Source organism: Melopsittacus undulatus, chromosome 2 (genome assembly GCF_012275295.1).
Source record: "Melopsittacus undulatus isolate bMelUnd1 chromosome 2, bMelUnd1.mat.Z, whole genome shotgun sequence".
Lineage (NCBI taxonomy): Eukaryota > Metazoa > Chordata > Aves > Psittaciformes > Psittaculidae > Melopsittacus > Melopsittacus undulatus.
In genome coordinates, this window is record NC_047528.1 from 24,595,838 (window position 1) to 24,740,016 (window position 144,179).

General features: G+C 38.7%; 1 protein-coding gene across 3 annotated transcripts; it reads right to left on the reverse strand.

Moving 5' to 3' along the window:
• Window positions 1-20,233: 20,233 nt before the first annotated feature.
• Window positions 20,234-109,665, reverse strand: TRPC4 (transient receptor potential cation channel subfamily C member 4). 3 transcript variants are annotated; one of them, XM_031047712.2, is made up of 10 exons: window positions 109,258-109,665; window positions 86,827-87,345; window positions 58,728-59,064; window positions 45,054-45,193; window positions 39,971-40,284; window positions 37,504-37,699; window positions 35,657-35,851; window positions 27,141-27,182; window positions 24,599-24,656; window positions 20,234-20,966 (listed from the first exon to the last, which is right to left on the reverse strand). In XM_031047712.2, the coding sequence occupies exons 1-10, from the start codon at window positions 109,633-109,635 to the stop codon at window positions 20,641-20,643; spliced, it is 2,505 nt and encodes an 834-aa protein (XP_030903572.1). In that variant the 5' UTR covers window positions 109,636-109,665; the 3' UTR covers window positions 20,234-20,640. The 3 variants fall into 3 exon arrangements, with proteins under 3 accessions (XP_030903572.1, XP_005147689.1, XP_030903573.1); XM_005147632.4 differs by having other exon boundaries at window positions 20,234-21,357; window positions 24,567-24,656; XM_031047713.2 differs by lacking the exon at window positions 86,827-87,345 and having other exon boundaries at window positions 20,234-21,357; window positions 24,567-24,656; window positions 109,258-109,635.
• Window positions 109,666-144,179: the final 34,514 nt, after the last annotated feature.

A 144,179-nucleotide genomic window follows, 5' to 3' on the forward strand; every position in this document is an offset into this window, starting at 1 on the left:
ACAGCCTGGGAAAAAAGGTGGAGTTGGAAGACTACTCAGTCCTTAAGTACCTGTTTTAACAAGGTGAAGGGTGGGATGTATTGCACATCCTTATGTCTTCCTGACTATTCATGGTGAACTGTTCAGTTCCCATCCCCAGGATCCATATAGTACTACCTGTCCCAGGAATTGATGTTTTACACCATAAGGAAGGTCTGATTCTCCCGATCTGAAAAGTATTTCTTTTTAATTATTTGTATTTCAAGACAAGAGTGAATATGTTTGGATTTAAATCACAAGATACTGGGATGTTTTTTCTTCTCCATAATGCTGATTAATTTGACTTTCTCAGTTACAGAGGTTCTCACTAGGTGTGTTTTCAGCAGCTACCCTGGAGCTCTATGGCTTATGAAATGAAAAATTAAACATATACCTCTATTTTTGCAAATAAATCAATCAACTTATGGACCATATTTGTTCCCAAACATTGCTTTAAATGTTTTCCTTTTCAGTTGAGGGCTAACATTTGCTAATCTTTATAGGGTAGCCAACTGTATCCTGGGCTGCATCAAAAGGAGTGCGACCAGCAGGTCGAAGGAGATGATCCTGCCCCTCTACTCTGCTCTCTTGAGACCTCACTTGGAGTATTGTGTGCAGTTCTGGTGTTCTAAACATAAAAAGGACATGGAACTGTTGGAACAAGTCCAGAGGAGGGCCACGAGGATGGTCAGGGGACTGGAGCACCTCCTGTATGAAGACAGTTGGGGCTGTTCAGCCTGGAGATAACAAGGATGCATGGAGACCTCCTAGCAGCCTTCCAGTATCTGAAGGGGGGCTATAAGGGTGCAAGGGAGGGACTATTCATTAGGAACTTTAGTGATAGGACAAGGAGTAACATATTCAAACATAAACAGGGGAAGTTTAGATTGGATATAAGGAAGAAATTCTTTACTGTAAGGGTGGTGAGGTACTGGAATGGGTTGCCCAGGGAAGTTGTGAATGCTCCATCCCTGGTGGCGCTCAATGCCAGGTTGGACAAAGCCTTGGGTGACATGGTTTAGTGGGTGGTGTTCCTGCCCATGGCAGAGGGTTGAAACTAGATGAACTTAAGGTCCTTTCCAATCCTAGCTGTTCTATGATTCTATGTTTTTGCAGCCACATCAGTAGTTTTTATTGGATGGAAGAACATATTAGGTTCTTGTCCTATAACTACAGTCCCTAATGAATAGTCCATCTTCAGCGTTCCTATAGCCCCCTTCAGATACACGTTCACCTCCTTGTATGACTTCAGCATTTATCTTGCACTAGACATAGAATGAAGCTCACTGTCTGAGCTTAATGTCAGTTCTTCCAGGGAAAAAAAAAATCTGTTCTGGGAAGCATCAAGGGACTGCAAAGAACAGCAACCAGATAGATCTGCTGCATTACTCTTGCTGCCCCCAGACTAAATGTTGTGGCTGAGAACCTATGTCTGTGGAAGGCTGCATTCAGATTATGTTGCTTAACCCTTTGGGACTACTGAGAACTGATAAAGCTGCCCTTCCTTGAGTCTGGGCCAATGCTATGGCCTGGGATCAGAAAACTATAAAAACAAGCTGAATGTAACAGCTCAATCTGATGTCTTGCATTTACCCTTTATCTAACTGCTGCACTTTATAAATGCACTTTATAATTGGAAAGGAAGATATAAATCTGAAGATGAACCTAATACACAAACCAAACAGAAGTAACAGAAGTTACTTTTATCATCACGAAAAATTTAAGTCTACTGTCAGTTTTATATGAACTGAATGGGGGAAAAAAAGGAAGCCTCATGGTTAAATATTTTATACTTGAGTATTTAAAATTTATTTTCAGATAAACACCCCTAAATTTAGCAAGAAGTTTTTTAAAAAAAATAAACTAACTTATTTCGCTCTTCAGCTTTATAGCTGAATCATAGTTGGGTCAGATTAAAAATAAGTGACCACACATAAACATCAAAAACAAATTTCAAAGGCACATGCTCTACTAAAGAAGGTTATGTTCCAGAACAGAGAGTTTTCCTTCATTTGTTTTATATATTATAGTCTTATGAAGCTACTGATTGGTGAATTAAACATTTCTCTGAAGACTGCAGATGCTGGAATGAGAGTAATGACTCAAAGAAAACCTATGATTAACTGTGGTAAGGGTCCTCTCCAAAGTGATTAAGCATCCTCTGACATAATTAATAGCAAGAGTTTTAAATGAGTCATTGTAGTTTATAAAAAATAATAGTTACTTTGACAAGCATGTTACTATATAACTGTCCATGTCAATGATTACAGACTATCTGGAAAATATAGTCTGCTGTGATAGAAATACTCAGAGTTTAAAACCTTAGTATGCATCTTAACCTCCTCAGATGCACAAAATTCTTTCTATGACTACTGCCCGTATCAGAGAAAGCGTAAATTAATTGAAAACAAGATCCCACAGGAATCAGGTGCTTTGCTACCACCCCTCCTATCTCCTGTATTGAGGACTTGTTCTCAGGGCCTGACAGTTGATTATATTGGACACAGACTTCTCAAGGACACAGTGTGTGGAGAAACTTACTACTGGTCATACGGCTTTCCTGACCTCAGAGGTAAATTCTGTGTATTTTTTCAGTGGTACATTGGAGACTTTATCCCCTTCTGTAATTTACCACAAAGCAGCCTCCATCACCAGGCTCTGTACAGTTTTCTCAGGTGTACAAATGAGATGAGAACTTAATTCCTGGACTTACTACAAGCAAACTTCAATTTTTCAAGCTTTCCTTCTTGGAGGCTTCTAAAAACTCACTGCATTGCAAATTTAAAAAATAAGTGATGGAATTATCAGTGGAGAGGATATGGTCATATGGCAGAGTTCTTCCAGCTGCACTGTTTTCATTTCAAGCTTTGCAGATTTAAAAAAAAATAGAGCTAGAACAAAATGAGGCAGGAAGACATCTCTGGAGATTGCTTCACCCAATCCTCTGCTCAGAACAAAGTCAGTCAGAGAAGGTTGCTCAGGGCTGTGTCAAGATTTTGAATCTCTCCAGGGATGGGCACTCCCCAGCCTCTCTAGGGAGCCTGTTCATAACCCTCACAGTCAAACATTTTTTCTTATCTTTAAATGGAACTTCCTGTATATCAGGATTTGCTCACTGCCTCTTGCCTATTCTCTAGATACCACTGGGTATATGCTCTCTTTACATCGTCCCTTTAGATATATGGCTTGTTAAAATACAGTTATCTAAGTTCTTTCAAAAATATCTGTACTCAGCTGACTTTTGCGTAGAGCAGAATGTGATTTTTCTTGTTTTTGTGAACTGATGAAGCAGAGATGTTCAGCAATCATTTTATTATTAAACAAATGGCAACAGAAACAAGGAGATTTAAGCATGAAATGTCATCTGCATGAGAGCATTTTTCAACTATTATTCTTGGTGCTTGGCAGCTTTAAGGCCAATGCCATGTTGCCATAAGACTTTAATGGAGCTTTTATTCCCCCACAGAGATGTAGCAAAGGCTGTTTCACATTATACACCTTTTCAAGTCTGGATATAAAACATAAAACTTTTGCTAGGAAAATTGCTCCTACAAGGTTATGAGTTAAAATTGCATGGTAAATTAATATGCCCACATTAAAAAGCTGGTAAACACTCAATTCAAAATCCACGTTATGTATAAAACAAAATAATCCTATGAAGTCATCTGTCTTCCTTCTCAACTAAGTAGTTTTAAACAGTATAAATTTAAACTAGGGTCTCACCTTTCTAGGGCTTTCTAGGGCATAGATGCCTCAGAAACTTGTAATAGTTCAGACAATGCCTTATGAACAGAGAATAGCTTTTTAACTCTATCACTCAGAAACACTACAGACTTTTTTTTTTTTTGCTTACCACTGTCATACATGCAGATGTGGAGATTTGCCCCTAAAGACCATAGAAAGCAGAAGAACCAGCCAATAGTTCAGAAATCAGAAAATTTTATTTTAGGTCAATTTCACACAGAAAGGGCAGGTAGTGCAGAGCTCCCCTTGCCCATGGCTGTGGGGAGCCTCCAGTTGCCTGTGGGAACACGGCGTGATGCAGGCTGGTGAGGGCTGTGCTTCCTTGTCTTTAGATCAATGGTTTTGTTGAAAGCTACAGAAATCTCTGGCTGAGAGGCTGGGGAGAGAAGGAAGTGAGCATGCCATGATCTTGTCCTCTCCTTGTTGGGGTCTGCATAGGTCAAGTAGTTAAATTTTCAAAGCTTAATATCACTGTGAATCACAGAATCCCAAGGGTTGGAAGGGATCTCAAAAGATCATCTAGTCCAACCCCCCTACAAGAGCAGGGTAACCTAGAGTACATCACACAGGAACTACCCTCATTCTTCCCAACAGCATGAAAATAAGCCAATTATTCAGTCCCTCCATCTGTGTGTTTGATGACAGGAGTGCCCCATGGTCTGGTACATTACTGTCAAGGCTGGCGACTGCAATAGAAAGGATAAAAGGCAAAGGCAGCAGCCACCCTCATTCACATGGGCAATCCACGTCCAGGGCTCTGCTAGACACAGTGACTTAAATTTGTATCTGTGACATTAGAAAAGGTAGTGAATTTCTCTGCCTGAGTGGCTGAGGACCAGAGTTTGCTGTGGTCTGATTCTGTCCTGTTCTGTGTCTGTGCCTGCAAAAGGCAAGGTAACTGCAGAGAAGCCACCCTTTTCTCCATGGGTAAACTCTTCAATGTGCTCTGTGTCCTGGGTTCAGCTGTAGCAGTCATTTTTCTCCTTAGTACTTGGCAAGCTTAAGCCATGACACTGCCAGACCCCATGACTTAATTGTATGTCAAAGTCCTTTGTAGAAGGAAGCCAGACTCTGGCTGGGGGGCTGAGGACAGAAGTGTACCATGGTCAGGTTGGATCCTTCTCTGGGACAGCGACTCCAAAAGGCAGGAGAACAAATTACACAACAGACACGCTTACTATGAGCTGCACCTTTGCATTCTCCCTGCCAGACACTGACTTAATTTTATGTCAGTATCCTTATAGAAAGAAGAGAAACTCTGTCTGAGTGGCTGAGGACCATAAAGCGCCATTGTCTGATCTTTCCCATTCTGTGCCTGTGCCTGCAATAGGAAAGATAACTCCAGACTAGCCACACTTGTTCACAACATGCAACCACTGCCCAGGGCTCTGACAGACTCCATGGCTTAACTTTGTGTCAGCATTCTTTGTCGAATAAAGCCAATCTCTTGCTGTGTGGGCTGAGGACAGGAGTGTACCATAGTCTGGTCCTTTTGCTTGTCTGAGCCTGCATCTGCAAAAGGGAGAAGAACAAACTACACAGCAACCACCCTTGTTCATCATGCACAACCACTGCCCAGGGCTCTGCCAGATGCAGTGACTTAACTTTGTGTCTGTGTCTTTATAGGAGGTAAAGAAACTCCCTGAGTGGCTGAGGACTGGAGCATGCCATGGTCTGATCTCTCTCCCAGTCCATGCCTGTGCATGCAACAGGGAAAGATAACTCCAGACTAGCCACACTTGGGCACAACTTGCAAACCTTGCCCAGAGCTCTGCCAGCGTCTGTGACTTAACTTTGTGTCAGGGTTCTTTGCAGAAGGAAGCCAATCTCTGGCTGGATTGCCTGAGGAGAGGAGTGCACTGTGGTCAGGTCTTTTCCCTTGTCTATACCCAAAGAGGTATTCCATACCAGAGCACATCATGTCCAAAATATAAACTCAGGGGAGTTAACTGAAAGGCCCAAATCGCTGCTCAGGTCAGGCTGGGTATCAGTCAGCAGGTGGTGAGCAATTGTAATCTCTCTCCTTGTTATTGGTGGTAGCACTAGTGGTTTGTGTTATACCTTAGTTAATGGACTGTTCTTATCTCAATCCATGGGGCCTGCATTCTTTCTATTCTCCACCCCATCCCTACAGGAGCTGGGTGAGGAAAAAGGGGCATCATGAGCTAGTGGCTGAGTGGTTCTAAGTTACTGGCTGGGCTTAAACTGCGACACCATGAGATACCTTTGTGTCTTTATCCTTGTAGGAGGTAGTCAAGCTCTCTTCCTGAGTGGCTGAGGATTGGAGCTTGCAATGGTTTGATCTCTTTTGCAACCCATGCCTGTGCCTGCAACAGGAAAGAGAACTCCCGACTAGCCACACTTGTCCATAATTTGCAACTCCTGCCCAGGGCTCTGCCAATGTCTGTGACTTAACTTTGTGTCTTTGTTCTTATTGAAGGTAGTAAATCTCTCTGCCTGCGTGAATGAGGAGTGCACTGTGATCTGATCCTGTCCCGTTCCATGCCTGTGGCTGCTAAAGGTAAGATAACTGCAGACTAGCCACCCTTTTTCACCATGCTCAACCACTGCCCAGGGCTCTGCCAGGCCTTGTGACTTAATTTTGTATGTCTGTGTTGAAGGCAGGGAATCTTTCAACCTGAGTGGCTGATGACTGGAGCTCGCCCTCGTCCCATCCTGTTCCATTCCATGTCTGTGACTGTAAAAGTCAAGATAACTGCAGAGAAGCCACCCTTGTTCACCATGCGCAATCCCCTTAGGCTTCTTCCAGACTCCCTGACTTAACTTTGTGTCCTTGCAGCAGGTGGCGAATGTGTTTGTGGCTCAGGTCAGGAATGTCCCAAATTCTGATCTTTTCCTTGAGTGATCTTCTGGTTCTGGAAGTCAAAGTAGGACTAGCCACCGTGTGCCATGCCTCACTCACCTGCTGCCTTCCTGCAGGGATCCCGCAGCCCAGCCCTTCTTTTCCTGACCTTCTCCTGCCCTCCCGACTCAGCCCTGGCTCACCTGCCTTCTCGCCCTCAGGCTGGTCTAGCCCTTGTCACCGCACAGCTGTTATATATTCATCCTGGTGTCTGGGCTGCCAACTGTCTGGCAACTACCAACTGCTGGGACATAGTGACCAACATTCTGTCTGCTGCGACATGGCTACCACCAACATCCTACCTGCTGCCACATCACTGGGGAGATCCAGTGCCAGTAGAAGTCTCACCCCTCAGCTCCTGGGGAAAAAGAGCTGTTGCTTTTCAGCCTTGTTAAATGCAGTGGGGTAGATAAACCCCACAACTCAGGCCCATGAGGAAAACAGCCAACACAGCCACTCCTGTCTGTTCTGGGACATAGCCTGGGACTGTGGTTACCTCAAAGATCCTCACTGTCCTGTTCCAGCCCAGTTCGTCTGGGCCTCCTCACTGTCAGGCCCAGAGCAGAGCAGGATGGAGCTCAGCATGAGGGTGCAGACAAATAAATATGATGTCTAAACACCAGGGAGCAATTCAGGTGTTTGACATACTGACATAGTGCTACCTGGGCTGTCTTACATCCCAATATCCTATGAATATATATGAAACTGGAAGATAAGACACGGGACCTGGGAAAAATGCATGTCTCTTTAGGTCAGGCAGGAGCAATGCACAAGGGCATTTCTCATTGCACTGAATGCTTAGTTTAATTCCAGTTTTAACACAGAGAATTCCACTGTCTCTTTGAGTTGCTCAAGGTAAATCTCCATCATTTTTGTGGTTTCAGGTGTATAGCCTTGACTGAAAGTCAACAGAAAGTAGTCTTCTGTGACCCAGAAGTATTTAGAACAACAGGACACAGAACTGATGTTTTCTCAAAACATCTTGGTATCTAAGTCCTTACACCCTTAAAAATCTGTCCCTAACACAGAAAAAAACAAAATCTGAAAATAAGATTTAGAGTGGAAGTCAATGTCTATTTTTACCTATAACTTAATGCTGACCATGTAAGAAAGAATACAAGTTATACTCTGTGATCTGGAGACAAAGAGAAGGATCTTGTCCCATGGAACTGTGATTTGCTTGATGCCACTATCTGGAAATGCTGAGAATGAAAATAGATACATTAATAATTATAAAAAAATTGTACTCTTTCACATTTTTTTTTCATTTTATGAGGCTTTTATAACATTTTTTTAAATAACTTTTTTTAATAACAATTTTCTTTCATGTGTAGGAAGCTTTTACAACTAGTTAGCTTCCATACTCAGTAATCTTAAATACGTGATATTAAGGACCAGTAAGTCTTGTGGAACTCTACCACAGCTGCTAAATAAAATAATAATTTAAAACACTGGGAATTTGGACAGTTTACTTACTGCATACTTACTGCTAACTGTACCACCGAACTACAGGTGCAGATATAAACCATAAAGCCAGTTTAACAGGCCAGTTGAACCACTCTTCTCTTCCTGTCCATATAGCCAGATTTTCCATTGACTTTCCTCCCACCTTTCTGAATGTGGCATGATTGTTGCAAGGATACAGGCAGATTTTGTTTTACCTACCTAAAAGTAGGCCCTGAAGAAGGAGCAGAATTCTGTGCAATACAACACAAACAAAAAAGAGCCCCAACCAACCACCATTCTAGACTTCCGTATATCCCTGGAGATGTAAGACCTAATACACTGAGATGAATTCCATTATAAAGGTAGAATTAAGTCCTTTTAGTCAGAAGGGACAAATAGTACAGTTTTCAGAAATTTCTGGAGCCTTTTTCTGAAAGATTAATTATATTTGATGTTCTTGGCTTTTCTCAGAGGCTTGGGGAGCAATCTGTGCTAAAGATAAAAACCCAGAAATGTCACCATGAACTTACGTAGCACAAATCCATGACAGCCTCTGAGTGTTAGAGCTAAAGCCTACATCTTTCTATCAAAACTCAGGGCAACTTTTGAGGGAAAATATTCCCTTTAAGTTTTATAAAGCAAAGTATTTTTGAGATTTAAGTGTTCTGTGTTTGGTTACAGAAGGCTAAACTTTGTTTTTCTTTTGACATGAGAAAATAATAATAATGGACTTCCCTATTCTTGAAGATCTCAGTATTTTTTGAGCCTATCATCAGCTGAAAAGTTGACAGAACCCTGCAGCACAGAGACTTCTGTTGCTTCACTGACCAATTAGTATCAATACAGCCATATAAAAACGAAAGAAGGTCAGTTGTTTTTACAAGGGGAAGCTGCATTTGTATATCATAGAATCACAGAATCATAGTATCACAGAATCATAGAATCAACTAGATTGGAAAAGACCTTTAAGATCATCAAGTCCAACTGTTCCCCCAGGACTGCCAAGATGACCACTAAATCATATCACTGATGGCCTCATCTATACATTTTTGAACACTTCACAGATGGTGATTCCACCACTTCCCTGGGCAACCTGCTCCAAAGTTTGATCACCCTTTTGGTGAAGAAACATTCTATTCATAGTTCAATCCAAGTTTTATTCCAGTGGGAATGCTTGGATGTGAAAGTAAGCACAGTGGTGTTTGTAGAGTAAGGATTGTTTACTTTTGGTAAGAGTAAGCTCATTTCAAGAGCTGTTTATCTTTTAATAAAGGGAAGTCATGTTTTGCAGTTTAAGTTATTCCAAGTATGGAAAGTCAAACTGCTTTTTCTCTTTGTGTCATAAGACTGCTTTGGAAACAGTTCTTAGTTTTCAAAGTATGTTAGTGTCAGACCTATAAAGCTACTCCAATGTTTCAGGTTTTGGTTTTGTTTGTCTGTTTGTTTGTTTGTTTTTCCATGGATCTGACATTTGAAGTATGTGTAAAACATTTATTTGCATTTTCTATCTTTTTTATCCTACCTATTTTTAAAAATTGACTGCATTATTAAGATATTTGAGAGTGTCAGATGTTCTGAATTTTTCCTCTATTTACTGTAATGTTACCTGGAATCTGTACATTCTCGACAAAGGTCTAAAAATTCAATTTGAGGTTTTACAACACTGAAATAATAAAAACATGTAAGAAGTACTTCCTTATAAGCATCAAGACTGTGCATCGAAAGCTAACGGACAATTAAAAACAGAATGAAGCAACAACTTGTCACCAAAATCTCTTCCCAGATTTGGTTTTTTATCAAAGGCAAGGTCAAACCAATAATATAATGCTGCAAACAGTAGTTCCTTCTATCTCACAGAATATTAAACACCAATCCCCTTAATTTGTTCAAGGCAGAAACAAGGATGAGGGAGAAATTATTTTAAGCCATGTGTTAGATTTTTTGCTATGGGATTCAAATGAATGCTCAGCATCTGATATATTTGTGTTCCCAGAGATCTAGCAGGTGGAGCTGGGACAATTCCAGAAATAATTGTGGGCTCAAGTTCATGGAGGAGATGCTGCTGATGAAGTCATAGCAGCTGCTTGGTGGCTGCCTTTATTTAGAAACTAAGGACCCTTTGCAGCCTGGGCTAAGGTGCTGCTTCAAGTCCATCACAACAGAGGGAGACGAGTTCTTAGCAAGCCAAGCATTTTCCCAGCTAGGTCTGGGTTATGCTTAGCCTTTCATACCAGAATAAATTAATGCTGAAAAAAATCCAGTAGTGTGTGGGGAGACCTAGCTAGTTGCTGCTGCTGCTACCATGATAAAGTCCCATAAGAGACAGCGTGTTGTAGCCAGGATGAATGCCAAATCTACCAGACTTTTTACTCTACTAAGCGCCTTTCTTAGGTTCTTGTATTAGACTTGTTAGACTTTACATTTTTTTTTATTTTGTTTTTTTTTTTAAGAAGAAGAAATGGAGAAATTATTCACGGTGCTTAGCTGGGATTTGGACATCTAGGCTTCTTTTATAGTATATATTTCACCTAAGAGTGGGAAGCTTCCTCCAGGTCACCTAAGACCCTTGAGATACGGGCAATCTTTTTGCAGCTGTGCACCTCAGAAAGAATCTGTTCTCAGCTGAGTGTCCTTTAAAATAGGTCTAACAATATTTTGGAATGAGAACCAGTCCTCTTCTCACCTAGAAGTCCAAGACAGGGAAAAACCTCCTTCCTCTTTGACTCTTCAGTTTTCCCCACTAGCTGAAATGATTTGATGCTCAGAGATTTTCTTTCTAATCCTCAAAAATTGTAAGGATGTTAAACAGACAACAAAGTGTCTACCTGCATAGTGCATAGTCAGTGCAATAAAGCAAATGTCAGCTTCTGTTCTGTTGTGATCATTTCAAGAACCTCTGTGAAAAGAGATGGTCTAGGCATTAGGAGCATGACTGGATATTAAAAATACATGCTCGTGCATTGCACTGATGCCAAATCAAAAGTACGTCCTATATATGTCCAAGTCATTTACTGGAAAAATAGAAAGATCACAAGGTCACAATTAGCAAAAAAAAACGTGATTAAGAGCAGCGAATACACTGGAAAAATATGAGATATTTTCAGTGAGTGGAAGAATAGAACATTTCTAAGTATAGGTTGTTTCGGTTATTTCTTAAAAATTCATGTGTATTTAAAAAGCTTAAAAAAAATGAAGATCATTCAGGGAGGAACCTCAGACAGGAAGGTGTAAAACAGAACATGAGTCCCAAGCTGGAAATTAGAATGATGAAATACAATCCTAAAACTTATTGTTTATCATCTTTAAAAAATTGATGTTCCTATTATGTGAGTAGGTGTGTTAGGCTGAATATCTTAACCAAACTGTATTGGAGGTAAATTCCAACTACAGTTTCAGCTGGATATGGTTTTCTTCACTTTCAGCTTAAACTTTTAGAGTACTCTTCAATATTTCTAGTGTTTGTTTAATGTATTATGATCTAAAGTCAGCTAAAAAAGGTCATATAGTGTGACAAACCCCTGACACAAAAAAGTGGGTTTTGGTGTTATGCCTCATGCTTAATGCTAAAAATGATTAAAAAAAAGTTGGGTCATACAACATGTGCAATGAAGAATTAAGTTGAAAGACTGCATTTTTTGTCATTTATAAGGGGTGAATATACTAGTTTAGAGATCGTGTGTGATTGAATGACTTGACTGAGTGAACAGTGAGAACACAGGAAGGGAAGGAAGTATACAAAAAGACTAGGAGATGTGAAAACAAAGAAAAGAATAGAGGTATTGAAGGACTGAATTTAGAAGGATGGAGAGTCACTGGTAAATACAGACAGAAACAGAAGGAAAGAGAATTTGGAATACCAGAGAAAAGCATGGAAAACAAAGAACCAAAGTGAACACAGAGGTATGTGTTATTGTTCATATGTGTCAGCTACTGATTGAATTGATTTCAAAGAACCACTGACTGAATGGTTTTGTGTTACTCCTGAAGCAGGTCCTGAAGACATGAATTAGCCTGCTGTGTTGTCCTCATAAATTCTGTTCACTAGGGTTATTCCCACACAGATTTCATGGGAACTGAGGTGTAGCCCTCCTATTCATACCATGCAGCTCAGCTTTGCATCAAACTACAGCAGCTGCAGGTATAAATATTTCCAGTAGGCAAGAGTCTTGGCCTGTCGATGCAGAAATAATACATAATAACACTGTTGTAATTTACTTTGCAAGTTTTCAGCAGATCTATTGTCTTTAAAATAATGTAGTTATTCCGTCTTGCTCTGCAATGTATCTCTGGGACAAATCATGATTGCTCTTTAATGGGATAGTTACTCTTGTGTAAAGTATAAGGATGTAAGCTAAATAAAGTTTTTCTTCAAATTTTATTCTTTCTCTGTTTTTCAAACAGAGAAAGAAAAAGGCTAGAGAGGAAAGTAAGCCAAAATAAAGCCTGAAATGTTGCTCCTAATTTGAAGGAAGAATCACTTTGACAGTCAGGTGATAACATAAGTCAATGTTATTATGATTTCTTTGACACTAATAACTGTTCCAGAAGATCATAAGCAAATCCCAGGTGACATTTCAGAAGCTGACTAATGCAAATACTTCAGATGAGATTTTAATGCTGTCTTGATATGGAAAACTGATCTTCCATGAAAATTGCATTTTTCCTAGTTTCTTATAAAAACATTTTTATTTTTCTTTACTAATGGCTAGTATCAAGTTTACATTTGCTCTCACTTAGTCTTTCATCACTTACTTGTCTTGACCATGCTGGATAAATCTTGGCTCAGTATCATACATCTGGTTCTCTCTTCATCAGATCTAGGGTGTGAGTGTGTGGGAATATTTCAGGTTTCAGATGTTATTCATGTTCAGCAGAAATAGAAAACAAACAAACAAACAAAGAAGTAGCTCCCAAAATGAGTTGCTCTCTCCCCACCATACATGGTCCTCAATGAATAAACTTTTTCAGTATTTATTTCTCTGGGGAAATTTGGGGCAGATGTGGGGTTGAGTGCAACTTTCCATAAGCCTGAATGTTTGGACTGATGTTTTGCCTTGGCCTGTTTTAGACAGAAGTCTGTTCCTTAAATACTGAAACATGCATTATTCTCTCTGTAATTCCAATATACATTGTGCATTTTTATTTTTTGTATTATTGCTACTTTTCTTTAGATGTGGCTGTTAATAAATCATACCCAGTGGGCCTCTGTCCTGAAAGCAATCATTATTGTAGACTTGAAATCAGTGGAGCACATTAATCTGAGGCTGAAATACTGTCGATTTTTCCATGTGACTCTGATTTCAGTTCAGAAATGCATAGTTCAAGGATTGTAAATATATTTGGGAAAAGATCAGTGTGTTTTGTATCTTGGGAAGTTACACTCCTGTAAAAATATAAACAGTAGAGCCAACCTGCAGATAAAGTCTCCCTTAATGATTTCCTGATTTACAATCTTTCATTTAATAAAATTCTTTTTAATTATTAAATACAAAGACTGTGTGTCTTGCAAAACAAATTAAGGACAAAAATGTAACGTTTTAAAAACTGATGCTAAAAAAAACCCCAAACCTTTAATTTTTATTTTAATAAAAATGAAGGGAACTGAGGATACTAATAAAAATTACACCAAATCTAATTTAGTTTAAAAAAATATCTCTTTCAATTTTCTTCTTTTCTGCTTACTTCTTTTTCTTGGTTTAGAACTGGATTCAGTTAATTAGTCACAGAGAAAGATTATTTCCATTTTTTGGTATCTGGATATTGGTATTCATGTTTGTGATATCTCTCAATGGTATCTCTCAGTACAAGATGTATTTCATCAAAACAGAAGAATTTCTAGTATTTGCTAGTAAACTGTCCTGTAATCCTATGGACACAAGGTCTCAGGTTATACTCAAGATGATACAGCGTAAAATACTACATTAATGGGTCTTACTGTCTACTTATAGAAACATGTCGTGGTAAAGTATGAGACTTTGATCTTTATTGGGGAAGTGTAAAAAACATCATCAGGTGAGGAAGATAAGAAGTAGAAAATGGAAGAAAACTGAAGAAAAAAGCATTTGTGTAGGACTTCATGAGTTTCTCTGAATGTGTATGAATACTTACTGTCTTTATTTTAAGAAATAGTTGACACTCCTAGAAAATTGTGATATACATTCTCCCATCTTGTAAATTGCATTTTGTATACTAAAAACATTAGTCATTAACCAGAATGAGTTATTACGCAGTTACTAGTCTCACTTAACCACATTTAAGGAGCAGTCTATGCTGTCCATTAAATTTATGAAACATTAGTTCAATGCTTTCAGATGTTCTTAGGGTATTAATTATAGTAAGAAACCCCATGGATATCTAAAGTCTGACAAATCTGTGCATTTTTGTTTGGGGTTTGTTTGCTTGTGGTTTTGTTGTGGGTTTTTTTTTTTTCCTGGTGTTTTTTCTTTGGTTGGTTTGGTTGGTTTGGGTTTTTTTTGTGGTTTATTTTATTCTGTTTTGTTTTTTTTCTTAATTGGGACTGCAGGTTTGGGATACAGTATTTCTATCTATACTACAGGGGTAAAAAAGTCTTCACTAACCTGCTAAATTAAAACACATGGGTTGTGGTCTTTTATTGCCTGTTTAAATGTTTATGGGATAACTTTGTTGTGGATGCCTTGATTTTTAAAAAAAGTTGAGCGTATGAAACAAATATAGAAGGGGTTACTCTTGCTTCTTCAATTCCACTGGATAAAAAGTATGTGAGCTTGTATGAATTAACTCTTGATTCCATGCAGTGGAAGTTTCTCATGAGTTAGGTATGTCTGAGCTTCTATTGCTAACTTCCAGACTAGAAAGCATTATTAATGTTAATAAGAAATCGGAAAGCATTAGTGTCTTAGTGTCTTTAAGAAGTTCAGTATTCAGAAGCTCCTATTTTCACCTTGAATACTTCTTCTATCTCTACAGCAAGCCGACTGATACTCTTAAAATACAAAAGTATGTTGCCTTAAAAAGACTGCATTATCAACAAGGTCATAATCAATTGCATTGTCAAAGAAGAGAGAAGAGAGAAAAGATACTGAAGAAACACAATGTGGAACTGGTATTAATTTTATCTATCAGCTGTTGGAAAGCTTGATTGGTAGTCATAGATAGCTATCTAATCTCCCTTTAAAATATACAAAAAGGCAAGGATCGCTGTCAAAGACAATGAATCTGATGCTAAGGACAGTGTTTGAAATGGAAACATGCATTGGTCTCTGAATGTACCAATCTAGTTCTACAGTAGGAGGGAATTAGATTACAAAGAACTAAAGGCCAGGCTGTAAAGACAGCAGTACTGAACAGTGCAACATTTAATACTGCAAAGCAATTGACTGTAACTATGACAGTCAACTAAAAAGAGCAGAAAGTTTTAGATAAAATGAAAATAGCATAATTGATTTAGACTACACCCAAAGAAGCCCCTGAAGGGGGAAGAGTACAGTGAAAACCTATAAGATAGTGAATGCCCAAAGGGTATGGATATAAATGGTTGAAAATATTCATGTGTATATATATATTTCATAACTATAATTAAGAACAGCAGAGGATTTGATTTATTTAAGAGGAGAATTATGATGGAGGGACCGATGATAAAATCAAAGTATGCTGTATGACAGTTATCTTATAGTCCTGTATTCATGAAGATTGAAGGCTCCAAATTATTTTTGGTTGAGTGTTAACAAGGAGATATCTCTGTGTCCATTCCTTTACATGTATGCAAATAACACAACTTTTAAAGTACTATATCAGTGGTTAATTAACTTGATTTGATGTAGTTCAATGGATACGGTTCTTTTTCATGTTTGGAGGGTTCAAATTCATCCATAGCCACAGCAAGTGATTTTGTAGTATGACCAAAACCATAAACTGTTTATGTAACCATAAACTGTCTCAAAGGATCTCTCTGATCCTTCTGCAGTGAATGTAGGGTCCATAACTAAAGCTTCGGCTAGGCAAATTGTTGAAACACAGAAAAGTAAGGGTTTTTGTCTAGAGATTTGAGCACTTATGTTGAAGGACAGCTGTCCCCAAAAACTCCTTGCTGGTGTTATTGAATAGTTGCTCGACATGGGAAATGGGCAAATTTTAGAACAGGGATTAAAACTGAAGAATTTCACATCACAGGATAAATGCATAGAGCTGCTGTGTTTACACTTATATTTACTACTACCATTATTGCTGCTACTACTACTACTGCAATCACGACCATTGCCATTACAAGTACTATTGTTTTTATGAGGTTGCTCTACTCACTGAAGCTGTTGGCATCTCTTAAAAGACTTTAAAGTGAATATGGACTATGTTGTTGTCCAACTTGAACTTTTATATTCTCAGAAGAAAACTTTCAAACTTTTTGAATTGTATTAAAAGCTTATTGCCTCATAAAAATCTTTAAGCATGATCTTTTCTCTTTCATGCTACTTCCCAGAATCTGATTAAATATCCATCTGAAGTTTAGAGAGGGAATGGGATGTTATAGCCTGCAATACATATATAGTGGGATTTGAGATGGACATATAATCCATTCTTTGACTTTTTTTTGTCTGTGCTTTACTCCTGAGGAATTTAGGCAACAATTCTCCTCCAGAAGATCAGTCTAAGAATGCCATTATGGAAGACATTCTTGTTTCAAATATTCTGTTGAAGAACTTTTGGGTGCCCAAGTACCAGAAATATCCTCACCTCTTACACGTTTCAACAGTTATAGATATGATAAAAATATACATTCTTCTGGAACTAGACATTACTCATTCACAGAAAAATCCAGATAAGGAAAATCATAGGATTTTTCATTAAATCCTCACTTATCAAAAAAGAAATAAAATAGCATTGCAAAGTGCCTCATACAAAGAGTGTATGTGAGATGTTTGGCCCACACCAGCCAAAATGCAATGGTCTCAATCTGCAGACCAAGAAAACAAGATCAAAACCAGCTGCAAAGCCATGGTTCCCCCTTAGAGGCATCTACCTGGCTTGCTCTCTGGTCATACTGTACCACATGTAGATAGTGCAGTGGCCCACACCTTACAGGCTTACAGGGCCCAGCAATCTGAACTGTCTGATGCATGGCTCTCACCTCTGCAGTGCCCTTGAAAGCAGAGTCAGAAGCAGCTGCTGAAATCTTTTTTTGAAGGTATAGCATGCAGTCCTTGCATCACTGACTTGCATCACTGACCTCTGACTGAATGTGTGTGTAGCCTGGAGAGAGTGGAAGTCAAACCAGCCTTGAATCAAGATACTCACTACCCAGCCTGTTTTGGTTCAGACCTGCTGTGCATGGGAGGACTGGGTTGAAAGAATTCATACTTTCTCCTGCCCATCAGCTCCAGGAGCTGATGAAACTGCAAAGAGCAGTGAGGATTTGTCCTTACAAAAAAAAAAAAGTGCAAGTTATAAATTTAAAAAATGTTTTCTAAACATTCTGAACAACAGAGTATCGGGATTAAACACCTTTATATTTAGAAAAATGTTTTTATTTAGACAATTTTCTATCTCCTTGCAACATTTAATGATTTTAAGTTCTGCTTCAAAAGACTTTTTATAGAAGTTTATATCCTTGGGGCTTTTTTGTGTTCCTCCTGTATTGATGCTAATGGAGGCTGCAGGCAGGGATGAGTAGGTTTGAACATTTTATTTCTCTTGAGGAGAAAGCATGCTCACCTTTGCAGAGCTTAATAATGCCTCTGCTGTGGCATTTCAAACCTTGTGCATTGCTAAATCTTTCTTGGTACAGATATTCTCTTGGAGGCATACAGTGAGAAGGGATTTTTTTTTTTAGTGTCTGCAAAGCAATAAAAGCCCACCACCATTTTAAATTTGGACATATTTTGAGCTCTTATCTGTTTTCATAAAATGAGGTGTTTATTTGCCATTAAACTTATATGGAATGGGATCAGGTCCCTTTTGGTGTCAGGCTTTGATGCCTAAAAATCACATTAAATTGGTCAAATGTTGAAGCGTGCTTTATTTAATAAATCTTTACTTCAACATTCAGTTGTAAAGAAAGAAAAAAGAAAGCAAAATTGCATAGCAATACAATGTCATGGCCTTATGCCTAAGCACCTTGCCCACCTGCACTGTCTTTGTTGTTGCTTTGTATCTACTCCAAGACATAGACCGACTCCCAGCACAGTGAGGTCATGATGTGATGGCACAGCTGATGTTTTGGCTAAATTGTACCGGGTTTTCGCTCTGTTGGGAACTTCATGCACAGGACAAATAGGCTTCTGTGATGGCAGAATAATATGCTGATCTCTTAGGCCTGTGGTAGTTAACCCGTTCTGATAATGGCACTTATAAATGGCATTATAAATACCCCTTTCAGGAACATTTTTTCTGTAATGAAAACACATGGCTGAAAAGCATTGAAAGTTCTTTAGAGCAAGGACTGTTTGTTTTGAATTTTGCTAATAAAAGGGTACTAAGCTTAGAACTCTGAGGCATTACAAACCATGATGAAGAATGAGAAAGCGAAATCAGTGTTGGAGAAGGACTGTATATAAATATATAGGTTATATATATATAAGATATAAAGAACTTTATGACAACATGTGACACATTTGCTTTATGCTATTCCTAACACAAATTTTACAGTAGAAAAGAGAACTCTCTAAAAGAGTTGATCTAGTAAAAATGATATGAAGTTTTTCCACCATTATTATCATTATTTATTTCTTTTTATGCTTGTGATAATTCAGGTGCTTTCCAAACAGAAAAGCTACAGGCCCTGCCCCGTGGAGCTCACAATCTAAAGATGGACAAGGAGAGAGACATGAAGAAGGGTGAGGGGGGATCACAGAGAAGTCAAGAGGCCAAGATGGAAATCAACCATATCTTAGTAATCAAATGTGGTTTGAATGTATTGTTGCAAAGCTATACAAACTGTTTTCCAATTATTGCTCATATTTTCCATTTTGGTTCAAATAAGTCACTCCTAGGTGCCATGGCACAGATAGATGTACAGGAAGGGAGGTTTCAATATGTGAGTTCAGAATAGCACACGTATAGAGCTAGAGAACTCACCTAAAAGTATAGAGATGATAGGGATTTATCTGGAATTTCAGAACTCAGTTCAGTACCATGACCATTTAGATCCACAATGGCATGGCTTTCTGTCAGATCCTACAGATGGGAGTTACTTGTGATGGATTTCATCTGCAGTGTAAGTGTAGTCTATGCATCTGGAGGTTCCTTAATATGAACTAATATGAACTGCAAAATCCATCATGGCAGGGCTAGGCAAGTTAAGAATGAAATGACCACACCAATATGGTATATTCTCTTGTTTCCAAGAGAGAAGAAGGATGGTGCTGATAGTTCAAGGGTGGTTATTTTTAGGTCAGTTGTAAAACTATGTTTTTAATAATGCAGAACACCAGTCACTTGTTAAAAAGAAACAGACTGTTTAATTTTAAAAATACTTGCTTTGACTAAGACAATAAGTCACTCATCAGTTATGAAAAATACTATTAGGTTTTCCTTATACATTTAAATGTCTAAGTATTTTTTATCAAAACCTCCAATCAGGTTCCCCCAAAATTCTGAAGTTGTCAAAGAAGCTCTCTTAAGGTTTGCCTTTAAAAACTTCTCAAAAAATTGCTGCATTTTTCCAAGTACTCAGGGGACAATTGTATGTTTATTTATTCCTGAAATATCTTGCTCTTAGCAAATACGAGTGTATTGTGAAGACAAAAGCATCAGCTGAAGGCAAAGTGCATAGGTTGTCCATGTTTGGAAAAATAAATGGTTGAAGAAGCAGTAGCTGTTGTGATTACGGATTTCCAGGGAGTAATCCATCATCAGTTTTGAGCAAGCCACTGTTATTTCTTTTTACTATAAGAAACACTTTTTTTTACAGTCTTCAAATCCTGCAAATGCTTCTAACAATGGTAACAGGATGGTGATAATCCTCTTGCTGGGGGGGGGGGAAGCTGTAATTAAATAATCAAATAGACTGAACTTTCATAATTTACAGGTATTCATATTCCTTCAATAAATAAAAGAATATACTTTATCTTTTGATTCTGTATAGCTTTTGAAACAAATTAAGTTTATAGAAATTTAAATAAATGATTCTAATAGCTTGACATGAATTATGCTGACAGAAGCAGCTTATGATTATTATGGTGCCCGGAATCTTTTAAGAACTTACTAAGTTAAATAAAGGCTTACAAGTCTCTTAAGCTACTTTTTATTTGCATAGAAAAATATTTATCATAGGAGTCAACTATCATATGAGAGAAATTGCATTTGTTGTAATTGAAAAAGATAGCTAAAAAATTTCTGTGGGTTATTGCAACAGTACAAGAATACAAGATGCTTCCATTTATTAAAAAATGTAAAACAAATTGTGAAAGCTAAAGCAGGCTACAAAACAGAAGGCTCCCGTATTATCTTTCTCTTGACTACTATGTTACAAGATCATGTGCCACAGTTGAGTACTACAAAGTGTAATTCTTCATTTGCTAATATAACTCTTAAAACATCCCCCCCCAAGCACTATGCAAAATATATATATTTGTAAATGCTTCCTCCTGTAAGCATCACAACCTTGTTATCACATAATCACCCTGATCAATTGTTTCCTGTTTCTCATCACAGTCAATGCTAATCTCCAATTCCTTGTCCAGCTGATCCTGCGTTGTGGCTGGTTCTGAGTTCTGTATCTCCATTTTCTCTGTTTCTGAAGCACAAATACTTCCCTCTTCCTGTGAATCCAAAGAGTCACCATTATTCTGTGAGTCACCTAACATGCATTTTTTGTCAGGACTTTGGATATTTATTTCACAGTTCATGGTCAGTTCTCCCTCTTCCAGTTCATCAGTTTTCTCACTTTGTTCTTCTGCCTGTTGACGGGAAACTTCTTCAGAAACGGTGTATATTTTGTTTGCACTCTGCTCCAAAGAGTTTTGTTTTGATCGTCTGTGAAATAACCCAAAATTTTTTATATCTGTTACAAAATTCACACGCTTTTGTTTCTCCTTAGTGGACTCTGACACCATCATCGCTGAACCATTGCTTACATTATGTGCTTCAGAGGCAATAGTGGCTGATCTTGGGTGAATCATAGTTGTTATGTCAAAAAGGCTGAAGTTCTTTTTCTTTCCTTTCTTGTTTTCTTCACTCTCACTATTTTCTTCGTTTTCTGACAGAGAGGAAGTGTCTTTGTTCATTTTTGCAGTCTGCAAATTAGACAGCTTGCTTCCTTTTAACAAACCCAGAACTTCAAAACGAAAGCTGGAAATATCTTGTTTTAACTCCTACAATTTAGGAAGAAAGATGAAACATCAGAGCACAAAAGCTAATTTGACTTTTCCTCTTGTAATTAAAAAGAGGGAAAAAATTGGCTTATGCTAGGGATCAGTAACAAACTTCACCATATGGATAATACCTGGAATTTCAAGGTGATTTGCAGACTGTCTAATGGATCTTCCAGGTGATTCAGAAAAGCAATCAGCAATTCTATCAGAAGAAACTTCAGAGGAAATGTGCCTTAGCCTAGACTACTCATAGAAATCACTGTCAGTGGTGGAGGAAGAAGCACAGAGAGCTTGAAGACCTGCACTCAATCTGCTAGACAGTATAATTCCATCATGACAACACCATTTTGTTCAGCTCTTAACACCATCCCTTACACACACATAGGGATACATGCATGCCTAGGCACACGTGTGCACACACTTCCCTGTGAGTAGCAGCGCAGCTAGGGCTTTGTGTATTTCCACTAAATGTTTGGCAGCTAGCAGATAAGTCAGAACTAATTATTGCAGGCTGATTTCAGCCAGTGCAACATCTGTCAAACTGCTTTCTCAGCAGAAGGCACCCTGCTTTCAGGAGGTCTCTATTTCTCTTTCTCTAAAGGGATAGATCATAGAATCAGAGATCATTTGGGTTGGAAAAGACCTTTAAGATCATTGAGTCCAACTGTAAACCAAACACTGCCAAGTCCACCACTAAACAATGTCCCTAAGCACCAAATCTACGTATTTTTTAAATACCTTCAGGGATAGTGACTCAACCACATTCCTGGGCAGCCTCTTCCAATGATAGACACCCCTTTCAAGGAAGAATTTTTTCCAAATATCTAATATAAACCTCCCCTGGCACAACCTGAGGCTGTTTCTTCTTATCACTTGTTGGAAGAAGTTATTGACCCCCACCTCACTACAACTTCTTTTCAGGTAGTTGGTTTAGAAAACAATAAGCCCCTCCCTGAGCCTCCTTTTCTCCAGGCTAAACAAACACAGTTCCCTCACAGGAGAAAAGAATACACCTGTTCAAGCCATGAACACCCAGTTTCTCCAGGATAATGTTGTGGGAAATAGTGTCAAAGGCTTTACTAAAGTCTAGACAACATCCACAGCCTGTCCCTCATCCATTAAGTGGTCACCTTGTAATAGAACATTAGTCATAGAATCGTAGAATCATAGAATAGTTAGGGTTGGAAATGACCTTAAGATCATCTAGTTACAACCCCCCTGCCATGGGCAGGGACACCTCACACTAAACCGTGTCACCCATGGCTCTGTCCAACACAGCCAGGGATTAAGCATTCACAACCTCCCTGGGCAACCCATTAAAGTGCCTCACCATCATTACAGTAAAGAATTTCTTCCTTATATCAAATATAAACGCCCCTGTTTAAGTTTGAACCCATTACCCCTTGTCCTGTCACTATAGCCCCTAATGAAGAGTCCCTCTCCAGCATCCTTACAGGCCCCCTTCTGATACTGGAAGGCTGCTATGAGGTCTCCACTCAGCCTTCTCTTCTCCAGGCTGAACAGCCCCAACTTTCTCAGCCTGTCTTCATACAGGAGGTGCTCCAGTCCCCTGATCATCCTCGTGGCCCTCCTCTGGACTTGTTCCAACAGTTCCATGTCCTTTTTATGTTGAGGACACCAGAACTGCACACGAGAGCAGAGTAGAGGGGCAGGATCACCTCCTTTGATCTGCTTGCTGGTCACATTCCTTTTGATGCAGCCCAGAATACGGTTGGCTTTCTGGGCTGTGAGCGCACAGTGAAGCTTGCTCATGTTAATTTTCTCACCAACCAACACCTCCAAGTCCTTCTCCACAGGGTTGCTCTGAATCTCTTCTCTGCCCAACCTGTAGCTGTGCCTGCGATTGCTCTCACCCAGGTGTAGGACCTTGCACTTGGCATGGTTAAACTTCATGAGGTTGGCATTAGCCCACCTCACAAGCATGTCAAGGTCCCTCTGGATGGCATTCCTTCCCTCCAGTGTATCAACCAAACCACACAGCAGGAACCAAGCAGGACCTTCGTTTCATAAGTCTATGCTGACTGGGCCTGATAGCCTGTATGTGCCGTGTGATGGCACTCAAGGTGATCTGAATGAAGCAATAATGAAGCAATTAGATCAGGCTCTGGCTATATCTTCTGCATGCATAAACACAGCCAGATGAATATGATTTTGAATATTTGAAGTTTGAAGTGTGAATAAGAGCAAGATGCTATAAATAAACAGTAATGGATGTAAGCATTGTGATATATACTAAATATGAAATATATTTGACTACTTACTTAAATTTTCTGTTTTTTAAGTAATAAAAATGGTGTTCTGTATACAAATAAATAGTAGAATCATAGAATCAACTAGATTGGAAAAGATGTTTAAGATCACCAAGCATTACCCCAGGGCTGCCAAGTTCACCACGAAGGGTGGTGACCCACTGAGGGCCTCATCTTCACGTTTTTCAAACACTCCCAGGGATGGTGATTCCACCACTTCCCTGGGCAGTCTGTTCCAATGAAGTGAAGAAATTTTTCCTAATATCCAATCTAAACCTCCTCTGGTGCAGCTTGAGGCTGTTGACTCTTGTCCTATTGTTTGTTACTTGGGAGAAGAGACTGACCCCCCCCCCCCCACTACAACCTCTTTTCAGGTAGTTGTAGAGAGCAATAAGGTCCTCCTTGAGCTTTCTCTAATGCAGACTAAACTCCTCCAGTTCTTCCAGCTGTTCCTCTTAAGACTTATTCTCCAGACCCTTCATCAGCTTCATTGCCCTTCTCTGGACCTGCTCAATATCTCTCTTGTAGTGAGAGGCCTAGAACTGAACACAGGAATCAAAGTGCAGTCTCACCACTAGCTGCATGATAGCAGACTTTAGCAGAAAAAAATCTATTTGCTAATGTGCTGAAACTGTTTGCATCTTGCTTTACCATATATTATATGTCGTTACACCCACTTAGTCCTCCTTTGTTGTCCCTTTACACCACTTGGCACAATTCAAATCAGCTGATAAAATTGATTATTGCTCCAGAGAAAGAAAGACGGAGACTTGCTGGTGTTGATGTACAATACTATCTCTGTGTGGTCCATCATGACACAGACACTGCTCTAGGAAGCGAGTTATACACTACCTAAACAAATGAGAAATGTGAGAAATATGCTTCACAGTCTTACAATATCTTACTAGAACACCTGCAAACATATAAAAAAAAACATACCTTAAAATTTTCTTCTGTCAGTCCTTCCTCAGTTTTGGCATCTCTTATCATTGCTGCAACATATCTTTTCACCAAATTTCTCATAACTTCCTAAAAACATAAAATATCACGTTAGCTTTCTTGGGATTAGTTACTAAACCTACACTCACCAGGCATGCTTGGGCTTCTTTGTGCTTTAGGAGCATGGCAAAAAATGTACAAACCTTATATCTGGTTGGAAATTTGTTCTGCTTTTCAGTGGAAAGTGAAACAAGGGGAACACAAAATCACAAAATGGAATTTATAAATCTTTAGAATTAGTTTTAAGCAATGTTAAGTTCAATGGCTTTGTAACAGTAGCAGTGAAAAATTACTGAGGTGCATAATACATAGAAAAAAATAGAGTACAGATAGAGAACATACTGGCACAAGATAAATCGTTATAGTTGATGTGGTCTTAAGAAAAACAGTCTAGAAAAACAGGATGCAGGGATAAGGAGTATCTGGGAATAGCAGGTGTCCAGGATAGGCTATGGGTAAACTCACTGATAAGTAGGAGGATAGGAGGATTATTATGTCTCTGGTGCTAACGAACCAATTAAACTGGTATAAGCATCTATTGCACGTGCTTCAAAGGCTGCCAGAAGTGATGAAGATTGTTGGAAGAAGTAAACAAACCTCAGAGACCACCACCACAATTCTGTATGCATGCGGGGAGCTTTCTGGAAAATGATGTAATCCATACGTAGCCTCATGAATATGTATGTATGCCCAGGGACTATATGAGGATGGCTTGTGTAGCAATAGGGAGACACACGTTAGGAGGAGTTATCCCCCGTGTCTCCTGGCGCCGCAATAAAGAATACCTGCTTGTCAGCTTGAAAACTTTGTTGGCAAGTTTGGTCCTGGAGTTTTCTCTGAGTCAAAAGTGATGATTTTAATTGCCCTGAAAAGAGCTGTATTGCATTTCACTGAAGGCATGTCTCATGCCAGTAGCAGGCAATCTGACAGTGAGCAGTTGCTGATGCCTCATGAGGGACTGTAAGTATATTGTGGTTGTATAATGTTATTTCCAGCTATACTTTCCCAAACCTCCTGTGATGTGAGATTCAAAGACTTTCTGAATCAGCAACAGCAGCTCTAGGTTTAATGGCCTGTGACAGGTTTTCCTATGTGTTTTGAACTCATGTAAATTCTCAACATCCACAAATCGCCACCAATAAATTCCTCAGCATAGCTGGAATAAGATTCTGTGTAGGGGGTTGTTCATTTCTAACCTGCTCTGTGATAGTTTCCACTGTTGCCTTCTACTTCTAAATATCGTAGATTTATTTAGATTGGAAGAGATGCCTGGAGGGTGTCTGGTCCCACTCATGGCTGTAACCAGTCAAGTGCTGAATATCTCTAAGGGTGAAGATGCTGCAGCCTCCATGAGCAACTTTTCCCAGTTCTTTACTACCACCACCGTGTTGATGATTTCCCTTACAGAATTTCCCTTCTTGCAGTTTGTGTCCATTGTCTCCTTTTCCAAGAAAACTCTGGCTGCCTTTCTCTCTAACCACCCACTGTGCTCTTGAAGACAGCAGCAATTAGATCCCCCTTAACCTACCCCAGGCTGAAATGCGGGTTTCTTCTTTTACGTCAGCCTTCTATCCATCTTGGTGGCCGTTTGCTGGATTCCTTCATGTTTGTTAACATCTCTCTTGCAGTGGGGGGCCCAAAACAGGACACACTGCTCCAGTCTAACAAGTGTGGGCTGGAGAAGAATAATCACTTCTCTCAAAGTGCTGCCTACAGCCTTACTAACGCAGTGCAGTATGTGTCTAGTATTCAGTTTGCAGATAGGTGGTAAACAGCTTCTCTGTGTTCACCTTCCCCCTGATTTTATAGATCTCTGTTGTACGTCTCACAGCTGTGTCATTTTCAGGTTGGAAAAGTCCTACTTTACCTAGTCATTTCTCATATGGAATCCATTAATTACCAAACCTACAAGTATACAGTCCACAACTTGTTTAACTTGCAACAAAAATTGAAAATGAATCTGATAATTATTCCTTGTGCAATAATCTCAAAAAATCAGAGGCTGAAGCAGGAAGAATGGAGTAGAAGAACAGTTTACAGGGTACCTAGGCAGTAGGATTATTAAGGGACAGGAAGTTTGTGACAGGAAGTCTGCGGGGAAACAGGTGGAGAGATGGAGAGCAGGTTCTCATGAAACATGTCAGTGAGCTACACATATAATCCTGATGAATCCCAGCAGGGAGGTGGGACTATGTGGGATGTTTTTTTTAAAGTCAATCCATGTTACAGTGGGCAAAATATTACTTAGTATATTATTGCTCTATAAAATACCCTTTTGCACCCCAAAAGTAGACAACCCTACTTCTCAGATGCTGGGTTTTTTTTGAACACCAAAAATACTATGCTTGTTTGCTGAGGATGAAATAAGTATTCATTTTGTGAATTATTCCTCTCTTTTTTTTTCTCTTCCTTCTTTCTCATGAAATTCTCCTTTTTTTTTTTTTTTTTTTTTTTTTTTTTTTACCTCATGAACTTTCTGGAAGCACAGAAAAAAAAATAAACATGGGACTGTACCTGGTACTGATGATGTCTTCTCAGATTGTCAGCTGCACGCCTCTAGAAAAGAACAAAAAACCATAAATACTTGCCTGGTAGTAAAATACTTACTGCATAACAAGACAGCAAGCCTTTGCAGTATCTGGTATGTACTAAGCTGAGGGGTCGGTCAAAGTCTGCTGAAGATAGTGGTGCTGGAGCAAAGACTGAAGTGTATTTTACTGAATTGAGAATAGCTTGACATAAGCATGATATTAGCAAGATACGTGCTATATCTCCTAATGTTTCATTTAAGATAGACCTAACCAATACCTGCACAATAAAACTATACTGAAGGGAAGAATTCCTGCTTAGTTCCCTATTTAAAACACTTGATCATAGAGAGGGGATGGAAGAAAAAAACTTAGCCTGCAATGCAGTTTGGTGTTGATAGGGAAGGAGGGTAAGAAGGTTAATAACTCTGAATAGGAACAGCAAAAAGAAGTGTGGTAGGATGAAAGCATGGTTCAAGATTTAAGCAAGTGTTGCATTAGTTTATACTACAACATCTAAGGGCTATCCAGAAGATGGGTTGAAAAAAACCAAGCATCTTGAATTACTTAGTCCTTGAATTATTGTCCTCAACAGCATAGTGGGTCACATCTCCCTGTTCTATACCTTAATTATCTCTGACTCCAGAAAGAAAGACAATTTTAACTTGGGTTCTTGTATCTGCTGCTGGTGAGAAAAAATGGTGTCTAACTACTGACTGCATTTGCACAAAACAGAATACTTACAGCATCTTAAAACAGGGTGAAAGGACATTCAAGGGGCTTGTTAAAATTTACCTCAGTTACATAATAAGGCAGTCCACCATAAGGTATTTGTCATCTTCTTGTACTTGAAACTGATTGGCAATTTATAATTAACACTTTCCCTGTACTCCGAATCAGTTTAGTCTTCAGAGCTGCCTTCTTGTTTGTAATTAATTTGAGGGACGCATTAGCTGTGTGGTTGGGCTTCACACAAAAATAACAGAAAGGGGAAGATCATGATTTCCCAATCAGTCTGAACAGCCGCTGTGGGCTTTACATAAGCATCTTGCCTTCAGTATTTTTACAGATGGTGTTTCTGTATCTATGACTTAACCGAAGAGAAGACAGAAATTTCTTATGTTTAGGAGTGGAGGGACAGGCGAGCATCCCCACCGCTGGGACGGGAGAGGCAAGGCAGGCGTAGGGAGGGTGATACCTTCCCACCACCCGCCTTCAGCCGGTTTTCAGAAAAAAAAATCTGATTTTTCGCAGTTGACCACACGATGGAGATATTTCATTCCTGCTGACAGGGCACTGAAGGGGTCCGTTGCTAAGAGAGCTTATCAACAGATCTGACTTAAGTCAAAGGGAAAAAACACTTTAAGGTGTAATTGAAATGCACTTCAGGTAAAGCTAATAACTCATGCAAACAAAACAAATTATTACTTTCATCTTGCAGAATACTTTCTGGAGCTGCTGTCTGCTCTGCTCTAATTCACAGTGAAATGTGAAATAAATGCATAGGTTTCATTCTGCACCTGTAACAAGAAATGGCTAAATCTTGTTTATTCTTTTAGTCCAGGAGATTCTGAAATTCCCAGAAACAGAGGCTGTGGATTTTAAAACAAATTCATACATGTAGTAACTTGTCCAGAACAGTTTTACTGCACTTAACAACTGTTTTCAATCCATAACACTGAGAAGGTGAAAAAGAATGCATTTAATGGTGAGTTTTGAAACACAGACACATAAGTACTGTACACGGGATTATGCATACAAATAACCTCTAAAAGTTACTACACCCATCACTTCTCTATCTCCTGTTTAAATGTTCAGATTCAGTCTCCAGTTCATAATGGCCTTTTGATTCCTTCTGAAAGCGGAATGAGTCTTTGCTTAAACACATCTGAAAATCAAACTATTCACTATAAATAAATAAAATTGCATTAATACTAATACTGTACTTGTTTAGTTTTCAGACAGCCTGTTTTTCTTTATGTGGTCATAGTCTAATTTGTGGTTCAAAAGCTCTTCCAAGTAACCACTGTGCTATGTGCTTCTTCAAGTGTTGAAAACTACGGCTGACAAAGTTAAATCTAACTAAAAATAACAACATTCTTCTGATTATAATGTTTTATTAGGTCATGAAACTGAATGGGATGATAAAACACTTTCCAAAGGGCACTAATATAATTTACTAAGCTTGAATAGAAGATCTCCTAGTACTGATACTAATTTTGGTCTTTTTGCTTATGCCATTCCTAGTAATTTGCATTTTTTGGAAGAAAAATCTCTTTAGCAGTGAAAAAATTGATAATCTCAAATTACTTCTTTCAAAGTGTTTTATCAAAATTGTATATTTCATAAGTAGGAATTCAAACACAATATCTGCATTTGACCTCAAACTGCTTAGTGATAGAAGTCCAAAAAATGTAAAAATTGCTTGAAGTCATGGGATATATTCCTTATCTTGAATAGAAGCATCCCATATGAAGAATAAGAACTTAATCTGTGTTGACAAAGAGGTTTTCCCATGAGAAGGTCCCTGGCTACACAGCAAACACTCCAGATTACTGATTTCCATTCCAGGTGGAAGGAATTTCAATTTTCAATAATACATGTTACGGGGAAAATACAAAATACTTGACTTAGGAGTTGCATCATTTTCCACTTGGAGAGCAAAGAATAGGAGAAGGGGAAAGGATATTTTCTCTGACAAATGATAATAATTACCATATAGGTTGCTTGGAAAAATAGCAAAAAAAAAAAAAAGCTAGAAAAGAGGTAACTTTTTATCTATACATCAGATGTACACACACACATAAAAATATCACCAAAGATATTCCTAATGATCCTTTCCATTTTCTCCTCTGAAATACTTCAAATTATACGTAAAAAACTTTCTGGCAACTGATCAGATATAGAATGGAATGTAACTTGAGTAAAACAGTACAATTTATTCCAGTGGGATTGGGGTTACTTTTCTTACATCTCTTTCTTGAAATAGCAATGGATTTCAGATGGCCAACTGCAGTAGCCTTGAGACACCCAAAAGCCTTGAGCAGTTAGAAAATCTTCAGCCCAATCAATACAATGACATTAATAATCTGGCTTTAGCAGAGGTGAGTGACAAAGTTAACAGAACTGCTATATATATGTAAAGAGCAGCACACACTGTTATTTCAGACGTTTGAGTGCAGGAGATCTTTGTGGTAATAGCTAAAGAGAATGCTGTACACCTGGGATATGTCAAAATGTCAGAAAATAAAGATGTGCTGCAATCTGAAAGGCAGAAGAGCTCTGATTAACAGCAGAGCTGAAGTACTAGGAAGCAACACGTAACCATCCTGTCCTTTCTTCAAGCTGTAGCTGTGCTGGAGAAGCTGCCATCAGTGTGGTTGGACAGTGTGTTGCTTTGGAGAAAAAAACTGTCCCTTGAAAAAGCTCCTGTTGACTCTCCCACCCACTGCTTCAGCTGTCTCAGTACAAAGGCTGGCAGAACCACAGAGCTGACATTCAAGGAGAAGCAAATTAATCAGCTTTGTTCAGAGGCACCTCACTTGCCTGAAGACTCTGTTCTTTCCCATGATAATTTTGCTACAAGCAACACTGTAAATGGTCCCCACAAGCAACCGTGTCATACTTATTTCTACTGACATTTTTCTTCTTCATCCAAGTCAGTTAAATCCTTTCACTGGCATGTCTACTGTAAACTATTCTGAATCTGAACTCTTTCTTTACGAGTTCTGCCGGCATATAATGAACTTGCAAGTGTACACATATATATATTTTTATAGTGGATTGTTGGTGACACTTTTAATGCATCCTTGACTCATTCCTAGCTCATAATTCCTGTCTTTTTGGTACTAAAGTTTTTTATGCAGACATCATGCCTGATCCTCCATTCTGTCTATCATCTGTTTTGTATCCTCTAGCCCTGACTCAGATTTTGCATGCGCGCTATTGCTTTTTCTGCTGGAAAACGCCATAGTACTTCACCACTGATTAAAGCTTCCTAATAGGAAAGTTAGTATTTAAAGATTTCAAAATAAAATGTTTTGAAATCTAGGTTCTGCCTTACAAACAACATGACATCCATACATCCATATAGCAAATATAAGAAAATTAGCCCAAAACTGAGCCTAGTGTTTGGGTTTTTGTTTTTTTTTTTTTTTGTTTTGTTTTGTTTCCCCCAGGAAAGGAATCAGAGTACATAATGTGAAGTTGAATAATAAGAAATAGGTCCCAACAAAGCTTATCTTGTAGCTGTGAGGTCAGTATTATTACAGGGATTATTACAGTGACCTGGAGTCAGAGAGCTGTCAACTGAGATTTGTGAACAAAAGGCAAAGAAACTCTTAATTTCCCTTTGGTTCATAGGGCATAGAGATTCTAAATTTAATTTGTAATGCAGTTTTTTGGGACAATTGAAAAAGCTCTGGGAAACCAACACTTAGCTGTGGGTGAATACGTTTTTCAAAACCAGGAAAGAACACATTCCCCCAGGATAAGCTGAGATCACCATTCGTTCTCCAACTACTTAACCTCTTGGGGAAAATCCAGTGAGCAGCATCTGGTTTACATCTACTCAGACTGTGTGTAGACCTGACTGCTGGAGTAAATAATAGCTCTCACACTTTGATGGGTATGAAAAGATTTTCATGGAAATCAAGAGTGAATATTGCATACCCACATCTTATTTCATTTTGGAGCTTGGGTGCATAACTGTGCCTAGAAATCACAGTGTTCCAAATTCAGATAGCCCTAATGGGCCTTGTGTTATACCTGAGGAGCTAGCTGAAGTTTTATGAGTTGCACAGATGTATGGGCTGAATCTGCCTGGTCAGCCACAGTTACTCACTTTCTCTGGGCACCTGGGAGTCTTGTTGCTATGATGGCTCTTCTGGTGAGCCCTCTGCTTCACAGGGGTTTCAGCTATTCTTTCAGCTAAGTGCCTATTCTGTAAGAAACTAGCTATGAATATAGTCCTATTGGCTCAGATACTTTAGGATTTCCATTTTCTTCCATCAACATTTTTATTTTAAAATTTACTCCACAGAAATAAAGCAAAAATGTCACACATCTCTTCCTTGCCTATGTCCTCCACCCCCAAACAGTTCAGTAATTAGGGCTTCACATCACATAAGGAGTTTCAGCTGTTTTATTTCTGTTCTTCCAAGAGAGTACCTTTCCCCTTCAGGATCTTAATGATTTTGAGATGGAAATCTCTCCTATCAGAACTGCTCTGCTTGGGGTAAATAATTAAATATCCACTGGGTATTAACCTGCTTCTCTCTTAACCCAAGCCATTTGCTTTACTGAGCACCTGCTCCTTCTCTCTCCATACAGAAATACCATCCTGAAGCTGAAAAGCCCTTCCCAACAAATGCTTCTTCAAAACTGGTATATATTAATGAAAAAGTTTGGTTAGGAATTTAGTGGGGTTCTTTTTCCAACAAAAAAAAAAAAAAGAAAATTACATTTGGAAAAAATCCCAACCAGCTCTGTATATAGAGTCCCTGCCCTTTGACCTGTTGCTGCACCAGTTTTCCAAAATCCAAGCTGCTAATTTCTAGAAGGTGTTCTTTATGTACCCCTGCAGGAGGCAGTCACAGGAAATCTGAGGATGATCTTTCCTAATTCCTTTCCTCACCATGCTATTCAGCATGTTTCTGAGGGCACCTTGTCTTTTTATTATTTCATAGAGCCAGAAATTATTTAACTTCCAAAGCTGCAGTTTGAGAAGGGAAAAAAAAATGGAAAAAAAAATCCCTTTTCCTGGATAGAAAGTCTGACAGAAAATACTGTATTGAAGGATTTTTTTTTTTAATGTATAAGGGTATTCGGGATCTGTCTCAGACAAACATGGATATTGTATTAACCAACCCTAGATCCTCAGCTACAATGCACTGGCATTGCTCCATTAATTTTAATATCACTCCATCAGTTTATACTAGCTAATCATCCTCACCAAATGTTAAACAAAAACCTAGAAGCATTGCTCACTATCACCCTCACACAAGTACATTACTCTCTTGATTTTCTCTTTCTAATAAAATATTAGTTATTTCCTCCTGTTGGTCTCTGCATTTACTTCTTTCCCTTCCTAGATTACACAGTGATGTTTTATTTTCAGAATTCTTCACCATTCATGTTAGTTAATGTCTTTTAAGAAAAAATAAAATTCTATTCAAATCACTGTTTTTCTTTCTTCACTCCTTTTCTTATATTAATTTCAGTGGGTTATTTTTTCACTGTTTCTTTCTTGTAGTCTAGTACTGCTTTGTTTCAATGTCATCCTCACATTCGTAAGCTTCCTTTTCTGGCTGTTTCTTTCCTATCTACAAGTATGAGAGATAAGTGAACTTGTTTCTCTAAGTATATCTGGCAATTAAACTGAATGACAGAATGTGACTGGAGAATATGTAGGAAAAGCCTATCCCTATTAATCAACTTACCAAGAAACTGGAAAGAAATATAAATAAAAAGTCAATAGAGGAATGGTCCAGCAAAGAACAGTATTGTATCCCCTGGCTTCTTTGAAATGAATGGAAGTTTTGTTACCATGGTCAACAGCATGAACATTATAACCCTTTCTTCTTTCCCTTACCTACACATGAAATTCTTATACCCTCACATAATGCTTTGCTATCTGAGTTCTTAACAGACTTGAAAATATTTTTATTCACCAAATCCCTATAGTATAGGGAAAGCACCATTGTCCACATTTTACCACATAGAAAAATATGTGGTAAATATGGCCACATAGTTTTTTTTTATGTTGGAGCTGGCTGAAAGCAGTTCAGTGACTGAGGTACTGACTGGCACACCATGGGAAATGAAGAAAACATAACTAGAGAAATTTAGTTCTTAGTGGGTTAGGTTGTTGCCTGAGAAAAAACTCTGCTGCTGACTGAGGTATCTCATCTGGATAAAGCTAGGAAGGTCAAATTTAAGTCTGCTTTATCCACTGCAGCTACAAGAAAAAGTCTGTAGCTAAGATATTGCACAGTCATCTGCTGAATACAGGTGCAAGACTATTCTTGCTCCCCTTGTGTGTCTTTTTCCCTCTTTTGTTCTAAAAATTTCACTAACAATCAACATTATTACAATAGGGTACCAATGTGATTCTGAAATAACTCTAGCTTTAAATTCAAGTAAGCAATTCCAAGTAAATGCTATTACCTTTCAAAATGTGTTCTTTAATGGGAACAGCATTTTGTGAGAATGCGCTTAGGGTAAACCCATTTCATTACATGATGAGAAAGAGAGACAGACAATATAAAGTTCCTGTGTGATGTACTCTAGGTTACTCTGCTTTTGCAGGGGGGTTGGACTAGATGATTTTTTGAGGTCTCTTCCAACCCTTGGGATTCTGTGATTCCATGAAAAATACATTATACACAAATCTGTGGTTCATGATGTGTCAATGATACTTGAACTGTGACACTTGAGCTAGAGATCATCAACCACACTTGTGGGATTGGTAGACACATATAGATATTTGATCTCTTGTATTTTTATTGCTTTTAGTCATTCTTCATTATCTATAGATGAGGCACTCTCATGTCCCAGGCACAGCTACAGGTTGGGCAAAGAAGAGATTCAGAACAGGCCTGTGGAGAACGACTTGGGGGTGTTGGTCAATGAGAAAATGAACATAAGCCAGCAGTGTGTGCTCACAGCCCAGAAAGCCAGCTGTATGCTCAGCTGCATCAAGAGGAGTGTGACCAGCAGGTCAAAGGAGGTGATCCTGCCACTTTACTCTGCTTTCGTGAGACTTCACCTGGAGCATTGTGTGCAGTTCTGGTGTCTTCAACATAAAAAGGACATGGAACTGTTGGAACAAGTCCAGAGGAGGGCCACAAGGATGGCCAGGGAATTGGAGCACCTCCCGTATGAAGACGAGCTGAGAAAGTTGGGGCTATTCAGCCTGGAGAAGAGAAGGCTGCATGGAGACCTCATAGCAGCCTTCCAGTATCTGAAGGGGGCCTACAGGGATGCTGGGGAGGGACTATTCATTAGGGACTGTAGTGACAGGACAAGGGGTAGCGGATTCAAACTTAAACAGCAGAGGTTTAGATTGGATATAAGGAAGAAATTCTTTACTGTTAGGGTGGTGAGGCATTGGAATGGGTTGCCCAGGGAAGTTCTGAATGCTCCATCCCTGGCAGTGTTCAAGGCCAGGTTGGATGAAGCCTTGGGTAGTCATGGTTTAGTGTGAGGTGTCCTTGCCCGTGGCGGGGAGGTTGTAACTAGGTGATCTTAAGGTCCTTTCCAACCCTAGCTATTCTATGATTCTATGATTCTATGGTTCATATTGTCACTGTACAGAAATATGATGATGTGTTTTTCCGTCTAATACATTGACATGAATGCAAAAAATAAACATTCTCTGCTAGAAATATTCTCTAACTCATATGTGTGTTACTTGACAGTTTGGATGGTCTATAAAGCTGAGAAAGACTCACCTATATAGTGAAGAGGAGTACTGTAGGCCAAGTAAAACATAGGACTTACCCCTATTGTTCCAAAACTTTCAGGTTTTTTTCTAATTTTTTTCTTACAAAGGTGTCTCCATAACCATTTGATCAGATACCACAGAGACTTTGGGCTTGGTATGACATTAAAAGGAGTGGGCAGAGTTCCTCCTTCTTCGAAGTAACTCATCCAGAGTTTTGTTCGAGCAAACTTCCACTCAATGTCTGCATGATCCTGCACACAGGAAACACAACACCAGCACAGATGTTGCTTTAATTAGGGAGGTGAAACAAACACCAATAAAAATCTGAAAACTTAAAATTAGAACAACTTTGAACTATGAAATACCTTTTTTTTGTTAAAATTGAATTAATTTTCTTGTTAAAATAGTGGAATCATCTTTTGACAGGTCTTTAACACAAAGCAAAGCTACGCTACTTTACCTCAGTATACATACAATATATATCCACTTTTAACTTTTCTTTCATTGCTACAGGCTTTTAAATAAACAAAAGATAATTATAAGCAGAAAAATGCTACATTTCTGAAAGAGGTATTCTTTTTTATAATAGCAGCTTATCATTATTCCACACAGATCACTCTAATTACTCTGCCGAGTCGCAGCTTCAACAAATGTGTAGTTTCACAAGCTCCATTAGCAACTGACAGCCCCAGAAATTCTCAAATAGCTGATCCAACAAATCATGAGGCTACTTAAAACTGTTGAACTGAATATCTCCTTTTCCTTCTACTTCAGGTCTATATATTCAGATCCTGTTTAGGTTGTGGGGGTGTTATATATATATACATATGTTTTAATTTTATTTCTTTTGGATTCTCTATAATATTGTATAATTTTGAAAAGTTTGAAAAAAACAAAAACTAAAGTTCATGTAAAGACTGCTAAATGTAGCAGCAGAGCAAGGAGTTTAAATTTACAATATTGTGTTTGGATGACAACCATAGTAGCCAAGAACTTAAACTACAGGCCTAGTCCTAGCCTTTAATCTTTAATTAATCAAAACAAAAAAATTAGAAGTTGTAGTGGGAAAACCATTCTAATTGCAGTCTTAGTTTTGATGACCTAGTATGTTGAGATATTGTGTACCAGACTTTGCCAATCAGCACTATATAAACACATGTAGTCACTATTTCTTTTGTGGAAAAACTTGTAATTTCCTGATTAGAAAAAAAAATGGGGCATTTTAAAAATCTAAGACTATGAAGCTTTCTTTCATTTGTTTTCTTTCTGCATGATCATATTAGAATTACCAGATGATGAATCAGTGTTTATTTTCATTAGCCTTCTTAATAGACAGCTGAGAAATAAAAATAGCACAGTAGCTTTGGTAAGGATGAAGACAGGTTTTGTTGAAGGAGAAAAATAGAATGACTGCAAAAGGGAAGTCATGATCTTTTGTTTTAATTGCTAATGCACCCAGAATTGTCCAAGAAACTGTTATCTGTATATTCATGCTGTAGGAATATAAAAAAAAAAAAAATCAGGCTTTTAAAGGTTAATAAATATAATACATTAAAAATAAAGCAGAGACAGAACAATCTTTGGCAGGGTCTCTTTCTCAGTACAGCTTGGGCAGGGCAGCAGCTCCTGTCACTTGCCAGCAGCTTTAGGTCAACCTTAACCCATAAGGTGGCTTCTGCAGCAGGGCCACCTCTTCCTCATTCAGAGTTGTGGGGAAATTCCCCTCTGCCCAATCTAACAGGGGTCTGGTTTCTGGGTCCTTCCAGGACAGTGCAAAAGAATTAGAATGAATCAGATAATTTGTCCCAATACCCTGTCTGTAAAAAAGGTTTATTGCCAGAAAAATAGGATGTAGGAACAGAGAGAAGGTATGTATTATAAATTATCTAAGGATACAACTTACAGCAATTAGTTGGTAAGAATTATTCATCATGGCTATTAGCATGTTGAGTAGAACAACCAGGGAGATTACATTATAGGTACCAAACATGGTGGCCCCAACAAATTCAGTAAATTCATGCCTTGCTTTCACATTGGTCACATAGAGATTGATGAGTCCAAATATAGACCAGAATAATGACTGCAGTGTTTCAAATAATCTGAAAAACAAAACCCAAAAAGACTAGTTGTATAATAACAATACGTGTACTTTTCAGATTGTTCAGGTTTTCCCCAAACATACAAAAGTCTGTGACTTGCTTGAAATAAATGATACTTATCACAACATTCACAGAATATCTTTCTAGGGAAATGATGGCTTGATGTTTCAAAACTGAACTTCTAGATACACAATACTGAATCTATAAATAAGCCTGCGAGTAAAAGGCTGATCTTGTACAAACTTCTGAAGGATAACATAGTTTTAAAAATCTTATTTTAGACACCTGCCTTTGAAAGCATTTTGACCCTTTGCCTCAACTGTATAGGGTAGAATAAAGATCCAAAAGTAACTCAATGGTTGTGTTTAAATCAAGATGTTAAAACAATTACAGTATTCTCATACATACTTGGTGTTGTCAGTTTATGCAATTTCTGGTTTGTGTTGAGAGCCACTGAGATAAAAGGAGTTGTATAATTAGAACAACATTATTATCATTAGCATATGTTTTGTTTTTCCAGGAATGGAGGCATTAAAAAGACAAACATGCTGCTCAAATGAAACTTGTGCTTTTATAAATAAAGTATACAATACTCCCTTAGAGAAGCTCGGAACAAGAGCTATGAAGCCAAATTAACAACAGCCAACTTCAAAAAGATTCCTCTGCAACTAGACAGTTTGACATAATTTTACTTTTATACAATGTTCAGCTACACTATAGTGTCATAAGGATGGGTTCTGGTTAGACCCTTTACTCATGAAAAGTTTGGAGCAAGATTTTCTTCTTGCCTGATCCCATATGCTGGTATTAATTGGAGTGAGTTTTCCCCACGGCCTCTCTCCTGCTCCTTCACCCTGACACCAGGAGCAGGTTACTTGGACAGGATGTGTGGGCCACCAGTGCTGTCCCCACTGCACCTGGAAAAGGGAGGCTGCTGAACTGTGGGGACTTGTAGCACCCTGGGCAGTCCTGCATGCAGGGACCTGCTGTCCCAAAACATAACCCTTCAAGTCCTTTTCCCACCAAGCGCTATCATCTGTGAAACAGAACTTTATCATGCAACCCAGTACAGTGCTGTTCCACAGAAAAATCTGAAAGCGCAGTATGATTTTACTTATAGTAACTCCAGGTCCTGAATCTCTGTGCCTGTAGTACAGTGTACATGAGTGACAAAGTACTGCTCTGGAGTCTCTGGTATGGTTTGCACTTGCCTGACCATGAACTGAACAACCACTATTCTTCCCTGCTCAGCTGCAGAAAAGACTCTGCAGAAAGATTCAGGATGGTTTGCTTAACATCATCTTCTGTCACTACTGACAGTAAGTCCCCACTATTTCCCAAATATTGTTTCCATAAATATGGAGCTCTAAAAAATTTCCTTATGCCTTTCTGTTTAGATCACACAAAGTTTAGAACTGCATAAGATGTTATTAATATGCAAAATAAATACATATGCCCGAGCAAAGTGACTTGATTAAGATGATGTAAAAGGTGCTATTTTTATAAAGTTATTTACTTTGAGAATGAAGCCATTGGTAATAAACATATTATAAAAACAGCCTAGATATGATTCATAGGAGGTAATAAGGAACAAGTATTTATATTAGGATTTTGATTCAAATTGAAAGTTGAAAGATGAGATAGAGTATTAGTATTCATTTGGTAGGGTTTTGGAAGTATAGATAAACTACAGAAGAGAGTGAAGTAAAATTGTTTGTCAAGTGAAAACAAAAACTAAAAAAAAAAATAGAGTTTTAACCAGAAATTACAATACAGTATTTGATTGTGTGGAGTAGACTCAGTTTCAGTAGAAGACTGGACGGAATGTTTTTTCATGCCTCAGCTTATCACATTTACAAAGAATCTTCATGCTTTAGACAACCAGACTTATTTAATGCCCACAAGTAGACATCACAGAAATGCAGTGCGACAGCTGCCTGGATAAGCAAGCTCTGATCTAGTGACCTTTTTCTCTTAATTCTAAACATGTACTTCCTAATATCATATTATCTCCCACTTGTCTTTATTTTATCTTGTTATGTTTTGAGATATCATGATTTTTACAGACTTCACCGTAGTATGGGATGAACATCATTACAGATTGATTTAATGCTAATATTTATTTTTTTGTCTTAGGGTAACTTTAGATGTGTCTGTCAGGACACCACTGTAATACCAATAGAAACAGACAGCCTCTTTCCCGTAAACAACATCTAAGTGATTAAAATACTAAGGACAGACAGGGAGGATAGAAATGGATCAGCCACTTACGTTGAAAATGCATTATTCTGCTTTTCACATCGTATTCCTTTGCAGTTGCCAGGTTCATTTGTCTCGTAGTAGAAGTAAAGCTGGTTCAATCCATTTGCAAAAGCTAGCAGCACAAGGCAGTATATGAAGAGAAACTTCAAAATGTCCAGCAACATTCTTCCCAAAGATATCTGCAGAGGTCCCAGGTGAGAATTTGCAGTGAATAATGAGATCAAGCGTAGGGAGCTAAAGATGTTTGCAATTGCAAACAGGGCCTCGGCCACCAAGGTTGGATGCCACATGTCCCAGCTCTCCCGTGGAACTAACCCACTATACTGAAAACAAGAAGAAGGAAAGAAATTACTCATCTATTTTTATGCATAAACAAATATGTCAGTTTCTTTATAAATTCTTCAATTAATTTGCAGATAGCACAATAAAACTCAATGTCTTTTGGAAAGCAACATGCCTTCAGGACAGGTTTTTATTTTAGCAAAACAAAAAAATGTGCAGTACTCATGTACTTGTCTTTCATTTTACCTGCAGGATGGTCTACAGTTTCTAGTTCTATGCAAGTCTAATAATTCTCTCCCAAAGCAAAAGGAACAGTTTTTGAACACCTGGGGTTTTATAATTATAGAAACTTTCAGCTATAGAATCGACAAATTATTTCTTTGGGGAACAGTCCAGATATGACAAAGGTGGATAGAAACACCCACAACCTCGGCAAGATGGAAGAAAACATTTAATCAAGGAATAAGTATATCACTTAATCACTAACACTGGACCAATGATGAAAAAGCTATTTATTAATGAACCATGGCAAACTGCTTGTGTGTCTCATTTATTGAAGAGTCTGATCCCTGGAATTGTGACTCTTTACTGTTCCAGCTTTACAAAAAAATTCTTGAAGATGTTAGATGTTACTTTGACCTGAGGCTTAACTCCTGTGGAAGACTTATTATTTATTTAGTCCCATTAATCTGTTTTACAGAACATATCAGAATAAAGAATCTATGCTACGAAGTCCTCTGAAATGATGGGATGCTATAATATGAAGCAGATTTTAAAGAGGAATCATACTGCAGTCTGTATTTACCTGTTGCAGACCACCCAGATGCATCCATAGTATGTCCTCAGTAGTAAGGAAAAGCACTCATCTGTGTCACTAGGGCCAGATGAAACAACATAATCTCTGCTTCACTCACCTTCCAAAGAAGGTGACAGCTCAAGTGATTTGAGACCAGCTGAGGAACCTGGACATACATAAGTTTATGGGACCTGACAAGATCCATCCTAGAGTCCTGATTTAGTCGGCAGGTCACTCCCCATGTTACCTGAAAAGTCAGTCAGGTAAAGGCCCTGGTGACAGGAAGAAAGGGACTCTGGGAGCTGCTGACCTATCAGCCCTACCTCTGTGCCTCAGAAGATCATTGAACAGATCCTCCTAGAAACTAGGCTAGGGCACATGTAGAACAGAGAGATGTTTCAAGACAGTCATCAAGGTTTTACCAAGGGCAAGGCCTGCCTGACCAACCTAGTGGCCTTGTATGGTGGAGTGATTACATCAGTGGGCACGGCTACTTGTCCACTACTATATCAGCTACTGATGTAATCTATCTGGAATTTGGTAAGGGCTTTGATGCATCCCCCACAACATCCTTCTCTCTAAACTGGAGAGATGGATTTGATGAGTAGATTGTTCAGTTGATGAGGAATTAGTTGGATGGTCACATATATAGCTCAATGTCCATATGGAGATCAGTGGCAAGTGGTAGTCTGCCCTGGCACCAGTACTGTTTAATATCTTCATCAAGAACACAGACAGTGGGACTGAGTGCACCCTGAGCAAGTTTGCAGATGACACCAAGCTACATAGTATGGTTGACACACTCAAGGAACAAGTTGGCATCCAGAGGGACCTGGCAAAGCTCAAGAAGTGGGCCCATTTGAACATCATGAGGTTCAATGGCAAGTGCAGGGTTCTGCACCTTGGTCAGGGCAACCCCTGGTATGGACACAGGCTGGGTGATGATGAAAGGATTGAGAACAGCCCTAAGGAGAAGGACTTTTGAGGTACAGGATAAAAAAACTGGACACGAGCTGGCAATGTGTGCTTGCAGCCCAGAAAGTCAATGACATCCTGGGCTGCATTAAAAGTGTGACCTGCAGTTTGAGGGAGGTGGTTCTGCCTCTCTGCTCTGGTAAGATGCCACCTGGAGTACTGCACCCAGCTCTGGAGTCCTCAATACAGAAAAGACACAGACCTGTTGGAGTGGGTCCAGAGGAAGGCCACAAAAATAATCTGATGGATGGAACATCTCTCCTAAGAGGAAACACTATGAGAATTTGAGTTGTTGAGCCTGGAGAAAAAACAACCCCAAGGAGACCTCATAGCAGCCATTCAATGCTCAAAGGAGGCTTATAGGAAAGATGAGTGCAGACTTTATAGCAGGGCCTGTTACGACAGGATGAGAAATAATGGTTTTGAACTAGAAGAGGATAGATTCAGACTAGATATAAGAAAGATTTTTATTTTTTTTCTTATGAGGGTGCTGAAACACTGGAACAGGCTGTCCAGAAAAGATGCCCATCCCTGGCAGTGTTCAAGGTCAGGTTGGACAGGGCTTTGTGCAATCTCATGGAAGATATCCCTGTCAGTGGCAGAGGAGTTGGAATGAGATGATTTTTAAGGTCCCTTCCAACCTAGCCCATTCCATGATTCTATGAAAAATATGAGATGTACTTATTTTATCTGAATACTGGCAATGAAACATATGACTTTCAAGTTGTATTAGCAGTTCTCTCATCCTGGAATGATATTCTTACACAATTCTGTCATCTGCTGTAAATAATATACATCTGCTTAACTACTATGTCAGTCAGAAAGCTTTGAATGGGCAATAAATATTACATTTTCCTCTGGGAACATTTATCACACAGGACAGGAGTATAAGGGGATTCTCATAATTTTACACAAGAGAGATAGTTAAAATATTTTCTTAGGTGCCTTGAGCTAACTTATAGAAGACAGAATCTATTCAAGCACTAGGCTTATATACTGGGTTTAATAAACACAGAAAAGCTTTATTTTAGAAAAACCTATCTTGCAAAGTTTAGGAAGTTAATATAAAAAAATTAAATCAAAATGTACTGGTTACATTTGGCACCCTCTCAATCTCATCTGGCGTAGAGGTGGAAAACTCTTGCATGTATTTGAAGGAAATGTGGCTGGGTATTAAATTAAGCTTGTATTATTCTGTTCATTACAGCATCATGTGTTTCAACTGACTACCACAACTGAAGCTCTTTTAAGAAACAAAAAAGTATTTGGGTGCAACGTTGCATATGCAGTAAAAAAATAATAGCTGCAGAACCAAAGTGCTTTATGTATTCATTATGATTGGAGTGCAGGCACTAAGTTAGAGTGTAATGGATGCACATTATCCCAGATACTGTCACCTTGGAATTTGATTACCTTAAGCAGAAGCTGTCTGGAAGATGAAACGATATCTTCTAATTAATATTATTCTAAAGTGAATAACTGTCCATCTCCAATGATTTGGAAACATGCATTTTCAATGAGCTACTTGCTTTGTTACATGGGACAGAGAAATTATTATTTTCCAGTTACTTTATGATAAAACATCCTTGTGTGTAAAAAGGCACTTCATCAGCTTTAAGTCACAGCTCTCCTCACACTTTTAGGCACCTCACACTTTCAGACACCTCACTCTTTCAGACAACGGCTCCAAATTTCATTGAGTGAGAAGACTCCAAAAGGTTTGCAGCTAGAGAGCCATCACACCAAAACTTTTGTCACAGGAGGAGAATGGTGTGTCAACAGATCACAGGCCTTTGCTCATCCTGCCCCTGATCGATTGACATGTGGAAGCTTGTAAATACACAAGATAATATAAATCAGAGGTTCCTCTTCTCCTCTATACTTATGGCAGGGCTGCAGGAGGAACAGCTGCTGTTTGAGTAGAAGGAGCTCTAACAAGCTACTTGACAGCTGTCTCCTATTCCTAGCTAAAAGGATCTTGGCAGAGGAGAGAGTCTCTGTCCATGCATACAGAGTAGCTGGTAGTAGGGAACTTGAAACACCTGAAATATAATGCTGACCACAGTGGCCAGTAAAAATGGGCTTGTTTTCTTTACTTGAATGTGACAAGAGCTCCATGACAGATGGCAAGAAATGCTTTCATTTCCTTTCAGATATGGCTTCCTTGCAATTTAGACCATTTTTGATTAAAATATTTTATTTTATGAGGAATTTCTATCATGATATGGATTCATGTTGAATACATACAAAATGCAACATACAATCATACCATCATAGAATAGCTAAGGTTGGAAAGGACCTTAAAATCATCTAGTTCAAAACCCCTGCCATGAGCAGGGACACCACACAGTAAACCATGTCACCCGAGACTCCCTTCAACCTGACCTTGAACACTGCCAGGGATGGAGCATTTATCATGTTCCGTGGCTTTGGAAAGGAAGGCTATTTTGCTGTAGTATAAGTCAAACAGTGGGAATATAAAACTATTAACAAAAAGTCCATGAAAAGGATGGAAAAATAAACATATCGAGCCTTAAGTGACCATTTTATCCCATTCAGCTTTACTTTTTCAAGTTGCATATATCATGAATTTTCAAAACAAAGTTAAAATCCTGCTCTTCACCTTTTTTTCTTTTTTCTTTTTTTCTTTTTTTTTTCACCTAATTTTGAATAAATACTTTTCTTGTAGCCCTGTCTGGAAGTTCTACATGATATATAAAATTCTGTTAGGTGCAATAATTTCTTATTGAAAACCAGGCAAAAACTAACACAGAACATATTTTTGTGCAAACATTATTAAATATTACCAGTGATTATCCTTTTCCAAGAAAATTACAGTATGTCTGCTCAGGATCAAACAACAAAAGATTGCCTCATCCAAGAATAAGGAAGTATAAATCACAATGTTTTCTTTGCTCTTATCCTAGTCTAGCTTCTTATCACTTCAAAGTCTGAGAACATTGAAATACAGAAGAAAGTTTGAAGAAGCCTAATTTCATTTATCTTAAATATTTTGCCAATTTTTAAAAAATACTTTACCTTTGAAAATGCAACAATTTTCAAGGAGATTGTTGCTAAGTACAAGGAGTTCATTACAAAATCCATAAGGTTCCACCAATCATGAATGTAGTCCTGTAGTCCACCATCCCACATCTGTTTAATTTCACCCCAAATAAAACCTGTAAATAGAACATAATTAATTAAGCATGAATATTTAATAAAAAAGGCTGTGACTATTCTAGACACTTATTTCACGATGGATTGATTCTTCTTACACTAATTATAAAGGGAAGTTGGATAAGTGCTCTAAATTACACATCCAGTAAGATGAAATTTTATCTTCCCATCAATTTTTCCAGAATTAATTTGTCAGCCAAAATAATAATAATAAAAAAAAATCATCTGCTTATACAAGGGCGATTTCTTTGGCTTTCGTCAATCTTTGCCCCATTACACTTATCTTAATAAGTAAAAAAATGGTCTTAAAACCAGACAACTTTGTCCTTGATTATCTGCTGCCATATATCATTAACTAGAGAGTTTATGACTTCAGGAGTCAATCCTGCACACTATTTCAGTTAGAACATACACAGTAAGTAAGAGAATTTCTATTGTTATTGCCAATGGTGAAGTCTCCCCTTTGCATAGGAAAGAGTAGTTTCTTCAGTGGAATATATATTTTTTTCTTGATTCCTTCCTTTGGGATATGAAGGAATGTGTGCAGAGCATGCATTGTGATGGACACAAAGTGATACAGAAATATTAAATCCCAATGGGAAATTTTGCAAGTTGTCTGACATGAACTTGGTATAAAAGTTCTAGAAATAACTGTGCAGAGATTCTCTAATGCTATAAACATTAAAGTATCTCTGAAGAAGTTATGTCACATTATTGTATAACATAGTACACTAAACCAATATGGAACATTCAAATGCATACTTTATATTATTATCTACAGAGCTCTTTTGATAAAAATACTAATAGAACTTTCAATTTTTCACAGTCCATTATTTTCTTAAAGGAATTTCTTACTTTTGTCCTCATTAAAGGAACAAAATTCACCACAAAAGGGAGCAATCTCTCAGATATAGATGTTGAGACCAGTTAATTCAACAAGGCTTTTCTCCACCCACTTATCGCATGTTCATTTAGAAAATATTGAAAAAAAATTGTAGAGGAGACTGTATATAGAGTCCTGCATCACTCTAAGGTTCAAGGCCTAATTTCACCTTGAACCTTATACATGTTATCTCAATGGTCTTTTAGATGACTGCATGGAAAACTTATGCCTTCTCTCAAACATGATACCTAACAAGTGATTTCTGGTCTATTTTTGTTGTGCCAGGTAGTTTATTGAGTTATTTGGAAGATAGGAAGGGGATAGATGGGAGGAGTACAATTTCATTTTGCAACATTTTGGCTTGAGCCTTTCTGTCTCCTGATTGCTTTCAAAAGGAAAGGTTCCATTTCTCACTACTTTCTCCCCTCAAACCTCAGCACACATTCCCATCTAGTTTCTGTCATGATCAATAACCACAAGCCTCAAGAGTCCAGCAACATTTATTTTCATAGAGTTAATTTGCAGCCATGCCACCACCACTATTTCAGCATTCTGCAGAGCTGGGGGAAGACATTCTAAGAAAGAACCAGGCTGATTACAACTCTATCTTTAGGTTATCTGATAAAACCAATATACAAAATATAGCACTGTTAAAAAGGCAACATTTCTTTTCAAGCTACAATCAATTGTGATGAGTCACCGTGAGAAAACAGTTGAACATTACTACATGGCAAGGACCAATATCCACAATCTCTACTGTTGCTATTAACTGCCCAAGTGCCATCACAAAGTGAATATACCTTCACAGGGCTACCAGCAGACTCCTAACTGCCAGCCTGTTTCAGCTTGTTAAATGGCTTAACCACTTACTCTTCAAAGAGTTGGTTACTCCCAACACACAGTATGAACATGATGACAGCAGGGAAGGTTGCCCCTTTCCTTCACAGTTCCCTCAAGCCTTCAACATCCAGTACATATACTTGCAAATACTGCTGCTTGTTCTTCCACTAATTTTTAGAAATAACATGTTAAGCATCATCAGGTCATCAAAGCAGATGTTTTGTGGGCTGCAATGTACCACTCATATTTCAGACACTGCTCTAAATCATGCTTGTTCCACCTGCAGAATGTCAAATAAAAACCAGCATTGTGCCACAGGAGCCTGAAGAGCCTGAGGAGACCTGGCTCCAGGTTCAGAGGAGACCAACTCTCTGTAAGATGGATATGGCCCTTAAGCCTCTGTGTTAGAGAACAGTTCCTTGTTCTTTTTTATTTTATAATACAGATGTAGTGCCAGGATCTTGACACTGGGAAGACTGCTATGGCACAGAAAGCAGACAGTTGCATTGATAGAACTCCAAATAAAAAGGTTCTATAGAAATAAATACACACATTCATAGAATTAAATAAACTCTTTTGTAATTCATCACAATTAAGCATTTCCTTTGAAACATGATTTAAAAACAGAGCAGAAATAGCTTGGGATGATTAATAACATGAATACTTAAGTGGGAGGCTGTAGGTTCATTAAAGTCTTCTGCCAAGACGTTCCATGATTCACAGCCAGCCAAAGAGCTGACACAACTGCAACAGGGCTGTTCCCCGCAATAATGTTGCTCAGCATTAAATGCTTTGATAGCACTGCCTAAAATACAATAGAATTATGTACAGATTGAAAAAGAAATGCTGACTAATGCTTCTGCATTTCGTCTGTTTTTGTCTGTAAGTGAAAAGACAGGCTGTTTTTCCAAGCACTTCCTGGGCTTCAGAAAATGAAATGTAATTGTAAAGTTGATGTTAACAGAGAAATACTGACCTACTACAGAACGGTGGAAGTGAGTATATGGCTATTGTAAATTTGATCATTTTGAGTTAGAAAGAGAACTAATCCAAACTACCAGCAACACTGAAGTCATGTGGTAGCCGAAAGTTCTGAGTATACTTTGATATTGGAATACAAGTGGTTCTAATTTTTTTTCCTTTGTTCAGGACATCTTAGATGCTCATCTTGATGCAGGGCTTGTTCCTTTCAAGCAAATCTTTCGAGGTCCCTTCCAACCCTTGGGATTCTGGGATTCTGTGAAATGATAATGGAAAACTGGAAATCCTACATTTTGTTGGCTGCAATGGACATGTGATAGTTTAGTCTTGTTTTTGCCAGGTAAAGCATCTAAATGCAAACTCCAAACTCAAACAGTTACAGAGATCTTACAGGACTGGAGAACTGGAACCTAGGTGGACTGATGGGTGCTACGTTTGTGTCAGACACACGGTCCATGTACGCACAGTAGAGCTTCCCAAACATGCCTTATTTAAGGCAAAACTTTGAAGGTACCAAGTTCTAAGGCTTGATATTGCCAAAATTCAGAACTTCAGGGCAATCTCACCCTGAGATGATGAGCACCAAGGTCAGTTCTTGCAGGTACCAGTTCTCTATGCGGAGGTATCCTGAGAGGTTCTCAACTGGAGCAATGAATGCTGGAAGAACTGGGATTTCTTGAGTTCTGTAAATCCTCCCAAGTGTGCCTGAATGATTATCCTAGAAAAGTGTACTCTGAAATCTTGGACCCTTTCAGCTTTGCTGAAGACTTCTCTAAGGCCTGGTGAGCTTACATGATAGAGCTACTCTGAGCAACAAACCTCAGGGATTCCCAGTTGTGCTGTTTAAGATTAATTTATGGTCACATAGACAGAGATCTTGAAATCTTGTTTTAGATCATAATAACATCTTTTTGCAAGCAGGTAGAGTCAGGTGGGTGGAAAGTCAGTCATCAACATCCAGAGATGAAGGCAGCATTGACTATGTGACGTTGCACACCTCCCTTTTCTATTTAGAAGACTTATGGATAGCTGGACACAACCTGACTTTATTATCTAAGGAGTCTTTTGGACAATTATAAAATATGACCTGACATGATGGAAGAGGAGAAGACATGAAGGGACCTGTCTAGTAGGTGCATTGTTACAGGTAGGAAAGAAATCTAGATTCCAGGCATTGCCTGCTTATTAATGTGCAAAAGCAGCGATACTATCACATGGTGACAGAGCTCATGTCAGAGCTACATGCCCAGCAGCAAGAAAAAAGACTTCTCAAGAAAACAGAGGGAATATCACCAGCCTGCACACAGGTGTCAGGGAAAAACTGCTAAAAGGAACCAGCTAAATACAAGGGGTAGATCTAAAAGCAAGAGCCTTTAAGCAATCAGGCTGGGAATAAGTTCATTGCCCAAAGATCCAGATTTCCTGGGAGAAAACAAGCATCTCCAAGGCAATACTCCTGTCACCTGCAGATGGGTCATTCTTCACATGAATTCTTCTGACTGAAAAGCAAGCCATGGAGGATGAGGTTAAATTAAACAAGATATCTAACTTCCAGATGCCTGTATTTAACTGAGTTAAATCCATTCAGAGCAGATTTCATTGTTTTAGCTGGATCATCTTTGCAATATTCTGGTTGTCTTTTTGCTCTGTGTCCTTCCTATCTCTTCATACCAGATAGATTTCACACCTGTCTCTTATACCCTTACCTATCCATTCCCCATCACCCTGCTGTTATCATTTATTGCCACTTAAAATGAAATCATCAACCTTATGCACCTCTTCCGTCTCATTAATCAAGGACTTATACTGAAAAGTTGAAGGTAAGGCTTTCAAGCATCTGTTGCATTGTTTATAACTAGATAATGGAGCAGTAAAAGAGAAGCAACAGCATGGGCATAAGATGATAAAAACAAATTTCATTAAGCACCCCGTGGTTTTAATGGAATTAAATAGATATAAATTGAGGGCAGGAAGCCCACAGACCACATAAAACCCTGGGAATTACAGGAAAGGTTTCATATAGCACTATGAAGTATTATACATGCAAGCTGATCAATGCAAACATTTGACTGAAGTCCAGTTTGCCTGATGCAAGAAAGGAACTAAAAGAGTTCAGATAAAGTTGGATAAAAAATTGGAATCTCTGTGCTAAGTATATATTCTTTTTTTTTGCAGTAAACATTTCTGAATATTGATGAAAAAGGTTCTTTCTTTTAAAATAAACCCTACATACTGTAAAAACAAATTCTGCCTAAGCCAACAAAATGGATACAAATTGAAATACTTCTTACTGAAAAAAAAAACTGCTGAAATAAAATACAAATTTTCTTAGAAAAGATACCATCTTTCATTAAAATCACACATAGCACTTTAAAAAAATCTTTAAGAATTGAGTGTTGGATATCACATACAACATATTATTAAGGAGTAGATTTTTGTTTAGGTAGAAACATCAATATATATACACTGGTAAGATCAGCTTTTATTTTATACACTTATGTATAGACTTAGATTTTGAAGTTGTATTTCCAGCCTTGAAATCTCTGGATATTAGATACAGAAATGCCTTTTAAAACATGTGGACCTGCTTTTCTGTTCATAAAGTAAGAGTCTGTTGGCAAACCTTGCAACTTTGAGCAGAACAGCAGCTCTATACTCTTACAAATGTTCTCTGTCCCTTTGGATAAGACTCTGGGTTAGACACAGTATCTTTTTGTGCAGACTGGCAGGTAACTTTCAGATGGTAAAAATTTTACATCTATCCTGATTGTTCCATTATCAATTCACAGTTACCTAGACCTATAATTTTACTTCTAAAGAACTCATCTCTCATTCCCACACAAAAGAAACAAACAAAATCAAATAACTGCCCTATAAAATCCATTAAAATGTTCTAAGAGAAAAAGTCTTAGTTTCATCTTATCTAAATTCCTATCTCGCACTGAATCTTGAGTAAGTACAAAAATAATTTTCCAGCAGCTGTGGAAATTCACAAAAATGTTATACCATCTCCACAACACTGCCTTTTGTTATTTATAATTATGGTTAAATCTCACTGTAAATAATAACATCAAGATTGTCAAAGAAAAATATGAAAGGCAGTATTTTGTACTATATTTATATTTAAAAGGATTTGTGGACCCCTAGCTAATTTTGGCCTTACCTTTCCCACAAAAGGTTGGTTGCTCTGTGTTATTTTTGTCCCTTACCAAGAAGTGATGGGAAGCAAGAGGTTCCTCAGGATCAATGTCTGCATGCCAAGTTCAACAACAATCTTTTAATATGTTTCTTAGAGAACATATTTTCACTGGACTATGAAAACAGTTAACTGATAAACTCAGCTTTGCGCTACTACGTGATCTACAGATTTTTCCAGATAGAGATAAGTTGCTAATGATCTAGAGCTCTCTGAAACAGGAAAGTCGTTCCAGGGAATTCAGTGATCATTGATAAGACTTGAAATATTTCTTCTGTTTTACACCTGGACTGATGAACTGAACTCTGCTGAATGTAGAGGAATCCTGGAATAATTAATCTACTCCCAATATCCAGGGCACATTTTGTTAACAAAACACAGCTATTTCAAAGGAACATGAATGAAATCAAACACACACCTTCTGCTTTCTCTTGGGTACAGGGAAGTGGCTGTATGGGAGGGGAACAACTGTGCACAGTGTCCGGATCTTGTGTCAGGTGAGGCAAAGAGTTGGTAATGAGATAACCAGAGGAGCCATTTATGTCCCAGCTGTCTTCCCAGAATAGTTATACTTAAGCAAGCCAAGTCTTGCAATTGCTGATTTAAATTATCTGTGCACACAACTCAACATTGAGAATACTAGGCATCTAACCTCAATTCACTCTTTATCTTCAGTTTCTTAACTGTACAATTTAACTTAATTCCTTCCCCCACAGAAGCAGTGAAGATGAGTTTAGTAATACCTCTGGAGCGCAGTGAAAAGGTAATAAAGAACACAAGTCTTACAGAGCATCTGAGCATGTTGGATGAACTATACTCTATCAGAGCTGGGAGTGCTCAGTGCTAATTGTGTACCAGCAGTGAACATCTTGTGTTCAAGGAAAAGTATAATTTCTAAGAAACATTGATCAGCTGCAAATGAAACTGGTCTAAGCCTGGCATTGTGAATTATGGTATTATATATGTATATTTCATCCACTATAGAAGGGAAGGTGGAAATGGTTTGGACAATCAGTACTGAACAGACCCTCAAATATTTATAGATTAGTGTCATCACCTAGTCCAATAGCACTGATTTGTTCAGTTGCTTAAGTATTTATGCTGTAAGGCATCCATGTAAGTGGGATAGCTGATCCCTAAACCCAGTACCTTTGGAAGAGAGAGTACCCAGTATTTTCAGACAGCACACCTTCTTCCATAACTTTACTTGAACAGCAAAAGTCTGACTTTCAGAGTACTACTATATATGCCAAAAGCAAATATATGCAATTAGTACTTATTTTTTTAAGCAGTCATTTGAATTTCCATTGCAAGATGTTCTGAAATGCAAATGAATTGTAGTTCATTATTACAGTGGAAGACTAAAGGAGATTTAACCTTCTACATATATCTTAACGTTATTGGCCTTTTTTCTTCTCCATTTTTTTTTCCTTTTTAAAACAGGGTTTTGGCAAGGAATAGGAATATAAACCAAGAAAAATTTTTCAGTGTCCTGGAACGTGTACAAAAAAAACCCAACAATTGTAACCCTGGATTAACTGTTATGTTCAATTGAGTTGAGTTCAATTGGCTAGTGGGGGTAATAAAAATCAAATTAATCAAAGATGCTTATCAAATCCATTTCAGGTTAATGTACCTATGCCTTCCACAAGTGGACTGTAGATGGCGATGGTTTAGTTGACACAATCTAGAAAAACATGAAAGATAGTTTATTTTTTTTTTAATGCTTAAATAATAGTATCCAGCACCATTTCAAATGCCCTTCATACCCAAGATGGCCACTCCATGCATTGACAAAAAATGGTACAGGCTTCCTGTAGAGCATTTTTCATAGGTATAACCTCTCTGTGAGTATATCAGTCATCAAAAATGGGACCAGATATCTCTTTGTAGGTACCTGAGTTGCTTTCTTCATGTTTACTTTGATTTAATCTCCTAATTCATAACAATCAAACTACCTAAATGCCTGAGTCTGGAGTACAGGGATATGGACAGGTACCTAAATATGGAGACAGAATACAGAAATTCTGCACATTCTTGCTTTTGAACACTACTCTACGGTAACATTGTAGACAGAAATTTAGCCAGACAAAAGCATTGATCAATCCTTTCAGGTACTTTTGCATAGCATTCTAGAAATCTTTTTAAAGAAAACATCCTTGTTTACTGCTTATAAAGCTCTACTAAGCTCAATAGGTTTACATGAGGAATAAAGCATCCATGGCATAACTGAAATTATTTGTGGAATGTATTTATCAAAATTCATTTAATAAAAGAAGTAGTTTCTTGCTTTTGTAAAAATATTGTGGAAAGGGTAAGGAGCAAGGCTTATATCCTAAATATTACCATAGACAGCCTTAATTTACAAAGCAATATGTATCACATATGTACAGTACTGCAAACTAATATTCATTAAAGTGTTCTATGTCCAACCAGCTGCATGTTCTTTATATTTGCAGCCATTACTATATTCTGTGTTCCTAGAATAACATAATTAAGATATTTTTTATCAGGTAGTAAATAGTAAGAAGCACAGTTTTTAAGCATGCACAAGGCTAAGATGCACAAGAGGATACAAGACCTGCAGTCAGAATAAATGAATGTATAGCTTGCCTATGAAACACAGAAAGACCTTTATAGCACTGCTCAAAAGCTCTGAGTCCTGCACAGACCAGCTTGTCATTTTATGTGTAGCTCTAGGCAAGGCCAGGAGTGGATATTTAGGGATGCAGGAAACTTCTCCTCCCCTTCTCTCCTATTAACAGGCACATCAGGATTTCAACATCTCATTACTGAGGCTCTAAACTTCATATCTGGAAGGCCAGCTCCATTAAAGGGTTTAGACATGGAAATATTCTGTTATTCAATGTCTAAATTAAGTGCATAGTACTGAAAGTAAAATTCACCATGCATAAGATCTAAATTCCCCATAAATTGCATTTGATGATCACTTTGAGTTTCAACTGCCTAGCTGAGGTCCACAACCAATGAATACTGAGTGTTAAGACAGCCTGTACAAGAGGAACAGAAGGAACTGGAAAAAGAAATGAGTATCAAACAGTGTGTCTCAGCAGCACTTAGAAGCCTGTCTCAGGGCTTCAGTTAGATGTCTACATGAGACTGTGTTTCAGCATTCAAAACACCTTCTTTTCTTGAAACGCCTAAACTACATCACCCAAGAGTAGTGTAAATGTTTTGCACTGAAGCTTTATGGCTAAAATTCTTGCACAGGGAACAGGAAGCCTGTCTTTTTGCAGCCTGAGGGAAGACTGAACCTCTATGTCAGGAGAGTACTAGGGCAGGAATAACTGTGTGGATGAAATATTTACCACTCCTGCTAAAAATGGGAGAAAGAAAAACTAAAAATAAGACAAAAAAAGACCCAAAACAACAAAATAAACCAACAACAGGTGTCTTTAGCCTCCTTACTAAAGGCCCCTACTAGAAAGCAAAGGCATCAGAGCTGGGCTTTGCACACCCATTGCAAAGCCTAGCTCTGGTTTCCTTTTTATATGATTGTAGCATTAAATTTGAAATATTTGAATGCTAGAGAAGCAAGCACAGTGGGACTCAACTGAAAACAGGGAAAAGGAAAGGAAGGGAAGGGAAGGGAAGGGAGGGGAAAAAAATCTAATGGGGGTTATTACTGCTCTCATGCATTAATGAAATTGCTTCTTATAAATAATTGCAGCCAGACTTATCTGAGAAGTGTACATTGAAAGGACAAGAGGTAATGGTTGCATGTTTTGGCATGCAATATTGCAACTACTACCAGGCAAAAAGTTTACCAGTCACTAGACAGAGGCACAGGTTGCTGAGAGAGGCAGTGGAATATCTACCCTAGAGAAATTCAAGATTTGACTAGACAAGAACCTGAGCAATCTGATCTATCTTTGCAGTTAGCCTGCATTGAGCAATAGTTTGGATTAAATGACCTTGATTGGTCATTATTTGCATTATCCTCTTTCTGACTGAAGCTCTGTTACAGCTTTGTCTGGGATTATTTTCCTCTTCTACACTTTGTCACTACTGGTTATGTACTGTTTCATCTTGCTGGCTGTATTATCCTTTACATCTGCTCTCTGGAACATGTCAATTTATACTAACTGTTTAATTTTAAATACAACACTTTCTTGACCAAATTTAGAAGATGATGTGCAGTTTACTGGCCACCTCTATGATTACTTCATCTGGAGTGTCTTTCTATGCCATATGTTTGGATGTACATTGTGCTAAGTACTGACAAGACTGCACACTACCATACATCCCACCAGCAGTTTGCTGACCACAAATGTCTGCAGTTTGCATAGCTCCCAAACATCCACATTCTCTATAGATTCACGTACTCCAACATCATAAACCACTCTGACAGAAAGGATGTGGAATGCATTGTTAAATGTCCAGTAAGGCTGTATTCCTGCTCCAGGCAGTATTCTGAACTACATAATTACAATGAACATTTAAAGATTCCCTTAAAAGAGCAAAAAACTCATCAAAACAAAATTGACTTTACAAAAATGTTCTTTTTGCTGCAACTACCCCAAAACAACAGGGTTGGCAGGGAGCTTTTTAACCACAGCTACTAAGCACTAGGTTTGTCTGGTTGTTGGCTTTGTCCTCTAAAATTTTGTAGCATTCCTTGCTGAACCAAATGCCCACTGTGAGGACATTTAGCATGGTCACTGACAGGTTTGAAGCTAGGGATTAGGACAGAAAAACCAGTATGACAATGCTGTAGGGATCATTATGATCTCTAGATGAGCTGCACTCAAAGCACAGAGAGGGTGGAGCTGAATCTTATTTGATTTCCCCTGTGCATCACTGTTATCATGCTCAGAGGCCACTTAGACACTGGATGGGGAATTAGGTGATGGAAAATATTGCTCTTCCTGACTATTTTTTCTTTTTCCCCACAAGATGGGGTTCTTGTTTTTTCTGTCTGGTTTTCAGTGGTGATGGATTCTCCAACATAGGTCCATGTTTCTGCAGTGTGAAGCATCTGGCAAGCTAGGGAAATCTGAATCAACAGCTAATAAGAACAAAAACATAATTCTTACCAGCAGTAACTTGTTTCTTATTTGTTTAAGTGCAAGGACAGTAGATTCTGACTCTTCTGAGAGACTTTTTCACAACTGCTTTTTAATTCTGTAACATCTGCCTTCTTATACTGACTTATTGTTCCACAGGTAATCGCCACATACTGTAACACAACCTGTGTAATCAGGTAATCATGTAACAGACAAAACTAATGCAAAAGGTTCCTTAGGAAATTTTTTAAATGTAGAGTTGATAGTCTCCATGGAAATGTGGCCCAATACAGGTTTTTCCTCTGAGCTTCCTACTCTAGTGACACGTTTAATATGTGCTAATCATGCACTTTCAGCCTTCTATTACACAGTAGTAGGCAAATGCTAATTACTGTTTGATCGTTGGAGAGTTTAGGTTGTTATGGACAATCTTACAATTTCTCTAAGTTCTAAGAAATATACTTAGGGCGAAATTCATGTCGACAAGAAGCTTGGAAAGTAGAGTTCCTCTTCCTCTCTCCATTTTAAGAGAGGTAGCTATTAAAATGCAAACTACATGCAGAGCTATTTGAATTAAAAGAAAAAGAAACAAAGAATTCTATTGTTAAAATATTAATGATTTTGACATGCTGCAGCCACTCCATGATACCTTTTGCCTCGAAAAAAGAGTTTCCTTGGTCATGTTTCCAATTTCAGAGAAAAACTGTAACCCTAGAGCCATATTATTTTTTTCTCAGATATCAGCAATTTTCATCTATATCCAGAAGACTCGAATATATATCTATGTACCTCAGATTTAGGCTCCCTTGTGTAATTCAAGAGTGATACTTTTACTCTTTTTAAGTATACTGCATAACTGTACAGTTTGAAGAGATGAGATCATAGACTAAATTGTGGACTGGAAAATAACCTTAGCTTATTGATAAGGACTTAATAAAACTGTCTAGTTTGTTAAAAGGTTACTAGACCTCAGTTTGTATGCATTTGAATATGAAAATAGCAAATAGGAGATTTTGGCCAATATTCATTAATTCAAAAAAACCTTCAATGATGGGGGCAATTTAGGAACCTAGTGAATCGCCTGAGATAATGGTGGATTAATCTGTTGCTTTATTATTTGGATGAGCTAAGGCACTGCAGTGACCAGGGTCTGAAAGCTTAACCCAGAAAATGTGAAATTGGAACCACTAACCAGGAACCATTAGAGAGCAGTGTATAAAATACACTGAATACACTGGTTTAGATGCAAGAGATTTTGGAAGGCAAGTTTCTCTGAACATTACAGTTTAGATTAAGCACAAGCTATTTTACCACATGGTATCTGACTATTGATCTTTATTCATGGTCATATTTGTTTATGCAAGTAGTTCCCTTGATTTGAACTGTACTACTTGCAGAGGAAGGACTTATTCAGCACAGGCAGTACTGGTATAATCTGGCTATATGAGTCTATATTGCAAATATCAATGCTGCTTTTAGAAATGATAGTCATCTTGATAGTCATAATTCTCAGGGTTAATGGCTTCTTCAAACAAGTGCTTTGGGATACTAACTTTCTTAAACCCTTTCTTAAGTAAACAACAGTGCAGAGGTTGAGGGCAATGGGGGTTCTTCCTCTTCCCATAGCATATTTTCTGGAGAGGAGTTAATCACCAAAATTTTACAACTGGCTGTAGCTGAAACTAGCCCTTGCCCTTCTCAAATTGTGCCTTTCCTCTGGGCTCTAATTTCTTTCTTTAAAAATACAGGTTAACAATAAAACCCACTATGGCATGTCAAGGTCTATGTGCCAAATATGTTCTTATTATCCTTCAGCTTCTGGATACTGTGAAAGCTGAATAGATACTGACACCTGCTATTTTGGAAGGCTGGGCAGAAAGGCTCCTAACATCTCCTCTGGGAATGGGACAGCACAGAAAAGCCCCCTGCTCCTCCTCAGCATTGTAGTATTGATTTCTAAGTAAGTAATGTTATCACGCTAATGATTTTTATATTGGTTTCTTATTTCCTGACTGTACAAAACTGGGAAAATTTACTGGAGGGATTTAATTTTTAGTATTTAAATGTGAATCTCACCCGCTGAAGTTAGTCTGACTTGTCTGCAGGAAATGTCATTCCAAGCAGCCTGCAAGACTAATTAATTCCTTTGCAATATTACTACATATTGGCTTTTAAAATGTTAGTAGCAATATTTACCCAGAGAAGAACAACACACCTCACAGTAAAGGCTGGTAGTAAGGACTGTTTATGCTGTGTCAAAAAATAGACACTTAGAATAATCAGAAAAATTTCTGGCCTAGAGAAAATAGATATCAAAAAGAATATAAATATGTAAGTTTCAGGGCACTGCTTAATCACAGGAAGGAACTCCCAGTATCTTTTATTTTCCCTCACTGTAATATATCAGGTGGTGACACTGGATTATTGAAGTCTTCCCAAGTTGTCTACTACTTTTGCTAGGTATTGGAGGAGACGGACAATTTGCCTGTTTTGGTAGGTCAATAATTCATGACAGAATTCTCTACTGTGTCTTCCTGCCTCAGGAATACTTGGCAATACGACAGGGGTCAAAACACTTTTTACTGTATTTTCTTTAGTAATACATTTACCCAGGACCCACGGTAATATCATCCACTCGACGATGGTTGGTGGCGGTCCTTGCATGCTCAGGTCTGACCTGTCAATGTGCTGAGAGGCAAGCAACAGCAGGAACAGAAAAGTCAAGTAGGATGCAGTATGGCAGATAAATTTGATAAATGGCTTTCTGATGAACAGCCCTAATGGGCTTTTGGGAGCTATCAGGTAGCACACAGAGAAGACTGGGAAAAGGAGACCGATCACAACACATGTCAACATCTTCACAGCCCAGTGTCGCCTCCTCCATCCAGGGAACTCATCATACCAGCGGGATGCAAGCAGCTGCTGGCAGTTGGGCTGAGCAACAAACTACAAAGAAAAGAAGAAAGGAGAAAGGTCAGTTCTTTCTAACCTCTGTAAAGTTATTTCCATGCTATGTATCTTACAATAAACAACTTCTGGATAGAGATAAAAAAAAGTAAACACCGTCAGTGCAAGCCCATTCATACTGATAATACCAATAAGATATGGCTGGGTCAACCTGCCCTTCTTTCTATTTAAAATGTATAGTGCAAAGCCACCAAAACTCACTTTTCACAATAAAGATTGACTTCCCTGTCAGTTCAGTTCAAAAAGCCAACTGACTGTAAAACACATGCACCTCAAAAGCTGATTTCAAACTGAAAAACATGGTAAATATTTAATATATGTCAGATAGCTTTTCAAAGAAGCTTTAAGTATATTCCAGGGGGTTATGTCATAGTTTTATTTTATCACTAGTTCTTATTTTATCCAGTGCTTTATTTTATAAAGGGCCATACAGTAGCAGCATGCTAGACTTATAGAATAATAGAATTATAGAACAGGTAGTATGGAAAAGACCTTAAGATCATCGAGTTCCAACCCCCCTGCCATGGGCAATGACACCTCACACTACACCATATCACCCAAGGCTTCCTCCTGAACACTGCCAGGGATGGAGCATTCACAACCTCCCTGGGCAACCCATTCCAGTACCTCACCACCCTTACAGTAAAGAATTACTTCCCTATATCCAATCTAAACCTCTGCTGTTTAAGTTTTAACCCATTACCCCTTGTCCTATCACTACTGTCCCTAATGAAGAGTCCCTCTCTAGCATCCTTGTAGGCCCCCTTCAGATACTGGAAGGCTGCTATGAGGTCTCCACACAGCCTTCTATTCTCCAGGCTGAACAGCCCCAACTTTCTCAGCCTGTCTTCACAATGGAGGTGCTCCAGTCACCTGATCATTCTCGTCGCCCTCCTCTGGACTTGTTCCAACAGTTCCACGTCCTTTTTATGTTGAGGACACCAGAACTGCACACAATACTCCAAGTGGGGTCTCATGAGAGCAGAGTAGTGGGGCAGGATCACCTCCTTTGACCTGCTGGTCACACTCCTTTTGATGCAGCCCAGGATACAGTTGGCTTTCTGGGCTGCAAATGCACTCTACCAGCTCATGTTAAGTTGACGTAACTTGACATAAGAGATACAGAATAGAAGCAATATATGCATCAAAGAGAACCAGAATAGTTGCATTTTGCTAAAGAGGATTTTTCTTATGTTACTGTTGTGGGTTGACCTTAGCTAGATGCCAGGTACCATCAAAGCCATTCTGTCACTTTTCTCATCAGTTACACAGGGAAGAGAAAATATAACAAAAGTCTTATGGGTCAAAATAAGCACAGGAGAGATCACTCAGCAGTTACCATCACTGGTAAAATAGACTTGACTTGCAAAAATTAATTTAATTTATTGCCAATCAAATCTGAGTAGCATAATGAGAAACAAACCCAAATCTTGAAACAATTTCCCCTCACCACCCTTCTTCTTGGGTTCAACTTCACTTTTCTCTACCACTTTCCCACCTCCAGTGGGAATGGGGGTTATGGTCAGTTCATCACACATCTCTGCTGCTCCTTCCTCCTTGTCAGGGTCCGACTGGTGCCGGACCCTGTTTCAGTTTGTGATCCAAAGAGTGAAATTAAGATGCAAATGAGGTCAAGTACCATAATTGATTAGTTGGTTCATTACAAAAAGACAATTATCATAATAAAAAGGTAAATTATTGTAATAAAGGGGATAGTGATAGGACAGATTGGAAAAAAGGTAGAAAATGAAGCAAGGATTCAGGGTGCAGAGAGAGAGAGAGATAGTCACCACTGTGGATCCATCACTGTCCTGGGGATCTACTGTCATCATCATTGGTGGTGGGAGTCCTTCAGGGTTTGTAGTTGATATCAGAGCAGAGTGCCCCCAAAGAGTGCACTGGAGGTGGCTGTCCTCGTGGATGCATCCTTCTGGTGTCCCCTTGAAGGTACCCCATGGAATGTGTCTCATGGAATTGCCCTCATGGCAATATCTCATGGAGGGTGTCCTTCAAGATCTGCAGTAGTCATCTTTGGAGAGTGTCATCATGGAGGTGTCCTTTTGGAGTTATCCTCATGGCAATGGCTCCCTGGCAATGTGCCCTGGTGGACCAGTTTCCCTGGTCTTGCAGCCAGCTCTTCAACTGCAGGTGTATGCACACACAGAGGTGTCTGCAGCAATTCTTGGGATAATGGGCAGGAATTCCTCACACCAATCTTTCAGGCAATGGAACAAAGAGTCTTAGCTCTTTCCCATTCATCCCTCAGGCAATGGATGGTGGAGTCCCAATTCAACTCCTCACTCCCTTCTTTCAGGCAAGGGATGGAAGAGTCTTAACTCCTCCCACTCATCTCTGAGACAATGGTCTGTGAAGTTCCATTTCAATTTCTCATACCAATCCTTGAGGCAGTGGATGGAAAAGTCTTATCTCAGCCTCTCATACCAACCTTTGAGACAATAGACAGTGGAGTCTGATTTCAGATCAGTCTCCCTGGCTCCTCAGGGGAGGACTCCTCACACTTTCCCCCTACTCCAGCATGGTGTCCTTTCCACAGCAGACATTCCTCCAGGAACTTCTCCAACATGAGTCCTTCCCATGGGCTGCAGTTCTTAATGAGCTGCTCCATCATAGGCCCCTTCCATGGGTGCAGCCATAGAATCATAGGATCATAGAACAGTTAGGGTTGGTTTTCATGTGCCTTAGCATACTTTCCACAAGAAACTGCTCCAAGATTTTCCTATGCAGAGAAGTGAGGCTGTCCTTCAGGCACAGACTGCTCCAGTGTGTGTCCCTTCCATAGGTGCAGTCCTTCAGGTACGGACTGCTCCAGCATTGGTCTCCTGTGGGGTCACAGCTCCTGCCAGTAAAATCTGCTCCAGTGTGGGCTCCTCTCTCCACAGTGCCACAGGTACTGCCAGGAGCCTGCTCCAGCACAGGCTTCCTATGGGGTCATAGCCTCCTTCAGGCATGCCCCTGCTCCAGTATGGGTTTCCTATGGGGTCACAACCTCCTTCAGGCATCCCCCTAATCCAGTATTGCATCCTCCCTGGGCTGCAGGTGGGTATCTGCTCCACCATGGATCTCCATGAGCTCCAGGTGCAGAGTCTGCCTCACCATGTCTGGACCATGGCTGCAGGGGAATCTCTCCTCCAGCACCTGGAGCACCTGCTCTCCTGCTTCTTCATTGGCCTTGGGGTCTTCAGAGCTTTTGCTCTCATAATTCTTACTTCTCACTCCTCTCTCCTGCTGCAATTGCTCTTGCGTATTTTTCCCCTCTTCTTAAATATGTTATCCTAGAAGTGCTGCTACTGGCACTGATGGGCTTGGCCATGGCCAACAATTGGTCCATTTACAGCAAGTAATTTCAGATTTGAATTCTAATTAAATGCACCTAGTTTAGATTTTTATATTGTTTTGATAATACTTATAAACACAAGAGCCAAGTCCTCGTGGGTAATAATAGGTGACTTTTAAAACAGTTTCTGAAAACACTGGGATTACTACTGGTAGAAAAAGCTATTTAGTTTGGAACAAATTGAAAGATTCTACGTATGTCTGGATCTTGTCAGAAGTCTTAACCTGAGCCAAATTCAAACGCGGTGTATATTAATGAAACATCAGTGCTCTTAGCAGAGACATATTCACTTATCAGAAACTAGCACTGAGGCTGCATCAGACTGTTGAGAAAGACAAGAAAATTTACTCATAGTGTAAGCATCTTGAAAATAGTCTAAAAGAATAGTAATAGTGTTCTTTTCTATCAGTAAAAACGCATTTTTGTTTTCTTCAAGATATAAGTGTTTGGAATATTTCAGTATACAATTAAAGCAGATGTTTTCAAAGTTATGTTTTTGCCTACTTTTTAAGAGGGATCTCCCTAAAAAAAAATTCACCTCAATTTTCTTTGATAGATACAGATTAGTGCTTTGCTTAACTAGGGAAAACATACGACTCGTGGACTAATTCCTGAGTAAAATATTCCTTCCTTTTTTTTTTTCCTCGAGTGTGCCCAGTAGCTGTTTCCCCTTCTTCATATCTTCTTATTACATATCCTCTCACCTAGAAGTAATCAGTTCCTAAGCAAAACCAGAAATATTCTGTGACATTAATTTGCCAGTTCTGCATTGCCTATGCCAAAATATTTTCACTCTAGTATATTTTTTCCTTAATTGTAGACATTACATTCTGAGGTATTCAAAGTATCTTTTGTACCATCAGAATTCTGTTGTATGTTATTTGACTTTGACATTGTGTCCCTGTAATTAGCAATCAGCAAGTTTATATTTTCACATTACAATTGCTTCCAATAGATTCCAGAATTTCATAATTATATGAAGGATTTTGCTACAATGATAATTCCTCATTGCACATCTTTAGCTCCTTCAGAGAGTATGTCCATCTAAAATGTTTTGGTACTCGTTCTCTTAGCTGTCCTGCTGGGGATTGGTTCTTCCCTGAGACTGGTGAAAATCAGGAATTATTCACAGTGCCAATAAAAATAATCTGGTATAAATAATAGCAGAATCAGATTCTAGTGATATCTAAGCATATACATATCCCAGAATTTAGTTTTCACTCCTGTTTAAACCTTACCTTTAGTTTTTCTGTAATACATATCCTTCAGTCAATAGAAATGAAGATAACATGGACAATACCATCAACTATATATGCTCTTTATAGAAATAATACTTTTATAAAAATATTTTAATAAATAATATATCAGCAGAATAACTGAAGTCAGTTTTTCACTGTAGCACAGTATTACCTTTAAATATTTGTTTAATTCTATTAGGAAATATGCAAATAAATAAAAAAAAAACCCACTGTAACACAGTGCTCATATTTACACTTCAAAAACAGTCTAAAAAAAAAAAGTCTAAAAAAATCTGAGATCCAAATTGAATCCCCATTCTGAGATCAGTAGGTGGTTTAGTATGTTACATACAAAATATGTGATTTGTCATCTAGAAATGAAAGCTGACAAAGGAAAATTATTTCCTTTTTGGCTGACATGGAAGTTATGCTGTAACACGAAAAACTATCCCCAATACCATTCTCTAACAGGGGACTGTTAAAGATCTTTCTGGGGGTGGAGGCAGAAAAAGAGAATGGTTATCATAAACTTTCTTAGTAAAACTTTTCAAAATCATGGCCGGATTCTCTGTTGTGCTGGTTTTTACTGCCATTTCAGCCAAGCTGGTAAGAAACGTTAGCTCTGAGGTCTGATGTTTCGTCACACACATTTACTAATGGTTGTGCTCTAGTTCAACAAGAATTGAGCCAAATTACTTTTTATTTCTCTAGAACATTTTATTTTTGATACTTTACACATTTTCCCAGGTATATAATGAAACCTAAGCTCTTCTAGTTAAACTTCAAATTTAGATGTCAAAAATTCTCTATCTACTAGTTGTGAAAGCATGTTTGCTCAGATATAATGACAGATTCCAGTCCCAGCCTCATTAAGCAGACTCTTAAATTTGGTAGATTGTTTCTCCCTTTAGAGACATCACTGCATATTCTCTTCTGTATTCCCCCCCAAAGAATACTTTTATGGATCTCAGCACTCTCTCTGTGAGGTCTGGCTCATTAAGAAAAATAACATTTAATTGCAGTTTAAATGCTTTAATGCTACTGACTGGATCAGTACTACATTTTCCTTTCTAAAAGCTAGAGACCATGTTCTGGACTCCTTTGGGTATAGTTATACTGTCTGTTTTCTGCCCCAGGCCAGAAATCCTGCCAATTCCTGTGAATCTTCTCAGGTCCATCCTCTCTAAGTCTAGTGCCAACTGGAGCAGACTATTATTATAATCATGATTCTTACTGGGCCCAAAGCACTGGGTTAACTGTTCCTCATCTCTGCAGCTGGGTCATTAAGGGACCTACGCAGCTCATTTGGGATCAGAGCACCAGAGCACACCAGCTTGTATATTGCAAGGGCAACCTTCTTCAGATCAGCTCCCTATAGCAAAACAAATTCACAGCAAGGATGCCTTCATCATAAAATACAGTTTTTACACTGCTCTCACCAGGAACAGCATAAAATGCCATTTTTTTAAATTGTAATTATCCTATTGTTTAACTCCAAATATGAGGAGGAAGAAAACAAAATAAAAAGAAAACATAGAAGTGAAGACTGAAATGCTTCATTAAAAGGATGAACATTATTATAAAAACAGTGACATTTCAGTTTGTAATTTTAACATTTAAAATTTCCTTTTGCCACATCAACACAAGCAGAAGCTCTTTGTTTGATTCATTGCTCCTTCTCACTAAAATGAAACAGCACAGAGAAAACTATTAAATATCCATTAAAGAAGTCAAGACTTATCTATAATTGCAGTGTTTCTTTTTCATTTCTTAGAAAAGACATGGGGCAACTGAAACTAGAATGCAGCTCGTTGCAATCAGCTATGCATGAATAGCCTTGTTAGACTTCCCAGCGGTAAATAAAAGTGAATCAGTTTGGGGTTTGGGGATGAACATGTAAAATAGCTCCAAACTTCAGGACTGGGATGCTGGCATAATACTTCTCATTCCCATTCTAGGTAAGTATTAGACTCACCACAATACAAAACAGTTTTGTAGAGGAAAACAATTAAAGAACCTCTTTAATTGTAAGTATCTGCAGATATAACACAACATGAACTTGCTTTTGTTGTATTACATCCCTATTTTTCTACACCTAGCTGGTGTATTTCCATGCATAGCAAATAAAAAAATAATTACTGATATTTCTATGCTAAGTCCTGTGCTTGGGACAGAATAACCCTGTGCAACAGCAACTGTAGAGGGTGGGATTCACCGTTTAGGAAGTAGCTTTGTAGAAAAGATATGGGGAAACTGGTAAGAAGCTGAATACGACTAGGCCCATGCAGTACAAAAATATAGCCCAAGCTGCAGTAGCCAAAGTATAGCAAACATGTCAACGAGGGTGATAATTCCCTTCTCTTTGGCACTTGTGAGACTACATGTGGAGTGCTGTGTCGTGTTTTGGGTCCTTTATTACAACAGAGGTATGAGCAAACTGGAGACCATCAGGGCACTTCCAAGAGGTTACAGGACTGTCTCCATGATGCACAGGTAAAGAAGGGAGTTGAGTGTACTCACTCCAAAAGAGACTCATAGTGGGAACTCACAGTTATCTTACAGAAATGGAAGGGAGGGTATGGATAGAAGCACACTTTTCTCAGGACCACAATAAAGGATGAGGATGATCACAAGCTGCATCACAGAAGTTCTAGTTTGATCTAAGGAAAATATTCATCCTCACTGACAATAGTTAAGCACTGACACAGGTTGTCCAGGACAGATGCAGAATCTTCATTCCTGTAATTATTTAAAACTTGGCAGGGCAATTTTCTTAGCAACCTGATTAATCTTCAGTATTAGCCCAGTTTTGACCAGGAGATTGGACTGAATGATCTTGAGACATAGCTTTCAACCAATTATTTTATATGATCCTAAAATCAATTAAACCATTAAGCATTAAACCGATCAGTGTTTTCTGGTGTGGCAAAATTTTTATTAAGAGCCACAGTAATTGTCTTTATGGATTTGAATTTACTTATTTAGGTTTGAATTACTTCTCTATGAATACAAGATATTACTAAGATCTTTTTCACCATTGGTTATTCACTTTCAAAAAAGGCAGAGCCTGTCTCACATCACTGAACCAAATTTTTGCAAACAATACATAATACCATTTCAACTGTTCCAAATATTTGTGCTATGATAATCTAGGCATCATATGTGAGGAAAAAGACATAACAGTCAAAATATTTGCTTAGGTCTCTGTCACTTCAATCTTATTATTCCCATAGCAGTCTTCAGATAGCTCTGACACCAAGTTTTCTGTCTGCACCAATAGTTTCTACAAAATAAGCTAACTGATAAGAGAATAGTGGCTGATCATTCTCCCAGTATTCATTCTAACACAGAATAAATTGACACTGTAAACACATTTTGTTTATAATCTCAAAACTCCAAGTTCATTTTAGGACACTAAAATCAATATATATTCTAAGCAACTTCTGCAGGTAGAAATCACATATACTGTTCATAGCATACAGATCATGTAAATCACGTTTTCAACTCAAACTGACTTGGAAATAAATAGCTACTTGAATAAATAGTCTATTGTCAGCCCCAGGGCCAACAAAAGCAAAAAACCCACACCTCTGGCGAGCAGTTAGCATTAGCATGTTTCTTACATCCAAGCTGGTTTTGTGTTCTGTATTGGTAAGGCTTCTATGCATTAACTGGTAAGCCAGAAGTGGTTAGGATCTGTCAGTTACAATCCCAGTATATGACAGAATCAATTAATTCCCCCACATCCAGCTCATTGTACCACTTTGTCTACTTTTGTAGCTGCCATGTTGCTAGAAAGTTACAAGATAATAAACCAAGCTTTCAAAATTCATGAGGGAGCTGCAAATATGTTGAAAGCAACTGAAGCACAGAACGCAGTGTGAGTTTAAGTGGTAAAAAATTATCTGGCCACCCTGTTCCTCATTTGTGCACTTTGTTGCAGAGGCCAAAGACGGTAAAGACATTCTTGGCTTCATTTTGTCTTATTGAACGTCTTTTCAGATTTGAGCATGATGTTAAGCTATGTGAAAGAAACCTGACTACAAAATTTTTCTGTCCTTTTTTTTTTTTCCCCTGCATTTTCAGGCTCTCTGCCTGTTTCTGTGAAAGGAAACCCCAGAGCAGTGACATTTTGTGATATTATTGAGATTTATTTTCCTTGTAAAAGCAATGGTAATCACCTTCCATCAGCACCAGGAAAATTTAGGTTTCCCTTTGTTAGCTTAGCTTTACAAGGTACCATCCTGCATCCTGATGTGAATGATGGAGATGATCATAACTGTTCTTGACTCCAAGCTTATGCTGTTCTAGCCAAGTGATATGATAGCCAACAACAGAGTCATGTTGATCTCCAAGGTTTCCCACTTTCATTATAAGTAACTGTTTATTATGTGAAGCTTGTGTAGAACTGAAGATGCCAAAGTTCCCCAAAATCAGTGTAAATCCAGTTTTTGGAAAGTATAACACTAATTTGAAGGCTGACTGAATACCACATAAGAGAGATGAGGGAAAACTAAAAACACAGAGTGATTACAAAGACATTCAAATGAAATAAGACAATAAACTGCATATTTTTCTCTTTAAAGTTCTCTAGTAATGTGTTGTAAGGAAGTCTGGCTTTGTAGTTACATTAATACTTAGGAGCAGCATATATATAATCACTCAATCTGCTTTTCTTTCTCTTCAAATACTTTAATTTTTTTCATCGTCAAATTTCTCTCCTTTAATTTGGCTGTGCTTATCTGAGAATGTTAAAGGCTGAGAAATCAGATCAACCACACAGTTCCTGCATAAAAACTGAGCTGAAATGATAGGTCTTTGGCAGTGATGCTCAGTGAGCACCATTTGTGAACATGTGCAAAATAAATGGAGATGCATCAATTCTATCAGTCAAGTATGGCCTTTGTGAACCTTCTTTCTGGCATTTAAAGATGATGTTTTTAATTTTTTTCATTATTTTTACAATCCACTTTTCTTCACAGTTTTCCCTTAAATGAGTTCAGAGGCACTGCTCTTGAATGGCCAGTTCTCAGCCACTGTGTAGTGCTTCTGCGGTTTAAACACAGAATATAAATCTCAGGAAGAATTGCAAGGGGTATAATTGCTTGCTCAGAAGCCTTGCTCTATGAAATAATTACTTAAGAATAGTTTGTGCTTGAAGAAAATTACCTTGTCTTGTGAACATACCTAAGAAATACTGTGATTTCCCATAATGGGAAGAGACCTACACAAGCTGTTAATGCAATTCTGTATATCCAGCATCTGCCAGCCTGCAGAAATAACAACAGGCCTTGGATAATTCTTTCCCCTTATGAAGTTCTGCTATTTGTGGCAAAACATAGTTTGGCATCTCATATGAAATCCTGGAACTACTCTCTGTGTTCTCAAACAGAGATGTCTGAACACTCCTGTTTTCTTTCATGGTGAAGAACCAGAGCAATGAATCAATAAAGAGCCTTTTTCACTTCAGTTTTACATATGTGTAACATTTAGGGATGTTGAGTCTACACCTAAACCGAAGAAATCAAACAGTGACTGAGTCTGAGCACTGGATTCCAGTCATTTCCACTACTTATTTTCTCTTGCCAGGTTCTACTTTTGGACTCTCCAGCCCACGCTATGAAAGGCAAATCTGCACTTGCTGAAGCCTGTTTGCATACAAATCTCTCAGTATCATTTGGTTTTAGGATCATGCCATGGTCTGCTTTCATTTAGCAGCACAGACAACAACTCAAAGACCAGTTTCTTGCACAATATTCTACTGACTTATGTCATATGTTTCTGTGTTAGATTAGTGTTTCTAAAATTTACTGCATGCTCCTAGACACTGGATAGCTCAGAAGATTTTGTTTTTCCAGCTTCCATCCATAGCTATTTCTTACAGAAATGGAGTAGAATAGATTGGCTTATAGTTCCAAGGAAAGGAATACAGTTTATTTTAAAATGTGGCGGAAAATGACCATTTGCAAAAAGCTGGAGGTGGAAGAAGCAAATGTGGAATGACATAATGAAAGGCTGTGTTCCAGTCCTTGAAGGTTTGAGGCTAAAATCTTTCTCAACAAATCACAGACAATTTGTTCACTGACAGAGAAATACACCCTATAAGCTGTTGTCACTGTCTGCATAACATGTGTGCCCTAGGTTCTGCTCCAGCACATCAGAAAGGGTATATTTCTAAGAAAGAGATGCTCTTTAATTCTTGTGAGAGATAGCTCTCTGGTACTCTGAGGGAGTATTTTCTTCTGCTTCCCTTGCACTCTTCTATGGTGTTATGCAGATGTATTCTGATCATATGCATGAAATCATGATTCTGTAAATGGAAATTTATTTGAAAATCAGACATATCTTATAATTAAGAATAAGAAACTTATTGTATAACAAAGATAAGTGAATACAGAGAAAAAATCCCAAGCAAACCTATAAAAACACTGAAGACCTTATGTGTTGTGGAGTTTAAATTTAGATTGCACAGGTATCTTTCCCATCCCTTGCATTTATACATATCATACAGGCTTTAATGAAATCATCTGGCTAGAGGACTTCTGCCTTGACCAACAGGAAGGATCTCCTAAGCTAAAGTCATGTGCAGTATCTTTTTTTTCTCCACAATATCCAGCCTGCAGCTATAAAGGTCTCATGCTAAAACCCTTGAAAACCGCAGTCAGGGAAGCAGGACCTCCTCTTTACCAAATATCTCTGTCAAATTTATTCCCGCAATACACCCTTAGAATAGAATCATGGAAGAGTTAGGGTTAGAAAGGACCTTAAGATCATCTAGTTCCAACACCCCTGCCATGAGCAGAGACACCTCACACTAAACCATGTCATCCAAGGCTCTGTCCAACCTGGTCTTGAACACTGCCAGGGATGGAGCACTCACAACCTCCCTGGGCAACCCATTCCAGTGCCTCATCACCCTAACAGGAAAGAATTTTTTCCTTATATCCAATATAAACTTCCCCTGTTTAAGATTTAACACATAACCCCTTGTCCTATCACTACATTGTCCTGGGTTCAGCAGTAGCAATCATGTTTTCTCCTTCTTGGTAGCTGGTGCAGTGTTGTGTTTTGACTTTCAGGCTGGGAACGGTGCTGATGGCAGTGATGTTTTTAGTTACTGCTCAAATGTTTGGTTTGTCCAAGGACTTTCTGAGCCTCACACTCTGCCAGGGAGGAGGGGAGGCTGGGAGGAAGGAGAGACAGGACACCTGACCCAGGCTAGCCAAAGAGGTATTCCATACCATAGCATGTCATGCCCAGGATGTAACTGAGAGTTACCGGGAAGGGCGAGGGCTCAGGGGGTTGAAGGAGGTATTGGTCAGTGCTCGGTCAGGCAGGGTGGGGTGAGTTATGAGTCAGTGGCTGGTGAGGTGTTGTATTCTCTTCACTTCTTATTTCCTTTATTATTATTAGTAGTAGTAGTAGCAGTAGTGATTTGTGTTATACCTTACTTATTAAACTGTTCTTATCTCAACCCATGGTAGCTACATTCTTTGGATTCTCCTCCCCAACTCTCCGGGAGTTGGGGGAGCAAGAGGGGCAGGGGGAGTGAGTCAATGAGCTATGCGGTTTGGGTTTAAACCACAACATAGATCCCTAATGAAGAGTGACTCCCCAGCATCCTTACAGGCCCCCTTCACATACTGGAAGGCTGCTATGAGATCTCCACACAGCCTTCTCTTTTCCAGGCTGAACAACCCCAACTTTCTCAGCCTATCTTCATAGTGTAGACTATCTTCAGAGCTTATATTCAGAGAGCACACTGCCAGCTCGTCTTAAGTTTCTCATCAACCAACACCCCCAAGTCCTTCTCCACAGGGCTGCTCTGAATCTCTTCTCTGCCCAACCTGTAGCTGTGCCTGGGACTGCTCCGACCCAGGTGTAGGACCTTGCACTTGGCATGGTTAAACTTCACAAAGTTGGCCTCAGCCCACCTCACAAGTGTGTCAAGGTACCTCTTAATGGCATTCCTTCCCTCTAGCGTATCAACAGAACCACACAGCTTGGTGTCATCGGCAAACTTGCTGAGGGCGCACTCAATCCCACTGCCCATGTCACCCACAAAGATGTTGAACAAGACTGGTCCCAACACCGATCCCTGAGGGACACCACTCGTTACAGGTCTCCAGCTGGACAATGAGCCACTGACCATAATTCTTTGCACGCAGCCATCAAGTCAGTTCTTTATCCACTGAGTGGCCCACCTATCAAACTGATGTCTCGCCAATTTAGAGACAAGGATGTCATATGGGAAAGTGTCAAAGCTTTGCACAAGTCCAGGTAGATGACGTCAACTGCTCCACCCCTGTCCATCAGTTCCGTAGCCCCATCATAGAAGGCCACCAAATTGGTCAGGCAGGATTTGCCCTTAGTGAAGCCATGCTGGCTGTCACCAAGCACCTTGTTGTTTTTCATGTGCCTTAGCATGTCTTTCAGGAGAATCTGCTCCCAGATTTTGCCAGGCACAGAGGTGAGACTGACTGGTCTAATTCCCCGGGTCATCCATTTTTCCCTTCTTGAAAATGGGGGTTATATTTCTCTTTTTCCAGTCATTGGGAGCTTCACCTGACTGCCATGATTTTTCAAATATGATGGCCAATGGCTTAGCAACTTAATTCATCAGCTCCTTCAGGACCCACGGATGGATTTCATTGGTTCCCATGGACTTGTGTAAGTTCAGGTTCTTAAGATGGTCACGAACCCGATCCTCTCCTACAGTGGGCCTAAGGTCTTCATTCTCACAGTCCCTGTGTTTGCCTTCCAAGTCTTGTGGGGTGTGGTCAGAGCATTTGCCAGTGAAGACTGAGGCAAAGAAGTCATTAAGAACCTCAGCCTTCTCCAAATCCTGTGTAGCCAGTTCTCGCAATAACTTCTGGAGGGGGCCTACGTTGTCCCTAGTCTTTCTTTTATTTGCTGTGTACCTATAGATTCCTTTCCTGTTATCCTTAACATCCTTAGCCAAGTTTAATTGTTGAGGTGATGATGGTGAGACCCCCTTTCCTGTGACTTACCACTGCCTACTCTCTGCCAGTGAGCTCCAATCCCGAAGAAGCTGTAGTGCTCCTGACTCCAGCCTCCATCAACACAATAAAAAACGTGATTTCACCAGCATCCAAACACTTCAGTGAGAGGCAGAGAGGAAGGCAGCCAAAGCAAACTATACTTGGTAACTAAAATGTAATATCAACTAAATTACATTGTAATTGTCTAAGAAAACAGTGGCAGCACTCCTAACTGTAAGCTCCTTTAGTGCTTAATTTCAGAACTTCAAAGATAACCCAACATCAGAGGGTTTAGTGAGGGATTTTAGAAACCCCAACAAGGGATCTAACTCACACACCCCTTAAGTCTCTAACCTTGGCAGCTCACAAAGGCAAAAAGTTGCCTCCTGTTTTGAAAAGATTTGATGGCAGATATATCTTACTACTTCTTTGGGGAAATGTTCTTCCTTTTCTGAAGTACTGAACCTGCTGGACTTGTTATAAAACCCAACTTTACCATGGAAATTGAGGGAGGATAGAAGCCAAAGGACTAGAGGCTGAGAGAATAATATTTATGTTTGTATTGGCAGAGTATTTATACTGGCAGTGTTATGACTATGGTAAATTTATATTAACTGCATTTATGAAGGAAAAAAAGCAGAAAGGAAGGGAACTTCTCAGCCTTAATTTTCTTTTTGAAAATTACAGAGTTATAATTTTCACCTAACTGTTTTGAGATGGTATTATCATATTTGTTGAAAAGTTTGTAGAGGAAGAATAATATATAACTGGCAAATAATCCATTGTTAATTTTTTTTTGTTGTTGCTATTTTTCTTACTTTTACTTCTAGTACTAAGTATTTGTGTTCTGTTCCTGTGGGGAAAATATCCATAAACTGAACACTTTCATATTCTATCTTCTCAAGTAATAAATAATTTCATACTGATCCATCCTTTTCTTTCCTTAATAATTTGAAATTACATATTGCTTGGTTATTTAAAACTTATTGAACTATATCTAATGTTAAATATCCCTGGAGTATTGCTCCAATATTAACAACAGCAATATTCTTTCTGCTACCCTTAATAGGTGTTAAGGGTTAAGAAGAATGAAAATGTTTTTCTCTTTATACTTCTAGCTGAAATGCCAGGGTATAAACTGGCAAACACATACGAGAAAGACTAATGTGACCAGATTTCTTAACACCATAGAAGAAGAAAGAAGCAAGTATCTGTTATCCTCTGTACACCTGATGACAGCTTCACAGAGACTTCAAAGCATGCTTGCTACAATGCATACAGCTTCGTGGTTCCTGTCATCAGACTATGAATAATTCAGGCTAGAATGAACCTCATGAAGTCTCTTATCCAGTTGCCTGCTCCAACCAGTGTCACCTGTAAGATCATGCTGGGTTGTTCAAGGCTTTATCCAGTTGAGTCTTGAAAATCTCCAAGGACGGAGACAGCACAACCTGTCTGGAAAACCTGTTCGACTGCCTGACTTTCCTCATGAAGAAAACCTTTCTTTTCTATTGAGTGTGACCTTTTCTTTTTGCAATGGATGCCTATTGTTTATAGTCCCGCCACAATGAACCACTGTGCAGAGCCTGACTCCATGTCCTTGATGACTCCCTGTAGTCACTGGAGGGTGATGTTGGTTCCCCTTGATGACATCTTTGCTCCAGGCTGAAGGGGCCCTGCTCCCTTCGGATCCTCCTCAAGTGCTCCAATTCCGCCATCTCAGTGGCCCTCCACTGAACTTGCTCCAATTTATTGATGTATGTTTTGGTTTGTGGGACCCAAAGCTGGATGTAGTATCAAGATTTAATTGAACAAGTGCTGATTAGAGTGGGATAATCACTTATCTCAATACACTACTTGTGTTCTTGTTAATACAGCCCAGGTAATGGTTACCCTTCTTTGCTGCTGGCACTTGTTCAGCTGGAGGTCCTCACACTTCCAGTTCCTTTTCTGCATTGCAGCCAGGCAGGCAGTCTCCAGCCTGTGTCACTTCAGGGGTTTCTTCCTTTCAAAGTTCAGGACTTTACACTCATCCTTGCAGAATTTCATGAGGGTCCTGTCAGTCTGTTCCCCTAGCCTGTCTTGGTCTCTCTAAAAAGCAGCCCTGCCTCAAGGATATCAGCTGGTGTTTCTCACTTGGTGTTGTCTTCAAACTTTTCAAGACTGGATCTTCTCCTTGTTACCAATAAATCTTGCAGCACTGAAGATTTTTTACTAGTCTTCAGATAGAGTATGACTCATTAATCACAGCCCTCTGAGCTTGACCAACCAACCCGCTTTTTACCTATCTTGTTCTTCCATCTAGAGTGTAACATTCTAACTTGGATAAAACAATATAGTGATAAATAGTGCTGAAAGCCTTGCTAAATTCAGGGTAAATGACATCTCTCTGGCCACAAATCTAGTTAGGGTCCAAGCAGTGTTTCTGTGGTCAGATATGTATACTCTAACTGAAAAAGCTGTAACAGAAAAGCAAGCCAACTTAAACTTACAGTTGTAAGTATTGATAAGGTCTTAATTAACCATCATTCCTACACTGTAATTTGCAATGATTACACCTAGAAAGATCTGTCACTGAAAACAAAAAGTACTCCTGCTCCCAGACTACAGAGCAATAAAAATAAGTAAAGAGCAAAGCACAATTTTTCAGACAGGTTAGGAAGACCTAACCTTAATTTATGGTAATGAAAATTATGATGTCTCTCTCTGCAAGTATGAATATGCTACTCACCTTTAATTCGATTTGACTAATATCAAAATATCGGTGTTCAGGGCCAGGTTGGACAGAGCCTTGGGTGACATGCTTTAGTGTGAGGTCCCTGCCTATGGCAGAAGGTTTAGAACTAGATGGTCTTAAGGTCCTTTCCAACCCTAACTATTCTACGATTCTATGATTCTAATATATTTGTATTGAGAAGAGGGCTACATGCAGTGAAAGAAAATATTTTTTCAGTACATATAAAATGTTCTTTATTTCAAGATTTTGACTGATTTTTGGTAAGTTCACTACAGGTTTCCAGCTTTGGAAATAATGATGAAAAAATAGCTCAACACAAGTGGAATCGTGCAGTCTGTCATAGCTCTAATAACAGTTATCCCTTGCAAAATTTTCCATCTAATTTTGAGGATCTTCATGTAAAATTGAGAATTTTTTCCTCAGACTAAACTTCTAAAATGTAGCTTTGCATGATGTTTACTTGCCCACATGAAATCTGAAATTATCACTCAGTTTCTGCATATTGGTGAAAAGAAGTCTAGCATGGCATGATGTGACCTCCCAACACCTGATTTTGCTAGGAGGAAGGTGCCACCTGCACAAACGTTACAAGTCCTATACAGCTATCTTTCAAGGACACATTGCCAGCTCCTCTGTAAGGTGGATACCTGGATAATGGTGGTCAAAGAGAAGTTATGTTTTGTTGAAAAGTCAGGTTCAAGAACCTTTTCTTGACCTTAGTCCAGTGAACTCTGAGGCTCACATACTTCTGTTCAAGTTGCTGGCTCTCAGTTTGTGCATAGTTCAGGTCCAAAAAGATTAAACTGCTTAGGAAGAGCTGATCTGAGACTGTTTGACCATTTCTATAACCAAAACACGACCTGTCCAGACTACATGAGTGAGACCTTGTCCCAAAAGCAAGACAGACTTTTACTATAGAATCATGGAATCATAGAATGGGTTGGGTTGGAAGATACCTTAAAGATCATCCTTTCTCCTCCAACAAACTCTACAGTGAGTCTAAGACCCCTAAGTTTAAATATGTAACTGTATACAAACAATATTAAGAAGTCTTAGTGGGAAACTTGGTTTCTCTCTGAACTTAACTGCTAAGGCAGACCCTTAGAACACACCATGCACTAGAACAGACTCCTGTAAACAGGTTCATCTATTTCAGCTTAAGGGGCTTTTTAAGTTCTCAGAACAACAGAATACCAAGACTTTAAAAAATTCACTTCGGCCCAACGTTACCTACCTTCCAGAAATTACATGCTATTCTTCTTGAAGGATTTTACCTTCTCTTTTAGCTTCTACAACACATCTAGTTATCCCATGTTTCCTCTGCAAGAAGTTTAAATAACATAGGTAGTGACAAAAATTATTTTGCTTCTACATGGCCTGAGTTGCTGTTGGAGATGGCTGTCTCCTCCCATTGACTATGAAGGAGCCCAAGGCTAGGCTGCTGACACTGGTACCTTAGTTGAATACCTGTGGCTATGTGAAATGAGTCGGGGACTCATAAACAAACACACTACAGGAATGGCTATATTTATTTTCTTTCTGCACACTATTAAGAAGGTAGAAAAAAAAGAGTCTAATCCTTAAACTAATTTTATTGATAATGTGTCAAACCTTTTTTACCTTCTATTAGACTTTTAGCTTGTCTTAATGTCAAATACTGTGTAACTGAGTCATGTCTTTTTGTGAACCATAATGGAGCTGCTAATGAAGCCCTTAAGGTTAGCTATTTAAAACAACCTCTAATTTAAATTACCTTGGTAATTAAATATTATTATCTTTTCTGCACAGCAGGCAGAATAAAATGTTTACTTTTCCTTTTCATCCACCAAAAAATCCTAACAAGCTTGATCCTGTACTTCAGCAACAGAGCAGATGTTAAGGACCCTCACATCTTTTCCAATATTATTCAGGAAAGAAACACATTCAAAGCATAAACCCTATGATTTGAGGTAATAGAGAACATACCAGAGCATGCTTAGCTCTGATTTCTTTTTTCTCTTATTCATATGCATTCACCTTTGGCTGTCCCCAGATGTTCAAAGCATTCTGCAAAATCCTTCATTCCTAAGTCCTTGCTTGTTTGCAAGTACTTGCTAAGAACTGAGCCTATTTTATCCCTAGCAAGAAAGTTGCTGCCTCCTAAAAATATTTCCTCAAAATGTCTTGCTTTTTCCAAATATCTCAACAACCATTTATTTAGCCTTTTGCCTTGCTAAAGTTTTGCATGCTTCACTAGAAGAGTATTTTATATGAGTACAATAATGGCAACAGTAAATATCAAATTAGAATGGCAGGACCTGAATTAAAAAGGTTTTTTAAAAAAGCATAAAATACTCTATTTGGAGAGTCCACAGAGATTACAGAATTCAAGCCAAGAATTAAACTGAAAACTGAGTGGATATACTGATGGAGAAGAACAGAGAGGAGGCAAAGAAATGCAGAAACTTCAGTAGCTGGCACCGTCAATTACTGCTATTGCGATGCTATGCACTGCTATTGTGATGCTATGTAATGCTATTTCAGCCACATATACTGAGGACAGGGAAATTCACCTCCAGAATGGACACAAAGTTGTATGGAGCTATAAAAGAGTAGTGATAAATCACTGGATAGTAAAGAAACCATCCTTACCAAATCACACAGCTGCATGATATGTCCCCTAAAGAACCCTGCCGGTTGCTGTTGTATATGGTATTGAGAAGCAAATGACCGTATAAAATAGCGATGCTAAAAGGCACTTTCCTTGATGACAACATTTCAAAGAATCTCTGAATGTTGCAAAACTGGACACCCAAATTGAAATAAATTCCATTATAACTTTAGCTGTAGAAAATGGAGTCTAAGACAATTATCAGGACCTCTCTTCACCAGCCAATGGTAGTTGCAAAGAGTAAATAATCTCATTATGAACATATATGAATAAAATTATTTTCTAGAAGTGCCCGTTCCTCTCCATGATGACTAACGTAGAATAGGGATGCCGTCTGATGTTGAAACACCTAAATTTAGATGTAAGTAGTGTGCTCCACTATGCTCCCATCATCCATGCCTATCTAGTTAATATAGTCAATGGATCCTAGGGAGAAATTACCTTACATCTGGAAATGTAATTGTTACCTACATGCAGAAATCTAGTGCTGTTTCAGATGTCTTGAAGTATGCTAGCCTGTGGTTCCTTGTCTAGAACAGCACATATTCCCTGTAGGTATTGTGCCATACCTATCAGCTCTGTTTATTCATCTCAGATAGGTTGTCTCAAATAAGTCAGTAGTGCTTAGGAAACTAAATTGATCACTAGTGTCTGTTCAGCTTAATCATGCTCTAGGACCCATTGATTATAAATTAGTGAGTCCAAAAGGAGTTTATCCACCTAGCTGACCTATAAACAGGTAGACCTTAAAGAGGTTTCAATTCCTACATCTTTCCTGCCATTTGACATAGCCAAGTATATCCAAGTAGTCTGCACAAAACTGAGATGCATGACACAGGAAATATGCATTATTGTAGAAAGGAAAGCTGTTGATCTATTGAATCCCTGAAATATCTTCTAATGTGGAGTGTGCAGGATGTGATGTGTACAGGAACAGTCTGCAACTTCAGTTCTTTGGGGATTTCTAAGCATTTGCCTAAGCAGTTACATATCACATAAGCAGATGAGTTCCTGAGTGTGTCTGCAAAGCATGACATGCAGCACATATAACCTGATAAATAATCTACTTCCATTATTGTGAGATCAAATTTAATAAAAATATAACTGAAAAACATATAAAATTCTCTCCGTTTACTGTGGTTCAGCATGCCATCACACTGCTTTTGAAGTCAGGAACCTGTAAAGTTATCACCAGGAGGGCATCCTGCAAAGCAGTGGAAGAAAATCACACTCCAGCAGCATACAGAAGTTTCAGCCAGCATGTTCAAATATGCCTTGGTTAAGCAATCAGTCTGACCTGGGCCAATTGAACCTATCACAGGCACGGAAAGGTTAGATATTGGACAGGAGGTAAGAAGGCTTCCTACAAGATAAGTGACACAGGAGTGGTTGCTTGAGAGAGTTCTGGGACTAGGAAACACTAAAAATAGAAAGGGGTTAAAGACTCCTCTCTGAGTTAGATGCCTGTACAAGCTGTCATGCTGTAAGGGCAGTTAATAAAGCTGAAAAAAATACTAAGTATTTGAAACTCTTGAGCTTTGCCAAAATGACTTGCAGTGAGGAGTGCAGCACAGCTGCTTCTGCAGCTATGGCAGAAGGTGTGGTGAGCATGAAGGATGAGCTGCACAAGGAAGTGTGGTGGAAGCAGTGAGGAATGGGTAACAGAGGCCACAGGAGGAATGGTGGCAACCCACAGATGCAAATCCCACCACAGCTCAGTCTGGGGCTTATCACCTAGTAAAATTAATTAACCTCAGCTGTGGGTTACACACTCTTGCAGGGGTGGGAGGAAGAACAGTCACATCCCCAGCAAGTATATGGAGAGAGGAAAGAGGGCTGTAAATTCCTATAGCTATAGATTCACATTCAAAATGAAATAATGTGCACTACCTTATTTATTCACCTTGTTCAATATTTTTCTCTAAAATATTGTTTGATAACAAAATGTATTGTTGTAAGCAGAAAAAAAAATAATTTGTGGTGCTAAATATACCCCAGTTTTGTAGGGAAGCTTGTAGTACATTAGTAGTACCTCCTTCAAACTGAAAGCCAGCTTATGTTGCTTCCAACAGAAGGGGTGTGCACTGCTGGTTAGGGATATGCACTACTGGTTATTCCTGCTTGAGGCAAACATCCCAGCAACATTTCTTTTAAGGAAGATGCAGAAATGGAACTGAGAGGTTTGCAATGTACTTCATTAACAGCAAGCCTTCTCTTTGAGTTAATTACTTCTAGCAAGCATTCAAACTAAAAAGACCTTGGTGTCAGTTCATGAATAGTTTAACTAGAACCACTATGAGAGGATTGTAACTTTTGTGCTGCATACAGCATTCAAAGGTTATTGATGCCTTCTGAGACATCATTAGAAAGTTAGTGCTGACATTCATTATGTGGGATCTGAGCCTTCAGGATCTGAAATCTCTCTTATCACAGGGTAAAAATTGCAGTTGATATAGTAAGTTGCCTAACTTGTACCTACACTTTCAATGTCTAGTGAAATAATTCTTATAATTGAAGTGCCCTGTTTCCTTGCAGAGCCAAGGCAGTAGAGAGAAACATCTCTGGAGTTAACTTAGATGTCTTATCTTGAACAGACAAGATCTGCTGTGCATACCTCAGTCTTTTGTCTATATAAGGCATTTGTTCACATACTTTAGGAGGATTGCTTCACCAGAATTAAATGCTGTATTAAGCAGATGTGCTCCCACCCTGTGACTATAAAGAACATTTTTTTCTAGCAGCAATAAGCACAGCTACCACAGAGACACAACACTACATTTAGTTCTGAAGTCCCGCTTGACTAACCTTATCTCCTTTTATGACAAGGTGACCTCCTTAGCAGACAAGGAAAAGGCTGTGACATGGTTCAGTGTGAGGTTTCTCTGCCCATGGCAGGGGGGTTGGAACTAGATGACTTTAAAGTCCTTTCCAACCCTAATTGTTTTATGATTCTATAATGTTGTTTACCTAGACTTTAGTAAAGCCTTTGACACTGTTTCCCACAGCAGAAACTCACTGCCCATGGCTTGGACAGCTGTATTCTTTGGTGGGTAAAAAGCCTGCCCAGATGGTCAGGCCCAAAGAGTGGTGGTGAATGGAATTAAATTCAGTTGATAGCCAGTCATAAGTGGTGTTCCCAAGGGCTCAGTATTGGGGCCAGATCTGTTTAATACTTTTATCAAGGATCTGGACAAGGGAATTGAGTGTGCCCTCAGTAAATTTGCAGACAACAGAAGTTGGGTGGGAGTGTTGATCTGCTAGAGGGTAGGGAGGAGCAATGAAGCTAATGAAGAGTCTAGAGCACAAGTCTGATGAGGAGCAGCTGAGGGAACTGGGGCTGTTCAGCCTGGAGAAAAGGAAGCTTGGAGGGAATCTCTACAAGTACACGAAAGAAGGTTGTAGTGACATAGGAGTCAGTCTCTTCTCTCAAGTAACAGCACAAGAGGAAACGGTTTCAAGTTGTGCCAGGGGAGGTTTGGATTGGATATTAGGAAAACTTCTTCACCAAAATGGTTGTCAAGCATTGGAACAGGCTGCCCAGGTATGTGGCTGAGTCCCATACCTGAAAGTATTAAAAAGATGTGGCACTTAATGATATGGTTTAATGGTGGGCTTGGTAATGTTAGTTAAATGATTTAACTCAATGATTTTAAAGGCCTTTTCCTACCTAAACAATTCTATGACTCTATGACTAATTAGAGCAAGATTTCAAGTATGTGTATCAGATAAGCTACTTATATAATTTATGCGATTTAGCAATCCGTGGAGACTTTATCTATAAACACAGAGACTTTTATATGATTTACAAATCAAACATATGACCTGTTTCAGAGTACCTGGCTCTTGCCTGGAAAAATGTTTATCAAACCAATGCTATGTTTGAATGCTGTGGTTGATAGTCTACAGAAATGGGTCTTTTGGAGACATGAACCCAAATGTGCATACATCACCTCCCTCAGTTATGCGATTCATAGACTAAACACATGTTCCTTTCATGTTAAAAATGTCCAAATATTATCAGAGTCCATTTTCTGTGGTGTTTTGTAATTTTTTACATGGACACTTCTAATTGCACCTTTCCATATTTTTGAGAAATATTCACTTAGACAGTGACCTGTTAACACATGGCAGTTGTGTTTGTGTTTATCTTGCAAGTGTGGCTGACTCTTAGATATTATGTTTCCAAAGTAATTCCTGCTTGCAGCAGGTTTTGCAGCTGAAATACTTTTAATGAGAAATTCATTATAATGGCTACTAAAATTACTCAAAATCAATCTTCAGTTCCAAAGTAAAATTCTACTATCTGAGACAGTCACAAAGTTTGACTTAGGCTCTTAAACTGTATTACAGACAGAGGAGATCTGCAGAAATCTGCAGCATTTTCAGACATATTTCATATTTCATATCCAAATAAAAAGCCAACACTCCTAACAGAATGGCAGTTTAAACATTAAAAACCAAACATTACTAAGAACATGGTAACTTTTTGTTTCACTACATACTCAATTTTGATAAGGAAGTTTTTTTTCTTTCTATCGCATCTATTCTGCTTTGTAAAATAATATGATATGGATGATATTAGATATCAGCATTACATTATCAAAAATGTTAAAGTCCAAGCAAAGTAAGAAGAAACTGTGGTCAAAACGGTTTACTTTATTAAAATGAAGTTTTCAGACACTGACATGAAACGACAGATTTGAAATGATTTGACATGTTTTCATTTAGAATTTCACTGAATTTGTGACATTATTGTGAAACACTTCTATTTGATTGATGCTGTATTTTGCATAGAAAACTAGTGAAGAACTGATGATTGCATTTTGAAACATCCTCTTTTGAGCAGAAAGAAACAGATGGCTTTTATTATCAGCAACAAAAAAGTTTTTTTATCCTGCAGCACCATTTTCCTAGAAAACAAGAATTACTTTATGAAATTTGAATATTGTATTATTATTTTGAATATTTAACAATAATTTAGTGATTTATATGTGTAATCATTGCTGTGTGGTTTATGTGAACATAAAGGTTTATGTTAAAAACTGCTGACCCATGATGAGATTTTCCTATATGGTGGAGTCTTATCTCACTTCTTGTTTGCCTCCAAATATGTGAGTAAGCTACTCTGAAGCTGATTTCCCTGAAATATTTTACCTGAATTTCTTATTAATAAATCCTGTACTTTTGTTAAATTTAACAAAATTTAACAAAACAAAATATTAAAATTACCTGTGTTAAATTGTTAAACCCACTCCCTATTTCACTCTTTCTCTGCCTCTTTGTCAGTTCAGACTCTGCAGGTGCTAACTTTATAAACCAGGGTGTATCCCTGGGAAGCGGGAACTGCTAGAAGATCAACCAGAGGTATCTGAGAGAAGTTTAGTAGTTAAGAAACTGATTTTTTTGGTAAACACTGATTTTTCAACTCTACAGAATGTACTGAAAAGAGAAATTAAAATTTAGATATAGTTCTATGTTCTAGGCAATTAACTGTAATAGCAATGTAAAAGGACACATGGTCCTATTTTACTTGTCCTCATTCTTCATTATTTTTGTTACTTTCACCTGCAATTCCTGGTCTTAGACTGGATGTTCTGAACAACCAGACCTGATGGCTGACTCATGGAGCTCTGACCTCAGCCCCTGTATAGCATTACAATGTCCTTTGGTAATAGCATGAATAAAAACTGAGAGGTTGGGGACGGGTCATAAGAAGGGAAGACAATGCATTCTTATCTGTTTTGCTCTTTTCTTGGTAGGGTTTGGGTTGTTTGTTTCTTTTTTTACTATTTCGTGGGATCAAAAAAACACAAATCCACTTTTGCTCCTATCATAATAAAAAGTTTTTGGTGGAGAACTGACTCTTGGTGGTCAAAATACATGGGGCAGAGAAAGTGGATCTATTACCCCCAGCCAGTATTTTTAAACAGGTTAAATCCAAAATAATATATTAATGGCTAATTAAAATCCAGCCCACACCTTTTTCTACCTCTTTGAAAAAGAAAAGTGATAAATTCAACACAGAAAACAGGGTGTAACAGAGACAGTATAGAAGACCAAGACTTTTTTGCCTGAATAATAGACCATTAAAGGACTGTTTGCAACTGCCTCAAGGAGGGGCAACCTCAACTGACCCAGCAAGGCTGGTCAGTATGCTTGTGCCTGGGATGGAGACTGATGCTGGTGTTTCCACCTGACCTCCTGGCCAGGCTCCAGTGCCCAAGCAGGAAGAAAAAATCCCCATGCCCTGGAAGCTGCTGGATTCAGTGGCTCTTGTAACACTGTTAACATAAGAAGTAGAAAGACCTGTATTGCCTATTTTCATCATGATCCCTATGCATCAGAACAGCCAGAATCCACACATTTCTTATGCCTAAGGTAAGTTTCTTTGGAGCTGTATCTACCAGGATCCTGTTGTAATAATCAAAAATAAACCAAATGATCATTTACAGTAGCTACTACTTGCACCAACATCTAGTAGGGAATACATTCAGGTAGACAAAATAAGCTATTAAAACTTGAATTTAGTTCAGGGAGATTCAAATGGTGGGAAATATTTGTAGAAATGGAAGGTGTATGTAAAATATAAAATATCTGCTGATTTGGAATTGTTGCATTAAATCATTATTGCTTTAACATTTGTTACTATGAAGAATCAACAAAGTGTGATCAGCCGTATTAGTGCAATGTAATTGGATGCAGGAATCACATGCAACTATTAAAAAAATCACCATACAGATGTCTCTTACTGTCTCTACCTCAAATTAAGAAATTCAGGCTTTGTATTTATGTCTAGATAAAAAAAAATAAAAAAAGGAGAGGTCAGAATTTTATTTCAAAGCATGAATCCTTTGGAAAACAGAAGTCCAAGCCAGAATTTCTTAAATGTCTGTAGCACAGGACTGGCATTTCAAAAAAATAGAAATAGTAGATGTTACGAAAAGCCTGGAATTGTACCATCTGAAAATAATTTATGAAGGCAGTGAATATGTTGCCTAAAACATTATACTATCAAATATAAAATTATGCAACACATTTCCTGAAGGGGAAAAAATCTTATTATAACACTCATGAAGCCATAGGCCAATTGAGATGTTTTTCCAGCAGTACTTTAGTAGTTCCTTACCTTCTGTCCTGGGTTCAGCAGTAGCAGTCATTTTTCTTCTTTAGTAGCTGATGCACTGCTGTGTTTTTGACTTTCAGCCTGGGAACAGTGCTGGTAACACCGATGTTTTTAGTTACTGCTCAAATATTTAGACTGACCAAGGACTCTGTGAGCCTCATGCTCTGCCAGGGAGGAGGGGAAGCCGGGAGGAAGCCAAGACAGGACACCTGACCCAAACTGACCAAAGAAGTATTCCATACCACAGGATGTCATGCCCAGGATGTAACGGAGAGTTACCCAGAAGGGCTAGGGCACTGCAGGGTTGGACTAGGTATCGGTCAGTGCTTGTTTGGGCTGGGTGGGGCAAGTTATCGGTTGGTGGGTGGTGAGGTGTTGCATTCTCTTCCCTTGTTATTTACCTTATCTTTATTATTGGTGGTAGCAGTAGTGATTTGTGTTGTACCATAGTTACTAAACTGTTCTTATCTCAACCCATGAGAGTTGCATTTTTTTTTATTCTCCTCCCCATTCCTCCGGGAGCAGGGGGAGGGCAAGAAGGTGGGAGGATGTGAGACAGATACTCCGTGGCTGACTGGGTTTAAACCACGACACCTTCATGATAACTTCTCAGCATTACCAAATTGCATTTAAAATGGATGACAGAATCATTACAGGTTTGGTTATTGTATCTGCAAACTTTTCTAAGGTACTTCATATATTAATGCATTTACTACTGTATTTTGCAGAACAGATATTTAGCAGTGATAGATAGACTAGTTCAGTATAACACAGAGGATTCTTGAGCGTTTGTCATATTTTATATGAACAAGTAACATTTAATTATTAACAGCAGTTGTCGTGCCCACGTACCTCCAAAGTTCAGCTGATTTTAAACATACAGGTTCCAAGTGAGATGATCAAACACATTCTGACATGACAATAAACAGGGATCAAGTGAAGTTGTGGAAATATCAGGGGAACTGTCTTCCTAAGTCATTTTTTTCTGTCTTGATTTTTTTCTTTTACATACACATAAGAACTTGAGTATTTTTCAAAGAAATATAGACATTTTGTCATTTCAACTGAATATCTATATAAGTGAAACAAACTCATGAATTTTTAATTGTCATGGAAACCAATACCCATATAACTCCATTTTGGATTCTTTAGAAACAAAATGTCAAAAATTCTGGGAGTCATGCACTGTTACTAATTTTATATTTCATTAACTACTTATAATAGCTATTTTTTGAAGTAATATCTCTCTAGAGGTACCTGTAGTACTTTATAGGTGTTTAAACACATAGCCTCATTTTTTCATTGGACACAATTAAAGCTAATTTGAAGTATGCTGTATATATTTCTTACCCTATTATTGAAGAGCTCTTCAGAGCACAACTACTGGAGACTAGGTCTATTCAGGTGCAAAAGAAAAAAGTTTCTTTGGATCTGTGCTATAACAGAACATTTTAAATTCTGATACTATCAAACTATAGCAGCCACTCAAATTCATCTAATTAAAATATATAAAAAGACCCTGTAGAACAAAAAAAAAAAAAAGAACAATTTGTCTCAGTTAAAATGATGTATTTCAAGCTATTATCTATCACATTACTACTACTAAATATGCTTAAATATTCTCCAGCATACTCACCTCTTTTTGACGGTACTTAATTGCCAGTTTCAATCTTGCAAGATCATTACCACTTTGTTCTTCTATCAAGCTATTATCATCTCTGTAATTAAGAATAATTTCCAATTCCCTGGAACTCCGTGTCTGATCCAGGAGATCTTTCGCAAACTGCTTACATTGCCTTGACAGTTCCTCATACTCTGACTTAAATTCATTTTCCACTTTACTCAGTTCCTGCAGCTCCCAGCTCAGCTGAAAAGCAGTAAGAAAAGGATCCTCACTGGACAGAGCAATCAATGAGGGGCTCGCAAGAGCCTTGTAGATATTAAGTCTGGATCGAGAGTGGCGGAGGCTGTCCACATCTGAACTTGAGACACATTCAACGCAGTTACAGCGGACCTCATGTGGCCTGGGCACGGAGACTCCTTTCTGCACAAGGAGCTTTATGATTTCATAATTGTTGGTGTGGGCAGCCAGAATGATGGGTGTGATGTCCGGTGTAAATTCCGAAAACTGCTTGTCCAGAAGCACTGGTGGCACCTGTGAAAAAAGGCAAAAAGCCTTACAGGCTTCTTCACTGAGCAAGAGCTATAGAAAATCAAGGTACAAATAGTTTAGTAGATAGTACACTTCCTGAGGGATCTTTGCTTCTGGCCAGAGTTGAAGGAGACATTTTAAACATGACAATTCAATTAGCTAAGATAGCCTCTTTCCAGTTAATAATTTTCTATAAACAGGGTGTGATTTTTCATAAAACCTCTTTGTATGTAAAGAACCCACAGGCATTCATTATGTATGAATTATGTATGAGCAAATGATTAGATAAACAAGGAAGAGTCAGACACTCCTGTCAGGTGCCTTGAAGTGCCAGCTGTGAGGAAGATGGAAATGCTCTCTTGTCTCCCAATGGTTAATATCAGTTTTATGGGGAAGACACAATCTTGGGGGCATAATTGTGATTCCCTGTAGGAAAAGGACACAAACAAATCAGACAAAATAAAATGGGCCAGTAAAGGAGAAAGAGATCACAGGTCTTCTTAAAGAGAATGTTGGAAATATGACTGTGTATAGAGAAGCAAAGATAATCTGCTGCATAGAGCTTAACGTTTTAAGACTCAGTTCTACATTCACATGTGCAAACATTATTTTCATAGGAAAATGGGGGAGTTGGTAGAACAAGGTGCCCAAGAGATCATTTTTAAATCCTCTTCTGGTGTGCATTTCTGTATTTGCAATCTTATTTATCAGAACCTTGTAAGGTCATTCATTTTAAGATTGTTCTTTTTTTACAATACCCAACTCTAAAGTCTTTCCCAGATCAAGACTACTTGGTAGACTAGTATAATGAAGCCATATAAGTATAATTAGCCAATACTATAAAAAGAAATGGTACTCGCATCATCATATGGACTGCCTTTGGTCCATAATCAATAACCAAACACAGATTCAATCCACATCAGTGAGGTGCTCTGAGTTATGTACCTTTAGGAGGAAGAAAAAAGGAAAACATTTGACTCAAAGTTTTCTGAAGGCTAGGGAAATAGATGGCCACTGGAGGGGGGAAAACATGTTTGGTAGAAGTCTTATTACAGAAGAATGACCTTCTTGCCAGGTGCAAAAAGCCCACAAATAGCTGTGGGTTTTTTTAACAGAAAAAAAGATGAAAAGTTGATAGGAAATAGGTAAAGCATGTGAGAACATTGTAAAAAGAAGTATAAGTGAGCTATGTTTAGAGCCTTGGGAGGGAAAGAAAAAAAGCAAAAAAATGCAGTATACTGAATCAGACAGAAACTCAGTGGAAAAGAAAATGAGTGAAATTAAGCCGAAAAGAAATGGTAGTCTGTGGATGTGAATCCATAAATAAAATCCATAGATAATGGATTTTTTTTTCTCCCTCTTTCTAATGAAGAAATTGTGTTGAACATTTTTCAGCTGTTGTACATGAAAACCACCTCATGTCTGTTCAATGGGGCTGTGTACATGTATAAGAGCTGCTATGTGTGTGGGCTGTAAACCAGAGGCCTGAAGCAATAATTAGCTGAATGAGAGAATTACTTTGGAGGTGGCCACCTATTAGTGTAAAATGGAGTGGAAAATCAAGACAGGAAAGCTGGCATTTGGGATTGTAACCACACATTCCTAGGGAAACAATCCCCGCCTGGCCATAGCATATTGCTGATCTCAAGTAGCTGTGCTGCATTCTGAGAAGGTATGTTCAGTCAGTGGGTAAGACCCCTTTTCTCCCATCCCATGCACTCAAATATGCATGCTTGGCTTGGCACCGGGTAAGTTTTAGAGCAGGATTGAGGGATGCCTGAGCTAGTACACCCACCCTCACAACCCCATGCAGAGGCAGCAGCTGTCCTCACAGTCCTCCCCACCAGCTTACAGTAGATGTTTACAACTAGCAGCTGTGAGCTGAGCAGCTCCTGAGCAAGTCCTAATCTGCTTTGTAGTGTATGCAGGCACACAGAGAAATATAGGTTTGAAATTAATCCTACGTTGGAGATATTCAAGGCGCACCTGGAGAAAGTTCCTGTGTGATGTACTCTAGGTTACCCTGCTCTTGCAGGGGGGTTGGACTAGATGATCTTTCAAGGTCCCTTCCAACCCTTGGGATTCTGTGATTCTGTGAACCCAGCTGAGAATATACTGAAGGTATGGATGAGGGTAACAGTTGGGTATAAAACTAAGCAGAAGGTCTGTGCACTATGCCTGGTCTCAGCTGTGGTCAGGAAAAGAAACATAACCTGGGCATATGTCTTTTCAGAGGACTCTATGGCTGTGTTCACACTGTTCTGTCGGGTCTCTTTCAGGACAACTCTGTGTCATCTGCCACCTCCAGGCTAAATGCTGTGCAGCGCCCACTAAGGGATGACCACATGCCCAGACTGCTTTGTTATTCCTGTCCAGTGTGAACTGGGGTTTGAAATCCATATCTGTTTTTTCACCTGTCTGTGGTGTTACTGGGGAAAATGAGACCACCTTCCGTAAGAACTCCCTGGTTACTGTAGTCTTAGATTTATTTTCCTCTTTTACTTGCATATTATATAGAAAAAAAGAAAGCACACACATGCATACACACATTTTTCCTGCTTTTAAATTGCAACTGTGGCCAATGCTTCTGAGCAGAGAAAGAGATGAAACTGGCAGTAAAATTTTGCATTAGTAGAAGTGAGATTTTGGGCTACCATAGGTCTGAAAAAAGTTTACAGGGAGGAATGCATTGCGGTCTGACAGCATCTGCCACAACTAATGAGACTCTCTCTTGGCTCCAGGGTCAGGGTACCAGGATGTAGAGGAGAGAGCTGCAAGGACAGAAAACTCAAGGATACAAAGCTATATCTCCAAACTCACTGACTGCTCAGAGTATTCATCTGTCACTTAGCATGTCATTATCTTTGTACTTCCTGACACTACTAAACTAATATTTGCTTCAAGCACTGCCAGAACTGAAGGCTGTCTTAACATGTCAGTAACCACAATCTTCTCTAAAAAATTAACAGAAACACAGCTTCAAATAACATGGTATTACAATGATTGACTTGTACATGGGGTCCATTAACTCAAAAGCTGCTTTTTCTCATAACTTATCAAAACCTTTCCTCTAAAGGTAACTTGGCCATAAGGCTAATGCATACATTTTGGAATTCACACCATCAGAATTCACCCAAATATAGAGGTGAGTATTAAATAATTTCAACCTTAACTTGCAGAAATATTTAAGGGGCAAACCCTAAGACTGCAACTTTAATTACATCATGAGCTCAACCCCTGACCCTCGTATTTTAAGATTTCCTACTAATTAAAACCAAAGACATCCAGAATGCCAAAGCAATAAGGTCAAGTTATCCCCTGATCTGCAGTATAATGAAGTACTTACCTTTTGAAGTTCTGAGTGCTCTCATGGCACTCAGAACATTTCAGCATTTAACTGTTGACCCAGAGTACTTGCTCTGAAGTCACCCGACTTATGATCAATTTTACTTTCAAACTACTGAAATTATTCTCTTTGAAGAAGCCAAAACAAATAACTAGCACACATTGACATCAGCCACACAATCTAAAGCTTTGACAGATCACTCACAGAGAACATAAGAATCTTCCTTAAATCCTGGGAGGATGGGAAGCTATTATGTCATCCAGTCACTGATTGTGAATTCCCAGTGCTTAGCAGTGGTGTAACTATATTATACACTTCAGAGTTAACATGTCAAGTGTGAGGCTGCTTAAACTAGAAAGGTTAAATGATTTTTGCTTTCTTATATTTTGTTAAAAATATTCTACTTCAACATTATTTTCAGGGTGGGGCAAAGCAGCTTGGTGATTGTGTATGCATAGCTGTGTGGGAATGAGTAGGCAAAAAAAAACAGAAAAGAAGGAAGCACAGCTCAAAGTCTGTACACTTCAGTGCTCAAGGACATGAGATTTTCTGTTGCATTTCTTTTTCCTGTACTTAACTGTAAGTGGGAATGAGTCAGCCCTACTTAGATATCTAACAATTTTTTAGATACCAAGTAGAACAACCTCCTTCAGTTGTCTTTAAGTTCCCTTTATGGTCTGTGTGAAGAGATGACCCTTTGCTTTGAAAGACAGAGAAATCTAGGCCAAATTAATGCCTATTTTCTGTCCACATGACATCAGAGTAGAGAGACTGATTGCTGATGATCTCTTAGATATCCAGGAAATAAAAAAAGATGTTTGGAGAAGGAAGAATGTAAACCTTGGGTGTGTCCTTTTCTCCATCTAGATTTCCCACAATGGCTCTCATTAATACAATATCATAGCAGAGAGAAAACTGCAGTGCACATTTACCAACTTCTTAAGTGCAAGAGCTCAAAATCTACATAAAGCAACCTATTTCTTTGGGCAAATGGATAGCCTGTCTGGCTCTTGTCCTTCTGTATTTACAATTATTTTTCCTTTTGTTTTCAAGGAGAGCATATCCTGCAATGGCTGCAAGCAAGTAGGTGAATAAATTTCTGAGTCACTTCAATAATGACAGCATGGTTGTAGAAAAAACCTAAAGCAAAGAAAAAGAGGCTATAAGACACATAACAAAGATGAACACATATGTCATCTCATGCAGCACCACCTTATACAAGAAAATTAATATTATAAAGGTGTGCCATCAAGCTCATCAGTTTCTTCAGCATTACTGTTCTATAGCTGTCATCAGCCAAACAGCTTGAAACAGCTGAAGTTCAGCCCACAGCATAAAAGTTATCCCTATGCATATACAGCTTTCTGATTTGCATTTTGGTTTGTTGAGTTCTTCTCTTCTTTGGTTTCATATTATGTCAGCTGAAATACATCCTGATTATAATGATGGAAGTAATTCCATCAGGAAAGAGATTAAAAAAATCCTTCTACCCCAACTTCTTTCACAAAGAAGCTACCAGATAACTTGAATGATTTGAAAATATAACTTCAAAATAACTTGAATTCAATTGTCACACCACTGAAGGAGTCTGTAGAGTTCATCCTGAAAGCCATGCTGAAACTATCTTCACAAGACTGCACAAACTGCATGCCTCCAGTGGCGGCCCATATTTTGGCCCAAAAGCCTTTTTCCTGTCCCGCAGTTCTTGCTGTGCATTGCACAGCTGGCATATTGTTTGGTCATTGAATGTGTCAGGCAGAAAAGTGGATGGAAGCTGGCAAGCTAAGCTCAGGGGCAGCATCATTTCAGAGCAGTGCATCTGGTACTAGTCATGCAACACCCATCTCGTATGTTGTCATTTTCTGTTTTCTATAGGTATCTTCCCCAGCCTCCCTGGAAAGAGTTCAACTTGTTTATTGCCCTTAGACTCATTACATTTCCTGAACATAAGTACCATACTCTTAAAATGCTACTGAAGTATAATATCCTGCCTCCATGTCTATTCTTTTTTTGTAAGACACAGATGTATCCACAAAACCTCAGCACTGTAAGTTTACTGACAACAGTCAGAGGAACAAATGTAAATGTATGAACGTGCAGTTAAATTTCTTTAGAAATATTGTAACTTCTTAAGAATGCATTCTTTGAATATAATTAAACTAAGTCCAGCAGATAAGATTTCATTAGGGTTTGAAATTGTTAGGGTTTGAAATACTGAAATTGTGTCCTTTAATATTTTCACACCCATGGTTCGCCTCAATGCTGTGAAGGTGTTTGATACTCATTTTCCGAATTTCTTTTCTCTGAAGCCTAGTCACAGGTAACAGAGATGAGAAAAAAGAAGTAGTACATATCTGAGGTTAAGTGATGGTTATCTTCTGGGGTCTTAAATGAAACAATGACTCATAAATGAAATGTGATGAAAAAATAAAAATATTAGTTCTGACATAAAATATATTAGGACCTCCAATTAAAATTCTAAATGCTTGACATATAAGCTCATAAAACCTCCCTCTCATGCGAAATTATAGGATGTGGCTCACAGCAAAGTGAAAGGACTGACTAGCCAAAATGAAACCTTAACCATAACTTGAGACTTTGTGGTGGGAAGATTTTGGGCTGCAGATTTGAGATGGAAGTATCTTCTGTAAAATTCTAAATTATGTTATCATAATAATGTAATCATAAGGGTTGGAAAGGACCTCTGGAGTTCATCTAGTCCAACCAAGGCAGGGCCACCCAGAGCAGGTTACACAGGAATGTATAATCCTGTCACATTTAAGGAGGCTTCAGTGCTTGCCTTTTTCTGTATATGGGAATATTTCAAGAGTTATTTTCATTTAGTTTTTCTCAAATATAAGCTGAGTTTTCAAAACCTCGGAGCTTTTATCTTTTTCTATTAATCAGTTACACTTAACCTACTCTAAGATGGGTGTTTATGGTTTTCTAATGCTTTTTCATGCTCAACTTATTACACTGAATCAATCTGTGTGTCACAATAGTCACAGCATGGACTGATGACTTCCAGTCTCTGTGCCAGCCACACTGCACAAAAGACATTAATATTACATATTAAGAAAAAGAATTACAATAGTAATTCACTAAAACCAACATCACTTTTCTAAACAATGACTTGCATAACCGCATGATACAAAGAACAACACATGCTTAACACATCTGCAGAACATTTGAACCAAGAAGCATAAGAGAATTCAGCAATAGAAGCACTGGATGGCAAGAAGAAACTTGTCAGGAGGTCTTGTTTGCCCTCTTGAATGCAAAGTATGGTAATTACACCTAGATCAATACCCACACATATTTGACCAATCTGTTCTTAAAGCCCTGCACTGCTGGGTGGATATGTTTAATCATTTTCAGACAATGTTTCTGATACTTAATTTGTTTTACCTTTGTGCACTTAAGGTTATAATGTCTTGTTCAAAAAATGTGGATAAAGAGAAAACATTATTTCTTACTCTAGTTTCAGTTTTGTCTTTTAAACAATCATTCCTTCAGGCTTTCCTTGTGGGGAATATTTTCTAATTCTTTGAAGCTTCTTATTTCTTTTTGCACATTCTTTACCATTTCTGAATATAACAGAGGCCAAATTCATAGATATTTTATCATCTGTGCTCATTCTGATGTGACCAAATATGATACTGACTTGCACAATAATATGATATTGTCTAGTCTTTTTCTGTTAGTCTTGCTTTAATACCCCCCGCAGAACTGTTATCTTAATTGTTTTCAGTTCCAATATATATTTGGTTGATTATTTCTGCTCTGCTTATAACTCTACACATTTTCTTACTGAACTGCTTTAAAGAAATAATTTCTCTTGTTTGCCCAAACCATCCTGAATTCCAACTGTGTCCTGCAATAGCCTTGCAATCACCCCAGCTTTTTGTTGTCTACAGATTTAACACACCCTCTATTTCATCTTAAATGTCATGAATGAATATACTGATTGGGATAGACCCCTGCAGAATTGATCATTTAATCCCGCTGATTCATTCTTCCTGTTTCACTAAGTATTGATAGCAGCTACTGTGAGTGTGATGTTCTTAGACTGTATTTTGAGTGACAGTTTATGAAATCTGACAAAACTCAAGCTATATAGCATGTACCACTTTTACCTAGCATAAGAAAGCTTGCTATATGGTGATGAATGTAAATTATATTGTTACTAAAAGATTTGTTCTGGAAAAATCCTGGTAGGCTGCTACTCATGTCTATGTTTTCTTCTAGGCAGGTACAAGCAAAATATTTGGTTATTTTCTTCAGGATGCTCCCTGGTGTGAAAAAGTATAAACTTCTTTTACTTGAAAAAGGAGAACAGAGAATTGAAAGAAAATGATGTAAAATTAATTGATATCAGTTTCCAGATAGAATCAATGTAAAAGATATTTGATTAGATAGATTTGGGGCATACATTTGTTGGGTGTCACTGCTTACAAAAGGGTTCTGTGCTTTATTACTCTTTTTTTTTTCCCCTTCTCTGTATCTCTGGGAGGTGATCCAAAATACAGCCTGTACTGGTCATTTTCAATTAATGTTTTCCTGTGAGCATTATTAGTGGATGGATATGCCCTTCCTTCAGACAGTGTCAATAGCTTGAGCAAGGGTGGCAAATTATGTCAAAGTAAACAGTAAAAGACATATTCTGAATTTGTTTCCAGCTCTGAAAATCATACCTGCTCTCTCACCACATATCTTTTTTAAATGAGGTAAAGGAGTGTCCTGGTTTGAGCAGTAGCAGTCATTTTTTCTCCTTCTTGGTAGCTGGTGCAGTGCTGTGTTTTGACTTTCGGGCTGAGAACGGTTGCTGATAGCAAGTATGTTTTGAGTTACTGCTGAAATGTTTGGTTTGTCCAAGGCCTTTTCTGATCTCATGCTCTGCCAGGGAGGAGGGGAGGCCGGGAGGAAGCAGAAACGGGACACCTGACCCAGGCTAGCCAAAGAGGTATTCCATACCATAGCACATCATACCCAGGATGTAACCCAGAAGGGCTGGAGCTCTGGGGGGATGGAGGAGGTATTGGTCGGTGCTCGGTCAGGCAGGGTGGGGTGAGTTATGGGTCGGTGGCTGGTGAGGTGTTGTATTCTCTTCACTTGTTATTGGCTTTATCATTATTATTTGTAGTAGTAGTAGCAGTAGTGATTTGTGTTATGCCTTAGCTATTAAACCATTCTTATCTCAATCCGTGAGATTCTCCTTCCTAACTCTCCGGGAGTTGGCAGAGCGGGGGGGATGGTGAATGAACGAGCTGTGAGCTATGTGTTTTGGTTTTAAACCACGACAAGGATTTTTTCAAGTAAGAACTGGGCATTGCTTGAGTGCTCATAATGAAAAGTAACAAGCAAGTAACAAGTGGTTTTTTTAGTCAGGGACAATGAAAGAAGAAAAAGAAAATGGTTTGGAAAGATATAAGAGCAAAGAAAGAAAAAAAGATCTTATTGTGCAAATGATTAAAGGATAACTAAAATTATTCATGTTGTACCAGAGTAAAGCTGTTATATGCCTTTCTCAGAGTCTGTATGATGAGCAAAACCATTACTGAAACTTTCTGAATGCTTGAAGTAGACCTAGTGGAGTCCTTCCCAACTGAATGTTTTAAATGGATGCATAGATACATACAGAATAATTTATAAAGAAAAAAATAATTTCAGTGCAGTTTATGTTTGACATTTCATTTTCTGAGAACTATGTACCTGGTCTGATTAGAAAAATGTAGAAAACATCTTGACTTTCCCTACTTTTTGCTTTCTCCCAAAATGGCTTCAATTATTAACTGGGGAGCCAGAAGGAAATTGGCTTGCTTCTCCAGTGAGACCTTGCACAAAATGTGAGAAAAAAAGAGTTCTTAAAATCTGAGCAGGATCTAGAAACAAACAAAGAAAAAAGCATCCCACTGTCTATGGAATGAGAAGACGGTTTTTGAAAAAGAGCTTTTGCAGAAAGAAAATAAACAGACTGATGGCCTCTCTAGGTACCAACAAACTGATTAGCAGATACAAGCATCTCAGAAGGAAGTGTAGGAATTAGCTAAACTTCTTTACAGCTGATTGCAATTATTCAGCATTGCAAATTAATTTGAGATATCTTTGCAGCTGGGAAGTAAATTTCATGTCTGAGAAAATTAAAAGGGTTATACTCTCAAATAACAAAGTGGGAACCAGGCAATTTTGAAAAACAAAGAAAAAATGTTTTATACCTTTTCAAAATATGAGAAAGGAATACAAAAGAGTATGGTAGGGACATAGATACCTCATAAATCTGCAAAGGATGTACAGAAATGTCATAGCAAGCTCTTTCATAAGTATATTATTCCTGGTATGATATTCAGTGGTTTGTTATTTAGCAGCAGTTCTAGTTTTTGAACCATACTGTAAGTTTTCCATATTTTGCAGATGCAAACCACAACATGTTTCTGAAGTAGACAGAGGAGACCAAGGCTCACACAACTACACTAGGATATGCTGGGATTTGAAGTTATTTGAGATGCAAAGGACTGACGATTTTATTCTATTACAGGTTAATGATATTCTCATCTCTGTTCAGCTCCTTACACTATAGACACTTTGAGATCCTCCCTCCATGCATGAATCAATTGAAAAATCCTACTTCTTCTGAGGTTTTGGAAAGATGCAGTGGTAAACAACAGAAGATTGCTAGAAGCAGAAAAAAATCCTTTTCAATTATGACTGCAAAGGAGATATGGGAGAGGCGTGCATTATTTTAAACTCTTATACAGGGAGAGACTAGAAGCAGAATAGTTAAGAGTATTTAAGGGTAGATTGCTAGAAAGAAGCCTTTGAAACTGGTGTCAAGGGGAATGGATTAGTTCAAATCCTTTAATAATGTGAGTTCTTGTTTCAGGTGAGTCTTATTTTAGTGTTGTATTCCTCTTGAGCTTACTGACATATTGCAGATCTTGATCTGTACATGTCTTATACATGCGGTGGCTCTTAGTAATGAATGGGTAAAGAGGAATTCCTAATGTGCTTAGGATATGGAAAGTTTTTTCTTTGAGCTTATGAGCTTATATCTTATGAGTTTATGAGCTTACATATAAATAAATATGTATATATTTATTCAATTCAGTGCATGGTAGTGACAAGGGCTTAATAAGCAGAGGTTTAAATGAGCAGGGAAGAGACGTTTCAACTTGAAGTTGACGACATAAATCTAGTATGGTAGCACATAAAATGGTGGCAGACCTTTTTGAATTTGCTGCAAATACACAACTGCATGAAGTCAGTACACAACGAGGAACTTAAGGTTTTGAAGATAGATATGTCAGTTTTCCTTCTTTTTCTTTTCTGGTTTTGCCTGGGATAGAGTTACTTTTCTTCCTAATAGATGATGCAGTGCTGCATTTTTGCTTTAGTCTGAGAACAGTGCTGATAACACACTGATGTTTTTAGTTGTTGCTAAGTAATGCTTACCCCAATCAAAGACTTTTCAATCTCATGCTCTGCAAGTGAGGAGGGGCACAAGAAGCCAGGAGGAAGCAGAAACAGTGTCGTGTTTCTACTTTTTAAATTTTCATGGTGTTTTCCCACAGCTGAAAGTTTTGAAAGCCATTCATTTTAAAGATTACTCAGTCTGACTGCATGTTTGATGCTCAAAGACTAATGTTCACGTTGAAAAAGTCTTTAGAAGTCTACTTCTCTTTGCATACATCTTGAGAGGTATCTCCACAGGGAAGTTCCAGGTAACCATTTCAGCACAGTGGCTCAGACAATGAAGAACTCTAGAATGGCTCTTTGAAAACATTTTTCATTGGACCACTTTGCAGTGTTAGATTGTTTGAAAGTTTGTGTCCATCAGGAATTGCTGTTTCTTTGAAAGAGCTTCTTTCAACAACAGGGCTCTGGTGGTCCTGTTCCTAAAATCTTTCCTGGCTTTCTGCATTGGACACTGCCAGAGGGAGGATATGTTGTAGGTGAAACTACAAGATGGGATTTAACTACAGATTTAAATGCCTAATTATAGGCTTTACATGTGAATTAGGTTTTTAAGCTCCTGATATACACAGTGGAAAACTATGGCTTATCTCACCTGCCCCATGTAGCTGTCAAGTGTACTTCAGATACCTCCAGGTGTTCTGTGTGACCTCCAGACACCACCCCACACAGGCACAGTTCTTGCATAGGTACTGTCATAACTGCCAGGACCACACACGTCTCACAGATGTACTAGAATGCCTCACATCTCACTTATCCACTACATGTGAGCCTCCAAGCTGGGCTCCTGGTTGATGTAGTCTGTAGAGTCCAGATAAATATTTTTTTTTGCCTATGGTAGACACTTGCATTTGGTCAGCAGATTGTCTAGGTCTTTACTGACTTTATTGGAAGCTCAGTTATCTGGGTTATATGTGAACACTAATGAAGTGATTCAGGTATCTACACATAGGCATCCAATATGATTTAGGATACCTAAAGAATCAGAGATATGACACCAGACCTACTGGAGGATTTCACCCCTTTGCAGCACAGGTGAAGGACAGGCAGGCTGCCCTGATGTAGGAGACATCTCTGCATAGTCCCCTGGGTCTACCGCTAAATTGCATTCAGCTTCAGGCATCTGAACTGGGAACTGACTCTCACCCCTTACATACATACATACATTTGTATACATATATTTATATATATAGCACATATCTTCTCAATCTGTTTTGTCAAGGGTAAAATCATTAAGTGTCCCTTGAGAGGCTGCTCTAGGCAGACAAGGTACTGATTTATTTATATTGCTCCTTTAATGTTTTTAAATTTGTTAACTTCGTAAGTTAAATTGCATATCCAAACACAAAGAAAATTTGCTATGGTGGTTTGCTAGACTGTAGAAGACAAGACTACCTCGATCAAAAGAACATTCTATTTGTGGATCCTCTTGGTCTTCTTAATTTATACAACTGGTCTCAGAGATGATTCCAAACCTATTTTCAAGCACTGAAAGGCTGTTAAAATCTTTAGTTGAAACTATCATTGCAGTTGTCGAGTTCTCAGGAAGTGAAAGCAGGTAGGTTTTGCAAATAGGATTCCAGGCATGGAAGCTTATGAAAATTACAGTACAGGACCACTAAATCTAGAAGGCAGAGATTTTGGACCTTTTTTCCTTTGTATGCTGTTGCTATTCTATTGTAAGCTTGGATGAGTGCTGTAAAGTGGGGAAGAAAAGAAGGCAGTGCTGAAAATGTGACTTCTAGAGGAGAAATATGACTTTTCCATAGACCTCATTTTTGCATTAACCTTTTAGAGATTTTGATTTATTTTAGATTTTTCTAATGTTTGTTGCTAATCTGCATTCATCTCCTTATGGTAGAAAGTACTTCCATTTCCAGCATGAGCTGAAAACATGAAGTGTGAAAAAGGCAGCAAATAATGACAGAAAAGCACTTAATGTTTCTGAATGCTTAGGGTTAGAAGGTACTCAAGGTTTAGGTAGAAGTTACTTTAAGTTTAGGTAGAAGTCTGGTTCACCAATTGTCTTTGAATTAAATTTGTATTTGTCATCATTAAAATTTTTTGAACTTCCGCAAACTGCTAAAACAGAGGATTAGATTCACTGCTAGTGACAATGTGACTGGTGACAGTCATGATCAATAAGAGCATCTCTCATAAATCTATCTTTAAGGATCCTGCTAGTCAGATTGTTTTTATGTTTTCAATAGCAAATTCCAATTAAAATTTTGTACAAGTCAAGAAACTATCAGTTTTCCCCATATTTTGGCATGCTTGTTTTGTCATTACTTCAGCTTTAGAATATTGTGATTTAGTATTTGTTACAAGGGGTGCATATTGTAGAACACATTGTCTACCTCGATATTGAAATTGCTAGCAGCTTTATTGGATGACACCAGAATACCAGCTTCTGTTACTCTATGATTCTGGAATCTTTCTTTAGTAGTTGTCATAGGTTTTTCTAAACAGCCACCCACCCTACCTCCTATGCATATAAACACAGACAGTTTGGGTTTATTGCCAAGACATAATGACACTTACAGGAGGCTTTTTTTGAACTTAAAAACAATCAGTATATCCCTAAAAAAATAAAGAACAATATTTTTGTAAATCCATATCTCCATCTCATATGCAATTGGTAATCTCCACCTCTATGGTACACCTCTCCTTAAAAGCTACACATTGTTTTCATGTGCCCATATGGTTATATGAAGACTGAATATATGCGTAGACTACTGTATCTATTTCATCAGTAAACTGAAATATCCCCTACACAGATTCTCCCATTAATCTCTGTCTATTAGTATGTTAAAACCTGTCAGAAATTTTTAATTAATCGGATGCCACTGAGGAAAAGAAAGCAACATTCAGACAGCCAAGAGTGCCCTCACATTCCACTTCAAGACTGTGTACTTCAAGCCCAACAAAATAGCTTTGCATTGCCTCCTCCATACATATTACCAGCTAGACTGTCATTAATCAGAACATTGCAGAAAGGCACTCAGTTTATGAACTTGGGTGAGAAACATTTTCAAAACAAAAATGATACTTTAATCTCAAGAGATGAAGAGCATTACACAAGTGATTGTGACTGATATTTTCCAAAGTTATTGGAAAGAGGTTTAGATAAGAAAAACTACAAGGCATCATGCAGTGCTCATAAAATCTTTCCCTTTCTTTCTGCTCTGGCTTCCCCAGTGTAAATTCCAGTTTTGTAACTAGGTGAAAATCTGAAAAACATCTCAAAACATAAGGTCCAACATCTTTGTAGCGTAGCTCCATTGCAGATATGCAGGGTCTACAACCTGTATATGTTCCCTGATCTCCTCCATGATGACCCACACTGTTACCAGGAGGAGGTACAACCACAACACAGCTCTGCTCCATAAGAGGAGCCTGACTGAGGCTGAAGCTGGGTTATGAGCACAGCTCCAAAGAGCACTGGCTTCATCTCAGGACCCTGAGAGTCCTCAAAGGGCATTTGCAAGAAGTCCAAAGATACTAAGAGACATGAAAGGAATGGAGTGGGTGATGAAGCCACATGTGGGGAATTTCCTAGGAGATAGGAGCTCTGTCAGACTTGATAGAGCTCTATCAGTAGAGCAGAATCTTTGCTGCCAGGATTTCAGGAATAGAAAATGACTCTTCAAGCTCTATGCCACTTTCATGCCATCTCCTGACTTTTCACCTTTAGACTTTTTATCTATTTCTGGGAATGCTGCCAGACTGAAGACACTTTGCCTGCAAAGCTCTCTAGCTTTGCTGTCTGTATCCCTTCCACAGATAGATTAGGTGTGCGCCTGAACATCCACATAGAGGCCTGCCCTAGTGGCCTATAAACTATAATGTGCAACAACTTTAACATATCTCATACAGGACCATTCCCTCCTCCTGTGTGTTCTCTTACATCCTTTTAATTCTTCCCAAAACTACATGGCAATACTGCTAAAAAAATCAAATGTTGAGACACATTTTGGTATAGCATCAATCATTGTTTATTCTGATGAGAACTGCATGTGGTAGATTCAAGTGAAAGACAACTTGTATTGTCAACACCTCCTCCTCTACCTTCCCACACTCCAAATAATTATCAATCAGCTAAATGAATCAAGATTTATAAAATATAAGTTCAGCCTGTGACAGTAAAATAACGCCCCTGCTCTCTCCACCTCCAAAAAATTCCCAAGATAGCAAGCTTTCCTAGTGATCCGCCTGGATAACTCCTGTCCAAGGTTCTCAGTGGCTGCTAACACACTGAGCAGCACATAAACACCAGAGCAAGCTCTGAGGCATTGATCTGCCTATCATCCAGGTCAGGGGACTGAAGAGACCTCTCGGTAGCTTTCTGCTAGCTCTTTCAACACCCAGATGTGGGATGATGACTGGTGCCTCTCTGGGTGAAGATGCTGCCACCACACACCCTTAGGCTTTAGAACTCCAGAATGTCCTGGATCCTCTTGCTCAGACAGGTTAAAACGTCCCTGGCAAGTACTGTGCAGGTGACATACAGCAGTGTTAGAATATGTTTGGCTGGGTTTGATTTCTGGATTCACATCTGGTTTGCAAGGTATCAAACTCCATTTCTTTAAACATAAAAACATATAATCAGAGCTTGATGCCTTACTCCCTACGCAAAAAAAAAAAAAAATCATCTCTTGAATTTCAGTCCTTTCCCCCAGAGATAAAGACTAGAACACACCATACCTTTTACTCAGATGCTCAGGAATATCTGAGCTGTAAAGCCTGCCATGACCAGAGAGACTACTAGAGGCCCTTAAATCATAGAATTATATCTCAAATTCAAAGGGACCCATAAGGATATTCAAGTCCATCTCTCTGCTCCTTGAAGCACTACCTAGAAGTAAATTGTATGATTAAGAGCATTGTCGAGAGACTCTTTGAACTCTGACAGTTTTGGTGCTGTGACCACTTCCCTGGAGAGCCTGAAATTCTCCTGATGCAGCTCCATTTCATTTTCTCATGTCCCATTGTTGGTCAGCAGAGAGAGGAGACCAGCACCTCCTCCTCTGCTGCCCCTCCTGAGGAAGTTGTAGACTGTTGATGAAGAAAGGTTGCTCACAGTCTGTCTGTAGAGAAAATTGCAAATATCCTTATAATCTTCCTGAGGAAGTCCTAGAACCTGGCAATGAAATCAGAAACTTGAATCCACAGCTCTGATTGCAACACAAACCTAACCAGGTTTGCAGAAAGCATGGAAACTGTGGGAAGAACTGGGATGGTGGAAGAGGATTTTCAAAGTCATTATATCTTACTTTGGGATAGGTGAGCATTTCCAGATCCACTGTAACCAGGTGGCATTAACAATCCCTGCTATGATCATCCCAGTCTTAATTAACTTTTAGCCTTAAAAAGGCATGAAGGTGTTGAGATACTAATTCAGATATCAGTATCTTCTACCACTTCCTAATCACATGTCAGACCTTTATACCCTGTCTCTGGTATCCATTTGCAGTATGCTTTCACCAAGGAACACGCTGTGTTTTTTACTCCTTCAGAAATACCCCTCTGTACATGTTAAGTTTTGGAAGTCTGTGCTTTGTTCTATTTTTTTTTCCCCTCAGTATTTAGACAACATACATAGTGAACTTATCCATTCTTGGGCCTTTGAGACACTGCAGGAAAATCCATGAAAACCAATGAAAAAAAACCTGTCTATGCCATGGACTCACATTTTTAGAGGCAAACACATTGAAGAAGCTGAGCCTCCTGGTTTGACTTTGACTGGCTTGACTGAGTATGCAGGGGTGAGCAAGGAGCAGAAACAGGGGTTGCAAGTATGAGATGGAGAAATTCAATGTGTATAACATAGCACAGTAAGTAGAAGACAGGTATTTTACATAAAGTATTTTATCACATGACTTCACTTATTGTACCAGGAATGCAAAAAGGCTATGAAAGTTGCAGGAGGTAGATATAATCTCTTTTTAGCTTTCTACTTCCAGCACTATGCCAACAACTTTTTCTTTTCTCAGCACATGGTGTGAGAGCAGAGCACACGAAAGGAGAGAGGAGTAAAAGCTGATTCCAAAGACCTTTTGTGTTCCCTTCAGGAAAGGAAATGCGCATTTCACAGCTTTCTTGCAGAGATGGAGTTAACTGAAGCAATTCTTATAAAGGTTTTCTAAGCCAGGGTATCAGAAATTATGCACTGACTTCCTCATTGTCTGTTCCGCTAATGCTGAACAAAAAAGAGATAAGAAAAATTTAGGTATCCTGTACCTAGCTGGTACATGCTGGAAATGCAGAGGTGATGTACAAGGAACTGATGCACTACTGCCATAGAGATCTTCCTGTTAGTAAAGAAAACTGTCTGACTGTGGACTGGAGACAGGAATAAAAATCTCACTGAGGATACCAGCACCTCTGGGGAAGACACTGTAAGCGTGACATTCGATCTGTGCATCCAAAGCATCCACAAAGTCATCTGCTATATACGAGATTTACCTCCCAAACAGCTTTGCTGGCTACTAACTTTTTGGTTCCAAACTGACTGCAAGAAAATTGCAGGGGCTGTAGTCTGCCAGCTTCCACGTTCTTACCATGACCCTTCCTCTGTGCCCAGCAGTATTTTCACATTAACGGACTCCCACACCACAGGAGAGCGAACCAGGGACATATCACTGTCATCACTTCCCTCCCTGTCTTATAGTTCTCCCTCCTCCAGCAATTGCCTTACATTTGCAAATTCCATTCTGGCCTTAGCACGGTATTTTTTTCAGACATTTGCAGAAGGCTGTCCCTAGGGTGTCCATCTATAAAAAATACCCACAGTATCACAAGATTGGCATCTAATAGTGAACAGGGAGTCATAAAAGCACTACCATGTGCTTTTGCTAGCCAGGCAATGCCTGTAAACATCAGAGTCAGGTTCCCATGCACTAAATCTAGACTGTCAGCATATACAATGCTACACAGATTCAAGTTTAGTAAGTGAAACTTCAGCTTCACTTATGTGCTCTGTAGCATCCTTTGAAGACAGCTACACCTCTGTTTCAGTCTTCCCAGAATATGCATGTGTAGCTAGGTGGTTAACCTCCCAGATAAAGATCAGTGTCTGGGTTCCTCAAGCATTATAGCATGCTGTGATTTAGATAAACATCTTCTACTCCTCTTTCATTAGTGCTACCGACCCCCCATCCCATCTGTGGATGCTGCATGCAGTTTTGAAAGATAAAGAGATTTTCTGCAGATACTATATTTCAAATAACAGCTTTTTTCCCCTCTTGATTTGGCATTCAACTATCCATCAGGATAAGCAACAAGTGACTTGGCAGATAATTCAGGATGTTTGACTTTGAAGAACTGGTAATTTAAAAGTACTTGGATAAGTTTCCTCAACTCATTCACCTTAATCTGTGTTATTCACTTTTACATGTGCTCTAGCAGCTTGTACAGCTAAAAACTGTGTAGAAAGTATAATGCAAGTGACCTTTTCCTGAGTTGTATTAATTTATACCACAAAAACCACACTCAGAAACTGAGTAAAGGAGACAAATACAATGCAAAGCTGTTAAAGATATATGTCTCATCCAAAGTCACCAGGTGGCACCAGTTGTATTCATATATTCATAACTGGCTTCAACCCACTGTAACCTATATGCTCCTGGAAATGTAAAGCACATCATGTATGGATATTAAGTAGAAACCAATAGCTGAATGGTCAGTAAACTAGAGAGTTCAGATAGAACTTTAACAATGTCTGACTCTTGGCTTTTACTTGTTTGTTTGTTGGTTTTGTTTTGCTTTTTTAATTTAGTGGCATCTTCTCATTTTGAAGTTAATGGTTGGAAAACTTTAAAAAAATGCAAAGAGACACTATTTTAAGTAAATGTATTGATTCTTGGTTAGAACTGACATCTTATGGCTTTCTGTTAACACAAGAGGATATTTTTTTCTGGCTTTCTGTGACTGTCAATGAGTTCTTGAATTAACTAGGAAATCCTATGCTTAAAAATTCTTTTGTTTTACAAAATAATTACATTATTGTTTGAGGGTGAACCTGAAATTAGCTATGTATAATACTTAATATATTATGTCTTTAGCATATAATGAGATATTAGGTACTATATACAAATTATGTAATAATATATATAATATACTAATGATATTAGTATACCAAGAAATACCAAGAAATAGTGAAAGCTAGATCATTTAGTTGTAAATCATGAGTTATATCAGGGTTTTATGCTTTTGAACGTTCATAACTTTCATCACTAATGAAATATTTGTGATCATAAACTGTTTCTTGAGCTTGGCAGTATTTATCACATACATTTTTCTTACTCATTATCTGTCTCCTCTGTAAATAACTTTTCATCAGAAGAAGAAAAAAAAAACAACCCAAAAAAAAACAGCAAAAGAGTGAAATCTTGACCTCGCTGAATCAATGGCAGAACTCCCACTAACTTCAAGGGGTCAGGATTTTACCACACTTGACTCGCTTTATACAGAAAAGGAAAACCAAATGGGCAAAAATACCATGTTAATAAAGGCACAGAGTCCGAAAATGAATCATCATGTAAACAATGTGGCAAATGTTTACAAATAAAAGTAAGAAAAAAAGTCAAGTTATAGTTTGAGATAGTTTTAAAAGGAACTTGATTCTCCAGGGAAATTATCTTTTTAGCTAAACATTGAAAATATGAATTTTAGTATATAATTCTAAGCATCCATATTTTATATCTTTAGCCTATTGTAACAATTTTTCAGCCAGCAGGTACTTTTGATTATATTAAATACTAACAGTTGTATCTGCTTCATTGCAACATTATTGAAAAAAATATAATCCATATTTACATTCTCTTCAGCATGACTTATTCTTAAAAAATGAACCAACATGATTATCTAAACATACAATAGCCATAGAAGCTTAACGGTTGTTGGGGTCCCCAGTGCAGACAATGACAGACGCGTGTAAGTAATGTGTTCAAAGACCATTTTTTGCAAGCAGTGGTTTGCAAGTAATATTTGCATTTGCAGTGAGCAAGCCTAACCTTGTACAGACAAAAAAAGCAGATGTTTCTGTTCAAGTGATTCATGATTATTGTTCATGCTTTACAGTAATAGGAAGACCCTCAGCAGTGCAACCAGGGAAACCAAGTCATAGAAGGATAAGCAGCACTCTTCATTCCAGCCAGCAGTGGACTGTCACTGAAAAAACATACTTGAGCTAACCTCTAGTTTGGAGACAAACAGTTTGTGGCTAATTTAACACTGTAGTATGCACCCAGAAAGTAAGTCTATCTTTTCACCTGCTGTAGCATGAAGCTCACCCAAACCAAGTTTTACTATTTGTATTCAAGCATTTCCATTACAGTAGCTGTGGCACATATCAAAAATTAGTCTTGAAAATCTAAAGAACAGCTTGAAATTCAGGCACCTAGTGTAAGGTAGATTTGTAGACTCTCTCTCTAGCTAGTCCAAAAAGTGGTTTATGCCATCTTAAGGCTGTAAACAAGACACATGAGTTGTTCTCCAGGGATCTCCACTTTTATCCATTGGTAAGGGGAGCCCAGGCAGCCAGATCAGAGATGAGACATGGCTTTGGATAGCTATCATCAGATGAGATGAACTCCAACCTGCAAATGGCAACTCCCACTATAGAAACTACACACTAGAGGCACAACTGGTTTAACTGGCTTGGCAAACTGCTGTGCACTGATCCTCCCAGGTCATGGCACACTGAACTGAGAAATTCCCATACATTTTATTTTCATTTGTGCTATTAGCTGAGAAATAATGAAATGAGGCAAACAAAGTGAATCTAGTTTTCTTCCTTTTCTCTGACATAAATCTGTTTTCACCATAACGGAGTTCTGCTTTTACTGCCTAGAAGAAAAGGCAGACACACATTTGCACAAAGACCTACTATATTTCTTTTATATTGTAACAAAAGAAAGCACAGAATTCATGTTATTTTATCAGCAAAAATTATACTTTTTACCTATTATCTGCAATTCTGCTATAGCAAGTGCATTATATTGTAATTAAAGTGTATTGTATGCATTATCTGTGAAAGGCCTGTAATCATTTCAACATACCATTCATTGAAATACATTAATACAGTATCTATAATACACGAAAAATGAAATAGATTAAAGTATAATACACTATATCTATTTTTAATGGCTTTCTTACTGAAAGAATCCTACGAGTATCAGGATTTATGGGCTATGCTATCCTGTCTCCATTAGGTTCTTTAAATGAGAAGGATATGCAAGAGCCTAGTTACCTCCTAGAGATGTTTCAAGGCAAGGAGAAGCAGTAATGATTTTTTCCTTTACAGGAGACAGGGAGAAAGGAAGATGAGTTTGTGCCTTTTTATCTGTACTTGATGGGATGGATACCTACTGGAGACAGGGCTGAAGTTCTGATCAACTGAGTCATGTCTCCCAGTGTTTACTTGCAGAGGTGGTAGATGGTGACCTTCACATGGAGGGGCTGAAACCTTCACTGATTTAAAAGGGAGTTTCATAGTTAATTCAAATGGACCACATCTTACCACCATTATTCTCTTTGGAATGATTTGTGTCTCTAAACGATTTCCTACTAATATTTGCAGAAATAATGTTACCATGTCAAAGGTCTCACAAGCAAAATCTAAGCCAGGGGACTTACGAGAAAGATAGAGAAAAACTTAACCAAAGCCTGTTCTGACAGGAGAAGAAGCCACAGCTTTAACTGGAAGAAGGTAGGTTTAGATCAGAGAGAAGGAAGACAGTGCGGGAGGTGAGGCACTGGAACAGGTTGCCCAGAGAGGTTGTAGATGCCCCATCCCTGTCAGTGTTCAAGGCCAGGCTGGATGGGGCTTTGGGCAACCTGGTCTAGTGGAAGGTGTCTTTGCCCATGGCAGGGGGGTTGGAACGAAATGATCTTTAATGTCTTCTCCAACCCAAGCCATTCTATGATTCTATGTCTAAATGAAAATGAATGCATAGAGCATCAACGTCATTAATTTTCTGACTTTAAATACTTGAGTGCAAGGATGATGGTTAGTTTCATGTTTCTTTTTGCTTACTCCCTCACAGTTCTATTTTCATTAGAGCAGACTACAAACCTAGAGAAAATCCTGCACATACCTGTTTCTCCCCACTGGGCTTCTTGTGGTTTAACAGCAGCTCCACGGCACCAACTACTTCCTTTCGTATGGCATGCAACAGAGCATCTCCCACATATACATTAAAACTTAAGAGCAGCTCAATGAGCTCAAGGTTCTCATTTTCAATGGCAATAAGGAGTGCAGTTCTTCCCAGGGGATCAATGCAATTAATATTGATCTTGAAATAAATTTCTGCTTCCTCCAAAGCTTTCTTTACGCTGGCATAATCTCCTTTCTCCACGGCATTCAGATAGGCTTTCTCCGAATGAGACAGTTCAGATTCTGCCCTTACAATACGAAGAGGGATACGATCTCTGTAGGGAGCATTGACACTTCTTTTGTAGTAGAACTGGGCCATATTTTATGCCATTCTAATACTTTGTCTCTGCAATATGAACAGAAAGATTACATCAATAATACATTTTCGAAGTACAACAGACCAAATTAATATTTGCAATATATAAGTATTTAAAACTCATACTAAAAAGTGATGTTAAAACAAGTACAAATGGCCTCTATGAAAAAAACTTGTAAGATAACCAGCAAAACATGGAAACCAAAACATGTAACAAAGTTGTTGCAACTTACCAAGTCAAAGCATACCTGTCAGCATACCGTTCAGTTGAATGAACTCCTTAAACCAGTAGCAAGCAGGCAGTTACATGACACAACATAGTTCGAATCAAATGTATGGCCCCACTTCAACCTTAATGTCTTCATGAATTTCTGCTACCTCATGTTTCCCATAGTTTAGAAGTATGTTCATACATAGTTGATGCTGGACAGTAGACTAAAGGGCCCTTACAGCTTGTAAGCTTGCTTGCGGTAGTGCTTATGTCACTTGAGATTGGTTCAGTTTCCCATCTAAGGTACCTAGGCCTCTCTGAGATGCCCTAGTTATCTGTATTCCAGCATGTCTTGGGTCTTTCAAAAGGACTGTGGAAATACGGTACCTCCAAGCAAATGTATCTGACATCCTACACAACCCAGGCATCACTCAATGCTTGTGTGCATACAACTCAATAAAGCCCTTCTTATCTGTTTCTTTATTTTGGGAAGAAAGAACACATAAAGAGTTGGAATAATTATTCCTAGTGCTGATGAAACACCCTAACTTATCAGTAGCAGGCACAGATGACACAGTTCGGTGATGAGCCTTCCTACTAAGATTTTGATTCAATCACATATGCTATCAGAAAAACATTAATATAAAATATTTTTCCAAACAGTGCTTACAAACCTATAAATTTTCATTCAAAGCCTAAAAGTAAAAACTAAATCCATATGAGATAAATTGCTGAGGCCTGTAGATAATAACGGCTTTGATTCAAAATCATTAAGTTCTAAACTAGTATTAATACTAAAACACTGCAATTGTAAAACAGCTCTGAAGTCTTACACATAATAAAGCACTTAATACCTCTGATTTTACTCTGCATGTTTTGTGCAAGGACAAAAATAATTGTTTCTAATGGGAAAATTTTCTCCTGGCTCTACCTTCTACCTGAAAATAAAATAAAATATATAACATATATATATATATAAAGGAAAGAAAGAAAAGGGGGAAGAAGAGGAAGAGAAAAAAAATTACTTCAAAGAACAAATAAAAATCTACACAAAAATATTTCCTTTTGCAATTCAGTCAGAGGTTGAACAGCACATTAGTCAAAGAACTGCAGTTTCTTGTCATTTTCTCAGCTGACAATGAAAGTTGCAGTAACCCACTGCCTTTTCCTCTTGCTATCAGGCAAATGGAAGAGATCTAGAAACCAGGAGGCTGGAAACGGGTTACTCCTTGTAGTAGATGGCGTATTACCTGCCAGCTTGCATCACCTTCCTTAGTACCCCTTTAGAATAGATACGAGGCCTTGGTATTTCAGGATCAGAAAAGTGAGCAAGAAGATGATAAGAGATCATTCAGGTCAGAAGAGTTCCGACAGAAGAGTTGGAGAACACCTTGTATTACGACCAGCTGTACTAAAAAAGAAGAGTGGTGGTGACTGGTGACTCCACCCACAGTGGGACATAGGGCCCCGTATGTTGACCTGACCAGACTCACAGGGAAGTCTGCTGCCTCCCTGGGCCAGGGGATTTCACCAGAAAACTCCTCTAGTACAGCTCTGTGATTACTATCCTTTATTAGTCTCCCAGGTGGAAATGAGGAAATGTCTTCAAGAAGCCTGAGAGGACTCAAGAAGGACTTCAGGGCCTGGGGGTGACCGACTTAGAGTTCAGGAACCCAATTAGTGTTCTCGTCCCTCCTGCCAGTCACAATTCATGACAGTGGCAATGGCTACATCAAAAAAGTCTCATTCATTAATTGATTTCTCTCTCCATGAGTGGTGTCAGTTCCAGAATTTAGGGGTTTCTGACTGTGGGACAGTCACCACGGCACCAGGTCTGCTGGTGGCAGAGGGAGTGTGCCTGTCCCAAAGGGTAGGAGTCTAGCCCAGGAATTAGCAGGGCTTATAGAGAGGGCTTTAAACTAGGTTTGAAGGGGGAAGGGAATAACACAAGGCTTGCTAGAATGAGCCAAGGGGTAGCAAGCCACTGTTGGAGTCCAGAGCCACAGGACAACTTAAAAAGAGGATTTGCTTCCTGAGGTCAGATAGCCATGGTTTGTGTTCAGTTCTGGGCCCCTCACTACAAGAAAGGCATTGAGGTGCTGGTGCAGGTCCAGAGAATGGCAGCAAAGCTGTAGAAGAGTCTGGAGCACAAGTGTGATGAGAAGTGGCTGAGAGAACAGGGGTTGTTTAGTCTGGAGAAAAGGAGGCTCAGGGGGACCTTATCACTGTCTACAACTACCTGAAAGGAGGATGGAGAGAGGAGGTGGCTGGTCTCTTCTCCCCAGTAACAAATGACAGGACAAGAGGTAACAGCCTCAAGCTGTGTCAGGGGAGGTTCAGATTGGATATTAGGAAAATTTTCTTCACAGAGAGTGTGGTCAGGCATTGAAACAGGCTGCCCAGGGAAGTGGTGAAAACACCACCCCTGGAAGTGTTAAAAAAACATGTAGATGAGGCCCTCAGTGATATGATTCAGTGGTGTTCTTGGCAGTCCTGGGGCAATGGTTGGATTTGATGATCTTAAAGGTCTTTTCCAACCTAGTTGATTCTATGTTTCTTTGTCAGAGAGGAATACTGAAGCTTTTAAGCCTGCTACCAGAGCAAAGGAGACAAAGACTGCTTTTCACTGACTGATATGAACTTGTTCTTTGAAATGACCGAGCACGAACAATGTCAGCCCAGCCTACATGCAGTAGGCAGCCAGTTTGGGGTGGGAAGGACAGAGAAGGCAGTAACAGATAATGATCTTAATGAATGACTGTACCATCCAGTTGAACTGACCTCCCTGTCTCCTTGGCTGCTGTTATTCTCCTGGGTAAATTCAAGGAGCTCTACAAACTAATTTTCAAGAGAAAGTACTTCAGTGTCATTTGACTACCCAGAAGGCCTCCTTCCAGCATTTTCAACAGTAGCACTGGCCTTATGGACTGTGCATGTGATCCTTCAATGTTCATTCAGCACAGCAACATTTCTCTAGAGACATGGGGAGTGGGTTGTCCCCTGCTCAGAGAGAGGGTGGGCATTCTTTCTCCAAATAATGAAATCTTGGGACAAGAAACAATACACAACTTCCGCCAAGATATCAAACTACGGTTGGGCAGAAAGGGTCTGATCATACAAGTTCACTTAATAAGGAAAGAGGAGGGAAGGCAATACAGCTTGGGAAATAAGAACAAGAACATAACTTGTGGGAATTTTGCTACAAGTGGCAGTGGCTTAATCTACACTTCAGGATATGTTTATGTGTAGATCCACATGTCTTTCCATGCTTCATATGATAGAGCTCCCTGCAGAACACATTTTGGCCAGAATAGGCAGGTTTGGGGCAGACTGCTCAAATACCATCAGTAAAGACTTGCTAATAAGAACACTGCAATGTGGATCCATTTTCAGATGCACAAGCTAAGCCACCCCGATTATAAGTTACAACATTTTCTAGTGTTTAGGGCCAATAGAGAGTCAGCTGTGAAGAGTTCTGTGTACAAACATGCAAACATTTTAGTATTTGCTGGCATCCTCAGAGCACTATGTGTATTTTGAGGGGAGCCTCAAAAGAGGCTGAACTAAAATATAACAAAAGCCGGCAAGAAATACAGACTAGTTAGGGGTACTGTTCAGTCTTCGGAATTTATTGGCTTCTTTCCATCGAGATCTGTAATGGTTCTGCCCTGACATTGCTTATTCAGATACATGTGAGTCAGTGCATTTTAATATATTTTACTAAAAGCCTTCATTAAAAAGTTAAATCAGCAAAACATTACCTAACCTCAGCTACTAATAATAACACACTAATTCAAGTAAAAATAATTATAACAATCAATCAAATAAAAATCAAACTGATATCAAAGAAAACCAATTAGACTCAATAGTAGACAATGTTCCACAACTTAATTAGCTAGATAACACAAAAAAAGTCTAGAAAAGATGGTTAGCCATTGGCTGTAAACACCAACCAAAGAATTTGACTGAAATCAATCCAATTTATAATTTGGTTAGTTAAGTAGCTAACACCAAAATCTAATTATTATCTGGACAAAAAAAAATTGGTATTTTTTTCCTCAAGAAATTCTATTGTTATGTGATGACTAACCCCTTCCTGCTCTTATAGAAATGAAGACTTAAAAAAATAGAATAGAAAACCATAAGTCTGACAACTTCTATTTACCAGAAGTCATAAAGTGACAGTTTCGTGTTACTCAGAACCTTTAAATGTATAGCACAGAACATACCTTAATGAATAGCTTGATGAGGTATTATGTAAGGCTGCTCAAATCTAGGGGAATATTTCTTTCCAGAAATTTGCCTGCATGGCCAAATTGTCACTTATACACATGCCCAAATCACAATTCAGCATTAACAGTCTCCTGCTAAATGACAATAGGAATGAAAAATATAAATAGTAACAATAAGAGACTTCTCATTGTTAGCAAATGCTGAAATCAGAAAGCTGTCATGTGGATTCCCTGGCTTACAAAGGCATGTCTATTATAGTGTTTTATAGATCTCTGACCTAGCAGTAATTATTTTGGTAATAGCTGAAATACTTTCAACACCCTTCAGGGAGCTTGCATTTTCTTCCTTGGGTGGGAAAAGGTCATGGAATCATAGAATGGTTAGGTTTGGAAGGGATCACCATATTACAACACAGAAATTCTAAGATCAGATCACCTGCAAACCCTTGACAATCACGTATGAGCTTTTTCCCCACATATGACTTCCTTCCCACAATATATAAGGCCAGGCTGGATGGAGTCTTGGGGTGAGGTGTCCCTGCCCATGGCAGGGGGGTTGGAACTAGATGATCTTAAGGTCCTTTCCAACCCTATTCTATGATTCTACAATTCTATATATAATTATTCCAGCATATTATTAACAGAAAAAAAGTGTATTTGGCAGAGATGGAAATAGGAAATAATTGATATAGGAAACTTTCACTGTGGAAAACGCACCTTCACATCATTTCCAATTGGCAGAGGATTAATTCTGCACTCTGTTAGGCCAGATTTTGACTCACCTAGTTTAAAAATTAATCATTCAGATTTATCTCTGGAACTAGAGAGTAAGCAATACCAGTTTGAAGCATCTGTATTAAGGCAGGCCAAGAAAAATCAGCTTTGCTTCCTGGTCCTGAGGAGCCAGAAATGGAAGAGGCTTCCTGAGTCACCGAAACCAGCCTCTTTATCACTGGCAGCTCTCTCAGACAATCTTTCTTTCAACACAGCAGGCTCTCTACAGAAATAGTTGGGATCTCCCTGTTTGACCCATTTCCCCCCCTGCTGCTTCCACGATTGGTTGTGGACAAAGCTTTGTTTCTCTGACAAGATAATTTCCTCAATCTTAAATTAGGTTCAGATGTTGATGGCTGCTGTCAAGATTATCCTTTCTCCAGAGTATTTTGGGAAAAAATGCTGTCCTTCCTTTAGACTTCATCTTGCCATGCTGTAAAAATCTGGGTCTTTTACAACTCCACACACTGATGCCATCTCAAATGCCTCAGCGTACCCTACCTGTCACCCATGGGTCCTCTCCAGCCCTTCTGTCACACCTAAGAACTCTGGTACTCTCAGGCATTTGGTGGGTAATAGGTGATTACATGTGGGCAGCTGAAGTGAATCTTCAGTCTCCTTCCATGTTTATACTATTTCTTTGCCATATAACATTTTGGAGTGCTCTGATGTATACCTGTTACTCCAGGACAAACTCCCCTACCTTCTCATACAATGATTTCAATAGTTGTCTAACTCATGCTTAGATATTTTGCTTGATTAAGTTCTAGACCTATGATCACCTTGTTCAAGGCTGCATCATAATTATCACCTTTACCCTTCTGATAATCTGTGTTTCCTCCTCAGCTTCCAGTGCAAGGAAAAAAAATGCTTTTATTTTATTATTCTAGAAATGCTTAATATTGTGATTTTTACTGCTGTATAGATTAGATTAACCTTTGCTTTCTACAACAGTGAAACATACGGTCTCAAGGGTAAAGCAAGAGAAACCTCATGATGCATGTACCTAATTCTGCAATTATGCATATATGCATATATATAAGAATTATTTTCTTCCAGCCTTGCATCAGTCAGCTTCCTCCCAAGTGCTTGAGTTTTAGTCCGTTTTCTCTTTACTTCCATGTATCACACAGGTCTCTGCCTCTGCTAGTCCTCAGTAAGTTTGACTCTGTGACCTCTTGTAGTTATGAATGTCAGAATTTCTCTGTGACCCATATAAACTTTATTCTGGAAAACTTTGTTCTAAATATTCATGCTACTATTTTATTGAGTATTTTAAGGCCTCCAGCATCATGGGTGGCCCAGAAAAGTAAGGTGTGCACATAAGGTGGAACATAAATATGAGTCATTATTTCATTACAGCAACATGCTATCCAGACATTACTTTCCTATAACTAAACTGGTGTCCTTGGCAGGGATCACCATTGGTCCCTGCAGGGCTGTGCTGCCCCACATGACATACATCACCACCAGGCCAGTCACTGCCAGCTATGCTGAACACTGCACACCGCTGAACTGGGATAGTGCCCTGATGTTCTGGCAAACACCAGTGGTTTCTATTCAAGGAAATCTAAAGTTATGTAATGACATACTTTCCATCTACAGCTACAGCTCCAGACATGCAATAGCCCTTCACAAATTATAAGGAACTGCTAACATAATAAAATCCACCACAAAATCAGTTGATACAGTTTTATGAGTGGTCTGAGAAGAAAAATGGACAAATAAATTAAAATCAACACATTTAAAATTGACAGGCTGAGAAAGTTGGGGCTGTTCAGCCTGGAGAAGAGAAGGCTGTGTGGAGACCTCATAGCAGCCTTCCAGTATCTGAAGGGGGCCTATAGGGATGCTGGGGATGGACTCTTCATTAGGGACTGTAGTGATAGGACAAGGGGTAACGGGTTGAAACTTAAACAGCAGAGGTTTAGACTGGATATAAGGAAGAAATTCTTTCCTGTTAGGGTGGTGAGGCACTGGAATGGGTTGCCCAGGGAGGTGATGAATGTTCCATCCCTGGTAGTGTTCAAGACCAGGTTGGATGAAGCCTTGAGTGATTTGGTTTAGTGTGAGGTGTCCCTGCCCATGGCAGGAGGGTTGGAACTAGATGATCTTGAGGTCCTTTCCAACCCTAACTATTCTATGATTCTGTAAGAATTAAGTTGCCATTGATACATGCTCTGCTTGAGCACTTACTCAACTCAAGTTCAGTACAGAAATACTGGCAGATGTTTTAATGTTGTTCACAGTAACCATTCTCATGGTAAAAACGAGCAACTTTGTTTTTCAGAGGTGGAACTGTTTCTAGACTAATCACAGTTGCTCAGATAGTGAGACAAGTGGGATTAATTCAAGGGTAGTGTAATTTAGACAGCACCTTTGCAGAGTAGTTCCACTGCTTGTTGCATATTGGCATGGCAGGAAGAACTTTATCAAGCTAATTGTCTGAGAACATAAGGTCAACCTCAAGGTAGGAAAAACAGCTACTGATTGAGCCTTCTGCTTCACAGAAACAATTATTCATTTTGATTGAACAAGGGTATTTTGAACCTTCATATTTTGAGATCAGCAAAAGTAAAAAAAAAAAATCACCATTTTTAGCAGTGGCTTAGCAACTGACAGGATAGGGCAAGAAAAGAAATTGTAGCAAAACAGCAAAACCAACAAGAAATAGGCAGTGCATCAAGCAACAGAATATGTTCATCTGAATATGGTAAACTACACAGAACCGAGAATCACACCTAGTGGCAGGGGACCCTAAAAGTACTCATATTTATTTCTGAAAAGCAACCATTTGGATGAGAGTTGTGTCAAAGTGCTGCATATATCTGATAATCATTTACTGGCAAATTCTCACCATTTTGCTTCAGGCAATCTAATGTCTTTAGACTACTTCTTTTTGGAGGATACAACCATGAGTGTGATTCAGTTCAGGGTTAAGACACCTATGTTAAATGTCTAAATGTAGGCATCAACATATGAGGTAAATCCCTAAACTCCTTTGTTGTCAGGACTGGATTAGGTTTTCTAAAGTGACTCTAATGATCTTTAAGGTATCCTACATACCCGAGACATCCCTGGGGACTGATCCAAAATATTATACCCTTCTTTGTACACAGGAAGAAGGAAAGCAGGATGCCATGTCAGATGTCACTAGACACCTACCCTTAGGCAACTTTATCCCAGTTTTAGTCAGTAGAATTAGCAGCACTCACAAAGTGATTCAACTTCCCTCAGGTAGCTCCACACCAGTCAGCTGCAATACTTTCTACACTACACTCTCACCTAGCACACTTACAGACACCTGCATGTAGACTATGACTGGACCTGGAAGCAAATCCCACATGTTGAGCAGAATTCAGCTGCCTAAATACTGGTGTTTAGGAGCATAAGATGATACATTAGAGTATCAGCGATGTTCACTGAAGCCTAACAGTTACAACACAAACCCAGTGGAAGACCTATACCCTTCTGGTGTAACAGGCAAGGAACGTTCTGCCCCACACACATAACTGTCTGAGTCATAACTGTGCCCAGACCAGTGATGATGTTAAGTCATCCTGTATCTCAAAGCTGGAGTACAAACTCCAAATCACAGACTCATTATGTATGCCCACAGTCACCCCTATTAATGGTAGCTGGACACAAAACATCACCAGGGAAGAGCCAGTTCATCTGAAGAGGGTCAGGTGAAAGTCATGAAAGACAAGAAACTGTCTTACCTTACAACAGATGTTCTCTACCAGTTTACTGATTGAGAAGAGCCAAGGAGTATACCCAGTCTAGATGTCTGCTAGGGAAGGAGGAATGCTCGCAACGTGCAGCAAGGAAGCCGCCACACCTTGCAGTGGTGTTACTGACAAACTGCTCCTTGGCTATGCAGTCTAGGACAAGCCACACACTGGTTTAGAGGGATGGAAAAGAGCATGTCTTTTCTCCTCATGATGTCAGGAGGTCAGCAAAGACTGAGACTTCAAAGATGCTGACAAACATACTAGGGTTGGTGGGAGATGCCTGTGCAGTTGCACCTCATTGCATGATCTAGTCTGCCATGTACTTGTTGCTACTTATCAATAAGTAGTCAGTCAATAGTGTGCCCCATTAGATCCATAATGGATAAGAAAGAAATAACACATTAGCAGTCATCACTTGGCACATATGAGGCTGTTGCAGGCACTGCTCCACTTTTGGGGCAATTAAACTTACTGCCTTGACACAAAGAGCTAGAAGGCAACTGGGTGTCATCATCCCACAGTTTAGTATCCTGTTACTCCACATTTAAGCAGATGTCAGAGCCCTTCTGGGCTGCCATCTGGTTATTTCTGATCTATGGTATTTGGCTCACCATTTGCCCCATAAGAGATATATATTGCTTAAATCAGAGGAGCCAAGATTTTCCAATAATATTAATAGATACAAGATTATCATATCATATTACAAAGTTGGAACAGCTTAGAATATAAATGGTGAACACATATGCAAGTATTTCAACACTAGGAGAGAAAGTTTCACAGTCCAACACACTTCACTATTCAAAATGCTTTCCAGACATTTAGCTGATATTTTACTTTTCTTTTACCCCACTGCTTCTAATTATACTCACACTGACCTATTTAAGTAAATTTTACTAATAGCCTGCTTCTTGACAATCGTTCATCCCAGCTGTTTTCATTTATGACATCTGTTAACTAGGCAGACTTGAGGTACACTTGACTCTATGTCTGTCTTTTGCTAGGGAACAATGGACAAAGCTTTCTAGCACCTTGAGAACTTGCTGCTGTTACATTTTCAGGGGTGACAGCATAAGACAGCTTCAGTATCATGTGCTACCTCTGAAGCAAGTCTTTATCCTTATCTTTACATTCGCACTTCCTCAATCAACTTTTCATTTCATCCACAACTCTTCTCCAAAAAAACCCAAAACGAAACTAAGCCAAAAAAAAAAAAAAAGAGTGTAAAGAAAAACAAGCCAGCCTTCTTGTGAAAATTGTTAAACTTCAGTTTGTGTTAGGTGAGAAGGTAGAAGTGAATAATCAAACTGACTGGTAACCAGCTCTGATTCTGCTCTGCAAGTCCAGTCTGATTTTATGAGAGCAACTGAGTGCCTGCTAAAACAGCTAAACACTGCAGCATTGCTTTCAACTTTGCAAAGCAAGCCTGATCAAGAGCAACTATTAAAGAGGAAGTGGCACAGGTGTACTGTGTCTGCCATAACAAGAGCCCCACTGTCTTGGCTATATTCAGAAAACCACCTGCTACTGCAGATTTATAAGTGACAGAAGCAAGGCATAAGGAAGGCAACAGTTTGCTTAGTGATACTTCCTTAAAAGCATCTGCAAGCCGTTAGTGGGTCATGACAGTGCTTTGTAGCTTGAGCATTATCTTCTCTTGCTGTGATGCCTAGAGGAAAAGACACTAAGACTGCATTTGCCTCAGCAAATAACACTGCAATAGGAGCAGATCTCTAAAGTGATGCAAAAATTGCTGAGAGCCCTGTATTTCAGTAGATTTACCTCAGATGGGCTCTGTACCAATCCTGTGTAATAAGTGCTGGCAGCTGGAGTGCAGTAGGCATGCTCCTGGAACACATGCTCTGGCTTTGGGTCCTGTGGAAGAACTTAGGCCACATGCTCCAGGCTGCTCTGCAGTGCTACACAAAACAGGGTAGGAGGAGCAAAATCAGGAGAGTCACTTAAAGGGTACTGTGCTGATATGATACCAAACTAATGTAGATAACTGAACCTATTTTTTTTCAGAGTTGAAACTCTAGCATTGGCATAAATTGCTCTGATCACTAAATATGTAAGCAAATTCTCCCTGGTTTATTGGTAGTTGAGAGTATTGCAAGTATTTTAATGGATTCTCACGGCTGGTATGTGGAATTGGTTATTTTTTTAAGAAGTACTTGGCTTGATCAAAGGAAAGCTTTCATTACCTATATGACAGCATGATATTTAGTGCATGAATAGGTTCTTACTCCATGTGGTGAAACACTGAAATCATTCAGGATGGGATCTCAAAGTGAGAGCATTTCAAAAAGATATAGTCAAGGACAGCACATATACAGAAGGGCATTGTCAACCTACCAACTCAAAAGGCGAATTTCATTGCTGGCCATTATCCTTCCAGAAAGAATTTAGCTATGGTATTCATGCAGCAAAAAACTGTATTTTCTCCAGAACTGATGTAGCAACCCAGACAGAGTTTGCATGAAAACTTGCAGCCATCAAAGTCTCAGACTGTGGAGAGTGACAGAGCCTTTCACGTCTCTGGCAACAGATGGCAGTCGTAAGAACTGCTGTGTGAGTTGTGATGAGGTGCACAGTCTGCTCAATCTGGTGTTAGAGCTTTAAGAAGAAGCAGAAACACTAAGGAGAATCAGGGAGTCTGAGAAAGAGAGAGAATGGTGGAATCACACTCTGCTCTCCCTGAAACAGACACAGGGACAGCCACCAGAAAGCAAACAACATGAAGGGGATCCTGTATGCTCCCTCTGCCAGTTGGAAGGCAGTAACTTAGAAGAGTGAATGGAAGCAAGCCCAAACGTTGTGTAGCAGGTTAAGCCCCTCCTTGCCCAACTCCCATTCCCAGATGCTTCTATGAGGTTTCAGATTTGAAAGGTCCGTCAACTGATGATGTAGACGATCGACAGAGGTGTTGCTGAGTCCAGAGAGATCTACCCTCTGTATCACGACCACATGAGGAAGAAAAGATGGGTTATAGTTGTAGGTGACTCCCTTCTGAGTGGAACAGAGGGTCCAATACACCAGACAGACCGTCATCTTAGGGAAGTCTGATGAATCCCTAGTTAAGGACATCACTAAAAAACTTCCTAGACTGGTATGGCCCTTGGACTACTACCTATTACTGGTCTTCCATGTGGGTGGTGATGAAGCCACAGCACACAATCCAAGGGAAATTAAAAGAGACTTCAGGGTCTTGGGAGTGTTATTAAGGGAATCTGAAGCACAGGTTATTTTTTCCTCTATACTCGCAGTTGCCAGCAGCGACACTGGAAGAAACAGATACCAGGAAGAAACAGGACTCAGTCTATTAATACATGGCTTTGTGCCTAGTTTCACCACCACAATTTTGGGGTTTTCGATAAAGAAATGGCACCAGGCTTACTGGTGTATGATGAGGTTTATCCTTCTCAAAGGGGTAAGAGTGTCTTTGATCATGAACTAGCGGCTCACTGAAAGAATTTAAACTAGAATTGAAGGGAGAAGGGGATAGTATCAGGCCTGTCTGTAACAAGTCATGGGCTGACAGCCCAGCTGAAGTGCCAATACACCAATGCAGACAACATGAGCAACAAACAGAAGGAGATGGAAGTCTTCATGCTGCTAGAAAGCTGACCTAGCTGCTGTTACTGAAACTTGGTGGACTGAATCCCATTACTGGAGTGTGGCTATTGATGACTACAAGCTATTCAAAAGGTATATTTGAGGATGGAAATTACTCTGCTACAGGTAAGACTCACAGTCTTTCTCTGGAATGTAAGACATTGTAAACTGTTTTTCAGGAAAATGAGTTGGGATCACTGCTTTCAAAATAAAAGGACGTGTGATTCTTGCTTTTCACAAAGTGATTCAGAGTTCAGAGCACTGGGCCAAATCTTCAAAGAAGCATCCTGACATTATTTATACCCATATCTCCTAATAACGATATTATTCTGAAGGATCGTATTTTTCAGTATTCCTTCTGAACATCCACTGAAATATTCCCACTGAAGAAAAGTGGAACAAGGGACAAGAACACAATGCCAAAGTCTAGTGCTTATACACTTGACTGGAAGAGTCAGTGTTCAGTTCTGCATTCAGGACTGGCTAGTACTAAAAGATCAGAAGATAAAATAGAAACCTTCTGGGAGACGATTTCAAGACATGCCGTTTACCAAGAACAATATTAGAAATACAGCAGGACTGTCATCAGAATATGATCAAATTTATGACCTAGTCCACAAACAAAAAATTCACCGAAAATCAAAAAGTAATTTTTGCCATATAAACTTTTTGACTGTGACTGGCCATATAAAAATGCTCTCTGCCAGTGTGTAATCTTAATTCTGAACATGCATTGAAGAGATTTATGCTTCCTATGCATTCTGCAGTACAGATAGAAGTACTGTAGAATATAATGGAACATAATGCAAACATGGAAAAGTCATTGTACTTTGGATGGCACTATAGACTACCAAGATTATAGTTCTCCAACTCTATCCATGATCTGTACTGACTTCCAGAACAAGTCAAGTGATTTGTCTCTAGCTACCACTATTTTTTTTTACCTTCTTGATTGAAAAGAAATCTCTGCAGCCGTTTTTTGGTTTTGTTTTTTGGTTTGGTTTTTTTTTGTTGGTTGATTGTCCTTGGGTTGGTTCTTTTTTATTTTTATTTTGTAAAATGGTTACATATAGTGGACCAATATGGGTAGAATAATAAGAAAAATTGTCTTTTTTTAACTATTCTACAGAAATTCTGCAAATCAACCTTGGTAGTGAAATATTGTTTCATATGGCAAGACAAAGCAAAACTATTTTATGCTTAAAAATATATCTGGAAAAGTCTTGTAGGTAGAATAATTGAGAAATTTCCAATTGTTTGTATTCGTTTGAAAATCAGAATGACCTCTGTCACCTAGAAAATTATAAGAGTTGCTGAATTAATTACAACGTGTCATTTTTAGGAGCAAATCTGCTTAGTTGTTACTGCTATGTTGAGTCTGAATAAAAATTCTTGGTATACTCTTTTTCATAAGATACTGTTCTTCACACACCACCTACAAATGCTGAAATGGAGCTACACTGTGCTATTTCTGACTAAGTTTAAAAAAAAGGTCCTCACGTGAGAGAGCTTTATTATTTTTTAATGTTTGCTTCAGTATACATGGCAGTATTCTGAACTACAGAGATCATATGGATCAAATACACCATCAGCATGGTTGTTTCCTCAAAAAATACATTCACATGTTCACATGACTTGAATCCTCTACTTGCACAGTCTGCAAAATGCAGCTGGAGGATAGAAACACAGATGTCAAGCAGTCTGGTAGGTTGCTAGGCAAAGGGGATGTGAGATGTTTCCTACAGCTAAACAACCTTAAGAGTGGATCTAGTTATGACTATTTTAATAGCTGGACATCTGCAGAATAATGAAACTCTACAGACTATTCCATCAAACTTGCAATATAGTGTTGAAGGGAAAAGGCTGTCATCTGGCATCAAGTTAATGCATTACAAATAATTAACACTCCTATATCACTCTCCATCTCAGGCAGATCAGTTGCCAAGTGCAAAATTCTAAGCTTTTGTCAGCCAGCTGGTGAATACTTTGAATTTCTCCATCAGGATCTCATACATTAAGAAAAAAAATTATCTAATGATGTTCTGAACAAGACCTTTCACAGTGGTGTAGTTGACAAGTTTAAAAAAAAAAAAAAAAAAAAAGTAATTTTTTAAATAAATATGTAATTTGTTATTTTGGAATGTAATTATGATGTATGAAAAAGAAAACAGAGCTATAAATACTCAGTATCACATACTATGTCAGAAATATACTTGGAAAAAAAAAAGGACCAATATTTGTCTGTATTTTTCCTGATCCCTGGCCATTAATTCACAATGCAAGTGTACCCAGCCCTGTGCAGTTTAAGAGTATATTTCACCTTGAGTGAGAGTATGCAGGCAAGGAAAATCATTTAATCATGATAAGATGACAATTAAATGACTATCAATCAGTTTTAAAGTGAATTACATGGGGAACAAAGTGGCATAACTACTGCTTGTCTCCAGGAGCTTCTCAAAACAGACACAGAATGGGGCAATTGTGAAAACTTCCCAATGTCCTGATATGATGCCTTTACTCTCACCAAGAGGAAAAGCCAGTTTCATTTTTGCCCACAATAGTGAGATCATTTCTAACTGGCATGTAAACTGTTGTGGATTAATTCCTCCCACCTAAGTTTAGTTGTCTAAATTTAGTTGTCTACAGTATACTCAGTTAAATTTAGTTGATTAACTAAGGGGAGTTTTCCTTTACAGTCAATGAAACAGGCCACTAAAGATGGGGATTCCTTTTACTTATATTAAATACTTTCTTTAGGATCAGATTAATTTCTCCTGGAGATCTTGGATCACTATGCCAGTGATTTGCTTAGATTTAAATATGCCTAAATTAAGTAGAAATACTTTCAGTTTGTCATGCAGAAAATGGAATTGGACGACAAACTCTTTCTGTTTGGGCACAGAAGAATTATGAAAGGCAGCAAGAGAAAGCTTAGTAATATAATAGAATGTGTTTTGGATATAGAGTTTGGATATGTAGTACACATTTTTGTAGACTTAGAGTTGTTCTGCATAGTGGAATATTAACCTTTATTACAACTTTGAAAATTGTATTTGTTACAACAAAGTGTGTTATGGCTAAATCATCGCTTCATAAATTATTTGCAACTTAAACCTGAATTAAAATAGGTCTTACTATAGTTCATGTTTCAAAGTAGTTACCCTAAAGTTTGTCAATTTTTGTCATCTTGGAAAACTGTACTATAATATCTTTAAGGAAAGTTTCTTTTCATTTTCATCTATTATAAAATAAATTTATATTAACTTCTTTGGCACAAAACCATGTAGCCATTTGTGTATTTGCTATATAAAAGGAATTATGATCCTTTGGAAAACTTCGCTATCTACTTAGGTGAACACAATATCCCTGGTACAACATGTAACTTAAAATTACAGAATCATCACAACACCGGGCACATTAGAAAACTCAGATCTAAACCAGTACAGTTCTTGGATTTTAAATCTTTCATTCATACCACTGTGTGAAGGTCAGATGTTGATGTTTGAATTGGTTAAGGACCGTGGAATGTTTTGCTTCTCAGCTGAGAATTTCTTCCCAAGCAGCCGCAGGGCTTGTTCCTGGGCCTAAATCAAGACTCAAAACATTCCATGACCCTTCACCTTGTAAACTGAAACATCAACATCTGCCTCACATACCACTTCTCCAGAAGGAGGACACACAGGATGAAACGTCATCAGAATCATTCTTACACACTATTTAGGAAGAGCCACCTTCAAGCCACAACAATGGTTGAAAATAATTAATTGAATTTTAAACCCTATACATTATTAATAGGGGTTTAGTTGGCATAGCTTTGAAAAAGCAAATTCCAGATGACAGCTTCTGCAGATTTTTATTTTATTCTTGTAAATAATTTGATTGTGAGAATAGTCCAAGGGAAGGATTCTCTAGACCTTCTGCTATAGTGGAGTGTGCACTACAGTTTTTAAAACCTGGTGGTAGGAAACTTTAATTTACTACCTTCAATTTTGCATTTTTCCATAGTGTTTCTTCAGGATGCATATGTTACTGGTGACTGAAAAGATAAGCTGTTACTATAAATTAATACTTGAGTAGCATTTCTACCACCATTTCCTATTTTTACTAATGATATTCATCATTAGGCTTTAAACTTCAGATGGTTGCTTATGTTCAAAACTATTTCTTTTCTATTTTTGGATCTTATCCTTCAGCACTAAACAGTTCATTCCCACACAACAGCCTTAAAGAGACATTAAGGCCACATAGGAAACTACACAAAAATAAAAAATCAATGTTTATAAACAACTACCCTTACAGCATGTACACAAAATGTAGCTGCCATGTAACAGAACCTCCGTTATCTCTAGAATCATAGAATAGTTTGGGTTAGAAGGGATCTTAAAGATCACCTTGTTCCACCACCACCTCCCACCCCCCCACAGCCCTCTGACATATCACAGTTTCTTCCTTTTGGCTCCAAAATAGATCACGGTCAAGCAGATGACATGCGCCATTGCAGTATGCTGTGAAAATGCTTGCTTATTGCTTAATCCACTTAATATTTCCCTCTTGGTTTTAAGCATAGAGATCTCATTCACAAAGGCAACCACTTGGTTGTGAGGAGCATTTACCTCTATTAAATCAGGAGGCAACAGCACCTTTGATTTTATGACAAAATTCTCCTGAACAGTTAATCTAAATTGAAATATATTCAGTAACAGATTGGGATCAGGTAATGATCATGTTGAGTTCAAACTGAGACAAAGGAATGTACTTATGTGGGAAGCTGTCACAAACTGAGGTTTCCAAAGGTTCAGGGAGGGATCCAGGAGATCTTCAGAGAGGGTAGCAGGTGATCCAGTACAATACATCATGAAGTTCAGATGCTGGCACTCAGCTGCAGAAAGCAGGCAGAAAAAGGGTGCAATCCAATGTAGACTGAGTAAAGTGTGGAAAAAGAAAACCTTCTCTATAAGGAAGAAGAAGATGGTTTAAGAGGAGGCATCACCAACTTTCCTTAGAAGACCGCACCCTGGATAGGAATATGCTACTTGAAGACTGTGGTGTGGGATATGTCTCATGGTTCATGGGACTCTTCATCCGAAGTAATTCCAGTACATCCCTGAATGACATAATCTATGCCAATAAAAGCACTTATCTGTTGCCATAGCATTTTTAGAAGTATAGCTGTGTTTTCTAATGAGTATGGCCTTTCGCATCCAGCTAAATAACATAAATATGCAAGGAAAATATTTTGAAAGACATCTCTCCAAAATAGGAAGTCTATGGAATTTCTGAAAGCTTTTTATTAATTAAAGGTTTTCTTCCTTCTCTATCATGTCAAAATTCATAATTTCTCATCTGTATTGGAAATGATTTTTAAGAAAGTTATCTGAGATTGTTGTATTTTTTTTGTATGTTTATTCTTCTGGTTTTTAAGATCAGTAGCTTTACTGATAATCAGGTGAATTATTGCATCTTAGTCCACTGCCATAAGCATGAACATATTTCTGCTTACAGAACTAACTTATGACAAAAAGTATTTGACAAGAAAAATCCTTTCTACTTATATAAATTTGTGTTCATTTTATATAATTTTAATTCTAAAAGAAATACCCAAATTTGGAAAAAAATTGTTTTTTTTTCACATAAAACTGAGTATAAACTATTAGTAGCAAGTTCTACTAGCTCAGATGAGAATTTATTTAACAGGCTGCTGTAGTACATCTTACTACTTCTATTTTATCAGAAGAGCAACAGAGGTTGAGAAAGTTACTGAGGAAAAATATTTATCTGAATAAGTAAGTGTGGAAAAATCTAATTAAAGTTGGAGTAATAATCTCTGTATTGCATATGTTCTTCATATGGAAGAAGGGAAACACAGCAATTATCATCTAAAATGAATTACACTCCCTGTAGCCTTTCTGAATGAAAACAGCTTGCTGTATTGATCCATGAAAACATAACCTATACCTGTCTTATGGGCATGCTCAGAAGGTGTGTCATTAAAAGCAGAGCTGATGGGCTTAGTGTGGATTTAGCTCTTCATTAGCATCTAATGCCCTTGTGTTAAGTGGTGTGAATGCTGGCATGTAGGCTGTAGAGCCTTTTCCCAGCATATTAGTGCTTATGTAATGTATGTACATGTCATATGAACAGTGTGCAGACACACAGCTTTCTCTCTCCTCTGGACTGTGATTAGAGCTATGTTTGCGGCTGGATTTACTTCCAGTTAGTGAATTAAACATGGAGCTCCAGCTTGTGATGTGAATATGTAGGTCCTTACAGTATGGCACAGGAATCTCCTGAGCTTGAACAGAAATGGCTAAAATAAAGTGTCATTATCAATGCAATTCCAGCTTGTGAAAACCATAACTGATATACCACATTGACAAATCTGCTAATAAACTTTTTTTCTTGGTATTTCTTTTTCTCCTTCTTTTTCTCCATATTATTTAAAAGTTAAATTTTCATTAGATATTTTGTTGTTGCATTTCCCAGTGTAGTTACTTGTTCCACCTTGGGAATATTGCTGCAGACATTGCCCCAGGAGCCATTTAATTTAACCCCACTCAGAGCAGAGAGAGTGTGTAACAGTTAAATTGTACAAGGTAATCTCCAGTCTCCTCCCCAGCACAGAAACAACCCAAGGGAATATTCAGGAAAACAAAGCTAATGTGAACAGACTGCCCATGTACTTACTTTCTCCTCTCCTTCACTCTCAGTACATAAAGCCTTCAACTCAAAGACACAGAGCCCTGAGCTTTCACAGTGGTGTAGTTGACAAGTTTAAAAAAAAAAAAAATAAAAAAGTAATTTTTTAAATAAATATGTAATTTGTTATTTTGGAATGTAATTATGATGTATGAAAAAGAAAACAGAGCTATAAATACTCAGTATCACATACTATGTCAGAAATATACTGCATTGCACTGCATTCCTGTGGAAGCCCATGCAAACTTCGAGCAATGTGTGTTCAGTTTGTCACTCACTACTGTGTTTTTACTATTGTTTATGACAAATTTTTCAGCAAAATTTAATAAAACGGAAAGACCATGCCAGAGGTGGTCATAGTCATGGAAAGACCATGCCAGAGCTCCAGCTGCACAGAAAGCCAGCCTGAAATACACTATAATTGCAATAGCTAGTTACACTGAGTGTATCACTTGGGCCTTTTCTGTAGACATTCACATTTTATGTCAATTATTCATAACTCCAATAACATTAAAACTTTGTCTTCATATCAATAGTCTGAACAGCTAATGAATGTGCTTAGCAACTCTTACAATTTACATATTATTACACAATATGCTGCCAAAAAATAGAACAAAATCTGCATGCTAAATATCAACAAAGTCTTTTCGTTTGGGGTCATTACTCAATAACAGATAAAGGCTCTGCAGAAGATCAAAATGCCATTTGACAGTGAATTTCAAAGTCTCAAAATTGGGCTTTGTTCCAAATGAAAATATTTCAATATTCCCCAAGAAGATAAAATGCTGAGACTGAAGTATGAAGAGAATATGGTGATAAATCAAAAGTAAAAATAAAATAATTTTGATGTTAACAGTACATTTAAATAATTTTAAAATAAAATTAAAAAATTGAGTAGCTAAAACTTTTTCAGTCATTGTTGCAATGTATCAAACCTGATTGTTTCAGCATTCTGAAAATATTAGTCTCCCCCTGCAGTTTTCATCCAAAATATAATTCTGTTATCAACTATTCTGCTAAATGATGGATGCAATTTTAATCTGCCTTCTTATTTTTACTATTTCTGAGTTTTACTGACTTTGATTTATGCTGAATGGCAACTCATTAGCAGAATGGATTACATTCATTACTTTCTACTTCATATTTCAGATGCAGTGATGTAAATTTTTTTAGGTCTTCATTTGTTAAGCATTCATTACCAAATCAGTGATCACAGAAGAAACTGTAATATGAGCTACCTGAAAAAATATTATTACTGAAGATGATCCTACCATTTAACAGGTCTGCATTCCTATGAGTTTATTTATATTTTCTGTATTTATATTTTAACTTTTATAGATATATATACACATTTTTATCCATGCTATTAAGAGTGATGATACCTCTGTTATGGATTATGTATTTAAAGACTAAAATCAACTGCAATTGCATTATAAAAGGCTGAAACAAATCCAAATCTCTGTAACACTAAACAAATTTTTGGATCAAAATGTAAGATTACGAAGATGTTATATACAACATTTTATGTGATTTCATTAAGAGCATTCACACAGTCTTCAAATCACAGAAATACCAAATTATATTAAAAGAAATTTCTGTCTTTCATATAGCAAGAATACAACTTGGGTACCTAGTCCCACAAAAATATCCTAGTAAAAACCCTCCTATTTCTGTGTGTTTGTGTGTTTGCATGTATGAAAATGTACTAGTTCTTGCAAGGAAGTTAGTATCTCCCTCTTATTATCTCCATATTTGTTTGATGAAGTTAGAAGAATGCCACACTGAGATTCAGGGTTCTTTGCATAAAATATGCAAATAGCAGCTATAAAATATTCAGGTGATCTGCATAGAGAACCCTCAGGCAAGGTTCATTACACCTTAAAGGAACTAGAAATTTGAAAAAAAAGTCCCATGTGCCCATGTTTAACTGCCTGAAATAAACCAAGAGCCAAAACATGCAACTCTGATTCATTTCCTCAGAAGATGTTTTGCTCATGTAAAGACCCTCTTAAAAAAGACAAAATTAGCATGAACCTAGGATAAACTGCAAAAGACACCACAGCAGTATCACTAAAGAATCTCCATAGAACAAGAAATGTTGGTTCAAGCCATATTTAGGAATTCACTGATCCCTACTCTGCCTTAGCTATGCTCATCTGCCACCATCCCTGCTGCCTGTGGAGATCTACCAATAGCCCTCTGTTGCTCACTGCAAAACACTGACAGGTTATGCACCACCCTATTATGGGAAATGGGAGCCTTTGACCCTCTGGGGCCTAAGGAAAGGATGACCTTGTGCTTTGGGGTGATTTAGCTGCTGCTGGACTCTACCACTCACCCACGCTGAGAAGCTTGAGTCAACCCATTTGCGACCTTCCTGACCTCTACAAATACAAATGATGCCCTGATTTCCTGTCTTGCCTACAGAGATGGGCAAAAGAATATGCTTCAGCTGTAATCAGCCTTATGCTGAGGTAATGGAAGCCATAAAATGTATATATTATTGTATTTTCTCTATCCTTCTTTTTTGAGAAAAGAGATGCAGCCAGCCTGCCTGGGATAGATAAAGGAGAGGAGAGGAGAGAACAGAGTATTTCCGTTGGAAGGGGCCTACAGCAATCAACTGTCCAACTATGTGAACACTCCAGAACTGACTGAAAGTTAAAGCAAATTAATAAGGGCATTGTCCACATGCCTCTTAAACATTCCCTTCCAAAAGCTACACAAGCCCTGCTGCTCCAAAAGAGACTTCTCATCAGGTGAGGGAGCATCCATGTTCCACATGCCCAGTATTAATTTACAAACAAGTTTTCCTATCCACAAAGTGCCAAGCAGCCTGAGGTTGAGGACAGTGTCCTCACACTGTGCTTGCTGACAGCCTGGGTATGAATATAGATTACTTTTTGTTTGGTTGTGTGGTTTTGGATTGCTTGGTAAAAATTTACCTTGATTGCATTTTGGTTTTCATTGCCTGAAGGATACATGAGGCTGCACAATAACGCGAACTGCAAATCAGCTAAAAGAAAGCAGGAATAATAAACAGTCAAAGTAAATTTAATTCTTTTGACAGGGAAAATGTCAGCAAAAGACAAAGGTTTTCTCTCCCCATTATGGTGAAGAATATATCAGTTAAATGTTATTTAACTATAAAAGTTAATTAGAAATTACACATTTTTATATTACATATTAAGGAATAATCACAGAGAAAGGCAAATCAAGAAATATTTAATAAAAACTACATTTTCCTTAATTTAATATTGCAACTCAAATACAGGTAAAATTTTTTAATATTTTGAAACTCCCGATACACTTATTGGAACACTTTCTTTTAATTAATCATGTTAGAAGAGACACAAGCTATATGCTTGAAAAGGAAAGCCTGTAGCTTTCATTTTAATTTCATTTCTATTCTTTCTATTATTTTTTAAAGGAAATTACTTTCATGTTTGTGATAGATGGCACTGACATTCAAATATAGCACACTGAAGTAACATGATAGTGGTAGCTTCAAAGTACAGTCATTGCAAGATGTACATTCGTGGAGGTTCTACAGTCTGTGTTGTTATTACTCAAGAAAACATGATAAATTATGAAGGGATTACAGTCATTTGTTGTCTAGAAGGTATGATGCTGGGCCTCACAGTCCCTGTGATAAGTCTTACTTCAAAAGCAGTTGGAAATACAAATGACGAAAATGTGCTTATTTTCAGCTGTCTTCAAGTGCTTGATATGATGCCTCTGCTATAGTAACACTGACAGGACATTTCTCCCCTAGAAGGGCAAGATGCTGACAGTCTTACTGCCAGATAATTGATTTATTCTGGTGTTTGTAAGCCAGTAAACCTCAGTTGAGATAATTCCCTGAATGAAAGATTATCTCTCTTTGACAGGCAAATTCTGAGGCAGAATTTTTGACTTTTACAGTGGCATAAAGGCAGCTGATGGCCCAGAGGGGATGTGAATTCCAGTGTCTGACATCTTAGTCCAAATGTAAAAGAGAAGTCTGCAGGGAGACCATATAGCAGTGCTCTAGTACCTGAAGGGGGCCTACAAAAAAGCTGGAGAGAGACTTTTTGTAAAGGTATGTAGTGACCTCGAATTTGAGGTCCTCAAGACAGTGAGAAGAGCATGCAGCAAGCTCACTGCCCTGGATTCCAGAGAGCAGACTTTGGCCTCTTCAGGAACCTGCTTAGCAAGCTTCCATGGGATATAGCCCTAGAGGGCAAGGGGGCCCAAGACTCTTGGTTAACATTTAAGGATCACCTGCTACAAGCTCAGGAGTGTTGCATCCCGACTAAAAGGAAGTGCAGCAGGAGGGCCAGGAGACCTCCTTGGATGGATAAGGAGCTGCTGAGAAAAATTCACAGGAAAAAAGAGGCTTATAAAAGGTGGAAACAAGGACAGGTGGCCTGGGATGAATACAGGGATGTTGTCAGGGTAGTTAGGGACCAAGTTAGGAAAGCTAAGGCCCAATTGTAGCTAAACTTGGCAAGGGATGTTAAAGATAATAAGAAGGGAATTTATAGATATGTAGCAGCTAAAAAACAGACTAAGGATAATGTAGGCCCCCTCCGGAAACTTTCGGGAGAACTGGCTACACAGGACTTGGAGAAGGCTGAGGTTCTGAATGGCTTCTTTGCCACGGTCTTCACTGGCAAAGGCTCTGATCGCAGCACCCGGGTCTTGGAAGGCGGACGCAGGGACTGTGAAAACCTAGACCTTGTGCCCACTGTAGGAGAGGATCTGGTTTGAGACTATCTTAAGAATCTGAATGTACACAAGTCCATGGGACCTGATGAAATCCATCCGTGGGTCCTGAAGGAGCTGGCGAATGAAGTTGTAAAGCCACTGTCCATCATATTTGAAAAATCATGGCAGTCAGGTGAAGTTCCCGATGACTGGAAAAAGGGAAATATAACCCCCATTTTCAAGAAGGGGAAAATGGATGACCCGGGGAATTACAGACCAGTCAGTCTCACCTCTGTGCCTGGCAAAATCTGGGAGCAGATTCTCTTGGAAGGCATGCTAAGGCACATGAAAAACAACAAGGTGCTTGGTGACAGCCAGCATGGCTTCACTAAGGGCAAATCCTGCCTGACCAATTTGGTGGCCTTCTATGACGGGGCTACAAAAGTGATGGATAGGGGTGGAGCAGTTGACGTCATCTACCTGGACTTGTGCAAAGCTTTGACACTTTCCCATATGACATCCTTGTCTCTGAATTGGGGAGACATCAGTTTGATAGGTGGACCACTCGGTGGATAAAGAACTGGCTGGATGGTCACACTCAAAGAGTTGTGGTCAACGGTTCAATGTCCAGCTGGAGACCAGTAACGAGTGGTGTCCCTCAGGGATCGGTGTTGGGACCGGTCTTGTTTAATATCTTTGTCACTGACATGGGCAATGGAATTGAGTGTGCCCTCAGCAAGTTTGCCGATGACACCAAGTTGTGTGGTTCGGTTGATATGCTGGAGGGAAGGAATGCCATTCAGAGGGACCTTGACACACTTGTGAGGTGGGCTGATGCCAACCTCATGAAGTTTAACCATGCCAAGTGCAAGGTCCTACACCTGGGTGGGAGCAATCCCAGGCACAGCTACAGGTTGGGCAAAAAGGAAATTCATGGTAGTCCTGCGGAGAAGGACTTGGGGGTGTTGGTCAATGAGAAAATGAACATGAGCCAGCAGTGTGCACTCACAGCCCAGAAAGCCAACTGTATCCTGGGCTGCATCAAAAGGAGCGTGACCAGCCGTTCGAAGGAGGTGATCCTGCCCCACTACTCTGCTCTTGTGAGACCTCACTTGGAGTATTGTGTGCAGTTCTGGTGTCCTCAACATAAAAAGGACATGGTACTGTTAGAACAAGTCCAGAGGAGGGCCACGGGGATATCAGGGGACTGGAGCACCTCCCATATGAAGACAGGCTGAGAAAGTTGGGGCTGTTCAGCCTGGAGAAGAGAAGGCTGCGTGGAGACCTCATAGCAGCCTTCCAGTATCTGAAGGGGGCCTACAGGGATGCTGGTGAGGGACTGTTCATTAGGGACTGTAGTGATAGGACAAGGGGTAATGGGTTCAAACTTAAACAGCAGGGGTTTAGACTGGATATAAGGAAGAAATTCTTTACTGTGAGGGTGGTGAGGCACTGGAATGGGTTGCCCAGGGAGGTGATGAATGTTCCATCCCTGGTAGTGTTCAAGACCAGGTTGGATGAAGCCTTGGGTGATATGGTTTAGCGTGAGGTGTCCCTGCCCATGGCAGGAGGGTTGGAACTAGATGATCTTGAGGTCCTTTCAAATCCTAACTATTCTATGATTCTATGACAGGGGAAGAGAGAGAGCAGGAAACCATTCTCATGACTGTGTGCACTGCAGAGAGGAGCATATATAATTGGGGGATAATGTCAATGTCGGACACTAGGCATGGAGTAACATACACATTTTTTTCCTGATAAAGGAACACTGATGATTACCAACTCAGTAAAAGCTCTTACTCATTGTACTCAGTAAAGCTGCCATCTTCTCAAGTTCCCATGACTACAATGCCCATGGCAATTTAGAGAACACTCACAGCACCACCCAGAGACAAACTCTGCAGATATCTAGTGAAGGAGCTGGGTTTCAGATAGCTAAGAATGAATGAAAGACTAAAAAGCTCTCCAACTATGGACTTCCTTAAAACTCCTCTAAAATAATTGTGCTGTTATGCCAACAGCCTTTGATCCTATCCTAAATATAATTCTACCCATAAAAGCCAAAAGGCACCCTGGGAGATTGTCCTACCAATCAAGACTTGCACAAATGCTAAGAACACTGGAGAAAGCGACAAATGGAAATCCCATCCCATCAGAGAGAAGTTCTTTCCTCTACCTCCCCCAAATAGGAAAAGAACAGGTCCTTTTTCACACCAGTAAACTTGATGTTTGCCTCTGGGTGTTTCCATGTTTTCTACTTGATCTAAACTAGATCTGTAAAAGCCAGGTCAGTGACTGGCAGGTTTTGAATGGGAGCATAGCAGGAACAGCCTAAGCCTTCAACTGTTTGTATCTGTGAGGTATGGTACACGCCTCTCAGTTGCCTTTCAGGTACACACAAGCAGAAGATCTGTGCTCTGACTGAGTTATCTCAGGACAATCTTGTGGAGTAATGATTTAGCACTGAGACCCTGGAGAGAAGGGCAAAGGGAGAGTGGAGCTGAAGTATCACAGGGGATACTCTGTACAAAATGAACATTCACTCTTAGCTCTTCTCTTCAGTCTCTTGTCATTCACTTATGTATGGCTGTGATGGGTAGGCCCAATGTCTTTCTTCTAAAATGGTACCTGGGATGGACATGAATATAAATAGTAAATGTATTTTCATAAAAAAAGTCCAGTGAACAGAGCTGGCAGAAGACTATCCTTGATTCAGGAAGCACTCTGGCACTTACTTAAATCTCATTGGGCTTTAATAGTGTTTAAAGGCACTCTGATGGCTTTGCCTTACAGAGCCATCATAAGTGATGTTGTAAATTGCACAGGGAATATAAAAGATTGAATGTATTCAGCTTATGAAAACCCTCTCAGCTTTCCTTGAGCTATAAAACTTTATATGAAGCAAACCTCTAAGGAGACCATTACTTCAGGTTATTTTATCTCCTACTTTACTTACTAGCTTTCTGGTTTACTGTTCTACTTTTGCACCACTCCTGGTCCACCATATCCTGAAAAGCAAAAATCCAAGACAGAAAGGAAACTACACAAAGATCAGGGTTAGACTGAGTAATACATGCCAGAATCTAGCTACAAAATGATGAACAGGATTTCAAGAAATATGCCAAATTTTCATATCCTTAAATACCAAGTGATATAAAGTATTCACAGAATTTCTTCCTGCACATGCAGAGATTTCTTTTTATAGACCCACTTATAAAAGCAACTTTTAATATAAATGAAAAGCAAATTTCATTTGAAATGCAAGCACTGTGGCCAATTAAAAGGAATTAAATGTGTAGTCAGTGGATTTAACTTTGGCATCTTTAGCAAAATTTCATGGAATTGTTCCACTTACAGCTCACTTTTTTTTCCCCCCTCCTCCCTAAGACATTCATCCTGCATAATTAGAAGCCAAGGAGCCTCTGAGTTTACTGTGTACGTAAGTTAAATCCTAAGCACCTCTTAAGAAATGAAAATATGTTTTATTTCCAGAAGAATGCTGCACACCCCCTTCACCTCCACTCAAAGGGACAAAAAGCAATAGATACTTCAAGACTGAATAAGAGAACTCACGGACACAGCTCTACATTGCAAAACTATATATACACTCATATACAGTCACAGTTCTTCTTGTATCAGAGAGAAGTCTGATCATGCTTATATAATGTGCTTAGGAGAGACTCTTGAGAAGGGGAACAAAAGATTTCAGAATAGCTGTACTTCAGTTACCTGGTGAGCAAAGCATCAGACAGGAATTTAATATACTGTTGGGTAAGATTGGGTGAGTCATGTTACCCAGTGACTCACAGATTTAGGATTGTAAAACTGATTTTACCTGGGACAAGTGTTGCATACAGAATAACTGTAATTCTCATTCCTGTCAGGGGAAGAATGTCCAGTACTGCCCTCGCTGAATTTATGAAGAAATTGCAGACTGACCTGATTCAAAACTTAACATGAAGTCAACATTCACAAGTTAAGCTAGAATGAACTTGGGATAAAGCTATTGGACCTACTTATATATGCATTCAAAATGCACACACACACACTGGCCTGGAGCAAGATCACTGGTTTTATCCATTAAAAAAAAAAAAAAAAAAACAAACAAAAAAATCTCTAGAAATCACATCTCCTAAAATGAATATAGAATCATAGAATAGTTAGGGTTGGAAAGGACCTTAAGATCATCAAGTTCCAACCCCTTTGCCATGGGCAGGGACACCTCACATATATTTTTATATTCCTGAAAATATATTTTTAAATTCCTTGTAGACTCAAACAGAGAAATCCTCCACAATGACAGACACCATATCCTCATTACAGCACAGGAGAAAGCTTGCTTGCAAAAGACTTATGTACGGGATAGCAGCTACTTTAAATGTATTGTATTAACACCTACCTACATGCATTTTCTTCACTTTTATTCTAGTTTTGATTTATTCATTTCAACTTAGTTGTGACATCAACAGAAAACTTTCAAATTGTAAATACAATTCTTGTGGTGAATTAGCATCGTCTCTATTCCTTGATTAAATACACATAGCTCATATAGCCAAAAGCATCTGTGAAGAACTAGTTTTAAACCCTGACATTCAAAATTTTATGGAAACTAAAGTTGATCATAATTTAAGCAAAGAGTGGTGAGAAAACATCATTCTTCTGAGAGAAAAAATAAACCACAATATTTTAAAAACTTCCTCTAATTAAGGCAATCAAAATAGCACTAGCAGTCCTGATCAGTATTAGATTTATGTGTATGTGATGGTTAGGAAAGCTGGAAATTAAAGATATATTTTTTTCTTCTTTTGTTTATATAACAGAGTATTTCATGCAGTTCTGGTGTCCTCAACATAAAAAGGACATGGAACTGTTGGAACAAGTCCAGAGGAGGGCCACGAGGATGATCAGGGGACTGGAGCACCTCCCGTATGAAGACAGGCTGAGAAAGTTGGGGCTATTCAGCCTGGAGAAGAGAAGGCTGCGTGGAGACCTCATAGCAGCCTTACAGTATCTGAAGGGGGCCTACAGGGATGCTGGGGAGGGACTATTCATTAGGAACTGTAGTGACAGGACAAGGGGTAATGGGTTCTAAATTAAACAGGGGAAGTTTAGATTGGATCTAAGGAAGAAATTCTTTACTGTAAGGGTGGTGAGGCACTGGAGTGGGATGCCCAAGGAACTTATGAATACTCCATCCCTGGCAGTGTTCAAGGTCAGGTTGGACAGAGGCTTGGGTGATATGGTTTAGTGTAAGTTGTCCCTGCCCATGGCATGGAGGTTGGAACTAGATGGTCTTAAGGTCCTTTCCAACCCTAACTATTCTATGATTTTATGATTCTATTACATGGTTTAGTGTGAGGTGTCCCTATCCATGGCAAGGGGGTTGGAACTTGATGATCTTAAGGTCCTTTCCAACTCTAGCTATTCTATGATTCTATGATTCTATTAATGTTCACCCTCCACTATCGACCAATCATTGAACTTTCCTGTGGCACATGGACTCCTATTTGCAATAAACCATTGGTTTGTTTGATACAGAAGAAATCATTGGATCTATGCCACAGGAAAAACTCTGGAGACTACCTGGCATTCACTATGCCATACTCAGTTACTTGAATACATAGGCAGATGCCCATATAATTGCATGTATTTAAGTGTCTCTCTGCTCTGTTCCCTGCAGTGTTTCCCCCTCATCTGTAACATGCAGCAGATGAAATTCTTTATTGTTTTCACAGCAAAGACCAGCCTGAAATAAAGTTATGAAAGTTTGAAGCTTCAGCTCAGTTATGCTTATATGAGTCCACCCACTACAACTCAGACAAATTGAAATTGTGTGTACATGTATGTGCACTGTGTGGTATTTGCACATGCCTCACTACTTCAGGATAATTAAACAAAGAATGTTTTAAAAACTTCTATTACTTCACTTTTGCTTTGCCCAACACAGAGACATTTTCAAAATTACAGAACAGCTGCTCCTGTCTTATGAAACATTTGGAACAATTTCTAAAGATGAAGTTAAAATGCTCCAAGGTAAACAGAGTTATTGAAAGGTGACTTTCTCTCTCCAGGAAAAAAAAGCTGGTTTTCTGTAAAAACTGTTATAAAATGAAGCTCTACACAAAATTAATCTCTTCTCCCAAGCTGTTTGGATGCTATCAGACTCAGGGACCAGGACTTTCCTTAGGCAGTTATTTAGGAAAAATTTCACTGGCATTTTCAGGTGTATCCAGGCTCTTATAACCACCTGTGTGAAAGATACAGATGTGATTATTTTCAAATAAAGCTGTATATCTTTTTAAGCTGTTTCTCATTGCATACAGGGTTTTTTCTGCATATTTAAATATCTCTTGTGATGAAAGGTCTAAAAATTTTGTACCTAAAAAGTAATCCTTTAATGCTAGTTTCTCTAGCTATAAACAACAAGCAGTATAGTAGAATTTTTAAAAGTTCACTATTTGCTTATACTGTGACATTTATTTTGCAATTTTAAGTATTCTTTTTCAAGCAAAAGTGAAATAGTATCGACTGTACATGAGTGGTAGAAGGAGCACCACCCATATTTTTACAATTCACTGATAAAAGTCTTGTACAATCTCTGGCTTTAAAGTAACTGTTGGAAGTATTTTTGATATATATTATGTTTTAGTTCTTAATTTCTATTGGACACTAAAAGTACTATGAAAAATCCAAATGACTCCCTCTTTCAGGTATTTTTTCTTCTTACAGTCAGCTCACTGAAATGTACAGTCCAACCATACTCATCTACAAGTTTTTATGACCCTTTATAAACTACAATCATTTTTTTCCAAGACAGTAGTTAGTATCTATAGCTTGCATGCACACCATGAGGATTAAAATGAAATGTGGCTTCAAATATGCCATAAGCAGTTCACATTTCAAGAAGGATGACTTACTACCATATTCTGCTATGACTCCTGCTATTTTGTCCTGCCTTTTTCCTCCTTCTTCTCTTCTAGTCATAGCATTAACATTTATGATGAGTATAAACAGACCATACTTGGCAACTGCAAGATCCAGATGCCTTGCTTTGGAATATATTTCCAACTTCCTCCTTTGTGGTTTGTTCCTTCATTAGCTACACTTCTAGCAGTGTTGATGGAGCAGAGCAGTATATCTGGGCTGGTTTACAGAACTCCTGTCTTCCCATCTTTCTCTGTGGCTCACTCTTGCTTCTCACAATGACATTTATCTTAATTCTCATACACAAAATAATTTCTGTTGATAATTACCTCTGAAATGTATAAATACTTTTTATCCCAAACAGCCTTAGTTTTTACATTACACACATGAAAAATTAAAATTTGGTGTTTCTATTTCTTTATTCATCTTTGTAAAACTAGATGAAATGTAACCAACTCCTAGGCAATCCTTGTGTTATATTGTGATGTTTCTAATAGGCACATAAAGAAATGTTAATCTTCAGAGTAAACAACATCTGTTTTGGACCACTGCAGATAAGTATAATGACATCATGCAGAAAAGGGAAAAACTGGTTAATCAAAAGTGAGATCTCTTAATTGTAGAGACATCAAGAGGTAATGTAAGGAGTGGTGTTTTGAACTAGTATCATGAGGTTAGTGGGTCAAGCATTAGATTAGTCTGGGGCTGTACTGGGCTTATGTGGCAAGGTTTTGGTAGCAGGGAGTGGGAGCTACAAAGGTGGCTTCTGTGAGGAGCTGCTAGAATTCTGCTTCCCCCTGTCCAGTAGAGCCAATGGCAGCTGGCTCCAAGACAGACTCACCACTGGCCAAGGCTGAGCCCATCAGCGACAGTGGAAGTGCCTTTGGGATAACATACTTATGAAGGAGCAAAAGTTACTAAACAAGAGCATTGCAGCTGGAGAGAGGAGAAAGAATATGTGAGAGAACCATCCTTGCAAACACCAAAGTCAGCAAGGAAAGAGGGGAGGTGGAATTACAGGCACCAGAGCTGAGATCCCCCTGCAGCCCATGGTGCAGTCCACAGAGGCAGGCTGTGCCCCTGCAGCACATGGTGCAGCAGATCTCCACCTGCAGCCCATGGAGGACCCCACACCAGAGCAGAGGGATTCCTGAAGGACGTTGCAAATGGGGCACACAGACCTTGCGGCTCTCTGAGGTCCTTAAAGGGGAATGGTTTGATTACTGTGCATTGTGAAACCAAATCAGAAGAGTCAAGGCAGAACACTTCCCCCAGACAGCCATGCAAACTAGAAGGGTTTATTGCACACAGGGTTAAGGAGTTCTTGTGAGATGTGAGGGGGAGAGATGGTTGGGATTGTGAAAAGCTTATTATGGGATGCTTTAAAGTGGGCTGGGAAATTTGGAACACTTATTGATCAAAAGCAGGGGAAAGAAGGGATCATGGTGGATTGGGAAGAAACAAATAGGGGAAACTAGAGAGACAGTGGGATAAAATGGGCTGGTCAAGGTTAGGCAAGTTGCTGGTCAGTATGCTTGTTTGACTGAGCCCTGCACTTGATCACCATAGTCTGACTCTTCTCATTAATTCCTATTTCAAACCACCTTTTGTCTAAGTGTGTTCTAGACTGTGAGTGGGTGGCAAGGATTGCTAGCAAACTTCAGTCTGGCTAGCGGGCAATTAGATAAGAGATCCAATTACCAGCACTTGGAGTGGGACAGTGAGCTTAAGAGGCTTATATATTCAAGTGCCAACAATGGGGGGAGATCAGAGGACCTGGGTAGCTTCTCATTAGACTGAGTGCTTAAGGCCAGCAACTTCCAGAGGGACTTCCATATAGAAAAGGAACAGAATCAGACATTCTGTAGTATTCATGTTTATGTGAGTGCTGGATGCAAATGAGGTAAAGGCATTGTTCTCTGCTTGTGTTGATCCATGTGGCTAGCCATGTTCTGTAACAGTGTGTGATCACATGCACACATGTGTCTTTGGGGAACATGTGCTCAGCATGGCAACAGGCTGGACCTAGGGAAATATAACTGCAGCCTTGCATTCACTGCACCAGGACAAAAGGAATCCCCCTGGATCCCATAACCAGAGTTGGCTACAGGAAGTATTATTCATCATTGATACTCAGGAGAGAAAACAGGGATCTCAAGGATGTTGTACATGTCACCATTTCATTTCAATTGTCACAATTTTTTTTCTTCAGTCAAATATGACTGAAACTTATCTGTGATGTTCTGTAACCCTGTCAAGATTTTTAGCAACAGTCAAATGGAGCCATTGCAGGCTGAGCCTTCTTTCTGAAAGCGTAATGCAAGTGTGTGATGTCCCAGGGGTTTACACGGAGAAATGTTGTCAAACCGGGTGATCTGTGTCAATAAGATCAAGATGCTGGGCGCTGCTGGCAGCAAGTGAATATTTAAATCCCAGATCAAAACACATCAAAGGCAGAATAAGCTCTGTAATGCAGTTGCTGAGGGAAGGACTCAGCAACACAATAAAATGAAAAGCACAAAGTAGTGTTTTATTCAGATTACACAGCAGTGACTTGTGTTAGGCTTTGTGGTATTTCTGAAAACAAAATCATCATACTTAATGCTCTGCACAAATATGCATGATAGAATCATATCACTTTTGTATTGTTTGCAATTAAGAATTGATTACAAGACAGGATGGGGAAGGTAGACAGTGAAACACTTTACAGTGTTCCTCAGAGTTTGGAAATGGTTCAGCCACGAGCATTCTGAGTGGCTTTTGCCTACTCAGCCTTCCCTCTACTTCAGTTATTCATGTACAATAACAACACCTAGCGGTGTTAGGGAATTGACATCATGTCATGTGTGAAGTTTTCAAACACAACTTCAGCGAAACTCAGAATCACTAGACTATGGCTGAGTTATGTTTCTGTCAATGTCAACTGAGTGGGAACTTGACTATGAATATGCCTCAACAGTACTATAAGTTCTATATTTACCATGTAGGTGTGAGAAAAATGAGTTGAATGAAGACTCCTTTCCCTTCAATGGGCAAATTGGAAAAACAAATGAACTGTTAACTTTTTGTTAAAGGTTCTCTATTTATTTTCCTTGGATGTCTTGAAGAGAAACATATACTGAAATTCCATATTTCAAGTCTGAAGAAAAAGGGGGACTGTAACTTTGCAGTACATGCAATTACAGTGCAAATGACAGAAAAGAGTGGTGGATTCTGAATGGCTCAGCAAGTAGTCTTCTTGCTCTTATTTTTAGTATTAAGTGACAGCAAATTCCTATTCCACAGTTCCACATCCTGACTGAGATATGTTTTCAACAAACTCAAAATGACAAGTTCAGCAAGGCAGAGAATCATTAGAGTGCAAAACCAGTGAAAGTTCAAGTGAATAATGGAAGTTCTTGTACTATTTGCATTAGATCCATATGCTACAGTGAGTAATAAGCAGAATTTTAACACATATACAGGAATTAAAAGGACTTATTACTACTATTAGCAAGCATTTCCACAAGATAATGATTTAGGTTTCAAAGAGCTGTTTGATCTTTATTTCAAATAGAAGAATAAAAGTTATGCTCCCAGCATTGAAATAGACTTCCATAAACAAAATAGGAGATATTTTATAAATCTTCCTTTCTCATCTAAGCCTGAATGAGTCATGACCAGTTATATTCCCAC

What these genes read in the sequence shown, in the direction of transcription:
- TRPC4 (XM_005147632.4), bottom strand. Translation starts at nt 109,635, where the DNA reads ATGGCCCAGTTCTACTACAAAAGAAGTGTCAATGCTCCCTACAGAGAT. An exon ending in AAATTGTTGCATTTTCAAAG is followed by an intron (nt 40,285 to 45,053) that starts GTAAAGTATTTT and finishes TCTTGTTTTCAG; the next exon opens with TATAGTGGGTTAGTTCCACG. An exon ending in GAAGACATCATCAGTACCAG is followed by an intron (nt 24,657 to 27,140) that starts GTACAGTCCCAT and finishes TTATGTTTTTAG; the next exon opens with GAAGTTATGAGAAATTTGGT.